The 141433-nt window shown below is 49.6% G+C and overlaps 2 protein-coding genes and 1 long non-coding RNA gene across 7 annotated transcripts; 2 read left to right on the forward strand and 1 right to left on the reverse strand.

The window, feature by feature from the left end:
• The first annotated feature begins 200 nt into the window (after positions 1-200).
• ATP6V1C2 (ATPase H+ transporting V1 subunit C2) lies at positions 201-53295 on the forward strand. Of its 5 annotated transcripts, none has more exons than XM_032866845.1 (15): positions 201-260; positions 1424-1578; positions 3644-3711; positions 27601-27686; positions 28584-28613; positions 34609-34703; positions 39211-39302; positions 41572-41670; positions 42230-42298; positions 44445-44537; positions 44650-44743; positions 47083-47220; positions 48031-48128; positions 52642-52778; positions 53036-53295. In XM_032866845.1, the coding sequence occupies exons 2-15, from the start codon at positions 1450-1452 to the stop codon at positions 53104-53106; spliced, it is 1299 nt and encodes a 432-aa protein (XP_032722736.1). In that variant the 5' UTR covers positions 201-260; positions 1424-1449; the 3' UTR covers positions 53107-53295. The 5 variants fall into 5 exon arrangements, with proteins under 5 accessions (XP_032722736.1, XP_032722735.1, XP_032722738.1 ...); XM_032866844.1 differs by having other exon boundaries at positions 52642-52774; XM_032866847.1 differs by lacking the exon at positions 47083-47220 and having other exon boundaries at positions 202-260; positions 52642-52774.
• Positions 53296-53757: 462 nt separating this feature from the next.
• Positions 53758-72865, reverse strand: PDIA6 (protein disulfide isomerase family A member 6). Its single transcript, XM_032866849.1, has 13 exons — positions 72763-72865; positions 67311-67452; positions 63167-63224; positions 62600-62726; positions 61007-61113; positions 59480-59610; positions 58977-59091; positions 58312-58452; positions 57467-57551; positions 57266-57338; positions 56169-56327; positions 54706-54802; positions 53758-54217 (listed from the first exon to the last, which is right to left on the reverse strand). The coding sequence occupies exons 1-13, from the start codon at positions 72779-72781 to the stop codon at positions 54149-54151; spliced, it is 1323 nt and encodes a 440-aa protein (XP_032722740.1). The 5' UTR covers positions 72782-72865; the 3' UTR covers positions 53758-54148.
• Positions 72866-82459: 9594 nt separating this feature from the next.
• Positions 82460-85088, forward strand: LOC116873279. The gene is made up of 3 exons (XR_004383769.1): positions 82460-82494; positions 84203-84296; positions 84972-85088. It is a non-coding gene; the product is annotated as an uncharacterized LOC116873279 (long non-coding RNA).
• The last annotated feature ends 56345 nt before the right edge of the window (positions 85089-141433 follow it).

Below are 141433 nucleotides of genomic sequence, written 5' to 3' on the forward strand. Positions count from 1 at the left end.
AACCCCCCCAGCCCCGCCCGATGGTCCTCAGAATCCCGCCGGGAACCACCTCCCCACCCCGCCGCGGGTGCACCCGGGGTGCGCGCCGCGGCCACAGCCCGGCCCCGTATGCAAATACCCGAGGGGCGGGCGGGGGCCGCCTCCCCGCTGCGGATAAAAGCCCGGGGCGGGGCGCCGCGCAGAAGCCGCTGCCTCCCGGGAGCCGGCCGAGCGTTCCGTCCCCGCGCCTGTCTGCTGCACGCCGCGGCCGCCGGCTCCGGGTAAGGACGCGCGGCGGGGTCGGGGAGGCGGGGTCACCCGAGCCGCCCCGCAGGCCCGGCTCCCCGGCTCGCCTCTGCCCACGTGCGCTGTCCCCGGCCGCGCTTTCTCCGTGGGAACCAGGGAACCCGCGCCTCCGCGGCGCCCTCCCGGGGCCGGGCAGGTGGCATCCCCGCAGCTTCTGCGCGTGGGGCCGGTTTGTCGCGAGGCCATCAGCAGGCGAGACCCAGAGGAGCTGCGTTGGTAGTGCGCGGGGTCAGGAGGGACTAAGGGGGTCTCGGCGTGGAGGGAGGTGGGAGGCAACAAGAGAGCTTCCAGGACGGGTCTCTGACCTGTTTTTCCCCCGTAGCCCTCGGTGGCGCCTTGCGAGGCGCTGGGACGGGAGGAGCGGGCCAAGGGGAGAGCGGTGTGGGCGTGTGCACGTTTGAATGAGCGGAATTAATCGCCTTTGGAAGCTGCAGACACTGGACAGAAACTGCCAGGCCCCGCACGTAACGCACCTCTGCAGAGTGGACACCTGTTGTTAGGGAAAAACGACTTCAGTAGTTCTCCCACCACTTTTTTTTTTTTCCTTCTTATTTGGGAAAAAAAAAAAGGATTTTTTCCGAAGTGTTTTTAAAGCTAGCACCATTCTCAAGGTTGGTCAGTTAAGATCTGGGGTTTGTCCGAGCTGTTGTGAAATTCCCTCCTTGTCTCATTCCCGCCTTTACCCTATCCTTCACCGCGCCCCGGAAAGTACAACGTGGAGAGGAGGAAAGTATTTTAGAGGGCCCCACGCAGGGGCTCGCTGTGCAGGCCCTCCTCCGTTTGCATTATGGTGTGAGAAGAGGGGGAAACCAAGGAAGGGGAATCCACCTCTCCCCATCTCTTCTCCCCATCCCTGTCCCCCAACCCTTAAAAAACAGAACCACCCTAGGGATGGAGCCCTGAGGGCTTTCAGAGTTGAGATAAGAAACTGTTTGTTGCTTTGTGCCTATGGTGTCCTTGGAACTGGAGAATCTGATTTGGAAGGTCGAAGGGGCAAAGTATGGGAAAGAATGGGAAACTGGTAAAAGCAACATGTCCCGGAGAGGATTAATTCTGATGGAAGGGAGTGGTGAAGGAGTAGAGATATTTGACGCTTGTCTCCTCCTGTTTCTGTGTGTGTTGCTGTGGTTCTGGTCAGTAACTGGATAAAAGAAGGCGTGAAGCATGTCGGAGTTTTGGTTAATTTCTGCCCCTGGCGACCAGGAAAATTTACAAGCTCTGGAGAGGATGAACACTGTAACCGCCAAGTCCAACCTGTCTTATAACACCAAATTCTCGATTCCTGACTTCAAGGTAAAATTCATGGAGCGGAGGAAGGAGGTGATGGGTTGGGGGTGGGTGGGTGGATGTCTTCTGGGAAGCCAAGGAGACATCATCATAGGGCAGAGACTGACGCTGATCCTCAAACTGGGGCTGAAGATGAACCGGGCAAGTCAGTGGTCTGGATGGGACTTCATGCCACAGTCCGAAGTTGGTTGTGGTTCCTATGGACTTACAGACCCAGGACAAAAGGAGCCGGGAGAGATGGGTGTGGTGGGTAGGACCTCCAGTACAGTTTAACCGTGCAGGCTTGGAGAGCTTCCGCCTTGGTAGTACTCCCGACCTGAAGCAGGGTGGGAAGTTTCAGGATCCTTCTGGTTCTGGTGGGGAGGCAGGAAGGGAATTTAATGATCGGTGGCCAGATGGCAGAGAGATGTGACAGCAAAGACATGAGAGGCAGGAGACTCTAAGGGCTCCTTCAGTGGAGAACAAAGTTCAAATGAAACAAACAGGAAAGAGGAGCAAGGCGTGCACAGTCCTTTTGCTTCAGAAGAGTGGAATTGTTGCTGTGCTTCCCAAGACTGTACGTTTTCAAAAGGAAGATGCTTGAGGCGTTTCTCAATGACACCTGTGCAAATGTGCTGTGGCTGCTGGAGGGATGGCCCCAACGGACCAGGGGCAGCTCTTCTCGAAAACTGCCATATAATCTTTCAGACCACAGTCTGCCCTCTGCGCTAAGGGCTGCACCGTCAGCACCGTAGACATTGGGGATGCAGCTGTATTTGCTGGTGTTTACTGAGCACTATGGTTGGGGCCCAGCCACTTTAAACGCATCATCTGGAATCTTCCAGTCCCGGGTATAGATCAGGAAGGGCGGAGAAAGGAGACCGGGGCTGCAGATCTGGTAATTGGCAGTACCTGTTTCTGAACCCATGTGTTGCTGCCTGTTTCAAACCTGCCCTGTTTGTCCCGTGACCCCCGCTGTGAAGGTTAGGGAATCCTTGAACCCTTAGCACTTTGTGTTAAGGCAGCGTGTCAGACGGGAGGGAGCAAAGAGAAGAGACAGGACCTTCCCCAAAGATGCTTAACGTCAAGTTGCTTGAAAAGAAGGAGCTTCACTTACTAGAGATGTCTGGGGCTCCTTATTTCCTAATTACCTTTCTTAAAGTATTTTTTAAAAGTATTCTTTTATGAAAGGATAGCTGCCACACAGCGTTAATCCTGATTGCTTTTTAATGTCTGACTGGTGGTTGATGACATGAAAACAAAGCCTTTCCTTCTGGTTCTGTGGACTAGACCTTTAAATACAGTTTTGGACCCTAATAATTGTTACTTTAAGAAGTGGATCCTTACGAGTAACGGGGAAAGAAAAGGACTTGCGTGAATGAGGAGGTGGGAGGGGGAGCTGGTCTTCTGCACCCCCAAGATCATTGTTAGTAATAGCAAAGAAGAACAGAGACAGGGGTTGGTTGGACATCTTGAAGAAGAAAGGCTTTAGAAACAGCAATTTCTTGCCTTTTTTTTTTTAAGAGTTTTATTTATTTGAGAGAGAGAGAACACGCTGCGGTCGGTGGGGCGCAGAGGAAGAGGGAGTAACAGGCTTTTTGGCTTCTTACTGAGCAGGGAGCCCGTGCAGGGCTCATCCCAGGACTGTAGAATCATGACCTGAGCCGCAGGCAGATACTTAACTGACTGAGCCCCCCAGGCGCCCCAGAAATGGCGGCAGCTTTAACTTGCTTTCTGGTCCATCTCCTCAGCTATGGGGATGAATCCCATGACTAGCAGACGGCCATTCTAAGAAGAAAATGAGCTGGGGTCTCACAGTGACATAGTGGTCCCTCCTTCCTCTGGCAGAAATAGGATAGTTTATCCTATTGGCAGAAAAAATAATAACAACAACAGTAATAATAATTAAAAAATTCCCCAACCCACTGCTTCTCTTAACAGCCCTTCCCAGTTTCCAGTTCGGCCACTGACCAAGAATAACTAAGGGGAGATGGAGGTTAGAGAGTTCTTTGCGCTGTTGCTGTTGCTGAAAGTGACCTCACTCTCCCCTGCCTTAAAGCATGAGCCTCTAACTTCTTTATGATCTTTTTAGGTGGGGACCTTGGATTCCCTTGTTGGCCTCTCTGACGAGCTGGGGAAACTCGATACCTTTGCTGAAAGGTAAACTATTTCTTGTTTACTGCATACAAGTGAGAATTGGACAGTGTTGTCAAGGGACACAGTGCTCTTGCTTTGGCTGAGCCCATCTTGTCCAAACCCAGTCCTAAAAGTCACATAAGGGCATCGGGTCGACAGCAGCACTTGGGGGCCCTTGAGTAGTTTTGTTTTTTGTTTTTTGGTTTTTTTTTTTTTTTTTTTTTTTTTTGCTGGAGGCAGCGTTTTTTCGGGGGCCGCCTTCAGAATGAAGAACACTGTGTGGCATGAGGTACTGAAACTTTTAGAAAAATAATTGAGCCATTTCCCTCCAGACTTTTGTATGTTAAGGTTCTTGGTTTGGTTTTGTGTTTGTGGTCATATAAGCACTTCGTAAAAGATTCGAAGGACAGACAGAAGGCTATCGAATGACAAGAAGTTTCCCTCTCGTCTGGTTTCCTCTCTCCTATTCCCCCACTTCCCCTCTTTGGTGGCAACATTGTTATCAATTTGGGGGGTACCTTCTGGAGACAGCCTGTACGTGTGCCACCAATATGAGTATATTCTGGAAAGCAGGTTGAGAACAAATGATAGCGTCCGTCCCCCACCTTGCTTTTCTCTCATAATCACGTATCTTAGACATAGTCTGGTGTCAGTCCATAACTGGATTTTTCTGTCGGGCTGTATTAGCTCGACTGGAGGTGCCCTGATTTACTAGTATTTCCCTGTTGATGGACATTTAAGTTTTCTGTCTTCTGCTATTCCGAACAATGCTGCAGTGATGGTCCTTTTTTCTATTTCTTTGTATACGCCCGGGAGTGGGATAATTAGACACTGAAATGCTGGGTCAAAGAGTATTTGGATGCGAACTTGTGCAGAGATGCCCGCATCACCTCTCCAAGGAATTACTCCCATTCCCACTCCCACAAAAAGCGTGCGTATGAGGATCGTTTAAAGTCTTAAAATCATTTTTTAAAAATTGTTACCAATCTGGTGCATAATCACTGGAAAATACAGATGGATCTTAGAAAATCATGAGAAAGAAAATACAAAACCCCAGTAATTATACCATTTAGAGAATGCTACTGCAAGCGATGTTATGTTGTATTTGCAGTAGATAAATCCAATTTTTTCTACAGATATGCTTGTGTATATTAATAACGGTGACACCATGTTATACATATTTTATAACTTGCTTTCTCTTCATATCTTTTTTTTTAAGAATACTTATTTATTTGAGAGAGAGCGAGAATGCTCACATGAGCGAGGTAGGGGGAAAAGGGGAGAGAGAATCCTAAGCAGGGTCCATGCTCAGGAAAAGCCATAGTAGAGTAGAGGTTTCTTCTTTCCTAAGAAATCTTCAAACACACAAAGACAGAAACAGCACTTACTTCACACTGAAAATGCACATGTTCAGGCCCCACTCAGCTGGAAGGGAAGCCCAGGAATCCATTTTTTTTAATGGGGGAGAGAGGCAGAGAGAGAACGTTAAGCAGGCTCCATGCCCAGTGCAGAGCCCAACATGGGGCTCGATCTCACGACCCTGAGATCATGACCTGAGCTGAAATCAAGAATTGGATGCTCTCTCAATCATCTGAGCCACTCAGGCGCCCCCTCTCTTCATATCTTTGGATCTCACCGTTGACTCTTCCACTAGTGTTACACCACAGGGATTTGCCATCATTTGTTTATTTGGGTGTTTAAAAAAAAAAAATAACCCTTAGTTTTGGTGCATCCAGAAATGCGGTGTTTAACCAATGTTCCCATTTGATTGAAACAGAGTGCAGAGTGGGGGTAGATGAGGAAAACAGTCCAAGCAGGCCAGGTCATGACCAGAACACAAACCCGGGGCTGACCGGTTGATCTCGCTGCCTCCGTAGAAGGTTTCAGATTCGCGGGGCCTGTGGACGCTCAGGGCAGTGGTGATGTGATGGGTCAGTTGCCTTTTTCACGCATTTCCTGGGAGCCCTTGAGGTCACACTGGGAGGATCCTTCATTGCAGACTGGGGCTGTGAGCTAGAAATGTGTTCTGGGTTCTGTTGCTGTTCACCTGCCCCCTTTCCTGGGCATGAAAGGAATGCTTTGTTAGTGACATTTTGCTACCTGTGGGATGTTGCTCTGACCACAGAAAGGCAGTCCTGGTCACCAGGTCCTGGGCAGCGTACCGTCTTTGAAAAAGAAAACTAACCTTTGGCTTTCTTATCTGTAAAATGGGATAATAGTGAACATCTCTGTGCTTTCCCAGAAGAATGAAGGGGAGTAAAATCGTGTTACATCAAGTGTTACCAAATCCTAGGCCACATTCTATGAAAAATTAACGTCCAAGAAAAAGTGGCCTGATCCCTGAATGTCAGCTCCTTTCTTAGGCTGTTCTGCTCCACGGGGAATTGGGTCTGACAGCCGCTCTGGAGGCCAGCCCACTGCCCTCGGCAGGAGATGGCTTTCCCGGCCTATTGCAGAAAGGACAGCTAGTCAGCATTTTCTCTTCCTAGACTTTTCTAGACCCTTTTAGATCTTTCTTTGCTACCGATTGTCTGCCCTAATGCAGGTCTGAGAGCCTGTTTCTTATTCCCCAAACCCTCCTCTAGCTCTAAAATTCTGTGATCCTGCATTATTATTTCCACCTTCATTTTTTCCTTTGTGTTTCATTTTGCCTTGTTTTGATGAGTGTCCTGTTCCGTCCCTAGCAGTTGCACAGTTTGCTTGCACTGGTGGCATAGCATGTGTTTAAGGAATAATATAAAAATGTGTGCGCCGGCCAGGTTTAGGCTATCATTGTGAAACAGACAGAACCCATACGAATGGAGGTGTTTTTCAAAAGCCGGGGCTAGGTGTGGTGAGAATGGCAGTTGCTGTGCATTGTTTCATTTTTCCTTATGGGCAGATATTCTCAAGAACCTTCCTACGATGGGGGGCGGGGAGGAAAATGGTGTGATCTGAGCTCCCCTTATTTCTAGTATTTCTTTACTTCCAGGGGCCAGGGTACTTTGTCTTAGAGTTAATGCTGGGGCTTGGAGTGAGGTAATGGGATACACTAACCCAGGGGCTTCATGTCTTTGAAATGCCCTACCTGATTCTTTAAAGGGGACTCCAGTGTTGTTAGATAAATAAATGCTGGCGGGTTCTGTAGCCCAGGCAGCGCAAACCTGTCAGCATTGCCTCTGGCCAGGAGAACAGAGGAGGGACAAGAGTTTTCAAGGTGTATTGTTTCCATATCCTTTTATTATTTATTTACTCGGGGCACTGGAGTGTTTTTCCATGTAGCTGGAAGGCAGGTTTTGCTTACTGCCTTTTTTTTTTTTAATTCCCCCATGCTCCCTTTGTTAATTTACTTTGTACTTACCCTGTAATTTGTGAACATGGGAGAAAACAAATGATTTTATCTTGGGAAAAAGCACCCCCCCCACCATTATCAGTGTTTAAGTTCTTCTCAGTATCTTCGCTTTTTTAGCCATGCGGGTTGAAATACTACATTTCACGGGCTTCGGCACTCAGATACACCCCACAGGTTCCTGGGGTACACTGGTGACTGTCACTTGCCTCCGGCTTGTGGAACAGCTGGTGGCTTTTCTTTATCCCGTGGTTCCATGAAGTTGACTGAGGGTTAGCTCTAAGATGTGGATCACAGATTATGTATCTGAGTGTGGATGCCTGATTAATGGTGGGTTCTTCCAAGGGCATCCTGAAGAGACGCAAAATACAATTTAAGAACTTCCCCTAGCTGCGTGACATTTCTCCAGTTCATTAGACAGGTATCCGTTGAATGCCTCTTAATGCTGTGTGCCTTTCTAGACTTCTCAAAGCTTCTGGGCGTTCCTGCTGTAGGTGTTTGCTATTTTCCTGCTCTCCATGGTGTTTCCAACCTCCCCCTCCCTGTCAGACCCCATTAACACCTGCTCATGCTGCTCAGCTTCCCCCAGACTCTTCTCCCAACCCTCTTGCCTTCAGACCTGTTCATCTCCCCTGTCCTGGTTCGCTTCTCCTTCATTGCACTTTCCACAGTGCCCTTGTGCGTTTCCTTGCGGGATCGTCTGCTTAAATATCAGCCTCCCACCTAGACTGTCAGATCCCTGAGGTTAGCACACTTCGATCCCTTGCACCTGTACCATTGTAGGCCCTTCAAAACCAGCTGAACGAATGAATGGAAGAAAGAATCCTGAAATATTAGGGCTGCACAGACCCTTAGAGATCGTATCTAACCCCTTCGTGTTCTAGATGAGGAAACAAACATGCCCAGAGAGATGCTCCCAGAAGGAGCTAGATGGGCTCAGGGCAGCAGAGGAAGAATAGAGCCTTGACCCAGATCCACCAATCAATCATTGTTGGTTTTTTTTTTCCTTTTTAAATACAGATGTTTTAATATGTCTTAATCTTGTCTTATTCATTGCTCAGATAATTAACATTGGCATTTTACAAAGTATTTGTAAATATTTAAAGATTTCAATGGTGTAACAATCAAATGGTATACAGAGGTAAAAAAAGAAATAGTTCCAGTTTATTCCAGGAGCTCTCCCCATAGGCAGTCCTTATGAGGGTTTTGTATATTTCCTTCCTTGGTAAAACAAAACAAAAATACACGTACCTTCCTGCTCCAGCTCTGATATTTACAAACCTGGAAAGACCTTCTTGTGAGGTATCTAAAAGCACAGATTTTTTTTTTTTAAATTTAGATATATCCCAAACATTTAGGACAGAACTTATCACATGGTTGGTGCAAAAATCCTATTGATAATTCATCGGAGATTACAGTGAAGTTAGGGGGGATTAAATCCTTGTCGTTTTGAGTATTGCCATGAGCACGGTGCCTCTTCCAATTGGCTTAATTCTTTTTCTTGTTCCTCTGGAAAGAGTGCTTTCATGTTTCAGTCAGCAAAGGTCCAGCACGGTATCTCATTGACTCTTTCCCCCCCAATTGTTTTTTTTTATGTAGTTGCTATTAGAAATGAGATCTTTTCTTGAAATGTTTACTATTTATAAATGGGGATTTCCATGTCTTAATTTCATGACCTACAAACTTAACTGAATTTCCTTATTGAAGCTAAGGTGAAAGGTCAGGGAGTCTGATTCCGGCGTCCAGAATTAGGGTTAGGGTCAGGATTAAGGGTTAAGGTTAGGGTTAGAGAGAGTCTGGCTCCAGAGTCCTCTTTTTTTTTTTTTTTTTTAAGATTTTATTTATTTATTTGACAGAGATGCAGCGAGAGAGGGAACACAAGCAGGGGAATGGGAGAGGGAGAGGCAGGCTTCCCACCGAGCAGAGAGCCCTATGCAGGGCTCGATCCCAGGACTCTGGGATCATGACCTGAGCTGAAAGCAGATGCTTAACTGAGCCACCCACATGCGCCCAGAGTCCTCATTTTTTTTTTTTTTAAAGATTATTTATTTATTTGACAGACGGAGATCACAAGTAGGCAGAGAGGCAGGTAAAGAGGAGGAAGCAGGCTCCCTATTGAGCAGAGAGGTGGGGATCCCAGGACCCTGAGATCACGACCTCAGCCGAAGGCAGTGTCTCTAACCCATTGAGCCACCCAGGAGCCCCCAGAGTCCTCATTTTTAACCACAATATTACGACGGGTCAGTTGTGTGACAGCACAAAATTAGAAAGATGTACTAGTGTAAGAATGATGACAGCTTTGTAAAAGGAATTTGGAAGTTTCACTCTGTTCTCCTTCTCTACATTGTTCACATGGTGTCCACTGGCCACATGGGGCTTGAGCACTAGATTGGTGGCTTGTTTGAAGTGAGATGGTAACGTAGGAAACCTCAGATATCGAAAACTTAGTACCAAAAGAAAAACCCACAAAAAAACAAAAAAAGGAAAATCCTAATAGCTGTTGAAACAATAATGTTTTTGATACTGGGTTACATAAAATATATTACTGAAATTAATTTCACTGTTATTTTTTCTATTGTGGCTACTAGACATTTTTAAGTGACCTGTGGCGCGGTTACATTCCTGTTAGCGCTGGGCTGGAGCTCTAGCCAGTGCTTCTCAAACGCAGATGAACGGCCTGGGGATCTCAGCAAAATGCGGGTTCTGACTCTGTGGGTCTGGGCTGGGCCTGGGACTCTGCATTTCTTACAAGCTCCACGCTTATCCTGTGCTGTAGGTCCACAGACCACACTTGGCATTCTACGTTCAGCCTACTTAAATCAGTGGCTCTTAACCCGCACTGTGCCCCAGAATCATCTGGAAGACTTATTAAGAAATAGATGATGAGAGGGGCGCCTGGGTGGTTCAATCAGTTAAGCACCTGACTTTTTTTTTTTTTTTTAAGAGTTTACTTATTTACTTGACAGAGAGATCACAAGTAGGCAGAGACACAGGCAGAGAGAGATTGGAGGAAGCAGGCTCCCCGCCAAGCAGAGAGCCCGATGTGGGGCTTGATCCCAGGACCCTGAGATCATGACCTGAGCCGTAAGGCAGAGGCTTAACCCACTGAGCCACCCAGGTGCCCCAAGCACCTGACTCTTGATTTCAGCTCAGGTCATGATCTCAGGATTGTGAGATTGAGCACCGTGTTGGGCTCCGCGTTGGGCTCCGTGCTGGGCACAGAGCCTGCTTAACTTTCTCTCTCTGCCTCTCTCCCCCCATTAAAAATAAAATAGAGGGGCGCCTGGGTGGCTCAGTGGGTTAAACCTCTGCCTTCGGCTCAGGTCGTGATCTCAGGGTCCTGGGATCGAGCCCCGCATCGGGCTCTCTGCTCAGCGGGGAGCCTGCTTCCTCCTCTTTCTCTCTCTGCCTGCCTCTCTGCATACTTGTGGTCTCTGTCTGTCAAATAAATAAATAAAATCTTAAAAAAAAAATAGATTCCTGGGCTTCCCCTCCAGCTGAGTGGGGCCTGAACATGTGCATTTTCAGTGTGAAGTAAGTGCTGTTTCTGTCTTTGGGTGTTTGAAGATTTCTTGGGACCTCCTCTACTGCGGCTTTTCCTGAGTGTCCCATGGGTTCCTCCGATGAGTGTTTTCTCCTGTTCCCATTGTCTAGAACTGGTAGGTGTCTGTAGGAACCACAGTTATAATGATTTTCATATCTGCTCTACCCATGCTTTCATACGTGATGGTATTTTCCGCTCTGGCTGGAGGCATGAAGGCGATGACAGTTGTCCCTCTGTGGGGGATTGTCACTTGATGGTGTGTGTGCCTGTTTGTCTCGTTTTCTGTCCTGAGTGCCACACTGGCGATGGCCTTTCACCCATTCCTCATTGTGTGCCAGGCACTGTATTAGGTGCTTCTCATTTCTCTGTTTCCTCACAAAATCTCCGCCACTGTCCTGTGAACCGTGTGAGTATCTGCTCTTTACAGATGAGAATATCGTTGTTCCCCGAGAGAAGCTGCTTTGGCAAAGTCGTGTAGACGATTCGTGTGTCAGGCCTTAACCTGGTCCACCTGCTTCTCTCCCTGCCTCAGCCAGAGGCCAGGGGCAGATGGCAGTTGGCTTCCCCCTCTGCCTACCTGCCCAGCCTTCATCCCTTCCTTCAGACCCTGCTGTGACACTCTCTGCTTTGCCTGATGTGGCCCTGACAGTCCCCCTTCCCCCACCACCCAGCTCTGGCAACTAGAAGTCTGGCCAGGAGGGAAGGAATGTGGGCCGGCTGCTTTATATGCATCAAGCCTGGGTCAGGGGCAGCCGGAGGCAACATTGTGAAATCCAGGAAATAATCTTTTGGAGGTGGAATTTAGGAGAAGGCACTTACTTCCATCCTAGATCTTGACCAGCTCCTGGGACCCATGGCTCCACTTGCGTCCGGACCTCAGCCCGACCACGGCCACTCAGCCCTCTGCTGACTCTTCACACCTCAGCTGGATGGCAGCCCCTTCGACTTTTCTCGTTCTCAAGAGCTTAAGGGGCAGCTTTAAATGGCTCTTTTTTAGAATTGGCTTCATGTCCTAAGTGAATGTCATTCTCAGTAGACCGAGTATGTATATGGAGTCTCTATGGGGCCCTTCGATGGCTCGTGGGCCCATGGACCCGCTGTCCAGGCATTCTGGTGTTCCTCCGGGTCCACGGTCCACTTGCCACTCCAGTAGGGACAGAGTCCTGTGGGTGGCACCTTCCAAACTTGGCCCGTGTCCATCACTTCTTGGCGTGTCCCGCACCACATCTGCATGCAAGCCACCTTCTGCCCTTGCTTGTGTTCCTGCAACACACTCTTCCCGCCTCCCACCTCCCCCGGCCCTGCTCCCCACTCCACGCCACTCTTCCCGTGGCAGCCAGAGTGGTCTTTTTCAAAACACCCTGTCACATGACTTTGGTGCTTAAAACCTTTCTGTGGCTTTCCAGTGCCTTCAGTATAGAATCCATGCTCTTGACCCTGGCTTCCAGAACCCTAATGAGTCAGGCCTTCCTTTATGCCCCCCCACACCCGGCCACCACCCTGGCTCCATCCTGCTCTGGGTCACGCTCGACCTTCCCTTGACCTGGAAGGCCCCCCACCCTCGCAGGGCGGGTTCCTCGTTGTCATCCCCATATCAGGTTAAATGTCACCTCCTTCAGAGGCCTTCTCCGGCCCAGCTGTCAGCCTCGTCCTGCCAGGTCACCCTGTTCTGATACCTGCATTCCATCTGCCACTATTTAATACTTTTCTTGTTTGTCTTTGTCTGTTTCCTGTAGAATATAAGCCCCAAGAAAGCAGGTTCTAGAACAGTGCCTGACTCATAGTGGGAGTTGAATAAATACATACTGAACATATGGGCCTCATCTGTCCCATCAGGAGGTCATGGGCCGCCTCCTTCAGCCCATATGATCGCCTGGGAACTAGAAAAAAAAATACAGAATCCTCGGGGATTCTGATTGGGTACATCTAGGGTGGGGTCCCAGAACCTGCATTTTATTTTGTTGTATTTTATTTTATTTAGTTTATTTTTTTCCTAAAGATTTTATTTATTTATTTATTTATTTCAGAGAGAGAGCGAGTGAGAGAGTGAGCACGGGGAGGGGGCAGAGGGGGAGAGAAACTTAGGGAGACTCTGTGCTGAACGTGGAGCCTGAAGCGGGGCTCCATCCCATGACCCTGAGATCATGACCTTGAGCTGAAATCAAGAGTCAGAAGCTTAACCAACTGAGCCACCGAGGCACCCCTGAGAACCTGCATTTTGGGGGGCTGAGGGTGATTCTGGGCAGGCAGGCTGGAGATGTTGAGGAATCTGGCTACTGTTACCAGCCATGACCCCATTTAATCTTGACGTGCTTTAGGGCACTCGATCTTCAGGCCGGGGTCTCTAAATGTATATTAAAAAGTTGATAATAGGGGCGCCTGGGTGGCTTAGTGGGTTAAAGCCTCTGCTTTTGGCTCGGGTCATGGTCCCAGGGTCCTGGGATGGAGCCCCACATTGGGCTCTCTGCTCAGTGGGGAGCCTGCTTACCCCCCACCCCTGCCTGCCTCTCTGCCTACTTATGATCTCTCTCTCTCTCTGTCAAATAAATAAATAAAATCTTAAAAAAAAAGTTGATAATAATTTTTTTCCCAAACAGGTAATACATTCACATGCATCCCAGATAAAAACAATGAGAAATCTCCCTTACATCGTCCATGCCGCCCCCTCCCCTGCCTTGCCTGACCTCTTCCCTGCTTCTCTGGTCCCAGTTTAAGAAAACCAGGTTTACAAATTGCTTGGATACATTTTTGGTGCTTCCTGATGCCAACACAAGGCAATTTCAGCATCTATTTTTCTTTCCCCTTTTTAAACACAAAGTAGTCATCTACACATGCTGTTATGGATCTTGCTTATTCCTCACTTAGCAACATGTCCTGGGAGATTTCTCATGTTGGTTCATCCGGAGCTGTCTCTCTATCTGGGTTCCCTTGCATTCCATTTGGGGGACGTACCCTAGTTTATGAAGCGGTCCCAGAGGTGGACCCTGGCTTCTCAGTGTTTCCTTGGAAGGGAGCTGTTACCAACTGTGCCGCGTATATAATCTTGATGCTTGATGCCCATTTCTTCACGTGGAAGTGTGTCAGGTATGCCTGCGGGGTGAATTCTCAGAAGCAGACTGCTGAGCCGAGGGTCATAGGCTTTTGTAATTTTGGTGGACGTTGCCAGATTTCTGTGCATTGGCCATTTTGCATTTCCACCCGCAATGAAGAAGAGTCTGCATTTCCCTACACCTTTCTCGTAAAATGTGTTGTCAAATATTGGGTTTTTATGAACTTGAAAGTTCAGAAATGCTCCTAGAAATAGTAGCTTTTTTTGTTTGTTTTTTCTTAATGGCTCTGTTGAGACATGAATGACAAGCAGCGGAGAGCAAGTTTTCAAAGTGTGCAGTTTGCTGAGTTTTGAAATAGACACATCAGTGAAACTATCGCCACAGTCAAGATGATGAACATATCCCTTCCCCCCAAAAGGTTCTTTGCACCCTTTTGTAATCAATTTCTTTCTCACAGCTCCGCCAACGCCGTAGGCTTTCTGTCACTATAAGCCTATTTGCGTCTTTTGGAACATTGATACAAATAGAATGATACAGGAGATACCCCTTTGTTTGGTCTGAGTTTTCCATTCCACATCGTCATGTGGTTGTGTCTATTAACAGTCATTTGTTTTTTGTTTTGAAGATTTTATTTATTTATTTATTTATTTGACAGAGATCACAAGTAGGCAGAGAGGCAGGCAGAGAGAGAGGGGGAAGCAGGCTCCCCACTGAGCAGAGAGCCTGATGCGGGCCTCGATCCCAGGACCCTGAGATCATGACCTGAGGCGAAGGCAGAGGCTTTAACCCACTGAGCCACCCAGGCGCCCCTTAGCAGTCATTTCTTACTGCTGAGTTGTGTTCTGTTTTAGGGATAAGCCCCTATTTATTTATCTATTCAGCTGTTGGGGGACATATAGACACCTTCCAGTTTGGGATAGTTATTTATTTATTTATTTATTTATATATTAGAGAGAGAGAGCCAGTGTGTGCGCACACGCATGTGTGTGCGGGTGGGCAGAGGGAGAGGGAGAGAGAGAGAATCTCAAGCAGACTCCCGTGGTACCTGTTGTGGGCCTCATTCTCATGACACTGGGAGTGTGACCTGCGCCAAAACCAAGAGTCACGTGCTCAACCATCTGTGACAGCCGGACACCCCAGTTTTGGACTATTAAAAAGAAGGGTGTTGCGAACATCCATGTGTACAGTCTTCATATTGACATATATTTTAATTTTTCTTAGGTAAATATCTTCCCATTGAGGCAGCTAGAGTCTGGGACACATGAAGTATGGGTACACACATACCCTTTGACCCTCAAATCTTTGGATTGCTTCCTGACCCCATGGGATGGACATGGCTTGGAGGAAGGCCACACTGGAACCTTCTAAAGCATGGGGTCCCATGTGGTCCCAGAACCTGGCCCCCTTCTCACGGGCTAGGCCTGCTATTTTTTTTTTTAATATTTTATTTATTTATTTGTCAGAGAGAGAGAGAGAGAGCACGAGCACAGGCAGACAGAGGCAGAGGGAGAAGCAGGCTCCCTGCTGAACGAGGAGCCAGATGTGGGACTCGATCCCAGGATGCTGGGACCATGACCTGAACCGAATGCAGCCACTCAACCAACTGAGCCACCCAAGCGTCCCTAGGCCTGCTAGTTAATTGCAGTGAGTACTTAGTGTTTAGTAGACATAGGGAATACTGAATCGTCATCGTCGTCGTTGTTATTTTTAAGGAAATGGCCATTCTTTGGAAATTTCACATTCTGGGAGATGCAGCAGATGAGTGAAGAGATCATTTCCATCCTGTGTGATGCGTCAACAAAACAAAAATGGCTGTGGGCCATGTTGGCTCTGAGGAGCACTGGTCTAACACCCACTTCACGCCGTTGGCACAAGCCCCCCCCAGGCAGCGTTTGCCGGGCATGTGTGTATTTTCCAGGAACCACTGTATTTTTGCTGGAGCTGGTGATAGTACAATTAATAATTTTTCAGAGATCTGTTGAAGTTTCTAGTAAGCCCTACGAGGGAAGCGACTATGGTTTGTTCACGACTATCTCCCGATGATACTGCCTGGTACGTCGTGGACACAATATGTTTTTTATTGAGTGCAAGAAGCAACATGTGTTGGGCGCAGTGTTACCCAACACTGCGTTGTGTTTGTTAGGGGTGACTTGGCACAAGGAGGGGCGCTTGGGCTGTTACAATGGTGAGTGGCACCAGGTGGGTCTGGAAAGCTGGTGGGGGAAGGGCAGTGGCAGGCGGGTAGACAAGAAGGCTGGACAGGCAGATGTGCTCCTTGTAGACTCTACCAAGGAGCCTGAGCATCAATATTTGAACTTCTTGGGAAACCGCTGACATAGTTTAAACACAACGACTTGCTAAGCTGTGTAGTGTCGGAGATTTGCCGGGATGCTGTGGGCGGGATGGAGAGGAGGGGGCCAGATTAAGAGAGGCAAGACAAGCAGAGAGGAGGCTATTGGCTATTGAAGGAAACATGGAGAAAGATGGTGCGGCCTGGCTGGGACCGTGACCCAGGGCAGGGCTCTGACAGATTTGCGGTAACTAGAGGATCTGGCGGAGATGGAGAAGAAGGGAGTGGAGCCAGGGAACTTTGGGGAAGGGGATGACATCCAGTGGGAAGGGCCATATCCATCCTTGGCATTCTCCTCTAGGCTGGGTCTTCACCTTCAAAGGCAGGAGAAAGGCAGGGGCATGTTTTTAAAAATTAAGATCGAATTCACACACTGGAATAGTCACCCTTCGATGTGCACTGTTCATCGGTCTCCATTATATTTACATCACTACCACCTGGTTCCAGAACGAGGCCATCATCTCAGAAGGAAACGCCGTGCCTGTCAGTCACTACTCACTTCCTCCTCCAGCCCCCAGCCTCATCCCGACCCCTCCACTCCCCCTGCCTCTGGTCATTGGCCACTCAAGTCTGTGATTCACCTGTTGTGGGCCTTTCATGCAAATAGAAAGCCTGGATATTTTCAGATAAACCAAGAGAGGAAACTCACCTTCCCTGCAGATTTGCCCTGAAATGTGTGTATTGACGGGGGCCCCTAGAGGGTGGGTGACTACGTGTCCTTTAGGGACATGGAAGCCCCAGCCACATCCACAGCATTGAGAAAATGTTTGCCTCTGCAGTCTGTTGCTTTCTTCTTCTTCTTCTTTTTTTTTTTCATTTGAGAGAGAGAGTGAATGAGAGAGAGGACTCAAGCCGGGAGGGGGAGAGGCAGAGGCAGAGGAAGAAACGCACTCTCCATTCTGCGGGGAGCCTGACATGGGGCTCGATCCCAGGACTCTGGGATCATGACCTGAGCCGAAGGCAGATGCCTAACCCACTGAGCCACCCAGGTGCCCCTAGCTTTCTTCTTATTTAAAAAAAAAGATCTCTTAGTACAAATGGACAAGGGATTTAAATGAGAGGTTTTAAAAAAAAAAGTTTCAAAATCCAATTTATTACTCTAAAGTTGAGGTCTTGTTTTGGCCCTGGTCTGCTGCCCAAGGGCTGTGTGACCTCCAGTAGTTCCCCACCTCTCCTGGGTCTCTAAAGGCCCTTCCCACCGGGGATCCTGAGTAAGTGGCTTATATTCTAGTCACCCTTCCCAGGCATGACTCTCATGTCAAGGACTTTCTACGCGGGAGGGCTTCTTTCATTTGATTTCTCATGGTAATGAAACTCTCACTCCATTCTCTTATAGAAATACCTTCGCATAAATCTTTAGCTGATTTTTGGCCATGTCCTACAGCGGCATTTCCGAAAGTGGAACGACTGGTTCGGAGGATACGGGCACATTTCAACTGTTTGTACATATTGCTAAGTTGTTTTCCGATGAGGTTGGGAGGCCGCGCTGTTTCATCATCCCCTTGTCAGTGTGGTGCCCTTAGAAACTCCTGCGGGCTTGCCCGGCTGAACGCAAATGACGTATGCTGTTTTAACGTGGATTTCCTGGTTCAGCAGCAAGAGGAAGCACGTGTTCTGGGGCTCACCAGCCATTTGTCGTTCTATTTCTGTGGTCTGCCTGCTCTGGCCTTTGCCCGTCCATCCTCTGGTTTGGGGGGGGGGCGGGGCTGCAGGTTGCACAACTCTGGGGGGCGCTCTTCCCTTGTGTGCCCTGGGCCCCGCTCAGTGCGAGTGGGGCCCCTGCTGTGGGGCCCGGTGCCCAGGCTGCTTGGTGGATTCACTTTTCTGGAAAATGCTCTGGAACTTAAATTCCAGTCTCCCTTCTAATTCAGATGCTCAGAGGACTGCCCTGTTACCCAGAAAAGCCTGCAGGACCCCAGAGCATGTCAGTAACACTTAAGAACCAGGGGCCTTCCTTGTCCCTAGCCTTTCAGGGGGCAAATTTTCCCTGAGGATAGATGGGCTTTTGACGAGGACCAAGGATGACCCTCCGAGATATGGGTCAGTCGAGCTACAGGAGGCCAACTTGGTCAAAGTGAATTTGGTTTTGAGTGACAGATGATTTTACTAAATGGCTTTGTACACAGTATGCAGGGGGATCCCCCTGAAGACGGAAATATCAGTCCATTCCTGCCACTTCCAAAGCTTCTAAGTAGCAAGACCAGAATTCCAAGCATGGTGTCTCTGAGGCCAGAGTTCCCCAGTCATCCCAGGCTGTTCCAGAACCCTCCCGAGCCTTCCAGAGAGGGCAACCTTCTCAGAGGCCTCACGGGACCTTTATTTATTTTTAAATATTTTTATTTATTTGACAGAGAGAAATCACAACTAGGCAGAGAGGCAGGCAGAGAGAGAGGAGGAAGCAGGCTCCCTGCGGAGCAGAGAGCCCGACGTGGGGCTCGATCCCAGGACTCCGGGACCATGAACTGAGCCGAAGGCAGAGGCTTTAACCCATTGAGCCACCCAGGCGCCCTGGGACCTTTATTTTTATTAAAAGAAAGTCACAGAATCACAGTCCAGTCCCATGTTCCTGGCGGTTGTTGCAAGGCATGTTGATTCCTTTTTCCTTTGGCTGAAGAGGAAGCAGGGACAACGGAGCGGGGTGAGGTGCCCAGGGGCTCTGTGAGTCAGGTGGAGGCTGCTGGGCCTTGCTCCTCTGGGCTCCTGTGTGGCCGCAGAGGAAGGCGGGGCAGTTAGAGCCCCTCCATCTGTGGGGTATGCTTGGGGTTTTGTTTAGCGAGAGAGAGACACACTGGTCACTGGAGTACTGAAAACGGTTGGCGCGGTGGACAGAGGCTTACACTGGGGTGAGGCATGGGGATGTACTAATTAATGTCAAGGTCACCAGCAAAGGGATCTCAGGCAAGGGTCTTGGTCTCTCGGAACCTCAGTTTCCTGAGCTCACTGTGGCCTCGCCTTGTTTATCATTCATTTATAGACATGTATGTACACAAGGTGCCCAAGGCCCGGTGACAACTCACTAGATAAAAGCTGTTGCTACTCTTGCTTCCAGACCCTACGGAAACCCTCTGTCCCTCCCTGCCTCCTGTGGGTCCTCTCCTCCCCAGCTTGGAGTCATTTCTGGAAACCAGACCAACATTCGTCTGCTTTGGTCTGAATCATCCAAAAAACCAGGGGAAGGCGGGGAGCCCTGTGTTTCCCTTCCCGTGGATGCCCGTGGGGCCTGGGAACCTGAGAGCCACGCTCCCTTCATGGAGAACTGGGTGTGTGAGACTCCGTCCTTCTTCGCACAAAGCAAGAGGTCAGGCAAGTGGGGGTGGGCCGCCTCCCAGGGTGGGGTACCCTGAGGAAAGCTGGGTCCACAGGGGTGCTCTGGAGGGAGGAGACATGAAGCTTCTTTGTGCGTGGTTGCAGTGGGGCCGCCCTTCAGGAAGAATTGTCTGTGCTTGGGGCCCTGGGACAGGGGCACTGCCATGAGATGAGCCCATGGAGATGAGCCCTCTGCTGTGTACCCAACGTCCATCCGGGCTGGGCCTAGAAGAGCCCTGGGGCCCTGCACGACAGACGGTCTGCTGAGCGTGGGATTGCGGGAGGACAAGAGGGACACAGAGATCTCAGGCGTACCTATCCCACTAGGCCCTCAGCTCTTGAGCCATCCTGTGTCCCAAGGACCCCAGGGAATGGCCCCCGTGGAGCACAGGGTCCGAAAACAGCGGTGCTGAGAGGTACCCCGTGGGGCTCTCAGGAAGAACGAACAGCATTGTCATTGCACACCTGGCCAGAGGCAGCGCTTCTTCCCTGACCCCTTTCCCCCCAGGTTCCTAGCATCTGGATTCAGCCTGCCCAGCTCCTGAAGGCCTGCCCTGCCCTCTGATCAATTCCCTACCTGCCCTGCCTCACACCTGGGTGGGGCTTCCATCTTTCTCACTTTCTCCCCCGGCTCCCCGTTTGACGGGCAAGGTTAATTTGAAAGAAATCTTAACCAGCTGAGCCCAGGTAGCATGCTCTTGACTTACTACTTTATTTACTTATGGCTCTCTTTTATGTGCAATGCCATTCTTCTTCTTTTTTTTTTTTTTTATTATGAATACATGCTGGTAATTTTAAAATCCAGATTCTCCCTCTGCAAATCTACTGCCCAAAGAAATCCATTTCGGCAACATGGCGCCAATCTTTCTAGACTTTTCCGTGCATAATGCGTGTATTTTTATGTCTTCTATTTTTACAAAAATGTGACCATCACTACAGATACTACTTACAATTTTCTTTTCCCCCTTTACTCCCAAGAGGTACGGCCTTTCGTGGCCATCTGTGAGAGACACATCTTTGCGTAGGAGTTTTGTGCATGGGAGCAAGGATTATCAGAAGAACCAGTTCCTGAAAGTGAAATTGCTGGGTGGAAATACCTTACATGTTAAAAACTTTGGATAGTTGTTCTGAAAATACTCTCTAGTAACTAGGCTATACCAATAGACGCTGCATCAACAGGGCAGTGGTGTTTCAATTTTCCAGGGTGCTTGCCAGTGCTGAAGTCATAAAGCTTTGTAATATGCCAATCTGATAAGTGAGAAATATTTCATAGCGAGTGAGTTTGAGCTTTTATCCTAAATGTTTATAAGCCATTTGTTGTTTCCCTTCCAAGCATTTTTACCAGTCTCCCTCTCCCCCCATTAGTGTTAAAAAGTGATTTTTGAGCATTTCTTCAGGTGGTTGTTGGTCTTTTGTTTATTTTCTTTGGAGAAATGTCTGTTTGAGCCCTATGCCCACTTTTGAGTGGAGTTGTTTTTGTGTCATTGAATTTTAGGAGTTCTCTATATACACTGGATATTAATCCCTTATCAGGTATGTAACAAACATTCACTCCCATTCTGTGCGCCTTTGTATTCTGCTGATATTTTTGATGCACAAAATTTTAAAATTTTTGTCAGGTTCAGTTTCTTTTCTTCCTTGCCCGTGCTCTTGGTGTCATATCCAAGAAATCATTGCCTAATCCGGTGGCGGAAGTTTTGACCCTATGTTTTCTTTCTTTCTTTTTTTTTTTTTTTTTGACCCTATGTTTTATTCTATAGTTTTATACTTTTAGGTCTTTCATCCATTTTGAGTTCATTTTTATTATATATGGCGTGAGGTGGGGGGCCAGCTTCATTCTTTCATGTGTGGATATCCAGCTTTTCCAGCACCATGTGTTGAAAGAGCTGTCCTTTCCCCCATTGAACCATGTTGGCACATTTGTCAAAAATCACTTGATGTATATGAGTGTTTATTTCTGGGATCTCTATTCTGTTGCATTGGTCTATATGTCTGTCTTTATGCCAGTACCACCTTATTTTCATTATTGTAGTTTTATAGTAAGTTTTGAAATCAGGAAGTATGAGTCCTTTTGGCTTTTGTTTTGTTTTTATTTTTTCACAAATATTCTCCTGTCCCTTTCTCTTCTTTTGGGACTGCCACAATGCATATATTGGTGCATTTTGTGTGTCCCATGGGTCCTTCAGGCTCTGTTCACTTTTTTTCAGTTTTTTCTCTTTCTGTTCCTCAGACTTGATCATTTCCAAGACCTGATTTCAAGTTTGCTGGGTCTTTCTGCTCAAATCTACATTGGAAGCCCTTTAGTGAATTTTTCATTTCAGTTATTATACTTCTCAGCTCCAGAATTTTGGGGGGGAGGGGGTGTATTTTTTCAAGGCTTTCTCTCTATAGATCTTTTCATTTTGTTCATAGTTTATTTTCTCAACTTTCTCTTCATTTTCTTAGTTCTTTGAGCGCCTTTAAAACAGTCATTTTAAAGTCTTTGGGAGATCTGCCGTCATCTCTTTTTCAGGGACAATTTATATTCCTTTATTTCTTTCCTCTGAATGGGCGATACTCTCTTGTTTTCTTGTATGCCTTGTGAGTTTTTTTGTTGAACATTGGACTTTGAATCTAATAACGTGTTAATTCTGGAAATCCTATCCTCCTCCTTCTCTGGGTTTGCTGGTTTTTGGTTATTAGTGTTGCTTATTATTATCATTTTGAATTGTTGTAGGCTGTCTCCATGCCAAGGATCAGCCTGAGGCATAAACTTACAGTCTCGTTAGGTCTTTTCCGAGCCCTTCCGTGGATCTGAACGCTCACTTTCTGGTGTTCCTCGTATGCACAGTTGTTTTTGAATATTAATCTTCATGTCTGGCTCCTGAAGTGGAAAAAGAAAAATGAAGGGGGGGAGAAAGACACAGGCTCTTTAAATACCTTGGAGGTCAGCGTAGCTAAGGGGGTGGGGGGAGGCATAACACACTGACCACCCGGCTCTGTACCCCCGTGATCAGAAGCAGCCGTCGGAACACAGATTCCCCGTGTCTCGAGGGCAGCATCCTTTAGACCCACCTCGGCTCCTGCAGATCATGTCCAGGAGCACACAGCTGCCCTCATGCGTCTGAGGGTTGTGAAAGGGGTCGCTGCTACCATGCTGAGAACTGAAATTGGTTCAAGCCTTCCACTGGCATTTGCAAGCCTTCAGCAGGTTCCAGGGTTCCTCTCCTTACATCAGTGAGACAGGCACCGATGGACCCAAGGCCTCGATCAAAATACACGGTGTTTGCGGTTTTCTTTTTTTAACTCAAAATACGATCTGTACATTCTCCCTTATGGATCAGTATACATCTTCACTGAGTACTTCAGAGGAAGGGGCCGCGTGTCACTTAAACCAGCATTGAGGAGCGTGGACTTTGGAGTCGTGTAGATTTGGATCAGTCTCTGCTTTGACACTTGTCCCCCTGCATGGGGTGACTTTCAGCAACGTAACTCTTCATGTTTTCACCTTTCAAATGGGGATATTACCCAGCTCAAAGCACCATCTCAAGAGTTGTGTTCTTGAGATCCTTAAAAGCCCTTACAAGTCAATAATTTTTTTTTAAAAAAAGGAACAATACCAGCAGAAAAAGCAGCAGGGGAGGGCATGAGCATGCTATTTGCAGAAGAAGAAAACAGACCATTTATGGAGTCAATGAGCCTGTGAAAAGATGTCCAGCCTTCGTGAGGATCAAAGAGATGCAGATCAGAGCAGCAGCGCGATGGCGTTTGTCAGCTATCAGATCGGCAGAGATGAAACATTCGTGGCACCTGATGCTGGCGACGGTTTCGGGAAGCAGGCCCTCTTGCCCAGCGCCGGTGGGGCTGTACGCCGGCTCTGTGTGTTTGGAGAGTTGCTTAGCCTGTTTGTTAAAAGTCATCAGCGTTCGTTCCCTTTATTCCACTGGTTATCCTTTAACAGCTGACCCTGCCTGCGCAAGTGGGCCAAACATGTGCACCGTTGCAACATCCCATCATGGGGGAAACAATCCACGTGTCCACGAGTAGGGCGACAGAGCCCAGGAACCAGGAAGCTCCGTTCACGGAAGTGTGTTCCCAGTGAACTGTGGAGTCACGTGGCCCCTGAGGTTCCTTCCGGTGAGAATGTCCTGACTCAGTAAGACCACATTTGGCCGATGACTGTCGTTGGTCACCACAGCTACGTCGGGGCCCCTTTTGTTATGTGAAGTAAGTGAGCTTTCCAGTGGTTAAACTTCATCAGACCGTGTTATTCTGTGGTGTTCCGCGGTGGTGGACATGCCTGAGGCCAGATGCGCGGCCATCTTGTTGTGGCTAAGAAATCCATACGGGCTGGAATCGGGAGCAGCAGAGAGTCGTTCACAAGATGATGAGTGCGTTCTGCTTTGCAGTTGACAAGGAAGCAAGCATGGGTGGCGTTTAGGTGCTGGGGAGTGCCGGGATTCATGTATTCACTCAACAAACATTTCCTGAGCTGGGCATCAGGCACTGGGGTGGGGGTGAGAGCCACTGCTACCTCCAGGTAAACAGGTGATTTTCTCAGAGCAAGCAGCACAGAGGAGATGGAGGTGCACCACCGGACCAGGGATAAAGAGGAGTTGCCGACAGTGTCGGAATAGAAGCTTCCCGAGAGCCGGGACTTTGTTTAGTTCACAACACTGTGAACCGTGCTGGGCACCCAGTTGCTTAACATACAGAATTTTGGTGAATGAATGAGCAAACAAATGAATAAATAAACTTAGCGAGTCAGGGTCTTAACAGCAAACAGAAGACACATTCAGACGAGGAGAATCTGTTTATAAAGGGACAGACAGTTGCGTGTGGGCTGTAGGTGACCCACAGTAGGGATGGTGTGCAAACCCAGGCAGGTGCAGAAGCGTCGTCACACCCGCAGGTTGGAGGGGAAGAGTGGAGAAAGCTTCTGGGAACTGAGAGGGAACCAGACTCAGGGTCTGCCACCCTCCCCGGTCTCCTGTCGAGTCTCCCTGTGAGCGAGGCGAGCGCTGGATGCGGTCCACCAGACTGCCTGGAGCACATCAGAGGTGTGCCTGGAACTCCGTGCCTGGAACCCCTGGGGCATGGCATCAGACTCCACCGAGAACCCCGGGAGACGAGCAGGACCGTCCCCGTTTGATAGCGGAGGAAACAGAATGAGATCATTTGGGTCACTAATTAGGATAATTATAACTCATTATAATTAGTGTGATGCAAAGCTGCTGTTCCAAGCAATGACAACACATTTGTCGAGATTTAAGTCCAGGCTGGGTCTCAGCGACTGTAGACAGCAGCGTGGCCTCGGAGTCCTCAGATGGACCGGATGGATGGGGTCCAGTTCCTTCTCTGGGCCTCATCCGTCAAATGGGCTAATATTCGCTTTCAAGTTGTCTGTGAGGGTTCCGTGGGGTAATGTTTACAGATGTTGTACCTGGTAGACTCCGCTAGAGTGGTAGGTGTTACCAAAAGAAAACTCACATAAGCTACAGACGTGTTAAGGCTTTGGAAATATTTCAGAATGCAAAGTGCGTGTTCCTTTGGGCAGAGGAGTATGGTTTTCATTTTTGGGTATTTTTAAAATTTTGATCATGAATGCATTTTACTCTGATGGGAAAACAGGTTCTTCCCTCTCCCTCCCTCCCCCCTTTCTTCCTCTGCTCATCATTCTCTGCCTTTCCTCCGTCCCCTTTCCTGCCTTTCTCCGTCCTATTCTCCCTCACTTTCTTTAATCTGGGACCTTTCATTGCCCTTCTGCCTCAGTTTCCTGTGTTGGTCTCCAGCCCTCTGGCCTCATGCTCTGAGTGGCCAGTATGGCTAGTCCCTACAACAGCAGAAGACCATGTTCCCATCTGGAATTCGGTGACCTGATCCAGGCTTCCTGCAAATACTGCCTCCTTCCTGGGGGCCAGGGTTAGGTCGAGAGAGGGCCTAAGGCAAAGATTTGGATCTTGAGAGCTTTCCGACTTTGGTCCTGGTTTGACATGTTTTCCAGCCGGACTTCTCAGTGCTCTCACCCTCTAGGAGCAGACAGTCTGCTGCTAGACCCTTGGAGTCTGATCAGTTACATATATATATTTTAAATGATTTTATTTATATATTTGACAGAGACACAGTGAGGAGGGAACATAAGCAGGGGGAGAGGCAGGGGCAGGCTTCCCGCTGAACAGGGAGCCCAATACGGGGCTTGATCCGAGGACCCTGGGATCATGACCTGAGCTGAAGGCAGATGCTTAACTGACCGAGCCACCCAGGTGCCCTGATCAGTTATATTAATATTTATAATAATCCTGCAGAACGGATATAATCTGCACCTTACAGATAAAAGAACTGAGGCACAAAGAAGTTTAATGGATTTGACTGAAATCATACATTTGGGGGCGCCTAGCTGGCTCAGTGGGAAAAGGGTGTGACTCTTGATCTCGGGGTTATCAGTATGAGCCCCACCTTGGGTGTGAGATTACTTTAAAAAAAAGAAAAAAGGCAGGACACCTGGGTGCCTCATTTGGTTAAGCATCTGCCTTTGGCTCAGGTTAGGACTCCAGGGTCCTGGGATCGAGTCCTGCATGAGGCTCCCTGCTTCTCCTCCTCCCTCTGCCCCTGCCCCCGCTGTGCTCTTTTCCTCTCTCTCTCTTTCTGATAAATAAATAAATAAATAAATAAATAAATAAATAAAATCTTAAAAAAGAATAAGAAAAGAAAAGAAAAAAAAATGCTGCAAGGGTGCCTGGTTGGCTCTGTTGGTAGAACTTGCCACTCTTGATCTTAGGGTGGTGAGTTCAAGCCCTGGGTTGGGTGTGGAGCCCACTTAAAAATTAAAAGCAATGGATGGAACTAGAGGGTATCATGCTTAGCGAAATAAGTCAATCGGAGAAAGACAGCAATCATATGATCTCCCTGATGTGAGGAAGTGGAGATGCAACATGGGGGGTTAAGGGGGTTGGATAAGAATAAATGAAACAAGATGGGATCGGGAGGGAGACAAACCATAAGTGACTCTTAATCTCACAAAACAAACTGAGGGTTGCTGGGAGTAGGGGGGTTGGGAGAGGGGCGTGGGGTTATGGACATTGGGGAGGGTATGTGCTGTGAAGTGTGTAAACCTGATGATTCACAGACCTGTACCCTTGGGGATAAAAATATGTTATATGTTTATTTAAATAAATAAATAAATAATAAGTAAATAAATAAACATTTTTTAAAAAAGAAGCCATTGAAAAACTATTAGCTATGTAACAAGTCTTAATTTATGTCTAATTTAAATAAATTTATTTTTATAAAAAAAATTAAAAGCAAAATAAACAAAAGTGATACATTTGGTAACTGGTGGAGCCGTGTGAATTTGAGTCCTTCTACCTTGAAATCCTGCCCTTCCCGTTCTTTTCTCATACTTCGTTTTTTTTGGGGGGGGGACCTCTGGTTTATTTGTTTTATTCTTTTTTGGATCTTCCAGTGTCACATCAGTCTCAGGTGTACAACATCGTGATTTGACGGCTCTGTATGCTCGTCGGGTCACCGTCCTTTCTCATACTTTCTGAAGCCCTCAGGATCCTTTCTGGAGACTTAAATGTTGGATTTTCTGATAATAAAAGCAATACTGAATTATTGTATTCCATAGTAATTCAATACTGAATCATCATTATGGATTTTTTTAAAGATTTTATTTACTTATTTGCCAGAGAGAGAGATCACAAGTAGGCAGAGAGGCAGGCAGAGAGAGAGGAGGAAGCAGGCTCCCCGCTGAGCAGAGAGCCCGACGCGGGGCTCGATCCCAGGACCCTGAGATCATGACCTGAGTCGAAAGCAGAGGCTTAACCCACTGAGCTACCCAGGCGCCTCATCATTATGGATTATAATAAAAAAAACATAAAGTGGGAAGAACATTTCCCCGTAGTTACAGCCGTGCTGTCTCTGTAAATCTGTATCTTGGGTTTTTTCCACGGAACGTGATAATACATGCCTTGTTCCACAGTATCAGGAATTCTTTGTAGACCTTCCTTCCAGGGGCGTGTGCAGCAGTCCCTCGTCGGATATCCCATTTGCTTCCAACAATCCCCTATTGTTGAACCTTCCCATGGTTTCCAGTGCGTTGCTCTCAGCAAGAGTGCTACGAAGAACATCTTTTGATTCAGAGAGGTTTTCGTGTTCACCCTATTTCCTTAAGACGGTTTCCCAGAAGTGGAAATACTGGTTTGAAGGGTCTGCACATTTGAAGTCTGTGCCTCCACATTGCCAGAGTCCCCAAGGGGCAGCGCCCATCTCTCCCCACCCCCACCCCCGATGAAATGTCACAGACGATTTGGAGGGCACATTCCCAGTCTGACTGCCTTGTGTTCTTTTCCCAAAGCCTCATAAAGAAGATGGCCCAGAGTGTGGTAGAAGTCATGGAAGATGCCAAGGGGAAGGTTCCGGAGAACCTCCTAGCCAACGGAGGTAGGTCACTGGCATGTTCGTACCCAGGCCCCTCTCAGCCAGTTCTAGCCCATTGCTCGCCTGGTCAAGGCTGCAGGCAAAGGCCCCGTGGAGCGTCTGGATGGGCACATTGAGCAGAGCTATACCCCCCCATTTTGAGCTCAGCAGGACCTCTGGTTTGAAGACCTGCCCCTTGGCCTGGGGAGGGTCCTGCTGTGGCATTTCTAGAGCATCTGATGTTTTTACCCTGTAGAAACCTGGAGGGAGAATGGGGTCAGTGGGGTCTCAGGGTTGTCTGATATGCCCGCCTTCCCTATGAGCTCCTGCTCTGTCCTGCTTGGAAAATTCCACCCGTTCCCCACCCCCACCCCCACCCCACCCAGCCCAATTCATTCCTCTGTCTCTCCCAGAAGAAGATGGAAAATGCCTTCAGGGGCTGAGGAAAGCCTCAGACTTAAGTCTTGAGTTGTGCCCTGTAAATCCAGAGAGACCAAAAATGCTCTCTGTTGTGTGTTCGCATTTAGAATTTCTGTCTCTCCTGGGCGGTAGGGGAGACCCCAGATTCCAGAGATATTCAGGCCCCTTAACTGTGGACATACAATCTGAGTGCGCTGGAAATGTGCAAGGCGCAAACTTGGAGACTTGGGAAACTTCAAATCAGGTGTTTGAACCCCGCAGAAGTCGCGGAACGTGTGACCGTCCGCATGAACACAAGACCAAAAATGAGAGTGTAAATTCTGTACCTGACATTTCTGTCACTCGTTATGTGTCAGTTCATAGTTTTTCCCTCTTGGGAACCACAGAAGGTTTTTTTTTATTCGCTTGTTTAAATGGAAAAAGGGAATTGCTCATGCTCCCAGATCTGAACTTGGCTTTGTGGGTTCGTGCGATGGATAACTCTTCCTTATTACATTGCAGGTTTGAAGGAAAAAATGAAATATTTAAAGAGTAGGTTGTACGTTGTTTGCCGTGAGTGTGCTTGGCGTGATGCCTGTGTGTCCCTGGGAAGGGGGAACTCTCAGTCTGGTCATTGGGGTGTGGTGATTGGGTCCTGGTGGATTTCTCGAGTAACAGCCTGGGACCTGGGTCACCATAGCCATATGACCTATCACCTGTTTTATTCCTTTTCCCTCTTTCTCATGTCTGCCCTGCTTCCCTCCCCACCTCCCCACCCCCAGCACTGCATGCCTCTGGAAGTGGGGTGATCCTATGGTTCTGGAGTTCAAGGTGGACTTTCTCTGTCTTTTGGCTGTGGTCTGCTCCTTACTCTTTGATGTTTGTCCTCAGTGCCCACTCTCCTGCCTGCACTGGGAGTCTGGCTCTTGTGGACCCTGCCGGCTTACATGTCAGGCTTAGCATCATGTGGCCCTGCTGGGGTCCACTCACACAGGGCTCTTCTCTCAGGAGCCTTGGGGAGGAGGGGGCATCCCTGGGCCTCAACAGGCCGTTGCTGGCTCAGAGGAACCATTTGCTTTAGGTTTTCTCCAGCCTCCTCAAACTGGTGGAATTTAGGCCAGCAGATCCTTCTAGGACAAACAGTTAAGCCCAGCAAATCCTTTCAGGGGGAACACGGGTCTTTACAGATCGGAACTTAACCAAAATTCCTTTCCAAAAGCAATCTGTTAGTGGCACTGACATTTCTTGCTGGTGCTAGTAAAAAATTATTTTGTTAAATTGATCTTCCTTCCCAGCAGGTAACTTGTAAGGGCCCTAGACGGAAGGGTTGGCTTAAGGTAGAGAGCTACTTTGCCATGTAGAAACCTGGACTTTAAGGCACGAGGATTCGAGCTCATGTTAAAATAGCGGACAGGATGCTTGCTTTTACTCAAAATTCCCATTACTTAAAGCTAGACGTTATCATCCCGCGGTCTCCATCCCCAGGGCAGATGGCTGCTGTTCTGAAGCCCGGCTTCCTCTCGGGAGGAGGAGTTTCAGCTGTATTTATCTATGTAATATGCTTCATTACCTCCAGGCCCCCTGTGAATGGGGTCCCCATGACTTTGGCGAGACTAGAGCTTCGAAGGCTTATTCTGTAACCAGCTTTGTGCACACAGAGGTCAAGGGCTGCGGCCGCTGACTCCTGACATTCACAACGCGTGTTAGCACAATAAAGGCTCTGAAAAGTACTGCAGTCCAGGGACCTGGTCAGAGTGACTTTGTCTGGGGCTTCCCTGGTAGGATTGGGCTTGGGAAATCTTTTTCTTTTTCTTCTGCAGAGCACCCATGGAACTAGTGAGCTAGCAATGGGCAGAATGAACTGGAGGGCTCCAGGTTGGCTTCCGTAGGTGGGATTTAATCCATCTCCCCCAGGGCCATGTCATGGGGACAGCCAGTGGCGGCAGCTGCCTTAGAGAGGTCAGACCTGGTCCTGGACCTTGGCGGGTCACCTCTCTTGGTCCTGGTTTTCTCCCCTGTCCGTGGACTTCATTTCTCCCCTGTCCATGGACTACATCCTTCTCAGGCTCCTTGCCTTGCTGAGGCATCTCTTGTTTTGGCTTGTTCTTTGCCCCCAGCTGAGCTTTGAGTCTGGAAGGAAGGCTGTGGATGCTTTGGATTGTAGCAGAAGCCCGGCAGACATACCGCTGTTTGGAGTGGGCCCTAGATCGTGCACAGAAGTCATAAACACCTGGAGATCCGTTCAGTGGAGCGGGAGACGGGCCATGGCCCATGTGTGTTTGCGGGTCCCTTGTCCTGCTCCCTGCCGGGAAGGCCTTGTTGTGGTTCTCAGGCAAGGTTCGTTACTCAAGGACAGCTGCCTGTTTATTGCATGTTTTGATTCTGAGTGAGCCTGCCTGGGTCATGGTCTGACCTCCCGGGCCAGGTGTCCAAGGCTCCTATGACTTCAGCCGGGGGAGGGGAGGGGAGGCCTGTCCTTTCCCGGGCAGGCAGACAGAAGGCCGCAGGGCTGGAAGGACAGGCAGGCCCAAGGGAATGGCTTGCTGCTTTCTAAGATGGAGAACTGTCCTCAGACCATGTTGTCACCAAAGGTGATGGGTGTGGACAGGGCCACGCTGCCCTTGGATGTGTGCTGAGGGTGAGGGTCGGGGTCAGGAGCTGGGGTGGGAGCGTCACTCAACAGAGGCCTCAGGAAGCTTCTGGGCTGGGTGCTGAGCACGCAGAGGGGCTTGTTCTCCAAGAGCTCCTGGCCAGGGGAACAGCCTTGCGATCCTGCACGTGCCGTGATGCCAGAGGAGCCTCGGGAGCCCCCCCAAGGAGAAGAGCAGAGTCTGCCAGGAATGACAGGAGCCCTTCTAGAGGAAAGGGCCAGCTCATTCTCTCTGATCTAAATGCCACAGAGACCCTAGCGTCTGTGACAATGCCTGGGGACGAACTCCGTGTACAGCGTATCTCTTCGAAGCGACCCATGTCCTGCGAGTTATTTCAGTCCCCGGGGTTATAGGGAGGTTCTTATATGGGACCCTTGCTCTGTCCTGGGCACTGTGACAGGCTCTGGGGACACAGAAACAGCCGTCGGCCCTCAGGGAGCCTGAAAGTGCCAAGAGAGTGGGGGAGGCAGGATCAGGCAGCATTGGAAGAGGCAGGGGACAGGGGAGCGTCCAAGACAGTGGGACGGGCAGTCAGTTGGCAGGCTTTTAGGTGCCGGCCCTTGTCTTGATGCTGAAGGACAAAAGCAGCAGGGAGAGTATGGGGTGGGAGGCAGCTTGGCTTGGAAGTGGCAGAGTAGGGAGGAGGAGGGGCTTCTGGCCAGCATCTCCTGCCTGGAGCCAGGCAGCGGGGGCGAGGGGGTAAGCGGGGAGATGGGGGGCTCCCGTGAGTGGGATCAGTCACCATAGGAGGGCTCCTTCTCCACCTTCTGGATCTGCCTCTGGCTCTACCCCCACCCACACCCCCATTATCCACGCATTCGTTGTTCCTCCCCGGTTTGCACTCTCCCCTGCAGGGGTGGCAATACAAAAAACCATAGTAATCCCAGATTTTTTTTTTTAAAGATTTTATTTATTTATTTGACAGAAATCACAAGTAGGCAGAGAGGCAGGCAGAGAGACGGGGGGAGGCAGGCTCCTTGCCGAGCAGAGAGCCCGATGCGGGGCTCGATCCCGGGACCTTGGAATCATGACCCGAGCCGAAGGCAGAGGCTTTAACCCACTGAGCCACCCAGGCGCCCCAGTAATCCCAGATTTATACCTAAATCTGTATTGGCTTGAGGTGCCATAACAAAACACCAGCCTGGGGGGGCCGACGTAGTAGACACGGATCTCCCACAGTTCTGGACGCTGGCTGTTCACGGTCAAGGTGCCAGCAGGCTGGTTCCTGCGTTGGGTCCTCACAGGGGCTTTCCTTGGAGAGAGCACACGGGGAGGGAGAGAGAGAGCTCCGTGGTGTCTCTCCTTACAAGGACGCTCATCCTAACGGATCAGCTCCCTCCCCTTGGTGACCCTTGTCAATTCCAGCCCCACTGGAACCCAAGGGACCTCTTCTAAGGGCAAGTGAGCCAGACGTGTCAGCACGTGGTTCTTGGGCAGAGATGGGCCACCGTGCACACCATAGCCGTGACCGTCCGTGGGTAGACAGGGAAGGGGCATGGCACTCTGTATGCCCCACCACTGCATGCCGGTTCCACCTCTAAAATGGAGATGATGATAGCACTTAGTCGGGTTGAAAGGGAAGTTAAATACAATAATTCCCGGGTCCTGGCCAACGGGAACAGTCAGTGTCACCTGCCTGATCGGTTGTGAGGCCCTTCCCGCTTGTTGCACGCCCCCCTCTCCAGCAGGCTGCTTTCCTCCTCTGAGCCCCATTTCATCTCCATCTGCGTCCTGGGGACTCGGCTGCCCTCCTGTGGGGCTCCAGCTTGCCCTGAGCTGAGCTCATCTCCTCTCCCCTCTGCCCCCTCCTGTCCTCTGCTGCCGTTGCAGCTGCCCAGCTTAGTCAGTGTCCCCTCCCTCTACCCTCTCACCCCGCCTGGAAATCCAGGTGTGCCTTGGGCCGCCTCCGTGGGCAGTCGTGTGGGCCTGCCCTTCCCCTTCCGCTTCCAGAGCTTGGGCGCCTCTCAGCTGCTCCTTCTCTCCCACACTCCCCTGCCAGCTTCTCTCCTGCAAAGCCCCTGTTGGCTCCCGAGAAATCTCAGTGCACGAATGTCCTTGACTGACCACACAGCCCCCAGAGGCTTGGTGTCCTAACCTGCTTGGTGACCTTCCCAGCCCTGCTGTTGGAGTTGGAGCGATGTATGGCCACTTACTGGCAGATAATGGGGGGGGGGCTTCCATATGTGCGCCTAGTGTCTTTATCATCCCAGGAGAAAGTGTAGACATGGCCTTCCACGACCCTGCCACAGCCCTCCTGTTCCATCGGCTTGTCCCAGAGACTCCTGGGCCCCCGCACACCTCCTCTGGGTGTCCTCAGCTCACACTCAGTGCCCTCCCCCTCCAGCCATGTGGCAAACTCCTGTCCCCTCCAGCCCCTCCCTGTGGCCCTCCCCGCCCTCCCTGGGAGTCAGGCACCGGCTCTCCCAGCCCTCGCACCAGGCCACGCTTCTGTTGCCGCTCGCCGGGGTGTGAGGTTTGCCTGGTCATCTCCCTAGGTGACTGAGCACCTTGAAATTCAGGTGCTGTGGTCTCTGCTCCCCCTCATGGTGGCAACCTGGGGTTTAGTGGACGTGCCCGACTGTTGAGTGAGCAACCACCAGTGCCCTTTCCGTGCACAAGGACATGCTAGGAAGGGCAGGCGTGCGCGTGTTGTGGCGTGAGAACCCAGTGGAGGAAGGCTGGTCTGGCTCGGGTTCACGGCGGGGGCCGCCCCAGCATTGCGTGCACTGACCCGACTTAGTGCTCCAGGGGGCACTCCGAGGTGTGTGGCCTGCTTTCCCACCCATTTCTCAAGTAAGGAGACTGAGGTGCAGAGGGGCCAGTTACTAACATGCTAGAGACCCAGGGTCCTGAATCGGCCCCGGTTCAGTCGTGTGGCATGTGGGACCTCACTCCGGGGCTCCTTCCTCTGCCCACAGCCAACAGGGAACCAGAAACATCTCAAGGGGAGCGGGTTTCGGTTTGCCTTTGGAGAAAGCAAGGGGAAAAGGGAAATTTTGCTGAGAAAACTCTGGTTTGGTCTACTCATTATAGACGTCTATATAAAGGACTGAAAAATGCATCTCCTCACCACGTACCAAAAACCACAGTCGCAGAGTCTAGTATTTTGCCAAGGTTTAAAATGCTGCCACTGTCATCGTCATCGTCGTCTTCTTCTTCTTTTAAGATTTATTTGAGAGAGAGTAGGGGGAGGAGCCGAGGAGAGGGAAAGACTCTTCAAGCCGACTCTAAGCATAGAGCCCAGTGGGGGGCCCGATCCTAGGCCCCCGAGATCACGACCCACACAGAAATCAAGAGTAGCACGCTCAACAACGCAGGCGCCCCTAAAATGCCTTTTTTGAAATCGCCCCCGCCCAGTGCTTGGGTGAGGACAGTAGAAAGACCGCTCAGCTCCTCTTGCGAGCAGGTGGCACCCGTACCTGGCTCTGTGGTCTTTGGGGTTGGCTTGAGGCCGTCGGGTATGTCTCTGAGGTACCTCAGAAAAGAAAAATAACCCAACAGGGGAGCGCGGCCAGCACAACCAGAAAAGGCGGGGAACGAGCCTGGCTCTCGGAATCTCCCGATCCTGCTTCTGCCTCGTGGGGAAGTAGGATCTCCCCAAGGCAGACCTTGGGGGCAGCCATCTGAGTGCGTTCGGGGCACAGGTGTGGCCGCTGGTGGGTTCTTCCGAGGGGCTTTGGGTGCTGCTGGTGGTCCTGACGGAAGGCCTGTGGCTGGCCCAGTACTCCACCGGGGGTGGGGGTGCAGCGTGTGCTTTCCCGGAGCCCCGACTCTGTCCCCCTGTTTCTCTGATCGCTTCCTTGGGTTCAGCGGGGCTGCTTGGCTTGGGGTTTGGCAACCTTGGTCTCATGAGGCAGGGAGAATCCCACTCACTTGCTGAAATGTGTTCCTTCCAGTTGACTTAACATCCTTTGTGACCCGCTTTGAGTGGGACATGGCGAAGTACCCTGCGAAGCAGCCGCTGGTGAGCGTGGTGGACACTCTGGCAAAGGTGAGAGGACGGCCTTCTCTCGGGGGACAGTTAACCTCTGCGCCCGGGCACTGCTGACCACCAGGGTGTTGGGGGCCCAGGCGGGGGTGCCAAGAGGGACTTTCTGGAAGGCCAGAATCGGGAGGCTGGGTGGGCTCCCAGCTCTGCGTAGTGACCCTGGGCGGTGTCCGTTTCCCCTCTGCTTCCTGCCAGCCCTGACCAGGCCTGGTGCCTTTCTCAGGCGTGGCCTTCCATGCCCTGGGCAAGGCCAGGGACTTTGGGGTTTCAAGGCGGGCACCTGCCCTCCCTCCACCTCTTCCGGCCATGTCCCCCGCCAGGCGGCTGCCTCTACCGGACGCACCCCTGGTGCTCCTTCTGTGGGTTCCCTCCAGCTCGTTACTTTCTGGAAGGTGCTGATGGAGCAGCTCAGCCCCATTCTGACCTCCTCATGAGAGCCGCATGCCCCCACCACATCCCGCAGTGATTGTTTGCTAGACAAGAACAATCTTCTTCCATGGAGAGTCCGGCTTAGGAGCCCTGACTCCTGGGAGGCATTTATGGAAGGCATCACAGCGGGTCCTGCGCCTGCTTTGAGGCACCTGTGACGATAGTGAGGCCAGGAAGGAGCACCTGGGTGGCACGGTCGGTTAAGCCTCCGGCTTGGTTTTGACTCAGGTCGTGTGTGGTCTCAGGGTCCTGGGATCGAGCCCCGCATCAGGCTCTGCGCTCAGTGGGGAGTCTGCCTGGGACTCTCTCTCTGTATCCCCCTCTAAAAGTAAATGAATAAATCGTAAAAAGAAAAAAAAAAAAAGCAAGGCCAGTAAGCACCACACGCCACAATTCTACCATCTCAGTAAGCGACGGCCTCCAGCTTTTACTTCATAAGTAACAGCACTGTGGCCCAAGTCTCTGGGGACATTGTGGGGGCTTGTGGCCTTGTTGACTCCTGTTTGTCTCACTGAGGGTGAGCGCTCATGGCCTAGGACTGCCCCCCCTCCCTCCACTATCTACTGAGCCCCTCACAGGCCGTGTCTCCTCCTGGCCCAGGTGGCGGGGAGAGTCTCAGCCAGGCCAGGAACAAAGCCTTCCTGTTCTCTCCTCAGACCACAGAGCCACCCAGGTGTGTCTGGGCGGGTCAGGGGCAGGAGATGGGCCCCTGGGACCCATCCAACTGCAGTCCTGTGTGCTGGCCATGGTGGGCTGGTGCCCGGCCCGTGTCTGTGGAAACTCGGGTGGGGCCAGAAGGCTCCGGAATCTGGGTGCGGCTCCTCCGGCACTGCTTACGCCACAGAGGTCCCGGCCCCTCCTGGGACAATTGGGCAGTGATTCCGGAAAGCCCTCCGAGGAGGGGCTGCCCAGCGCACCTGAGCCAGGTGTGGCTTCCCGGAGGTACTGTGTGCCTCTGCCACCCACCCGGGGGCGCGCTGTCCCTGCTGGGGCCGGCCGCACCCCGAGGGGCTCTCTGAGGCCAGGTGAGCCAGGCAGGCGGTCAGGCTGTGATCTGCGTCCTCTCAGGACGGTGCTCACTGGCATGGCTGTCCCGGGGGTGCCGGCTAGCAGTGAGGACCCCGGGACATGACAGGATGTCAACCGAGAGGGAAGCAGAACAGTTGTAGAGGATGGAAGTTGGCTTCTCTCTAGTTCAGGGACCCAGAGAGTGACTTTGGCAGGTAAGCAGGGATAGGGAGGAGGGCACCGGTGTTGACAGCATTCCCTATGTGCCCAGAACCACACTGGGCTCTTGTTTCCCGTGTCACCCCCACGAGGTAGGGTCCCCTTCCCGTGTCACCCCCGTGAGATGGAACCCCTTCCTCTGGTCTCAGATGAGGAGGCTGGCAGAGAGGTTCAGTGGCTTGCTCTGGGACCTGGGATGGGAATGCAGATCTTGGTTGTGCTGTGTGTGTGTGTGTGTGTGTGTGTGTGTGTGTGTGTGTGATTGGGGGGTGGGGCACATAGAGAGAGACAAGGCTTCCCAAGGAGGCCCCAGGCCGGCTCCGCTGCAGGGAATGAGCTCTTTGAGGCTCTGAGTATTGGCCCCGGAGGCTGACCTGCACCAGGACCCCGTGTGTGATGTCCTCAGCCTGGTCCAGGTCTGTTCCTCCAACGGGAGGTCCTTCATGGGGAGAGCCTTGGGGACACAAAGGTCGCTGTGTCACCGGGTGTTGAGTTGCACTTGCCAGGTGTCCGGGGAGGTCTCCCAGCCTGGAGGAGCCCTGTGCTGAGGTGGTCAGGGCTGGGCCCCCAGACCCTCCTGACTGCTGGGAACTGAGCTCAATGTGTCCCTTAAAGAGGAGGCTCAAGGGTAGGGAGGGCTTTGCCCCCTCCCCGCCCTGCATGTGGCAGCACGTGCGGTCACCTGGTGCCAGCCCAACATGGTGTCAGTCTCCACTGGCTGGGTTATGCTGCAGGTTCAGAAGAGCCCCCAGACCTCACCGGTGTGACACGGCACAAGGTTTACTCCTGAGCACACACACGTGCTGCTGAGGGTGGGAGGCCCATGCCGACCCCCTTGGGGCGCTGGCGGCTGATGTCTCTACCACCGGAAGCATCTCTGGGTTCTTCAGGAGGGTCCATGAGGCTCTTGGGCCTTCGGCTAGCTGGCCCCCCACCTCGGAGCCCAGCTGAACGCACGCCCTCAGCACAACCTGTGCCAGCTTCCCTCCCAGGGGTCACAGACACGGGGGTCATAGACACTGGGTGGGGCACCCAGCTCCCTGGAGGAGCTCTGGCTGGGGCAGGTGGACCTCACCTTGCTGAACGGGGACTTTTTTGTTTGATTTAAAAAAAAAAAATATATATATATATATATGTATATATATATATATATATATATATATATACATACATATATGTGATTTTAAAAGTTAAGACTGTGGGTTGTACCTTAGTTTCTTGGTTATGACTGCACACCGTTGTTATGTAAGATGGGTACATGAGATCTCTGTCCGATTTTTAAAAGTATTTTATTTACTCATTTTTTAAAATTTTATTTATTTGTGAGAAAGAGAGCACACAAGCAGGGGGAGCAGCAGGCAGAGGGAGAAGCAGGCTCCCCACTGAGCAGGGAGCCCGATGCGGGACTCGATCCCAGGACCCTGAGATCATGACCCAAGCCGAAGGCACTCAACTGACTGAACCACCCAGGCGTCTCTATTTACTCATTTTTTAAAGTAATCTCTACACCAGACATGGGACTTGAACCCACGAACCCAGGGTCAAGAACCGTACACCAAACCAACAGCCAGCAGGGTGTCCCCCGTGTCATCTTTTTGTCATTTCCCATGAAATCTGTCATTTTAAAGGAAGAGATTTTTTTAAATGGTAAAAAAAAAAAAATCACATATCTTATTTTAAAAATCAGACGTATCAAGGTACAACGATAAAAACGGGAACAGCTTCCCATGACTAGACCATTCCCTTTCCTCCTCCCCCAAAAGGTGAGCGACGTGTTAACCTTTGGAAGTGGATCCTTCCGTGTCTATACGAACAAAATCTGTAAATTTCAGCTCGGGGTCGTTCGGTCCCTCAGGCGGCCTCCGTGCTGTCGCGCGCCGACACCGGGGGTGTCCGTGTCAGCAGCGTTTGTTGGCATGGAGCGGGGGTCCCACGGGGTGCGACTGCGCGCCACCAGGGAGCTGGCTCAGGACGTGGGGCTCTGAGTTGGGAGGAGGGGTGCGGTCCCTCAGGAGCTGGGGGGTCGTCCTTCGCATACAGGAATCTCCCAAGACCATCTGGAAGGCCACGCTGTGTTCCGTAACGTGGGGCGCCCACCTTTGTTGAAGCAGTTCTGTGATGATGGGACTCCGCTGTCCAAGCATGAGCCCAGGGGGCAGGGGCTGTGTTTTGAAGGCTTCCTGGTGGGCATTTGCCTTTTCTGTTTCTAGCCATTGGGAGGACATCATCCCTCTGGCCGAGCAGGTGGGGCCTCTGAGGTCAGGCAGCCAGAAAGCAGGAGAGCTAGGCGGTGGGCCTTGGGCTCGTCCTGTATCCCCTCTTCCCACAACATGTCCGCCCGGGCCTGCTGCGGGTGGGGGTCTGGGACGCCCTCCCTGAAATTCGACAACTGGATCTCCTGCATGCCAGACCCGTGACGTGCATGCAAACTGAAAGGAGCCTTCCTGCCTATCCACCCCTTCCCGTGGGAGGGGGCCGCGGGGCCCAGTGGAGCCCGGGACCCAGCATCGGCAGCTGAGCCATCGTGGGCCCCCCAGAAGCCAGGAGGGGGTCAGCCTGGGCTGACCTGGCAGTGTGAGGAGGGCTTGCAATCAGAAGAGTCACCTCACTGAGGGGTTCTGGAACAGCCGTGCCCGTGTGGGGTCTTGCAGAGTGGGGACGTGAATCTGTCCCTTGCTCCCCACGGGCTACGCAGGGCCAAATGCTGGCATGTGTGCAGGAGCGGTGCGGGGGAAACGTGAGCATTCCAGACAAGCGGGTGGCACTGACTACTTACTGCATACTCCGAAGGGTGCTGTGCTCACTTTATGGCCATTTTGAGAAGTTGGGCCCTGTCTTTTGCTTTTCCGAATAGCAACTGGCCCAAATCGAGACTGACCTGAAATCCCGGACAGCCTCCTACAACACTCTGAAGACAAACCTCGAGAACCTGGAGAAGAAATCTATGTGAGTCTGAGTTTCTGCACCGAGGGGCTGGGGTGGGGGCCGGGCGGGGGCAGGAGTGTGCCTTTCAGGTCTCTGGGTAAACCAGGGTCTATGCTGGGTCAGAGAGAGAGAGAGAGAGCGCGAGCGCACCAGCGAGGCAGATAGGCAGATGCAGCCCTCCTGCCTCTCTGGGAGTTGCGGACTGGGAGGGGGGCCTTGGTGCACGTGGTGAAAAGGCCCGAGCCAGGGTGATGGCACCCCCCTGCCTGAGCCCAGAGAGGAACACCATGCTGCCCCTCACCCGCTTCCCTCCCTCTCCCAACCTCCCCAGGTTACTGAGAACACCTGGGGGGCCCTAAGACCTTTCCCCTGGAGGAAACTTAACAGAGGACCCTCTCTGCAAAGGCAGTGGAGGGACCTGACTAGCCCAGCCTGGCCCTTTGGGAGGGCCCCCAGCGTAGTGGGGGCTGCAGCCCAGAGCAGAGCATCCGCAGGGACTCTGGAGCCTTCTGCACTCAAGTGACGGACCCCTCACAAGAGAGAGGGAGCAGACTGTGTGGCCAGTGGACACCTGTCACCAATCACCCAGATGGTGGTAGGTTTCTGGAGAGAAGCAGAAACCCAGTGTCATGCCGGCTGCAACTCTCTCGTAAGGGAGTAAGTGCCTTGTCGTGGGAGGCATGTCAGGAAAGGCCAGACGAGCTCCTGCCTTGGAGTCTGGAAGGTGCTCCTGAGTCGGGCTGAGCTGGCATGCAGGACCCTCCCAGGCTCCCCAGATTCTGGATCTGATTCTGTTGGCAGTTGTCTGAAGAGCCTCCAAAGAAGGGCAGTGCCCATGGGAGGTCAGAACCAGCCGCTCCTCTGAGCAGCTCACCGTTCCATTCCCGCCTCTCCCTCCGGATGGTCCCTGGGCCAGGTGTCTTCTTGTGAAAGAAGCATATGGTACATTAGCGGAGAATTTAAAACCAAAAAGGGAGAGATGCACTTCAACTAGAAATGGTCACCATTGGTTGCGTGACTTTGCATCAGAATTGAATGGGCATCCCCTGAGTTTCGCCTCATTCTTGGCCCTGCGAAGGCAGGAGATGGGAGAAGGGCAGCGCGCCGATGGCAGAGAGCGCCCTAAATGGTGACCTTGGCTTAGAGCCATCACGGCATTGACCATTTGGCTGCTGGGCCACCTACTTGTCGCATCATGGATTTGTGGACTCCTTGAGAATCGTTTGGGACTTGAGCAGACATCTGGCCCAGCCTCGTCGTTCAGCTGATTGACTGCCGCGCTGATCTGTTGAGAGCACTTGGAGGGGGAGGGGGTGAAGCTGGTCTGCCGCCTTCGCCCATGCTTCTTCCGACAAATGTGCAGTAAGCACCTGCTGTCCCCGCAGGCTTTATGCCAGCCCCTAAAGATAACAAAGCAGAAGAAAATGGGATTTCTGCCCTCGGGGAGCTCACAGTGACTCACCCAAGTGTCTGCGGAAAATCGGCTCTGTGCTTGGAGTGCAGGCATCAATGAGACAGAGCAGAGCTGACAGCAGAACGGGGGTGGGGTAGGGGGCACGTGCCCTGTGCCTTTGGAGAGGGTCCTAAGGGACTTAGCAGTGAAGGCGCGGGTGGGAGAGGTGAGGCTGGAGGTGGCATGTTACCTAAGACCTTGGCCTTGGCGGAGTGCTTGAAACCCATTGGCCAGGGAAGTGTCGGGTCCTAATATATTAGCTGACATGGCCAGGGTGCCCAGGCTACAGTCTCCATAGCCGTCCTTGGCCTACTTGCTGCTACAGTACCCTTGAACCATGTGCTAAAAATACCATGATCTTGATGGAGACCGGGTTCAGCTGGGCATGAAGCAAGCAATGGCAGGTGATGTCCCCTGGCAGCTGGACCTGGGAGGTGTGAAAAGTGACACGGATCTCTCTCTGGGCCCGTCTCAGCTCAGTATAGCCCAAGTGTTGACGCTGGTGTAACTCAAGCTGCCTGCCACCCACGGTCCCCTCCCAGCGGCCCCAGGGGCAGCGCGGGTGATGGTGGTGTTGGGTTCTGCCGCCCCTCGGGGGACTGGTGAGGGGGCCTCTGGCCCTGCCAGCCCCAGCAGCTCTGGCCACCCTCAGCTGGGGGACCAGGGGGCACACTCAGCCCAGGGACCTCTGAGCTTTCATGTTTCCTGCCTGCCCTCCTGACCCAGGGCCTGTGTGCTGAGGATGTGCGGGGGTCCATGCGTCCCAGAAGCCCGGGCCCACGTGACCTCCCTCTGCCTTTCTGCTAATCGTGCCCCCTTTGTCCCACCCGGATTCAGGGGAAACCTCTTCACCCGGACACTAAGCGATATCGTGAGCAAAGAAGACTTCGTGTTGGGTTCTGAGTATCTCGTCACACTTCTGGTCATTGTCCCCAAGTAAGTGGCCTGGGAAGGGGGGTACTGGGGGCCTCAGCCCATGTTGGTGACCCTGGAAGGAAACCGGCCCTGCCCAATGGAGAGAAAGGGGGGCCCTCCATGGCCAGGGCCCCAGCGGCACGAATGGGAGCAGGGTGAGTGTCCACAGGTAAAGCAGTGAGCAGCTTCCGTGTGCCACGAGCCTTAGACAGGAGCCCATTTTGCTCACAATAAACTGGGGAGGGGGCAGGGGCGCCTGTGACCCCCTTGTCCAGAAGCCAGAGAGGTCAGTTGGCTTCTCCGAGGCCACACAGTGTCAGGACTGGAAAGCTTCCACACATACCTAGCTGAACCCTTCACCTGGGCCGTCTGTGGCGTCTGGCGCCCTTGGGAGGCTGGGTCCAGGACCAGGCTGGGGAGGGGGTCCCCAGTGCCCATGGCAGGACCTTGGGGTGCTCGGGGCTCTCTGGCCCAGGCCTGCTGATCTCAGTCCCTTGGGAAAAGGGGTGTACAGTGTCCTAAACCCTCGAACACCCCCAGCCTTTCTGCAGAAATCACCAAATGATCCGTATTCTTGCAGATCAAGCTACGCACAGTGGCAAAAAACCTACGAATCCCTCTCGGACATGGTGGTCCCTCGGTCGACTAAGTGAGTGAAACCCCACCTTGGCACCTAGGCACCGAGTATGCTGTGGGGGTACAGGGACCCTCAGCCGTCCCCGCTTGAGCTTATCAGAGTCCCTTAGCCTGGAGTTCTTTACAGCCGTACCCCCAGCCACGTGCCAAACTCCCTGTATCCTTCAGAATGCCGCTTCCCTGCCCCCTCTTCCAGGAGGCCCCCTCTGGCTGTATGCTGGTAAGGATCCCCCTCACGGTGCTCTGCTCTGTGATGGCCACGGCGGTGGGGTGGGGTGGGGATAGTTGGAGCAGCATCCAGCCTGCTGGAGTCAGAGCAGGAGTGGCCAGTGAGAGCTGGGAAAGTGGCAGGAGAAGAGATACAGGAATATATTCAAACCGTGACGACCATGCACGTGGGGAAATCAGCCCAGCAGGGGGCTGCCTGCTGCAGCAGGCGTGGATGTCACCGTCCTGGGTGGAGCAGGACGGGCCAGTGGCTGAGAAGCACACCCAGCGTGAAGCCAGTTACTCAAGGCCTGGAAACAGACGGAACTAAACCATACGTGATCTGGGCACGTGCAGGTGCACAGGAGAATTGAGGGGGTGTTTCGGGGGATTAGAAATGCCAGACTCAGTGCAGTGGGGACCTCGGATCAGGGAGTGACATGCAGCTAGCGTGGAGCCTGGGGCTTCTGCCGCGTGAGCGTTGTGTTAAGTCTTAAGTGAGGCCCGCCTATATGTAGTATTTGTTATTCTTTATGCCTTTCTTTTAAAAAAAGATTTTATTTATTCATTTGAGACATAGAGACAGAGAGAGCGTGTGCATGAGCAGGGGGAGAGGCAGAGAGGGAGAAGCAGACTCCCGCTGAGCCGGGTGCTGGAAGTGGGGCTCCATCCCAGGACCCGGAGATCATGACCTGAGCCCAAGGCAGACGCTTAACCAACAGCCACCCAGGGCCCGTCTCTATACCTTTTTGTATGTCTGAAGTAGTTTGTAATTTAAAAAGATTTGGCGGTGAGTCTTGGCCAGCCGCGCCAATTCACCTGCTTCTGGGTGCACAGCGTAGGGTGAGGGCAGCTCTGCCCGCGCCCCTCTCCGCTCTGAGGCCCGCTCCGGTTGGGGTGGTTCTCCCGGGGTTACAGCTCACAGGAGACGGCGGTCAGGAGCTACACTGAGGGGTGCAGGGAACAGGACAGCCATAGCCTGAGGTCATGAGGGGAGGCCAGAGGAGGAAGCCAGGGGCGTCCGCAGGGAGAGGAGGAGGGCAGACAGCCGGATGGAGGGGCTGGTCCTTGAGACCTGCCAGCTCGGCAGAGGCCACCAGTGCTCTGTGACTCTGGCTTTCTGTGGCCACGAGCTGGGGGACCCCTCCGGCTACCTCAGTAGGTGATTTGGCTGCTCAGACTGGAACCCCCGGCCCTGCATTGTAACGAGCCACCGGAGGGTCTGCAGAGGTGATTCTGGAAAAGTTTCTGGGGCCTGGGGTGGCCCAGAGACAGGAAAGGTGACCTGGCCAGCATGCCTGTGAGACCTGCCCAGGCTTGGCAAAGGGCTCCCTTAGGTCTTGTGACCGACAAGCCAGGCTCAAAGGAGCTGACCGCTGGCTGCTGTGACCCCTGTGTTTGGGACGGTGCCCACTGTGGCCCTGTGTTGCGTGCCTCGGAGGCTGGCTGATTGGAACATGGGGACACCGAACGTGAGGTGGACACGGTGGGACAATTTCCACCGACTGGAGTCTGTCTGTCCTGCTTCGTTCTGAGCGTAGCACGTCAGAGCCTGGGCAGGTCCCCCCCAACACGCACACACAGGTGACTGAGACCCGGGAAGAGCTCCATCACTCAGCACGTCACACACTGGAGCCAAACTGGGGGTCTCTGCAGCTAGTCCCCTGCCCCCTCCCTCCCTTCGAGGGTCTGCGTTTAGATCATCCAGACGCCCCAGAGGCTTCAGCCCGGTGGGGGGGTGGAAGGAGCAGGAGTCAGGAAGTCCTAAGGGGCATCTGGTTCCCTGACCTCAGGGCTGGTGGGGGTGGGGTGGGGGGGCCCAGCCTGCCCACAGGCCAGCCGCCCCTTGGCGGGAACCCACCTCCCCTGGGAGAGGGAACAGGCCGCTCCTGGCCCAGCTCTGACCTCAGCTGTGGTGAGGCATCCAGTGACCAGATGCTTCTCTCCACCAGACTGATTGCTGAGGACAACGAGGGCGGCCTCTTCACGGTGACCCTGTTTCGAAAAGTGATCGAGGATTTCAAAACCAAAGCCAAAGAGAACAAGTAAGGGCTGGCCTCAGTGGGCTTCTCTGGGTTTGGGCTGTCTCCACTGGAGGGGTCTCTCTGCTCCGTCTGGAAGCTTCCTGGTAAAAGCCTCTCATTTGCTTGTTTTAAGGTTCACTGTCCGTGAATTTTACTATGATGAGAAAGAAATTAAAAGGGAAAGGGAAGAGATGAGCAGGTTGCTGTCTGATAAGAAGCAACAGTATGTGAGTAGACTACATGGGCAGGCGGGCATCTTTCTAGAGCGTCCCCCTCCCTTGGGGGCACGAGGCCCAGGATGTGTGTCACCTGAGGCTGCCAGGGCGGGGCACCCAGGGGACACCTGAGCTGTGAGCTAGGGCGCTGGGCGTCGTCCCTGGGAGAGCTCCTGAGTCCTGACCCTGCCCCTCCGGGAAGGGACTCCGAGCTCCAACGTGCCCCTGAGAAACTGAGGCTCTGGGAGGTCACGGAACGTTTCTCCCAAGAGGAGAACCCCCCCCTCACCTTCCTGTGCCCCGAGATCTGGGCAGGGCAGGCGGGGATCCAGGCAGGGGTCCCTGTGCCAAGCGCAGGCAGGCCTGTCCCCTTAGTCGCCTTGCTGGTCTCCTCAGTGTGGTTCTCATGCGTGATGGGACAGCCCCTGTCATCAGCCCCTGGATTTATTCCCCCGATGCTTTCAGCGAAGAGTGGGGGCTTCTCCTTGAGGTTTCTGACGACAGCCTGGCAGAAACCTTCCTCGTGCAAGCGCCACTGAGCTCGTGGGGGAGCAAACCAGGCTTGGAGTTTGGGAATGTGACCGTGTCGCCTTGGGAAAGTCACTCAGCTGCTCTGTGTGAGGGGCTCATTCCACACGGGGCATCCTCCTGCTGTGGAGAGACCTAAGCTGGGGGGCTTCAGGGGTCCCCCTGGCGGAATGTCTTCAGGGCCCCTCTCCCCCCCATCCCCACTGGGTGCTGTTCTCAGAAACTTCCAATTTGGCCTCCAGTGTAGGGACGAGGGAAGAAGGAGTAGAATGTACTTCAGGTTCTGGAAGAAAGCTGTTGTGTAAACATGAAGCTGCCAGTACGGGCTTAGGCGAAGAGCAGGAAGTCCCTCCCGCGCGCCCGTGCTGGCCCCCGGGCCTTCTCCGACTTCGGGCGGGTGGAATCGGCATGTCTGGCTTGACCTCTCTGGTCAGTGGCCTTTTCACAGGGACTCCAGACAAACTGCCCCCTCGGAAGTAAGCAGCAGCATGGGGGTCCACAAACTGGGCTTCTCGAAGCCTCACTGGACGGGCCCATCCCCTTTGAGGACGAGACAGGAGCTCATCCTATAGTGGTGCCTGTGGCGGGCTTTAACCTGCCCCCAAGCAGACGCATATGTGAGTGGACGTGCGTGTGCACACCAAGTGAACGCACGCTTTTCAGACCCCAGATCTGCCGGGCTGTGGGTTAGGGCTGTTCCCATGAGGAGGTGCTGGGCCCCGAGGCCTCAGACCCCCCACACCCAGGCAGGGAAAGTGTTCACCTTCCCTTTTGCTCCTTGGCCTTAGCTCGCCCCAAACCCTGATCGCCCAGGAATGCCCGGTGGTCTCTCTCTAGCCTTGTCCCTGCTGGCTTGTGTCCTGGCCCTGGGCCCCCTACCCGGTGTCTCTGCGGGGGGCAAGACAGTGGCAGATTTGACCAACGTCAGGCGGGAGGCCCTGCCCACAGGACAGGTGGTCACATCGTGCCTTTGGCACCAGCCTCGGCGCTGGCACAGACCCCCTGAGGAGCAAGGTGACACACCGGAGCTCATCGCCTGCCGTCTGGGGCTCAGGTTGCCAGCTGGCGCTTCCTTGCAGGTGTAAGGCAGCAAGTGGAGGCCTTTGCACACCCAGGCTGCCCAGGAGCCCTGCCAGGGTCTCGGTGGAGGGGAAATGGAGCTCCAGAGGAGACACGTGAACTTGGAAACATTTAGCTCCTTGCAAGGCTCTGGCTGTGGGCCACTGAGCAGGGGGCAGCCGGGGGCAGCCCTGCCCTGGCTTCTGAGGCACCTCTTTCCCCTTTAGCTTGTTGGGAGGTGGGTCTCACCAGCATCCCGCGCCGTCTTTGGTACTTGTCAGCCAGAGGGGACGGGCTAGGTCCTGGGGTTTTGGCTCCCTTGGAGAGCACTTGGTGGGATTTTCCAGGGCTTTCTCCTTGTCTGCAGAGAAAAGAGGATAAAGGATGGTAGGTCCCAACAGCGTGCCTGGCTCATTTTCTGCATGTAGCCTCCATGAGTGCCATGGAGCCGCCGTGGCTGGACAGGGCAGAGGCGCGCTCCGTGGTCCCCTCTCCTGGCTGCCTGTGGAGGGGTGGTCCCGACCAAGGCCAGGGAGGGGCCTGGGAGCTTGCCCGGCTGCTGGCATTGGCTCTGTCCCTACGGTAGGGGCCCCGAAGATTTGAGCCCCCCTCCCCTGCCGCCCTGTCCCATCTCTAGTCCACCCGGCCCGCAAGGCCGGAGGACGGGCCGGCGTTCCCACGTGCTTTCCCGGCAATGTGGGTTTTGTGTGTTTGTTGTGATGTGTGTTTGCTGAAAGATTAATAAATGATTTCTGTGCCTTTAGCAAACTTCCTGTGTTGCTCTTAAAAAGGGATCCTCCACCTTCCCGGACCACAAGGTTAAGGTAACCCCGCTAGGTAACCCCGATAGGCCCACAGCGGGGCAGACGGACAGAGAGAGAGAGAGTGAGGGCGAGGGCGAGGTAAGCAGCACCCCTGCAGCCCTGGGGCTCCCCCGCTCGCATGTCCCCGCTGGCGCAGGCATCTTCGGAGGAAACGGCGCCTTGCGTTTTCTGTTCCCCAGTGTGGCTTGGGAGGGCTTCCATCGAGGAGCCCAGAACGCTGCCTGCCTCCTCGTGTGGAGGGCATCTTCGGAGCTGCTCCCCGCCCCCTGGCATGGTGGCCAGGGGTCCTCTGCCCTGCCTGGAGGTGGCGGCCGCTGGTGACGGGGGCAGGCCCTGCTGGCTGGTGGGGGTCAGGCAGCTCGGCTCTCCTCCCCTGGCTGTGCTGGCTGGACCCACCCTTGACCTTTGTGGGCAGCGGAGGCATCAGTGGGGGCTCGGAGCCTTGGCTCCAGGCACTCGGGTTCCCCTAGAGGACCGGCCATGCCAGCCTCGGTGACCGGGGTTGTGGCCTTGGAGGTGGGCTCTGTGGAGCTCCCAGAAGCGGCAGCTGGTGGCTGATGCCAGGACGGGGTTGTGGCAGGGGATGTGATGTGTTCCTCAGAGGTGGGCTCCCTGGTGGCCCGGTGTCGGGGGAAGCCCGTCCGCTGCTGCCCGGCTCCCCGCAGACCAGTCTCTGGTGGCCCCACGCATGTGCCAGGTGGCGGCCCGCTGAGCTTGCCCAGCACCCGGTGCCCCGGGAATGTGGGCCGGGGCCGGCCGACTTGCTGCTTCTGCTGGCCACCGGGCGTCTCTCCGCGCGAGGCTTCGCTCTGCTGGGACCCGTGTTGCCCTTGGCCTGGCGTCCGGCGCCGCTGCCCGCGGGCGTCACCGGCTGTCCTGTCTCCGCAGGGCCCGCTGCTGCGCTGGCTCAAAGTGAACTTCAGCGAAGCCTTCATTGCCTGGATCCACATCAAGGCGCTGAGGGTGTTTGTGGAGTCCGTGCTCAGGTGCGTGGAGGGGGCGCCCAGCCCGGGCTGTCCTGCCGGGGGCGGGGGAGCAGCTAGCTCGGGGGGCCACTGGGGCTGCCACCTGTCCCATGCAGCAGCACCACCACCCCTCGCCCTCTCCCCGTGCTGCTCCTGGCTCTTGGCGACATGCGTAGGATTTCCCGAGTCCCCGCAGTCCTGTGCTCCGTGTCGGTTTCCTGCCGGCCCTGGGGCGGGGGTCGTGCCCCTCTCCAGCAGGTTCTGTGCTGGTCTGCGCACCTGCCGGGGCCCGGCCACTCCTGGAAGAGACGCCACACCGCCTCCGTCCTTGACTCTGAGGCCCAAGGCAACCCAAAAACTAAAACCTAAAGCAGAGCGAATTAAGGACGACAAAAATTTTGTCTTGTTTTTAACAAAAGCGAGGTGGGTTCGCTGTGGAGAATGAGGCAACCATAGAGAAGCGCAGGGAGTGAGAGTGACCTCTACCTCTGACACCGAGAGAGACCGCTGCTGGCTCAGGTGCGGGCGTGAACCGCTTTAGGAGTTTTTGACCTTGTTGTGCTCTTTTTTCCGTAGTTTACAGATAGGTCCATTTTTTTTTACTTAATTTTTACAAAAATGGAATTATATAGGAAATATTTTTTGAGAGCTGGTTTGGAGGTTCTAGAAGGGGAGCGCAGCTGCTCGTATACCCTTGACCGAAGAGCGGTCTTCCCCTACCGAGACAGTCGTCCCCTTGGACCGAGGGTGCGGCTTTAGGAGGGACACACATGGAGCCGTGAGGGGGGACGGGGACACCTGCCTAGCCAGCCACATCAGCCAAATCAACCCTGGTGATCCGTGGGGTGACAGATGTCGCAGCCGGATTGCCCTCACATCCAGGAAATGTTTTCCGAAGCCTGCTTTTCTCCTGTGTTTTGAAGATGCCCCGTGTCATCAGCTCGGGGGGCAGATCTTGGTAGCACTGCACACGGCTGGCTGGACACCCTTTTTCCAGAAGCTCCCACCCCTGTTGCTTGGCCTCCCCTGGCCCTCCGAGCCTCTGGAGTGCTGTCCCCAGCCCCTTCCCCTGCCTGCCCAGCAGCCACCCACCCGGAGGCCTGTTCCCTGCTTCTCCTTTCCCTGACTGTGCTTCTTGCGTCTCCCGGCCCTGCCGCTCACCGGACACCAGCTTCTCTGCACATCTGGCTCCTCTTCCCTCCCAACCCCTTCCTCTGGCTGCCCTGTCAATGCCAGTGGCCTCACGTCCTCCCTGTCCCCAGGCCCCAAACCTAAGGGCTCAGCTGCCTCTGCTCTTGCATCCTCGATCCCTTCCCCCACTCCCAGGGCCCCCCAACGACCCTGATGGGTCACCCATCCTGCCTCTGCTTTCTCTCTTCCCTCCGTCTCTGGCCTCCCCGGCCCAGCTGTTGCCATGGGCTCGCACTTGGTTCTCTGCCGCTGGTTCATGCTCCACACGGCTGCCAGTGTGGTTTCGTCCAAACAAACCGGTGGCTGCCAGGCACGGGTTTGCCCAAACACAGTATGGTGGCTGCCAGGTGTGGTTTTGTCCAAACACAGATCAGCTCCTGGAATGGCCTGGATTGTGGCACTGGATCGTAGGGTGTACGCAGGCTAACCCGCAGTGTTCCAGCCGTCTGTGGCCCCACACTGACCTGCCTCCAAAGTCGGTGGTTCTCAGGCCCCATAGTGTGGATGCCCGTTTGCTCCAGAAGCAGAGGTAGAGGTCTTCAGGATCTTAAGCTGGATCAAACGGTTTCCCCTAAAAGTATATGTAGAAGTAATTCTTTTTTTAAAAAGATTTTATTTACGCCGGCCCCGCCGGCGGGCCGCTCCGCGCGCCCCGCGTGGCGTGGCGTGCCCCGCCGTGCGTGGGGACCGGGGTCCAGTGCGGAGAGCCCCTCGTCCCGGGAAATGGGGCGCGGCCGGAAAGGGGGCCGCCCCCTCGCCCGTCACGCAACGCACGTTCATGGGGAGCCTGGTGCTAAACCATTCGTAGAAGACCTGCTTCTGGGTCGGGGTTTCGTATGTAGCAGAGCAGCTCCCTCGCTGCGATCTATTGAAAGTCAGCCCTCGACACAAGGGTTTGTAAAAACAAAAAAAACCAAAACAACAACAAAAAAAGATTTTATTTATTTGACGGACAACACAAGCAGGGGGGAGTGGCAGTCAGAGGCCGAGGGAGAAGCAGGCTCCTTACTGAGCCGGGAGCCCGACACGGGGCTCAGTCCCAGGGTCCTGAGATCATGACCTGAATCAAAGGCAGACACTTAACAGTTAACACTTAGCTGTAGGAATGATTCTTTACGAGACTATCAGCGTAGAACTTTTTCTTACTGTATCTGTATTTTTCCTGAATACAGTTGTAATACATGAACGCTGTTAAAAAAAAATTCAAGTTTAGAAATATATACTGTGGAGAAAGTTCCTCACAGTCCCCCTGCCCAGAGATAATCACGGTTCATGGTTTCAAGACTCTTCTCAGCCCCCAGATGGGATCATTCGCCCACACTGTGCTGCAGCTTTTTTTTTACCTGCTTCCAGTTCTTACCCATGTGTGTGGCACTACCTGATCCTTTTAAATGGCTTTTCCATATTCTATTCTGTGGAGAGATCATAGTCCAAGAGAACAGATGTTGGAACCAAGTTTGTTAGAGCAAAGACGGTGGGGCTCACCTGCTGGCCTGTTCCTTCGACTCCCCACTTGGCACGTGGTGCTGTCTTCCTCCTCGCCCTCCACCTCTGTCACTCAGCCCAGAGCTGGACAAGGACTAGATGCTGACTGTTCGTGGACCCAGCCCTCACTGAGGAAGTGCTAGTTCCCCCTCAGGGTGGAGGGGACCGGGGCCCGCAGTCATCTGGGCTGAGAGCTGAGATGGGCCCAGCAGGCGGGAGGAGCCGGCCAGGGAGCTCGCTGGTCAGTCTGGCTCCTGGGCAGGGTGCCGCAGGGGAATGTTAGGGAACCCTAATGGTGGCTGTGCGGGTGCATTCATTTAGGGAGAGTCGTATAGAGGGAACATGAAAGGGCGCGTTGGGGGAACCCCACCATTTAAGGGGTGGAGGCAGAAAAGCCCATGAGGAAGTCAGAGGCAGGAGGAGGGAGAGGAAGCATAAGGATTTATGTGTCCCTGCACATGGGGCGTGACGCCATTGGTGGGACCAGCTAGAGTGGTGGCCGAAGGATGATTGGGTGACACAGGACACTGGATACTCTCTGGTTTGGAATGAGAGCCGTAGGGAGCCGAGGAAGTTTATTTTAAGCAGGGCAAGGTGGTGATGTTACAGGGAAGGGGGCAGCAGGTGAGAAGGGCTGACGCCCCTTGCAGCCGGGTGTGGGGGTGTGGGGTGGCTTTAGTGGTCTCGGTAGGGAGGGTACCGGTGAGGGCTCCCCACCAAGTGGCCTCAGTGATCAGGGAGGAGGGTCGTCTACCGAGCGATCCAGGAGGGAGCAGCGTGGGGGCGGCCCTGAGCAGGAGCAGAGCAGACCCAGCTGTTCCTGGAAGGCACATTCTGAGCAGAATAGAAGGCGTTCCTTTAAACTGATCCGCCATGGGGTTCGCAGGGAAAGGACTGGAAGGGTCTGGCAAGAATGTGAAAAGCCCTGAAGTCAAGAGTGGGCTGAGAAAGGGGCCAAGGGCTCGGAGGCTTGGTGAGGGGAGCGAGGAGCATTCCGCCAGCATCCACGAAGCACTGGAGGGCCTATTGCTCTCCAGGACCGGGGACAGAACGGACCCGTGCCTTTGCCCTGCAGCAGCTCCCAGGCTGGGAAAGGCAGGAGAGCTCTTAGCACTGGGGTCCTCGTGAGGGAGGATGAACCATCTCCCAGAGCAGCGGGGCAGTGACTGTAGCCCGACCAGGCCGGAGGACGAAGCGGGGGCGGCAGTGATGGCCAGCGGGGGCAGAGGACGGTCTCGGTGAAGTCCGGGGCGTGGAGCGGGTTTCTGAAGCGTACTGGCCGTGGGGGTAGGGAGTGTGAAGGGAAACTGCTCATTCAGGTAAGACAGCGGCAGCCCCTCTGCTCATTTGCCCCAAATGCCAGAGCCTTGGAGGGAAGAGGAAGCAGAGGAGGGACAAGGCCATCAGCTGGGCCAGCCAGCTTCTCCGGCACTTGCCTCCTGGGAAGACCTCGGCGGGGCTCTGAAACCGGGGTTCAGCTCGCCCAGAGTCCGTCGAAGGCACAGGACTACGTAGGTCGTAGGCTTTACAGTGAAAGCAGTGCACTCGTGGTTGTAAGCAGCCTCCTTCACGTGTCCCTCCTGCAGGTCCAGCCGACCTCGCTGTCAGCAGGCACCACGCCACGAACGGCCAGAAATGGCTGGGGAGCGTGTTCTACTAGCGACGTTCCTATCCAGAAAAATCCAAGTAGTCTCACCTCTGACCCTAGATATTTCACTCAGCTGAGTTTTATTTTCTTAAGCTATGGTGACCGAGGCCTTTTTTTTTTGTACTAGAACTTCCTCTGTTTCTTGTCGGGAGTATATCACCCTCACTTGCTTCTGAGGTAACTTAACGCACGTCTTGTCTGTCTGGGAAGGTACGGACTTCCGGTGAATTTCCAGGCGGTGCTCCTCCAGCCTCACAAGAAGTCCTCCACCAGACGCTTACGGGAGGTGCTGAACTCCGTCTTCAGACATCTGGATCAAGTAGCGGCCGCGAGCATACTGGATGTAGGTAGAGGATCCAGAAAGCACTGGCTTTCTGCACAGACGTCCATCTCTCCACGTGGGAGGCACTTTGCAAAGATGGAAATTACCCTTTTGCTAAGATCTACGTTTCACAAATGTGCAAGGCTAACAGGGAAGAGGCAGTGTGTGTGTGTGTGTGTGTGTGTGTGTGTCAGAGCTAGAGAGCCGCCTCGAAAAGGGAAGACGAGGCGGGATAGCAGAGTGCTGTCTGCATCTAGAGCGCCAACGCGCCGTCTTTTGCAGGCTTCCGTGGAGATCCCGGGGCTGCAGCTCAGCACCCAGGACTACTTTCCCTACGTCTATTTCCGCATTGACCTCAGTCTCCTCGATTAGACCCGCGTGGCCCCAGCGCGCTTTCCTGTCTCCAGACTCCTACAGACACCTCTTTCCCTTCGCCGGAGGACCCTACGGAATTCACCTTTTAGAGAAATTGCTCACAAAAGTTAGTTACAGTTGTATTTATTTTTTTTAAGTTACAATAAAGAAATGCTCAATCCTTTGAATGGTCTCTTATCTTCTAACATTACTGGAACTGCACTTTACAGAAATGGGGCCCGCCTCGGAGTCGGTCAGTGGCTGCCGTGTCGGGCCTTCACGGCCCCCTCATGCGGCCGGAGGAAGGAAGCACGTCAGATCCCGAGCTGTGTCCTCGACCGTATTTCCTAATGGTCACTGGGGACGGGCCGAAGACAAAATCCTGGGCACAAAGGGCAGTTCTCAGCTGACCGCTCACTGCTTTTCACCCTTCTTTCTACAAACTCACTGTACAGGTCACATCTCGCAGCTGGAACTTGGCCTCGCAGGACACGTAAGAAATCAGTGTTGCGGCTGGGCTCCAGATGGTGTCCTCTGGGTCCCAGGTTTATAGGGAGGGAAGACATCAGGGTCTTCCCTTCGTTATATTAATTTACTGGCTAAACATCGGACTCTGATTTTATGATGTGGACACTAATTTCATACATTTATTGGCATTGTCCAAAATATTATTTTATTTTTTAATGGAAAAAAGCCATTAATATTCAAACGAAAGAATCACATTAAAAAAACTTAATATGTAAGAAACAGCCTCCAAGAACATTCAAGCAGCAGTCAGAGGGAGGGAAAAGTAGGTCAACAGCCCATCAGTTTTCCTCAAAATATTACTTGACAGAACACAACCCAATTCACTGGCTACAATTCATAGAATTTTTCACTGTTGAGATGCAGAGTTCACTGGTGCAGTGTTTTCACATGACCAATCAAGTGCTACTTCTTGGTTAAAAAGGCCACTGGTAGACTCATCTGATTGTGAAGAACGTTCCTTCACTGCTGGGGAACTCTCCCAAGGAGAGCGAACTGAAGTCTGTGCCAAGCCTCTCACAGCTCATCTCTTTCCAAATCGTCCAGCTCCACGTCACTGAGGTCAATGTCGTCTTCCACGGGAAGCTGGAAAACAAAGCCAACGTGAGGCCCTGCAGGGCCTGGCGGGGGGGCGGCGGGGAGAGGGGCTCGGAGCTCCCGGGATGCCCTGGGTCGGAGAGCCCGCTCCTCCCTCACCCAGCTCCTGCGTGAACACTGCTATTATGTCAGCTGGAAAAGCCGAGGACGGAGGTGGAGCATGAATTTAACAAATTCCCTCCTCAACACCAACAGCCATTTAGCTGGCCCTTCGGAGGAGGAAGGGCAGAAGCGAACCGGAGTCAACACTCCTCCCAAAGCTGTAGCTGTTTCTCAGACACAGAGTAAGTGAATTCCGGGCTAAATGCTCAGTTTCGGGGTGATAAGCAGGAAGCAAACCCCAGTGTCTGTCAAGAATACCCAGTGCCATGCAGCCGGAGAGGCTGCTGAGGGTAGGACGTGTGTGACACCGTGCCAAGGCTTCCTCGTGGCGGAAGGACTTGGCTTACAAACAGCAGAGAGGCACGGGGACTCACCTCGCCATCCTTGCCGTCCCAAGGCTCTCTGGCGCCGATGGGGGGGAAGGCCCCGCCTCCCACAGGTGCGGTAGAGCCCCGCCCGAAGGAGAGCTCCCTGCGGGGAAAGGACCAAAGCGAGTGCAGGTGCATGAACAACGCTTTCACTACCTGTGCTGCCGAAGCGAGCACTTCAATGCTTTTAAAACGGCTACTTGCCTACTAGGTTCCTGCAGAGGCATTTCTCACCTCTTGCTCCTGCATGGGGTTATCTTTGCAAGCAAGGACAGCAATGCGACCAGGCGTGACATCACTCAGGTCGTGGCATCAGGTAAAACCAGTTATCACCAATAATTAAGAAAAACTGGCTTTGCTTAAATACAAATTAAGTACACAAAAGCTATCCCAGGTGCTGTAGAACATGGGCGTAATCCTGACAGTTCCAGACTAGTCACCTCCTCTGTACTCAACGGACAACAAAAAACCAGAAAAGAAAAACTAGTTGAAAAGAAGTACGAATAAACTCAAAGCTAGGGTTAGAACCGGTCATTGCCAGTCAGTGAGTCCAAGGGCTCAATCTAGTTACTTATCGCCCTCATGCATTTCCTAAGGTTCTTGACACTGGAATCAGCTGCTGAAAAAGGATGACATTTTTCTAAGTAGCTGATCCCAGAACAACATGCGCCAAACTATGCGAGTCCATTTACACAGATTTCTCACACTACAGTAATGTAAACTACTTTTTCTGATTTTCTTAATTGCGTCTTCTTCCGGGGTTTACTTCAGTGTAAGAATACGGTGCATAATACTTAAAGCCTACAAGATACGTGTTCATCAGCTCTTTACCCGGAGCTTAGTACCAGCTCTACAGGAGTGGAGAGAGACAAGGTCTGGGCTGACGAGGTTCACCGTTGTGAAAGGCACAGTTATGAGGTGACGCATTCACCGAAACGGCGCGGCGCCGCTGCCTTCTATTTGGCTGGAAGGCAATGAAGTCAACTTTAGGATGAGCTGAAGAGCAGGGCAGACAGAGAGCTCCGAACTGTGGCTTTGGGAACCCCCGGTACTGTTTGCCCACTGCTGAAGTCACTTCAGAAGTAAGCTCATTTCCACAGAATGACTTTCTAGAGCTAATGGCCAGAAACGGAAGCCATCCTACCCGAGGTCAGGGACACAGAGCATGCTAGGGTGGGGATGGGTGAGAAAGGGCTCCTTCCAGCCCATGTGAGACTTTTCTGAGAATCAGGAAGAGTTCAATGCCAACGGCACAAAACGGCAGGTGGCCGTCGCTCTGTAGAATCCTTCCACAGGAAAGAGAGCACAGCTCTTACAGGAAGATGACTTAGAACTCAAACATCTAATTCTACAGAATGCCAGATGCCAAACAGTTCCATCTACTGCCTGGTCTGTGCAAACCCAGTTCTGAACCCACACCACCACAGAATGAAGCCACGAAATAACAACTCGAGAGAGCAAGAAATTACCTGAGAAACTCATTAATGCCTTGCTCGCTGAAAGACCCTTTTAGAAGAGCAAATTTCATCTTGCGTGCATTGATGGCTGCCATGGCAGGGTACCCAAACCCTCCGATCCCCAACGCGTTTTCAAGTTCCGACTGGGCTCCAGCTTCAGTCCACAGCCACCTAGAAAGACAGGCAGGTTTTTAGGGTAAAGATCCCTTTCAAATTAGTTGAAATATAATTGGCAGGTATTAAAAAAATGATTACACTCCAACTATTTTATGGAATGAAAGGGATGTAGAAATAAAAAAGTTTACCAAAATAATGTATTCTAGACACGCTCTTAACTCCAGGTCCTCTCTTAGAAGCCCTAAATTTTATCTCCAGAAGTCCCTCAAATCTACAAAATTTTCCTCCCAGCTCCTGAAATATCATCCACTAAACCTGGTAAATTTTCTGTCTGTGTTACCTGAACTCCTACTAATCACCGGGAGGATTACGCATGCTCTCTAAGAGTGTGACTTCTTTGTAAAATTTACTGGCATGTCATTATTCCAGACCTACGAACATGCTCGACTGCTACAGCGGTGAAGACTAAGGGGCACCGGAAGGTGCTTTTCTGTAGGACCATGATCCTGGGAACTCGGCACCTGAGCAGGGCAGCATGGGCAGGAGGCAGGCGGGACGGCGAGAGGTATTGAGGACGAGGAGCAAACAGGAGGCAGACACACTGTGCCTTAAAAATCTGCCTGTATCTACCCCCTCACTTGGGAAAGGGTAAGAAAACAACCCTCTACTTCTGCCTTATCTAGCCCTCAAAGCTGTACTAGAGTGCAGTTAGGGGTCTCGGTTTTTGCTTGCTAGCTGGGACCCCAACCACCATTTAAAATGACTGCTCTGAGAAAGAGTACACCGTGGCACAGATGAGTGTCTTTATATAAAGAAGAGTCCTGATTGCTTTTCCTTCTAGATGATAATTGTTATTTACCTTGTAAATTAAAAAAAAAAAAAAAAAAGCCAGAGAGAAACAGGACACATCTGACAGAGAACACAGTGGAAACCCAAAATTCAGGAGCACAAAGCTCTTCCAGCCAAAGCCTACTGAGATAATGACAACTTACCCCCACATTTTCTTTTTGTATTTGTCTGCCAACTTTAGAAGAACTTCTAAGTATGAGTTTCTGCCAGCAGCTCCTGATTGAAACAGATAGAATTTTTTCAAGGGAAAGAGAAAGGAGTCCGTCACATTCATCAACCGAGCACGCGTTCTCAGAGCCGGGAGCACGGAGCGGAGACGGCGAGGGAGCCTCTGCTCATCGTACCGGTATCCAGAATGTGGGGCAGCACGGCCACGACACAGAGCTGATGTTCCTCACACGTCTTCTTGGCGATATCCTCATTGATGATCTGCGGGCCCAGAAGACAAGGGCTGGTTGGAAGGCCGCTGACACAAAACCCAGAGGTCAGTGTGATGACAAAGACTTGGCCCCGTCACATTCACTAAAGAGCAAAGCAGCTCACGGGACCGAGTGGCTGCTCCTGAATACAACCACCTCGTAAGTACTGAGGCACCAGCGACAGCTCTGCTCTGTGACGGGCTCCTGTGATCTGTCCCTTAGCCCTCCCTCTGGGGTGCCAGCGGACATCACGCACACAGTCTCTGGAGTGACAAAGCCTGGCTCCGACACTCATTAGCTAGACAGACAGATACGTATTATATATGCACGAGCCCTTGAGGCTCTCTGTGCCTCTGTTTCCTCATGTAAAACGGAGCTAAAAGCGTATCTACCTCTAAGCATTCGTGTGGGAACTGGGAGGAACAAACGTACCCGCACGATGCCCGCTACGTGCTGAGCCGCACAGAACAGCTATTACTTTAAGAACAAGGACAGCGTGACTGGATGCGTTCTGGTTTTAAGCAGCCTGGTACACCTGTCCTTGCGGTGTAACTATTTTAGTGCTAAAAGTATTGAAAGTTATGAAAACGCAACAATTTATCAGACAGATCTTCCCCACTTGGAAATACAGTAACACTTCCAAAAGAGCGCTTTAGAAGAGAAGGGAAAGAGCTCATCTGAAAAGGCAAAATGAGTGTCATCACTGAGGCAGAGCCCCCGCCATCAGACTGGACAAGTGCTTCCTATCTCGAGTAATGGAAGTGGTTTACCTCAAGCAGCTCAGGAGGCGGTGCGTTCTCAGAAAACAAATCCAGGGCCCGGGAGACAATGTCAGATCGTGTTCGTCCCCCATCATAATCCACAGGAGACTCTCCCTTCTGAAATATCTTGATTGTAGGAAATCCCCTAATCTATGAAAAAGAAAAGACAAGACAATCAAATTAACATTTAGTAAGAAATAAAAATAATCTCTATGGGTTCTAAAACTACCTTCTAGGTCATTTAACAAAACAATGTCCCAGCCTACATCAGTGATCAGGGATGAGACACAAAGGTCTGTTAATCAGGTGGTTTCAATAGTCTGCCCACCGGGCTTAGCCAAGGCTCATTCAAAACTCGCCTGTATACTTCATACAACACATCTGTTCTAGAACAAATGGACCGACTTTGAAAGCAACGCTAGCGACTTGTAAAAGCCTGGGCAAGTTGAATATTCCCACTAAGCACACAGCAGAAACAGTGAGATATTGGATTTAAAAAAAAAGATGGTCTTGAGTTTTAGATTTAATAGTTTTAACAATCAAGTCATTTAGTTTCATTACAAACGGCCAAACAGCTGCCCTGCTACCACACCGGGAGGCTCGGAGCGCTGGCTGAGTAAGAGCTGAAAACACGGTGTATTTCTGAGAGAAGCGAGCCTTGCAGACACACTCACCCCGTATCGGCTGGCGAGGAACTGGTTCGCGGTGGCGTCCACAGCGGCCAGCTTCACTTTTCCCTTCGTTTGCTCTTTGACCTCCGTAGCGGCAGCAGCCCATTCTGGCTCGAGGCTACAGAAAAATATTTGCACCTTAAAGCATTTTAACTCTTGGCACAGATACTTTAGCTGAGGTGTGCATGACTGCCCAGGCCCGTGAAAGCACACTTGGACACATGTTGTGCGCGTGTGTGGCATAAAGCGACACCACCCTTCCACGTTTCCCTCCTGGGCCTTTTGTCACTGCCCTCCCCAAATCAGGACGTTGGCTCCCTGTTCATCTCTGAAAACATGACAGAAGATTCTCTCGGCCCTAATGCCAACGTGTAACCATCACCTAGAGTCCAGAGTTTTCCTGGAGATCCTGGGGATTACCTAGGTCTGGGCCGGCTTCCTCAAAGAAATCGAGGTGACCGTACTGAAAGCACCGTGACTCACAGAACTCGGTAGAAAGCGCTTACTTTTTGCAGTGTCCACACCAAGGAGCATAGAATTCAACCATCCAAACATCGTCACTATCAAGGACGTTCTTATCGAAGCTGTCGTCCGTCAGCTCAATCACATCCTTCTTGCTTGAACTTTCACTCCTACCCTGTCACAGGTGACACTGAACATTAAACTAGGCATGGCCAGAAAGCACATTATTCCTGTTCCAAACAGATTCAACAGTCTCACCCACATCTTAACGAGGTTTGGAGCTTTTCTTTCAAGTGAAAACTTACTCAGTTTGGGGGCATTCCTTAATAATATTTTCGCGTGTTAAGCAGTGTTTACTGTCAATTACCAGCACCTACAGTCTAAGCTATCGCACGCACCTGAGTTCTATCCTTGCTGTTTTGTTAAGGGAAACCCCGCACTGCTCAAAGAACCGCCCAGTAACACTACACTAATTCAGACCGGGCACAGCTGCTCCTTCATCCCAGGATGTTAAACGTACCACAGTTGCTACCTTTCCATAGATAGAATCCCCATCATTCAAGAAAGCTAAATAGAACATTTAATCCCCTTTTTCGAACAATTTTCTTTTTTTAAAGTTTTATTTATTTAAGTCCTCTTTATACCCAATGTGGGGCTCAAACTCACAACCCCGAGATCAAGAGTTACCCGCTCCTCCGACTGAACCAGCCAGGTGCCTCCAAAGAACTTTCTTGAGTACCAAGGCTCAGAAGCAGTCAGTTCTGTTTACTGCTTACTGGTGCTTGGGCCAAAAGCCATGGACGTAGGGAGACAACTATGCCCATTAAATGTTGGGAGTTTGAAATAAAAGACAAGAGCTTGGAATCTCTGGGTAACTTCTTCATCTGTGTAAGGAGCTAGTTTTACTGGTCTCTTTAAGAGTCAAGGGCCGTTTTATCTCTATCTGTAAGAATTTAAGGCCTCTTCACGAGAACGTAAGTACATCATGGTTAAACATCTCATACATCATGGTTAAACATCCCATCTCCTACATGGACATCTAAAATACCAATCCATGGAACAAGAACTTCTTTGTCTTCTTCCCTGTCCATTTATACGAGTTTTCCAGGATTTCAGGCTGATTGCCAGACGCAGGCCAAGAGATCAAATTTCACCCCTCTTTGCCCAGAGCCCATCTGGTCTCTCTCTCTCTACTTCAGAACTACTAAGGCCATAGGATCCCAGAGCCTGGCTCCCCTGGCCTGGAGCTCTTTCTCTGTCTACAGCTCAAGCTCTTCCATTTTAGCACGGGGACGCAGAAGCCCATCTGTGGCCCGGTTCTTGGCCTACAGTTGTGGCAAGCCACCCTGGGACTGCCTCTGAGGAGGTCAAACGAACAGGATGGTTGGTTGACTCCCTCTGGCATAAGCTGATCTAACCTGTTTTTAACTGAAAGTTCTACTACCTACAATAGTAGTAGTGACTTAAAAAAACAGAACAACAACAACAAAAATACCTATCCTCTACAAGGAATCCCTATTCTGGCATCAGAATCATTACACACATCAAAAATTAACATTATACAGCCTTACTTGCTTTCCAGAACTATATCCGCCACCCCTTCCCCCAAGGCGATCCTTGACGAGCTGGCGGAGAGCACCGAGAGCAGCATCTACGATGGCTTCACCAGTTCTGCCACCTACAGGAAGACACAGGACAATGAGACGGACAGGTGGCGGTGAGCTGTGTGCCTGGAGGACACTACGTCAATCTGTCAGCTTCATCGGATGTTTGAACACACCCAACAGTACGTACATGTATTTAACACAGGGCCAAGTTCTCCCTATAATGCCTTTTGTACTAGACTTTTCACTGGGAAAACCAAATCCCCTTCTTCAGTTTTAGGTTACTAGTGTGAATAAGAACACCTTCCTGTTCACCTATCATCTGCAAAGGAGAGTAACTCACAAATGTTTACATAATGTGCAACATGGACACAGATGAGTAAGAAACTTATTATCTAGTTGCGACAGCAGAGAACAAATTACCAACTGAGAAACATAGAAGAAACTAGTTCTATGATAACGGAGAGAAAAAAAATGTGGACAAAGTAGGATATGAAATATGTGAAGCCACGTAACAGGAAAGCAGTCTAGGCCTCTTTGTTCTACCCTGCTTATCACAGTTATCTTGGGCTTTTTTTTAGGTTCTCTAGCTGAATTTACTCCTAATCCAAGAAGTAACAAACCCTGTAACAAACTCAATAATGACAACAGCCCTTAGAAATTTCATCAAAAACTGTATTACTCAGGGAGCCTGGGTGGCTCAATGGATTAAGCCTCTGCCTTCAGCTCAGGTCATGATCCCAGGGTCCTGGGATAGAGCCCTGCATCAGGGTCTCTGCTCGGCAGGGAGCCTGCTTCCCCCTCTCTCTCTGCCTGACTCTCTGCCTACTTGTGATCTGTCTGTCAAATAAATAAATAAAATCTTTAAAAAGATAACAAAAAAAAACCCCAAAAAACAAACAAACAAGAAACTATATTACTCAAGAAAAAGTCAGGGGGCTCGTAATGGACTCGGAAGTGCGCAGGTGATATAGGCCGTGAGGTTATCTTCACAGTTTAAAGGCAAAACTCTAAAAACATCTCTGGAAAATTTCATTTTTTTAAAAAAATAGTTTCTCATCAAACGTTTGAGAAGACTTTCAGCCCTGACATCAGAAAGCAAATACAGTACAGCAACACTCAGAACACGTTCCAAGTGTGTCGTTCCGCGGCCCTGGCCAACACGCTGTGCACAGACCACAGCCTTCTGTTCCTTCTCTATCTCCAGAGGCCTCCACCCTCTGAACCAGCACCCCTTCCTCCAATCTACCTGGAAATATACCAAATTAAGAAAGGTACTAGCAAGAGACGGGTTTCTCACTCTAGACCAAGAGCTGGCGAACTCTTTGTGAAGGGCCAAACAGCACTTATTTTCAGCTGGGCAGGCCTTCCTGTCAGCCGTAGCTACTGGCTGCCGACATCTGATCGTGAAAGCAACTACAGACAATATGTTAACAGGTGTGACTGTGTTTTGAAATACTTTATTTACAAAAACAAATGTGCCCTTGCTCCTAATTTTGACCTACCTGCTCAAATTAGAATTCCAACCAGGGGAATGGAATCGTTAGGAAAAGTCCTTACCCTGATAATCTTCTGGTCTGTTTTTGTTGGAGCCAAAAATCTTAATGGTAGGAAAGCCCTGAACGCCGTACTGGCCTCCGAGAGACTGATGCTTATCTGCGTCAACTGCGCCAACTTTTACAACATCCTGTGAAAACAGAAAAGCATTAGCTACTTTTCTCTCAACTGGAGCAGATTCCACGAAACCCACCATTCGATTCTTGTAGACTCGGGGACAAGATGGTAAAGGGCAGGGTTAGGTTGACAAACAGAATTAATGAGGGCTCTAGCCTGGACAATCCTTCCTGCATGGAATGATGGGTGAGACAGAAGCCAGCCCTGGAGGGAACACGGCAGCTCCCAGAATCACCATGATGAAGAATCATCATGTCACTCATCTGGAAGACCGAGTTAACAAAAATAGACAACATAAAAATTAAATGCTATGCCTTTGCTCCCTACATGATTCTGGCACAAGAACAAAGGCTCTGAGCTTCAATATGCAAATGAACTTCCCATCCTACATCAAGCCCAGCTGCATATTGATTTACACATTCACAGGGGAACGTGGATGTCTCAGAAACTTACTTTTAATGCAGTTGCTGCTTTCTTCCATTCTGGTGTCAACCTCTGGCAGTGGCCACACCTTTTAGAAGATGAAAAAACAAGGCAACAATTAATGTCTTTAATCCCCAATTCAAACATACTCCACCAGGGCATCTGGGTGGCTCCGTCCATTGAGTGTCTATCTGCCTTCGGCTCAGGTCGTGATCTCGGTGTCCTGGGATCGAGTGCTGCATCAGGCTCCCTCCTCAGCGGGGGCCTGCTTCTCTCTCTCCCTCTGCCAGCCATTCCCCCTGCTTGTGCTTGCTGTCAAATAAATAAATAAATCTTAAAAAAAAAAAAAAATACTCCACCAGCAGTCTACTGAGTGGCTTGCACAGGGGCGGGTGCTTGCCGGGAGTACATGTACTAATAAAACCTGATCGGTGACGAGAAGGAACTAGCCATTTTTAAGTGGCTTTACAATAATCTTTTTTTATATATTAACTTAAAAAGTTTTCAAATTACTGTTTAATTAAATTATATTTAAAGAGTTTAAACTGTCCCCTGTAACTCTATCCCTGGGTAGGAACTTTAGCATTTATCTGGTCAAGTGTACCTCAGTGTGTGGTCTGAGTTCTGTAAGGCCAGGCGAAATGCAGATTCTTGGGCGCCATAAAATCAGAATGCCTAGAGAAGGGGTTCAGGAACCCACATTTTAGTAAGATAAGCTGGTGATCCTTAAGCCCATTAAGGTTTGATATTCCCTGATCTAATCCAACCTCTTCATTTTATAGATGAGGCCATCAGTATTAGAGCCTAAATCTCAATGCTCTTTGGCTCCCACAGCAGCATGCGGAGCTAAAAATGTACATGTAATCCCAAATTTATAAGCCTCGCAAGCTGAAAAGTCCTCGATACCACAAGGTGGGGTTAAAAGGGCAAGAGAGAGCAAGAGAGAGACAAGAGACGAGAACACAAGAAAAAAACTTTAATCTTGTAGGGAACAATATCTGAAATAAATAACTGTGAAACATAACATATACAGATGAATGCTTTTAAAAAGTTATATATACACTGTTGTGTTTATACCCTTTATTGAACTTGCAGACACTGTATTGTTCATTTTCACAGCTGAGTAACATCCATTGTATGAAGATACCATAACCAGTTTACGCATAGGTGATTATTTTTTGTTTTTTGAAAAAACAAAGTCAAGTCTCCTATCTAGGTTTCTAAAGACCAAATGAGCAAATACAATGTGCCAGGACCATGAGGAGCCCCTCGCACAGAACTACATTTCATCGGCACGACACTGAAGACAGGCCTTGTTATCTTCATCTTCCGGATGAGGCGACAGACCTGTCCACTATCACACAGCGGACCGGTGAAAGACCTGCTGGATAGGTCTCTGACTCCAGGTCCCACGTTCTTAATCACTATGTACTATCCCGTTCCACAGGGGCCTAAGCTTAATCCAATATTTTAGAAGTCAGGACCTTGGGGCACCTGCATGGCTCGGTCATTAAGCATCTGCCTTTGGCCTCAGGTCGTGATCCAGGGATCCTGGGATCCAGCCCTACGTCAGGCCTCCTGCTCGGCAGAAAGCCTGCTTTTCCCTCCCCTGCTTCCCTGGCTTGTATTCCCTCTTTCGCTGTCCTTCTGTCAAATAAATAAATAAAATATTTAAATAAATAAATAAATAAAAGTCAGGATCTTCTGGGAAATGTCCTGGAATGCTGCTTCTACATACTTCTATCTAATATCCTGCTGTCCACGTGCTCCTGCTTAGAAGTCCAGGAGTCAAAATTTTATAGGACTTTGTGCCTCTTTAATTTCAGCGAATACTATGAAAGGACTCAAATCAGAGGTTGTCAAGAGCGTATATTACCTTCAATTTTGATATGAAGCACAGTAAAGACAGATCAAAATGCCACATAAATCGAAACAGAGCATATCTCTAACCCAAGGGTTCCTCACTTGTGGTCCACAGACCCTGAAGGTGTTGGTGGACAAAAATGCAGGAGCTTCCGGAACTTCTGATGGCGGGGAACACCTCTGTTTTGCTAACTTGTAATGGAAATGAAGGCTTTCCTTCAACGATGGACATTACAACACGCCTACTCTTAGACCACTATCACAGCGCTACACTTCTCCCCTAGCCTTGCCTATGCTCATCACTACTTCGGGACGATGGTGTCTACACGTCAGAGCTGCTGCGAGATCTTGGTATTTACTGTCCCAGTGAACGAGCACCACATAACCACATCAAGATTTATTTTAATATTTTGATGTTATTTAGATATTTTAGGTTCCCTACAAGTCCTATATGCTTTATTTTACACGCAAAAGAGGAAAATCTTTATTCTGGAAGGAATTCAAAGCCTTCACCAAGCTGCCAAGTCCGAACACAGGAAGAGGGGAAAAATACCTGCTCTAATGAGACCTCCTGCTCCCCAGAACATTAGGAAGCAAAACTGCTACTAACCGTAACCGTTAACTACAGGGTCCAGATTCGGCCTTCTCAATGATGCTCTTTGGTTTAGTTTTGGAATGAGGTATATTATCTTTATATAGTAGCTCCCCAAAACAATGTCAGTTACTCATGCCATAAATGATAAAAGAAAAAAAATCTAACATGTAAAAACTGCATACAAAAGCATTCAACAACAGAACAGTTTGTACAATTACTATCTGTATGTTTACTAATACGAATGAATTAACCCATACAGAATGCGCATTTGGATTTAACAAAAAAAGAGAGCTTTTAAAAAAAATAATAAAGGCACTCAGATGAATAGTATTCACAATGTGGCAACATAAAAGTAGAGGGTTTTACCTTAATTTGCTACACTGGACATTAACTGAAATAGTCCATGAGAACTGGTAATGAGTTTCCAAAAGTCAGTTTCATGGTCTTGCAAAGTAAGAAATTAAAGCAATAAAGGAAAATCTTCCATCAGGTATATCCTCAAATGCACCCACTCAAGGAAGTAAGAAGAATCTGTAAGAATTTCACTGACTGGGGCGCCTGGGTGGCTCAGTGGGTTAAAGTCTCTGCCTTTGGCTCAGGTCATGATCCCAGTGTCCTGGGATTGAGCCCCGCATCGGGCTCTCTGCTCAGCCTGCTTCCTTTCCTCTCTCTGCCTACTTGTGATCTGTCAAATAAATAAATAAAATCTTAAAAAAAAAAAAAAATTTTTCACTGACTACCCCGATGTAAGCAGAGGGGGCGCAGCTCACATCTAAAAGGACTTCCTGAGGTCATCTGCAAGACACAGCTGGCTGGGACCCAGGTCCCCTAAGGGTACTCACGGTCTGCTAGATTACAGAAGTTAACAGCCTTGAGCACATTTTGCAGTTTCCATTCATTTGTCTCTACACTCGCCTATTTGTTGGGTTTTGTTTTGTTTGCATGATAGACTGAACTACATAAATAATTAGTGCAATACTGTATTTCGACTATGTATAATCATGCACCATTAATTTCAACAATAACTGCATCTTTACCCCATAAGGGTCCCCGTCGCCAGCAATGCATGTAAGGCAAGAAAATAGTTTTAAAATTAAACCAGTTTTTTTTTTTTTTTAATTTGTCAGAGAGAGTGAGCGAGCGAGTGAGCACAGGCAGACAGAGAGGCAGGCAGAGTCAGAGGGAGAAGCAGGCTCCCTGCCGAGCAAGGGGCCCGATGTGGGACTCGATCCCAGGATGCTGGGATCATGACCTGAACTGAAGGCAGCTGCTTAACCAACTGAGCCATCCAGGCGTCCCTAAAATTAAACCAGTTTTTAATGACCTATTTCTGGAAGCAACTCTCTTCAAGAAACAGAATGGAATCAATCACTAGTTCTTCTCTTTCCTGTGCCCAGTATTTTTCAGCTAAACGCGTTTCCCTTCCATTAAGATCCCACTTGCCTCATCATTGACAAATACTTTCTTAAAATCAGATGAGGGATTTTCTTTCTTCTTTTTTGCAACACTTAGCTGCTTCAACCGTTATTTTTTCAGTGGACTCAACCTCCACGGCCTTTAATTCACACCACTCTGGTCAGTCTCCCACTTCCCTACTTCTTTTAGACAAGCAGTAAGCTAGATAAACTAGATGACCGAATAAAATCACACTTTCAAATAATATTTTCTCTAACTTTATGAAGTACCATACATAACCCACGACGGCTTTCCACGTACCAGGGAGCATAGAATTCTACAAGCCACAGGCTATCACTCTGAATGACTTCTCGGTTGAAATTTGATGGAGTCAGCTCGATCACATCGTCGCTGGAGGAGTAGAGGCCAGTCGCTGTCAGGAAGAAGCTGCAGCTCATCAGACCTGTGGCGGCACAAAGCAAACATGAGTGACATGCTCTGGCAGCAAACTCAGTAATGGGAGTCCATAGCCCAAGGTCCTCCCAGGGCAGGGCTCTTCCGACCCCCAGCCCCGCCCCCTGCTGGCTGCCCTTGCAACCCCTGGGATCTTGCTCCCCCTGGAGCAGGACACAACAAAGACACAGAGGCCACACTTTCACCTCTCGAGCTGCAACTGACAAAACATTTCTTACTTTGTGATTATACATGAACATCTTCATTCTTTACAATCACCCTGGGAGGTAATACGACTACAGCGATTTCATGGGCGAGGACACTGAGAAGTTGGGAGGCCACCCTGTGAGCCTGGGCAGTGCGCACAGCATTTATTTCTTGAGACACGCAGTTGTGATATTAGCACGCTACCTTTACTACTTTCTTCCGAAGGAAAAATCACTTGCTTCCTCCACTAAACTGGGACTCATCAAGGGCAGTAACTTCTTTTGTAAGTACTTTTACTTCTGCTAACATTTTTCATGGCAATCTGTAGGCACTTACAATGTTGTCAGATGAGCTTACAAAGAATTTTCTCGTCCATGTTATAAAGCGAGCATGGAGACCTGCATTATTAACAGCACAGTTTAGCCACACTGCAGACCACGTGCATTTTTGCTGGCTACTCTAGGACTTGAAATGTAATTTTTAACAATTATATAGGAAAACAAGTTCTGAACTGACTTACGAATATCTTAAGAACTCAAAGTTCTGAATTGGTAGTACTATCCAGTTCCGCCTCCTCCTTTTAAATATATATAGGACTTCCTTGTTTTCCAATTGCATTGCATCTAATACAATATGCTTAATCATGGACTATTCTTGACTTTAATATTTTCTCATTTGCTGGCTTTGGGCTGAAAAATAAACTTGATGATATTAGAGAAATTCCTGTTACCTTTTCTTAGCATCTATGAAGATGATCATATAATTTCTTTCTTTTAATCTACTGATGTAACAAACTGTGAAACTGACCTGTCCTCTAAGGCAGCATGGGCATGCACCATCTTAGTCACATTTTCCTAAGACTTGTGGACAGAATTTGGAAGACTTCGAACGGAGCTTTGCTGAATAACCCTATGGTGAGTTTCTCCGGGAAGGCGTGTACACCAGTGCTAACTGCTCTGCTGCTAAATCTTCCATCTTCTACTTACACAGCACTTTAAATTTTCAAATCACTCTCAAATACAGTAGGTCACTGGGTTTTTCACAGCATCACTAACTAAAAAGCAGGGATAATCCCTCTTTGATAAATAAGGAAACAAAGGCACATCCGGTGGCCCATCTGTGGCCTCTGACTTCTATTTCCAAGTTCTTCCCATTTAAACCACTGTTATCTTCTTACTGCTTAGGTTAAAATGGTTCACTAGGTCGTGGGCATGAAGGAACAATGTAATTATACTGTTCAAGAATACCGCATCCCTGGCTCAGTCAGCAGAGCAAAGCATTCCACTCTCAATGTCAGGGATGTGAGTTCAAGCCCCACATGGCATGGAGACTACTTTATTTATTTATTTATTTATTTATTAAGACTTTATTTATTTATTTGACACAGAGAGAGAGAGCGAGCGAGCACGCGCGCACAGAAGCAGGGAGGAGTGGCAAGTGGAGGAGAAGCAGGCTTCCCGCTCAGCAAGGAGCCTGATGTGGGACTCGATCCCAGGGCCCTGGGATCACGACCTGAGCCGAAGGCAGACCCTTAACTGACTGAGCCACCCAGGTGCCCCTGGAGACTACTTTAAAAAAAAAAAAAAAAAATTGCAACTGTGTACTTTACTACGGGTGACATAAAAGGTTATCATGCAGGGTGGGTATGACCAGATTTGTTTTCTAGAGAGTTTTCTGGCTGCAATGTGGGAGAGTGGTATCACCCAAACCCAGGGAAAGCTGAAATGGGCAACAGTAAGACACGCTACTGGGAGGTCAAGTAGGAGACTGAAAACTAACTGCGGGACTTGTCCTCCGCCACAGGACAGCTGTGGTGGAGTAGTGAAAATACGCAGCCGCCAATCTGCAGAAGACTGGAGCGAAGGAGGGAACAAGTTGATGGGAACAACAGGTTAAGTCTTTAAAACAAGACTTACTATGAAGAGCACAAGAAGGCAAGCAAATGTGGGGTGGAAGGAAGGTTTCTTTTCAAAGACGAGTGATCTGAGCATGAAGGGAAAAAATATGGGGAGTGAGAGAGACTAAGAAAAAGTGGAGGAATCATGAAACAAAATGCCTGGAATCAGGAAGGGAGGGCACCAGAGCCAGTGATGGGGGTAGCCTGGTACAGGATGACCTCCTTTCCCACTTCCCGAGGTGGGAAAGGCATGTGGATGGAGATCAGGCCATCCAAAGTGGGGCTCTCTTGGTAACTGCTGCTGTCCAATACAGCAGCCACCGGCCACATGTGGCTGCCCCAATAGGCACTGATGGTATAAAAAACCCACTAAATTTTGAAGACTGGGTAGGGGGAAAAAAGCATCTTCTTAGTATTTTTGATATAACATGCTAAAATGATATTTTATATACACTGAGGAAATATATATTAAAATTAATTTCACCTGTTTCCTTTTACCTTTTTAAACGAGGCTACTTACTAGAGTAGTTAAAATCAGATATAAAGTTTGCATTATTATCTCTAATGGACTGCATTGCTCACTAATCTTTCTGTTGCTGCAGGAAAGGTTAAGAGGAGTTTGATGTATTTAACAAAGCAAGTAAATTAAGAACCTAAGCAGAGAGAATCTTAATTCTAAAAAAGCTTAGAACTTAAGACTGGTCCTGGAAAATCCTCCATGGAGTTCTACTTTCTAAAGTTTATCATTTTTTGTAAAATCAACACGAACTGACACTTGTTCATTACAGTGAGCTCACTGTGGAATTTTTGAAAATGCAAAAGAAAACCCATCAACTGTTCTGCTAGGATGGGCGATACTTTGGTGACTATTCTTACTGACATCTCCATGTAATTCAGAGGTCTAAAACCTTTATTTATATGCATGTGATCTTACTACACATTCTTTTCCGTAATTTTTTTCACTCAAAATAAGTTAAAGACATTTCCTATGTAATTACGGATCACCTTCGCCCCCTACATAGCCATTCTTACTGGCTCTATCACGCTGCCAGTCCACCCCCACAGAATTTATTTCCAACTTGTCACAATTAACAGACGAATGCTGAAAATTCTTATACTTGCCTTCTCCCCCAAATAAATATAAATATTTCCTTAAGAGATAATCTTACAGGAGGGATGGGGGAATAGCTAATATTTTGATGTATGTATCTGTCCAACTACTCTCCAGAAACTGACATGTTAACTATGAATAATGCTTAAATGACATTACACATCAGAACTGTCTAAACAACTAAGATACATTAACTCATTTTGAGAAATCTATGTGGTATGTATCATCATGCCCATTTTTAGACCAGGGAACGGAGCCACAGAAAGGGTAACCTGCCTAAGGACATCTCATTAGAAAGAGATGGTTATGCAATCCAGATTTTTAACCAAAGGACTGGATACTGCATTCGTATAATCCCAAGGAGGGTCATTAGGTAGATTGTGGCAGGAGAATTGGTTTTTCCCCCTTCTCCCATCAATCAGGGACAGCAGGCTGGAGTCACCTAAGGGATGGGCCATGATTTTTACCTCAGGAATGTGCTTCCTTTCCATACAAAAATGGTCATGACATCAGTGTAACACGGACTTGGGCTTTTTTTTCTTTTTTTTCTCTAGTAATGCTGCTGGAGTTTTTATTTGTCTTTAAATTTTGCCTGATTCTCACAAGAGACTCCCCTTTCTTTTAAATGGCTCTCCAGTGGAAATGTCTTGATAACAGAGATTTGAAATCTAAATTCCTTAAAAGGCAGTATAACCTAGTAGGGTTAGAAAGAAATGAAATACTCAGAAAAAAAAAAAAAAGTTCAAAAGATGCATAAATTCCAACAGCAGAAAGAAGCGAGTAACTATCCCCTATGAAAACCCTCAAGAAAACAAACAAAAAACCCCAGACCCCTTAAGATGATAAAGTAGGTCAATCTCCACTAATAAACGTTCTGTTTCTGAAATTCGCATGGCATTTCCACTCACTGGTAATGAGCACCAATGGGAAACTGGCATATCCAAGCGTCTAGAATCTATGTGAGCAGATGGTTTTGCCATCTGTGGCTCCCCATTATTCCTCCACAGTAGTTAAGGATGTTATAAACCCACATCAGCAACATCTCTGCCCTACACCTGCTAGCAAGAGTACACGATCTCAAAGCGGTCATCTAGAAACCAACAGGGCTCCCCAAAAGGTTGACTACAATTATTCGAATCATGAGGTAATTGACAGGATCACAGACTCTTTCGGAGCGGACTCTGAACTCACCCTAGAGCAACTACACAGAGACTGGGAAGCCCCTCCTCTGTGTTCTCTCCGCAGTCCTACGGCAAATATTTATATCTCGCTGACCCTCCTGAGACCTGTATGAACTCATTCATCCTGACAACGGCCCAAAGTGGCAGCACTAGCCCAGAGTGGCCACGCGGCCCGCTCCGGGTCACACAGCTAGCAAAAGCGGGGGGCGGGCTGGGGCTCTGGTCTGCACCCAGAGCGTCCCGGTAACGCCAGCAAGAGCGGCTGGCTGGGTTGGGACCAAGGGGCGCCAGAAAAGGGACGGGATCATCCTCAACCTCCCTCGCCGTCGTTTCTAAAACGGGCATTTACAGAATTCATGGAAGTCCGCGTTCCACCGAGTTTTTGAAAGTTCCACCACGTTTAAAGGGCTTCTGGAAGGCCCCGTTCCCTTTCGCAGGCAGCGCTTCGGTCTGATCCCAGGGCTGGGTTTTGATATTTCGCTTCTCATCAGCGGGAATTCCACAGAACAGGTGGTGACCCCGCGGCCGAGCCGCACGCAGGCCGGCGTGAGGACAGCCGGCCCAGATCAAGGGAGCCCTGACCCTGACCCTCTCAGGTCGCCCCCGGCCGGAACCTCCGCCAGGGATTAAGGTGCTCCGCGCGGCTCCCAAGCAGCTCCCGGCCTCGGCTCCCGCCCGGCCCGCCGCCCCCGGGTTCGCGCCCAGCCCCGGGGCTCCCCGTCCCCGCCGTGCCACGCTCCCCTGGGTGGGCTCGGGAGCCCAGCCGACTTGCCTCCCCTCCGCACGCGCCCCGAGTCCGGCAGGGCCCCGCACCCTCGCGCCGGCCGGGCCCGCCATCCCCCACCCCAGCTCCGGCTGAGGCCGCACGCCCGCCCCGCCGGGACCTCCCAGGCGGCCTCCCGACACCAGGAAGCCGGCGCCTACCCAGCACCAGGCGAGCCATGCCGAGCGCCCCTGCCGCCGTGTAGTCCCGCCGTCGCCGGAGCTCCGCGCGCCGCGCCCCCGCCGCCCCACGTCCCGCCCTCGGCCTGTGAGGCAGGCGCCGGGCGGCGCGGCGGGGACGGGCCGGAAGGCGCTCGCCAAGCCGTGGCCGCGACTCATTGGTCCTCGCGGGCTTCGCTCATTCGCATAGCCAATGGGAGGCGGCCGGGTAGAGGTTCCCGGTTTGATTTTTTTATTGGGGGCGGAGCGAGCGGCGGAAGGAGGGACTTGCTGGGGGCGGGGCAAACCAACATCTCCTTTCTCTGTGGCCCCCTGGTGCTCCGCACCTCGAACTGGGTTTCCAGCGCTTCCTGTCCCTCCCGTAGAGTCTGGCGTTTGGTCCTTGTTATCTTAAGGGTCTTTATTATCTCTTTCCCTCCCTGGCCTCTAGCGACCCCCTTTTCCACCCGTCACTCGTCCCTTGCGTCTCCACTCCCCACCCCTTGTTCTCTTTGTTTGGGGGTGGGGGGGGTAACTTTTTTTTTTAGCCCTCAGTACATCTAGGAGCTAATTAAGTAACATTAATTTTATTTTTCTAATCTTTATCGTCTACCGGACGAGTATTCAGTCAAACGCTTGCTAAGCACGTACTGTATACACCATAAGTGAACATGTACCTATTTTGTGGAATTACTTTAGAAGTTCCCATGTCTGGGACACCTGACTACAAAACCTTTTCGCTGATAGATCAGGTTCTCTGTGGAAGCCCGAGGGCCTTCAGCCTCAGAGCTCTGCAGTACGGGGGGGTTCCTTCCTTGCCCTGTGAGGGGCCTTAGCAATGCCATCAGTTGCAAAATTTGCAAAAGTTAAGTATTTTAAGCGTGGCAGACTAAGATGCTGTATCTTTCCCCTCTGATTTCTCGTCCTGTGTTTGGAGTGGACTTGGTATTAGTAATGGTTTGTTTCTCTGTAGTGATTAATGCCTAAGATAGCTCCGATTCTGGCCAAAGCATTTAGCATTAAGTGGAGTCCAGGATCCCAGGAGACCAGGGCTTGTAGGGCTTCCTGGAGGAAGTGGAACTACAGCTGAGTCTGAAAGATTTCCCAGGCGAAGAGAAAGTCATCCAGGCATAGGAAGCTAAGGGAGTGAAGAAGGCCCCGCAGGGGGAACTGACACCAATGGAAATATAATGTCCGCCACGACCATATACGAAATTTAAACATTTCTAGCAGCCAGGACGCCTGGGTGGCTCAGTGGTCCTCGAATGAAGTTTCACCTCGGGCTCTCTGCTCAGTCCCTGCCTGCCTGCTCCCCCTGCTTGCTCCCCCTGCTTGTGCTTTCTCTCTGATAAATTATTAAGATCTTAAAAAAAAAACTTTCTAGTAGCCACATGAAAAAAGTAAAAAGAACACCTGAAACTAATACAACACTGTATGTTAACTACACTGGAATTAAAATTAAAAATTGGAAAAAAGAAAAACATTAAATTTAATAATAGAATTTAACCCCCAATGCCCCTAATGTTATCATTTCAACATATGGTCATAAAAAAAATGATTAATGAGCCATTTTACTTGTTTTTTCATTCCAAGTCTTTGAAACCCAGAGTACATTTGATACTTAGAGCACGTCTCAGGTTAGACTGGCCACATTTCAAGTGGTCAATAACAACCGCTAGCTAATGGCTACTGTATTGGACAGCACAGTTCTAGAACCTCCTTTCTAGGGCTTGACTGGTTCTTCTCCAGTTGAGTGACTAAAGAGCAAAGCGGGAAAAAGCTAGCTAGGCACCGAAGGCCTCGTGTATCCTGGAGGCTATGGGGAGAACAGAAGAATTTAGAGAACACAGATTCAGCCATCAGAAGATGGATTTATCTAGAACATTCTGTCTCTTCTTAAACAAAGGCTTAGCTCTGTTCACTGTTCACTCACTCATTCACCGACCCCGTCCCTCACTCATTCCACTCATTCACTTGACGAGTATTTCCTGAATGTCCATTTATTTCAGGCATGGTCCCGGGTTCTGGGGGTTACTCCAGTGATTAATAGATGTTCCTGGGGGTGTAGTCCAATGTAGTCCAAACGCTCACAGTCCAATGAAGGAAGCAGGTCAGTAAAAAGCTACAGTAAAGGAATACCCAGGATGTTCCATGGGATCACAGAGTAAGCAAGCAGTTTGTTCTGTTTGAGGGAATCTGATGTTGAAGAGGTTTCCTGCCATGGCAGGAAGGCTGGAGGGGGTGATCCAGGCAAGGGCGGGCTCGTGAACAAAGGCACAGAAGTAGAAAAGTCTGGAGTGTGCAGTCAGTCGCGGGCAGCGGTCCGTAGCAGAGGTGTTGAGACTAGTCTCAAAAGCTATACTAAGCCACAGAGACAGTGAGCACAGCAGGTCAGTTTTGGGTTTTGTTGTTGTTGTTGTTTTTAGCAACACTGGGTTTTAAGAACAAAAATGTCAAAACATTTTACATGATTAGATTTCTTGAATTCTAGAACTTTGGGTGCATATTCAGCATTGTTCTTTAGGTGCTCAGTCAATTAGAACGGAGTGTTCCAGAGTTGGGTGACCAAGATTTGAGGCAGTTCCAGAAAGTCCCATTGGCCTTGGTCCGAAGCTGAGCCTGTCAAGCCCCAGCTCAGGTCTATGGTTCCCGAAAAGACTCATAGGGCAACAATAATATTTTCTGAAGGCTCCTCCGCAGTCTCTTGATCACCAACCAGAAGTGAATAAACCAGAGGATTTAAGGAGGAGGAAAGGACAGTCCAGGACCTTGACTTTTGTCCCCCCCTAGGGCAATGAACAGAATTAGTAACTCAGATTTCCACCACCTTTCATATAATTAATGATAATAATAAAAAATAACATATGATAGCTTTGCACGTCCTTCCCCAGATTTTTTAAAGCAGGGTCGGGAGTGGAGATGTTGGTGAATAAACTGGAAATTTGTTTTTCTTCTATTTCCCTATCATTTTTGCTCTCCCCCAGCTGGGTTCCTGTGGCTGCTGCCTGTCTCCCCTTGTCCTTCACCCTGACTTCCGAAAACACCCCTTCCACCCAGAAAGGAGAGGAGACAAAGACAGATGAGGCTGGGTTAGAATGAATATGTTATGATCGTTATATTTGCTCGGTGAATGAAATGAAATGAAAGCCCCAAGGAAGGAACTGGATTATCAGCCAACCCTGCCTCCCCTGACAGTCAGGGAGGGAAAGTCCATACTGCACCCCTGGCCCCCCCAGTTTTCTATTGCAGGCCCCTGGCTTTTCCCCTTCTCAGCAATTGTGTTACTTTCTCATGGCCATTTTGACAAGTTAGCACTAGCTTAGTGGCTTCAGTGATGCAAATTTATTATCTCATGGTTCTGTAGGTCAGAAGTGCAGCCGGAGTCTCCGTGGGCTGCCCTCAGGGGTTCGGCTGGGCTGGGCTCCTTCTTGGAGGCCCGGAGAGAGCACCTGTTTCCTTAGCTTGCTACATCCCTTGCTTCTTGGCCCCGCTCCATCTGCAAAGCCACGGATTATGTCCGGCTGAGTCTTCTTCATGTCCCATCTCTCTGTTTTCTCTCTCCTGCTTCCCTCCCCCACTTTTAAGGACCCCTGGGATTACAAGGACCCATCCAAATAATTCAGGATAATCTCCCTATTTTAAGATCACTTGATCAGCAACCCTTCCTTCCGTCTGCAAACAGGATTCCCCTTGGATATGTAATGGAGCGTGTTTACCAGTTCTGGGGGTTGGGACATGAACGAATTCTGGGGCCCGTTATCCAGTGGTGACTCCCAGTGGTATCGGTGAGTACCGTCGAGTGAAGGAATGAAGGACCCTCCACAGCAGGCATTCCAGGACTCTTCCCTGTGGCAGACAGGCCTCAGAGAGGTGAACCAACTCACCCAAGCTCACAGAGCCTCGGCTCTTGGAATCTGTGATCGTCAGGATGGATGAGTCTATCCTGTAGTAAGACACGACCCCTCATCTGAGCGGCTCACAACAATAAAGGAATGAAGGAAAATACCGGAGACTGGGCCACTTAAACCACAGAAATTTCTTGTCGCCCAGTTCTGGAGGCTGGAAGTTCCAGATCACCGGGCTAGCGGGGTTGCTTTCTCCTGAGGCCTCTCTCAGATTCGCAGGCGGCGATCTTCTCACAGGTTCCCACATGGCATTTGGTCTGTGTGAGCCTCACAGCTGTCTCTCCCTTTCCTTGTGAGAACAATAGTTGTATTGGATTAGGGCCCCACCTTATGATCTTGTTTGACCTTAATTATCTCCAAAAAGGCCCTATATCTAAATTCAGTCACACTGGAGGTCAGGGATTTGCCATGTGTCTTTTGAGGGAACGCTAGTTGGTAATAGCGACGGGTCCCTTTCGCTTGTGGAAGAACATCTTGGGGGTGGGAAGTGGAACATTTTGCAGAAAATATATATAATCTCCCCTTCCCCTGGTTCTAACCCAGCCTCTCCGATACCAGAGTCCAAAAAGGAGCCCTTCCTCAGGGCTCTCCTGCAATGGATCAGGATCACGTGCTCACTGAGGAGAGAGGCTCGCCTCCTTCCTCTTGGAAGCTTCCATGTTGCCTGATTGGTGGCTTACACCTTGTCACGCTCAGCGTCTTCCTCAGATGTGTGTACGTTATTATTTCATTAGGATGATCATTAGCACCCATTGCCAATCATGGCCGCCACCCAGGGAATGTCTGCCTCAGGTCGGAGGCTGTGTGGAGAGCTCACCTGGATCATTCCAGTGAAGCCTGGCAGCAGTCTTGTGCTGAAGAATGGTGGGGTCCCAGTTCTCAGTCATGGGACCGAATCGGGAAGCTTGAATGACTTGCCTTGAGGACACACAGGTGTGAAGCAGAGTAGAGATATCCCCCCCCCCCAAGACCTGTCTGCCTCCAGGCCACACTCCATGCTACCCTGCCTCTCCCCCGGGGCACCCGCTGATCCAGGAGAGTCTGGTCCCCTGCGCACCGCCTCCATGGCCCACGGCGTCTGGCCTCATCCCTGGCTCCCCCACTCTTCCACTCTCCTTGGCATTCCAGAACTCTCATACCTTCCTGACATTGTAGGTACGGCTAGCTCTGCTGGGGCTTCCTTCTCCCCTTGTTTCTTGGCCGTTCTATGCATTCCTCCAGACTAACTCGGCTCAGAAATTATTCTTCACTGCAGACCCATTAAGATGGCAACAATTTAAAAAACGGAAAATATCCGGAGTTGGCAAGGATGGGGAGAAACTAGAACCTTCGTGCTCTGCTGGTGGAAGCAGTGGGAGGTTCCAAAGACTGTCTACAGATATACCACATGATCCGGCAATTTTCTTCCTAAGTAGATACCCTGAAGAACTGAAAGCTGGCGCTTGGGGGGGGGGGTGCCGGGGTGGCTCAGTCAGTGAAGTGTCTGACTCTTGACTGGGGCTCAGGTCATGATCTCAGGGTCGTGAGATTGAGCCCCATGTCAGGAGCCAGGCTGGGCAAGGAGCCTGCTTGAGATTCTCTCCCTCTCCCTCTGCCCCTCCCCTGCACTTTCTCTCTCTCTGTAAAAAAAAAAAAAAAAAAAAAAAAGTTGGAAGCTGGGACTTACACAAGATACACTGACGTTCATTGCAACATTATTCTCGGGACTCAAAAGGTGGGAACTCCTCACGTGTCCACCGGTAGATGAATGGATACACCAGATGTGGTATATCCCTACATGGGAGTATTATTCAGCCTTACAAAGGGATGCATTTCTGAAACATGCTATAATATAGCTGAATCTTGGAAGCATATATGCTAACATATATACGGTATATGTATTAAATACACCAGACACAAAAGCACACATATTATATGCTTCCACTTCTATGAAACACCTAGATTAGTCAAATCTATAAAGACAAGAAGTAGAATAGAAGTTTCCAGAGGCTGGGGGAGGGAGCGACGGGGAACTGACGTTTAATGGGGACAGACTTCTTGTTTGGGGAAGATGAGAAAGTTCTGGACGTGGCTGGTGGTTATGGCGGCACAGCAGTGTGAATGTGCTTAATGCCACTGACTTGAACACGTGAAAATCGTTCAAGTGTAAATGTTATTTCGTGAACGTTAGCAACATAATCACATGCAAGAAGAAGGTGTTCCTGCGGGCTCACCCTGGGGTGTGGGGGTTCTCTGGATCAGTATAATGTACTGTTTTGTTCTCTGCTTCTCTGCTGGCGGAGAGTCCCACCGGGTCAGTGATGGTGTGTGGCCCGGTACCTGACATCATTAGGCTCCTGATATGTGTTTTATTTTAGTGCAAAAAGAAGCGAGTGACCCTCATCCTGGTGTATTTCTGGAAGCGTCCAGGGGCACAGTGTTCTCCGCAGGCGCCCCTCTGGGGAGCCGGCGTGCATCGGGCAGCCTGGGAGAACAGCGGGTGCTCGCAGGGAGGACCCATTTCGCCTCTGTCTCTCCAAGAGCATCAGGCAAATTGGGACAGAGAGCCACGGGTCCTGGAGGGCCGCCGTTCTGAGAAGAGCCTGTCCCCAGGGCCTGGAGAGGCTGGTCCGCGTTCCAGCGGGAACCACCCAAACCTCGCCGTCCTTGCCTACAGGTGTCGGTGTGGCCGCCGGTGCCGCCTGGCGGAGAAGGCAGGCATTGCCCCCGAACCTGGAGCGCAGGGAGATGAGCGCGCCCCCTGCAGGTGACGGGGGTCAAATCCGCAAAGGCCTCCTATTCCAGGCGAAATGTGTGTAAAGCACAGGGGTCCATAAGCGTCAATGTCGTGATTTTGGGTGGCCTCTCTTGTGCATGTCCCACCACTTATTTCCCTGGTCCTCTCGGTGGGCCATTTTGTTGGCTTCTCTTTTACTTCCCCTGCTACAGGAGGGGCTGCTCTGACCACGGTATTCGGTATCCGTACCTGCTTAGAATCACATCTGGCTTAAAAGGAGTAGGGCACTGAAGGGTGAGCTCAGGCATTGCCCCAGTGGCTGGAGGACGGGGATGTGGAAGGTGGCCACCGCAGTAGTCGCTAGGGCTACCCCACAGAAGGCAGCAGAAACGCATCATCTCACAGTCCTGGGGACCAGAGGTCTGAAATCTGAGACCCGCAGGCGCATCCTCCCTTGCCTCTTCCGGCTTCTGGCGGCTTCCTGGGGCTCCTACATGGTCCACGCATCACTCCCACCTCTGCCTCTCCGCTCACACGGCCTTCTCCCCAAGTCTGTGCATCTCTTCTTCCTTTGTTTCTTAAATATTTTGTTATTTATTTGAGGAAGAGGGCATGAGCTGGGGAGAAGAGGGGAGCAGAGGGAGAGGGAGAAGCAGACTTCCTGGTGAACAGGGAGCTGGATCCCAGGACCCGAAGATCATGACCTGAGCCAAAGGCAGACGCTGAGCTGGCTGAGCCCCCCAGACACCCTGTGTATCTCGTTTTCTTGAAAGGACTCCAGTTGTATTGCATTAAGGACCCACTGTACCCCAGTATGGTCTCATCTGAACTAATCATATCTGCAAAGACCCTATTTCCAAATAAGTTCATGTTCTGAGGTAGCTGGGGTTAGGACTTCAACATATCTTTCTTGGGGACAAGATTTAAATAAACTCAGATTTATATGTCAAATCCCAACTTCGCGGGGACAGAATCTTGATAGGTGCAGGTCATGTGCCCAGTCCCATCCCTGATGCCTGTGGGATGGAACTGGGTTGCCGACGCATGACTGAAGAGACCAGCCCCCCAACCCTGGGATGGAGAAAGACAGGCGGTGTCCAGACAAAGAGGAGAGGCCATTGGTGTCCACTGCAGACATCCTGGAATATCCATTTATTTTATTAAAAAAATTATTTCATTATTTTTAATTTTTATTTTTTAATTCATTTTTAAGTTTTAATTTTTATTCTGATGTAGTTAACATAGAGTGTTATATTAGTTTCAGGAGTACAATATCGTGATTCGGCATTTCCATACATCCCCCAGTGCCCATCGGACAAGGGCGCTCCTTCATTCCCGTCCCGTTTCCCCCCTCCCCCACCCACCTCCCCTCAGGGAACCGTCTGTTTGTTTTCAGCAGATTAGAGTCTGTTTCTTGGCTTGTCTTTCTCCTTTATTCCCTTGGCTTGTTTGTTTTGTTTCTTCGGTTCCACATATGAGTGTAATCATACAGGATTTGTCTCTTTCTGGTTGATTTATTCTGTTTTGCACAGTACTCTCTAGCGCCATCCATGTTGTTGCAAGTGGTAAGACTTTGTTCTTTTTGTGGCTGAGTAATATTCCATTGAATAGATATATCACGCCTTCTTTTTTTAAAGAAATTTTTTAAAAAGATTTTATTTATTTATATTATAGATAGAGATCACAAGTAGGCAGAGAGGCAGGCAGAGAGAGAGAGAGAGAGGAGGAAGCCAGCTCCCTGCCAAGCAGAGAGCCCGAGGCAGAGCTTGATCTCAGGACCCTGCGACCACCACTGGGCGGAAGGCAGAGGCTTTAACCCACTGAGCCACCCAGGTGCCCCTATATCATGCCTTCTTTAGTCACTCATCTGTCCATGGACACTTGGGTTGCTTCTATAATGGGGCTATTATAAATAATGCTGTTATCAACATCGGAGTGCATGTATCCCTTTGCATTTGTGGGTTTTTTTTTTTTGTATTTTTTGGGTAAAAAACCTCATGGTGCAATTACTGGATTATAGGGCAGCTCTATTTTCAACTTTTTGAGGAACCTCCACATTCTTTTCCACAGTGGCTGCACCAGTTTGCATTCCCACCAACAGTGCAAGGGAATATCAGTTTTTAAAAATCACATCTCTTGACTACTTCCTTAGGCTTCCCTTTTAGTGACCCACAAGCCCCTCTCCCTCCCCATGTGTTATTATTAAAAATGTCAAACACCTAGAAATATCGGAAGATTTTTTCAGTAAACATTCACACACACACACACACACACACCCCGCCCCAAGTTCTACAATCACGGTTTACTGATTTGCCATCTCTTAGAACTATTCACCTGCCCAGGATCATTTTTAGAGATCTTGATTTCTATTTCCCAGTTATCTCTTAGCTATCCTCAGTCAATTTACCGTTTTATCAGCAGCATGTGAAAGTGCTCGCAACAATTCTCTTCTAAGGTTCCTAAAGGAATACCTTTCCAGGCCTGCGGCTTTCTGACGCTGGCCAGTGTGGGTAGCTTCTGCAAGCTCGCTCACTCACGTCGGGAAGTTGATGGGACTTGGCTGGGACATCAGCTGGGATTTTTGGTGACAATACCTACTCTGTCCTGTGGGCTCTTTACACAGGCTTTTGTGTGTGTGTATGTTGTCGGGGTGGTTCCCTTCTGCTCTGGAAGCTGGGTTCAAGAGTGAGCACTCCACGATTCAGGAAGAGACGGAAACTGTCATTAGCTGAACAGCGATAGAACCCAGACTCAAGACGAGGGGACACAGACCCACGTCTCCGCGAGAAGAGTACCAAAGAATTTTATGACCAAGTTTTAAAAGCGCCTGCAGGGGTTTATGTTATTAAAGAGTTGGAAGTCGATTCGCAGATTGGAATGCTCTTTTCTCCCTTTGGTGCTGTTGAATACTTTTCATCCCTGCAGGAATCTGCCCTACACCCCACCCCCACCTGTTTCCTGAAGGTTGAAATTCTCTTGCTTCCTGTCTCTACCGTCGCCCTGCAAGCAGGTGGAAGGCAAGACTGATTTCATCGATATTCACTGCTCCTGTGGCCAGATGGAATGCCCCTTACAAGGTAGGCACCCCGATAAATGAGTGCCGGACAAGCAAATGTAAGTGAGAGGTTGAAGAGGGTAGAGAGAAGAGGAAGAGGGCTCCGGGCAGGCCAGGTCTCTAACAGAGGGAGGGGGGGAGGGCTTCTGGCTGTGCAGGTGGGTGTCACCTCTTATTCAGCAATATCTGAATCGATGGTCCCCCAACGACCAGAAAATGCTAGGGCTTTTCCCTCTGCAGGGTCATAAGTATTTCTGTGGCTTAAAGATCCGAGTTGAGGGGCGCCTGGGTGGCTCAGTGGGTTAAGCCGCTGCCTTCGGCTCAGGTCATGATCTCAGGGTCCTGGGATCGAGCCCCGCATCGGGCTCTCTGCTCAGCGGGGAGCCTGCTTCCTCCTCTCTCTCTCTGCCTGCCTCTCTGCCTACTTGTGATCCCTGTCTGTCAAATAAACAAATAAAATCTTTAAAAAAAAAAAAAAAAAAAAAGATCCGAGTTGAGGGCAGTAATAAGTGGTCTTTGGTGTCGTCCAGCAAACACAGATAACTGGGTGTATGTTCCTCCTCCAGGAAGCCTTCCTAAAGACGCATTTTAGAGACCAATGCGATCTCCACCCAATATGCCACCCGACAAGTCGGACAGGCAACTCAGCGGCTGACCCAGTGGCCTTTGGTTATATATTTGGGCCTGGCTTTCCCTTGCTAAACAATTTGCGAGGCTTCTAGACAAAGCTAAAGCCAAAGAGTGAGCTGCTTTACAAGACCAGGCCCTGCCCCTTGAGCTGTAGGGCCTCGCGGCCACTGTTCAAGCAAGACATGGCCTGAGCCGTCGTTGTTAGACCTTGCTGTCTTTTTTTTGTTGTTGTTGTAGTTAAGATTTTTATTTATTTATTTTTGTCTTTGTGAGAGAGAGAGATGGAGATAGAGGACGAGCAGGGGGGAGGGGGCAGAGGGAGAAGCAGGCTCCCCACTGAACAAGGCACCCGATACAGGACTCGATCCCAGGACTCTGAGACCATGACCTGAGCTGAAGGCAGACACTTAAGGAACTGAGCCACCCAGGCGTCCTACATGTTGCTCTTGTAGCAAATCTCAGGAGACTGATGGTGAGCAGAGCTTCGTGGGCACAGATGAGGGCTCTCCTTCTGCAGCCTGCCCAGGTGGCTGGTCTCTAGCTGGAGCTGCCCAGTAGGCAATGGGCGGTTTTTATGCCCTGCCTCCCATGACCTGTCGGGGCTGATCTTGGAATACCCCAGGGTCTCGGCATGGCTTATGTCCACCCCGTCTGTGGCTAGACTGTGATGGGTAGCATGCTGTGAAGCGCTTTTCCAGAGCAGAGATGGTCTGAACAAGTCACCTTGCTCAGTTTTTCTTGGGTTTCAGAGGTTAAAGTTTTGATGCTAAAAAAAGCAAAGGGGCTTTTTGGCTGCCCGATCCAAATGTCTTCCAGGTCGCTTTTGGGCCATGAAGTCCCCAGAGCCCTGTCTGTTGGAGACCCTCCGTGGTGGCCCCCAGGACCGCTGGCTCCTGCAGCCTCAGGAATGTCCCACACCCCTTATCCCCTCCTGATTGAGTAGTTTGGTTCCTCCTACTTCTGCAAATTCTTAGTGCCTTGCCTCCCACGCCAGAGACTGCTTGTGATTTGGCCAAAAGCCAGCAGACCAAGGATGTTGACTTTCTGCTCTCCAAACAAAAGGTCCTCTAGTTACCAGGATCTGCCCTCATTAGCAGGCACAAGGGATTATTAACAATTTTTTTTTTCTTTTCACAGAATAATCAGCAAATCCTGCCAGATTTGAAGCCTCAGTAGTATTCCTCCTCTCGTTCCACATGGACCCAGACTGGGCCGGGTTTCAGCAGCTAAGGTCTCAACTACCACAGCAGCTCCCGGCTTCTGCCTTCTTTTGGTTCTCTTCCATTCCTTCCTTCCCCAGAACTTTCTAGATCTTTCCATAAGTTGAGAGAGGCCCGGGCCCCTTCCTTAGTTTATTTTTTGACGTACTAAAAACCAAAGACATTTCAAGGTCGAGTTATAAGGTTATGATGCATTGTACATGTTTGCTTTTCACAGTATTAATGCTTTATTTTTTTAAAAGCGATGATTTTAAAAAATGATTTTATTTATTATTTGAGAGAAAGAGAGAGAGAGAGAGCATGAGCAGGGGGGAGAAGCAGAGGGAGAGGGAGAAGCAGACCCCTGCTGAGCAGGGAGCCAGACACGGGGCTCGATCCCAGGACCCTGGAATCATGACCTGAGCTGAAGGCAGACGCTTAATTGACTGAAGCCACCCAGGCACCCAGTATTAATGCTTTAAATGTGAAAAATGTAATGCTTTCCAGTTGTGCTAGTTATAACTGTAGAATTAAAAAATAATATAGTATATTCCAAATGGTGTGACCTGGTGATAGGACACAGGTCCAAAGTAGTTTCATGACTATCCCCCATTTTTTTATAGTACAACATGCATTTCTTTCTTTCTTTTTTTTATTAACATATATTATTTTCTTCAGCTGCCCTCCCCCTTTTTTTCCCTTGCCAGTATGTCCTTTGAATGTTGACTCCTATTTGAAGATAACCTTGAACGTCCGACTGTGGATTCCTTCAAGAACTAGAAGCTGGGCTTTCCGGCCACCCGCCAGGGCACAAAACAAGCTTCAGTGGCCGAGGTGGCAGCTCTGTGAGGTCCAGAAGCCTTCCTCAGGCCTCCTGCCCCATCCTGCATGTGCCTGCCCCCTGGGGAGCCTCAGGTCTTAAGGGAAAACTTTGTTCTCTGGCTGTCGATGCCTAGAATGCCCGACCGCCATCCTGCCCTTGACCGGATCCCATTCAGCCTCTAAGGACTAAGACCATGTGTTTACCCTCCCAGGAGTGTCCCCACGTGTGCCCCCTCGGAAGGTTGAGGGACCCTCCTCCTGCTGCCTGTATCCTGTGCCGCTGACGTCTTACCACGACCTGCAGCACGGTTCGTCTGTGTCTGCCCCCCGCCAGGGCTCTGTGAGCAGCTCGAAGACAAGGGCCATGACTTGGTCAGGGCTGCGTCCCGGCTTCCAGCAGGGGCCCAGGGAAATGGATGAATGAGCGAAGGTTCCAGCGAAGACATGTAAAAAGTGAGTGAAATGCCACAGGGTTCTGCGCGTTATCAGTTTTCCGTTTGTTCTGGCCGAGATGATTTTGTTTGAGCTGGTGGAGCGTGGTGAGCTTGGGACGAGGCCGTAGTTCCGGCCCAAGGCCAAAGTCCTCTTCCTCTTTCCTGCCGGCGTGGGATTACGCTCACCTGCGTGTGACCAGAAGGACCACCAGGTGGCGCTAAGTGCCCGTGGGGGACCGTCGCAATCCGCCGTTCCGACGTTCCAAGAGACTGAAGATTCTTCTAGGTTGTTTTCTCGGAGTACCCATGAGCTCACTCTAACATCCCAAATCTAGCCCATGGAGGAAAAGAAATTTTGTTAAAGATACCTAAACTCAGCCCGAGGCAGAACTAGTCCAACGTTAGTCCACGTGTGCAGAGCACAGCCTGAGCTCAGGGCCGTAGTCAGCCGCACTGCTCCTGAACGGGTCCTCAGCCCTGCTGCAGCCGCGAGGCCCCCCGAGAGGGCGTGGCCGTGCCCCTGGACACACAGGAAGCCTGCCTTCACGGAACACACTAGAACCTAGGGCCACGACCCAGCGTTACCTTGCTGGCTGGTTGTCAGGAGGCGAGCGGGTATGGTGGCCTGGTCTTCTCAGGGCGGGGAGGGGCCTGAATCACGCGGAGCAGCTCTCTAGGAGAACATCTTGTTGCTCCGGACCTGAGCTCGTGGCCCCATTTCTTCTAGTCAGTAACGACTCCTTCCCCGCAGACACTAGCCTCTCGCTGTCCCTGAGCTATGGTGTGTGGGGGGGAGGGGCTCCTTCCCAACTTGCTTAACCCGGGGGTCCTTCTGGAAGTGAAGGGGACACCACCGGGCTTCCCGTCCTTGCTGAAACCATCCCGCACACCGCTTTCTTTCTTTCCGGGACTCCTTGCACTTGCGGCAGCCGGGGTGGGTTTCGAGTTCGATCCTGGACGCTGCAGATGAACTCACGGCGACAGAGGACGACGATGAGAATTAGACTTGCAGCTGGACAGACAGGCTTCCCGTTGATTAGCTCTGTGATCCCCCACCCCATGCCCATATTAACCTTCCCCCGCCCCCTCCACCTGGCCAGGCCCACAGCTTTGCCCTGCCCCAGAGACCCTGCTGGTATTGTGATCCGTGGGAATGGCACCCACTTGGCTTGTGGGGGTCCTTGGACTGGGCTTTCCCCCGCCTGCAGAGCTACTCAGCTTGCTAAGAAGACACTGCACAGTTGTGCTGCCCGCAGAGAGGGTGCCAGGCTCCTTCTGGATGGGAAGCCTCCTGGGGCATGGCGGCCACAGCCTCTCAGCTTCCAGCTGCAGAGTCCGTGCTTTTATCTGACAGCTGTATACACAGGGCATGGAGAGATCCTCGGCAGGCCTCTCCTTGGCCTGGATGGGATGTGTCGCCAGTGGTGATTCAGGTATGCTAAGTGGCCTTCTGGTCACACCCAGCCCGGTGCCCGTGGTCAGGCTACTGCAGAAGGGACTGACACCAACTTGGCCTCCAGACTTAATCTGGCCCCAGGGTTAACTCATGCCTGAGGGCAGGCCCCCTGAGATTCAGGGTCCCCTCCCCACTGCCACCTACTCTCTTCTCCTTTGGGCCCATGGCTGGCCACAGCTGCTACCACCTTCTCTCATTCTGGAATTCCTGGGGCCAGGATGGCCTGGAGGCAATTTCTCAGGGCTCCTTCTCTGTTATTTCTTTGCCCTTAGATGCACCACCTCCCCCACCCCCCACCACCACCGGGGGTTTTCAATCAGTCCTACAGGGTGAGCAAGGAACCTCACGGACCAGGGGAGAGGTCCTCAGAGGGCCCTGACTTTGGCCTGGCCAGCAATCTGCTCAGAACTTTTCTGAGCCCCTTCCCAGAAGTTTCCCAAATGCCAGTATACTTGGTACAGGCCTTTTAAGCCTCTTGAATTAGGACATAGTGTTCTCACTCTGATAACAGATTGGAGCTTCTGCAGGGCTGGCCTGGGTGCTCCAGCCCAAATGTGTTCCCTGGGGAAAGCTTCTGCACACAGCAGCCTCGCCAGTGGTATTTGTGAAGTGAGTGGATACGGGAGTCGAGGCAGGACGGTTAGAGCACGTCCCCAGCCTAGAAGCCACGAAGTGTCTTGAAGCACAACTCAAGGGGTACCAGGGTCCCCAAGCGGGAGCCAGGGACTCTTATTAGAGGTTATGGGTTCTCGTTACAGACACTCTCTCCTTTTCCTGGTCCTTGCTGCTGCTTCTCTATTTCGCTTATCATTTGTTGATGCCACAAGGAAACGGAATTCTAAAATAAATTCCTTTCCCTTCCCCAACCCCCAAACTTCTGAAGAAGTTTTAAGCCTGGCATTACAAATTTTCTAAATACTGTTGCAAAATCCCAACAGCTTACACAGCAAGCGAAGTGTGGATCTGAAGAAAAATCTCCAATGAATTTTTATGTTTTCTGTGCCGGTGGCTGCATGATTCAAAGGGAGGTGGCAACTCGGTGTCCGTTCAGGCTTTACTTTTGGAGAGAGATTAGAAAGTTGGAAATCTTGAGCTGGATCAAAGGGAAGCTCTATTTCTACGTGGGCCATGGATGTTGCCCACAGCAGTGAGTTTTGGAGAGAAACAGATGCTCCGTGACAAGAGAACATTCTGGAACCTTCTAGATGTTTGTGCCTCTTCCTTTCTCTTTGGACATTGGTGTCTGGCATACAGTGGATATTCAGCATGTGTTTGTTGGATGAACTAATTTGGTAGCACAGGTTTGTGAGTGTCTGGCCCTGGGGCAACAAGAAATTACCAATAATTTTGTGCTGATTATCTCATGTAAGCCTCATCTGCAGTGTGTGACCCGAGCAGGGTTATTTTTATTGTAGACATGAGATAGCTGAGATGTTCAGGAACCCCTCAGGGTCACAGGGCTGGCAGGGGAGTGAAGCTGATGCCATACCCAAGCCATCAGACTCCGGGGCGTGCGTTGCTGACCTGCTGACCCATGGTGAATGGGTCAGACTATGTTTCCTGACATATCACTGTTTGGCCTTGTTCTTGGGTGTATTTCTTTTCTTTTTTTTTTTTTTTAAAGATTTTATTTATTTATTTGACACAGAGAGAATACAAGTAGAGAGGCAGGCAGAGAGAGAGGGGGAAGCAGGCTCCCTGCTGAGCAGAGAGAACCCGATGCAGGGCTCGATCCCATGACCCTGAGACCATGACCTGAGCCAAAGGCAGAGGCTTTAACCCACTGAGCCACCCAGGTGCCCCTCTTGGGTGTATTTCTTATAACACATTTTCTCAGCCCTCCTTCTAGAAGCCCTTTGCTGGGTCTGGCTGCCAGAAACTACCAGCGATGCCAGAAACGTCCTCCAGGTGTCGCTGCAGGGAGCACAGGAGGCCTCGCTGGGAAGGAGAGGGGAGCAGGGAGCAGGGCGCCTACACGCGCTGAAAGTCATCCCTGTGCAATCAAGAACAATCAAGAACATGTTTTCATCAATGAAAAGCAGACCTCTTGGGCCCAGGAGGAAACTGGTGCGGAGCGCTGGCTGGGCTCCCCTTGGAAGTTTGCCTTCGCTTGGTGGCCAGATGGGATGGATGTAGGGCTCAGCCCTCAAACAAATCATGTCCGCAGTGGCCTGGAAGCCGTCAATCCTGCTCCTGCCTGAGATGATCCCATTCCCCCAGGTGCCAACTGAGAGAAATGTGTCACTTGAGCCCAGGCCTGGGGTGGGGTGGGTGGGGGTAGGGGAGCTGACTCCTCCCATTTTAGGGAACTTCTTAGAGTTCTGCATTAAATGACCATGGGTGTTTGTCAGTCAGTCCTTGGGGACAATAACAACCCAATCTGGCTTCCCACCGTACCTTGTCTAGTATTTACCCCAATATAGGGCAGAATCAAAGAAGCAGCATCTTCAGATCTGGGTTTGGAGAGGGAATGCCCCATTTTTTAAAAAGTTGATTTAGTTAAGTAATCTCTGTACCCACCATGGGGCTTGAACTCTGGACGCTAGGCTCAAGAGTCACACGCTCCACGGTCTGCACCGGCCACGTGACACGGGAGCTCCTCATCTTACAAGGAATCCTGAGACTTTTCCTCATGAAGGGAGCAGGGTGTCCCTCTTGGCTCTGGCTTCCACAGGGAGGAGAGGCTGGCTTCAGGCACCCCTCATTGATGGCAGAGGGGGCCTCCGAGGCGGGGCCCTGCTAGCCGGCCTGCGCATTTGGGGGCTGAAAATAGAAACTCACAAGCAGGGTGTTGTGGGTTGAATTGCCTTCCCCTCGGACTCACATGCTGGAGTCCCAACCCCCAGGCGTCTATGGACAGGACCTTGTCTAGAAACAGGGTCATTCACTGCAGATGTAATTAGTGAAGATGAGGCCCTACAGGAGGAGGAGGGCCCCTAACCCTGTAGGACTGGTGTCCTTGTGAAAAGGGACTGTCTGAAGGAACCGGGTCCGCGGACGCCGCAATCTCAGACATCTAGCCTCCAGAGCTGGGAGACCATCAATCTGTTGTTCAAACCGCTCACTTTGTGGCACTTTGCTGCATTGGCCCCAGGAACCAACCCTCAGGGAGAGCATCTGGAGGACAAATGGACACCAGCTGTCCCTGGGATGAGTCCACACCTCTCCTCTCTGTTGGCCTAACCTTGCCCTCCGGGCTCAGGGATAGAAGAGAAACACCTGCCACTTTTAGGAAGTTTCCATGGAGGACTGACATGCCTGTATGAGAAGTTAGCCTAGACGGAGGGGGAGTTCTCAGATTCTCGAACCCAAACGTTTCTATATTTGGCAGTAGAGCAATCATCTTTTTTTTTTTTTCCCTACAAAAGGAAACTTCAAGGCCCAAACTCCTTACCTTATAGGAAAAGGGTGCTCAGGGGAGCCCTGGATGTGCACCCCTTCTCCCAAGGTTATGCTCTAATAAGGGGCAAACCCCACGTCAGAGTCGAGTGCTCCTGACCCTGGAGCCGGGCTTGAATGTAGTGCAGTACTTTTCTCTTCTTTTTCAAACAGGATGGGTTCTGGACCCCAAGGATAGGCCACGGTACAGAGGAGGTTTACGGTGTGCCTGAGGCCCTGGGTTCCGGGCAGGGTCTGTCCCAGAGCAGCCAGGCGATGGGATGGAGGTGCCCACGGCTGAGTCTTGATGGATTGACTGGCTCTGCCCTGGGTTGGGTGGGCATGCTGGGCTCTCCCAGCAGAGGGCGCAGCATGAGCAAAGGCCCTGGGTCTAACCAAAGCTCCTGTGCAGGGGATCTGTAAGAAATTCAGTGTTTCTGGAGTTCCAGGAGCCGGCTAGGGTGGGGGTGGGGAGACGGGCTAGATGAGGGGTGCTCACAAGCCATGCTAGGGAAGGTGGACCGCGTCTTTGGGGTCACGGATAGAGGGAGGGTATCATTGATTGTTCACCCCAGGACACCTTGGAGAGTGAAGAGGGGCTTAAAAATAATGATCAGGAGTTAGTTGCTCTGAGGCAAGCGTGAACCACGATCGTGGCAGACCCCCTGTCATGGCAAGCCCCTGAAGCGTTCGAAGCTGGGAGTGACGCAGTCCCGTCTGCACTTTGAAAAGGTCGCTGGCTGGCTCAGCGTCGTTCATCTGCAAAGGTAAGATGTGCGCGACATAAAGAACTCAGACGGCAAAAAAGAGAACATCGTGGCGAGGGAGTCTCCCCTGGCCCTGTCAGAAGCAATCCCTGGCCTGGGCAGGAGTGTCTCATTCCAGAAGGACTGTGACTGTAAGAGCAGATGTGTCCTTGTTTCCCCCTTGGCACAGTGGTCGCCCTTGGTCCTGTTCTACCCTTGGCTTTTAAGCAACAGGCCACGGAAGTCATTCTGCCTTAGTGCCAACAGAGCTGCTTCCATCTCTTTAAAATGCTCCATGGATCCAGCATATCACATTCGACCTGTGCCCTGTGGATGGACGTGGAGGAGGTTTCCGATTTTGTGCTGTTGTAAACGATGCTGGGACTCATGTCCTCGTACAGAGGAACGTGTGCTGAGAATGAACCGCCAGCGATGGGATCACTGAGTCCGAGGGCGTAGATGCATTTATGATTTTAATAGATGTTGCCAAATTGTCCCTCACTGGAGGGGAGTTCATCCCATGCACACATCCCTGGGCCCGAGGACACGAACTGCAGTGAGAACGGGTTGAGTCCCTGGTGACTGGGCGAGGTGGGTCGTCTGAAGGGAGGTGGGGAGTGTGACCAGGTGATTGTTGCAAGTGCAAGAGAGAGACATGAGGGTCTCATGTGTGGCCGTCATGGTGGAGGTGGCGGGAAGCAGTGATTTGGGGAAACACATGAAGAGGTAGAGTCCCACTATCCAGGTGATAGAGATGTGTGCGAGGACAACTTCTGTTTCTCTACCTTGTGTAACTGGGAGATGCAGGGGAGGGAGGTCGCTTCAGAGGAGCTGAGGGCATCCAGGTGGAAATGTCCAGAAGAAGTTGGATGCATGGGCCGGAGGCTAGGGAAGAGCCCTAGGGGAAGCCCCAGTAGGGCTGATGGGGCAGTCTGGGCCAGCGTGCCCGGGGAGCCGGCATCTGAGGGAAGAGCGAGCCAGGGGCCCTGATGCAGTGGCTGCAGGAGGGCCTCTCTCTGGGCTCCAGCTCGGCACTCGTAGGTCTTGAGAAGAAAGGCCTCCCTGACTGTTGCTGTCTGGGTCCCTCCCTGTCTCACCTTATGCAGGCCCTGGTGGGGGAGCCTGGGGCTCTGCCCTATTTAAGGGGTGGGCTGTAGGAGAGGCACATGGATGGAGGAAAGGGGCACAAGGAGTATTCTGGAGGCCCAAGAGATCAACTCCCGAATCTGGAGACAACAGGTCTGGCAAGGCAGGGACTCGAAAGTGTCCATTAGAGAAATTGGGAGATTGCGAGTGCCCTTAGCGGAGTTGGCTTCAAACAGAGGCTGGGATTCTTTGAACCCATAATAGAAAGTCAGCGTGTTTACTCATTGGTTGTATCCTAGCAACAGCGTGTTCTCAACCGGGCTAAGTGTTCTAGAAAGCAAGACCAAATTATACAAGAACACAGCGTTCTAGAATGTCTGTATGGGTTTGTCAGCCAATTTCCTCCTTAGAGGGATGCAGGAGATGGGTAAAAACTACCCTCCTTTCCTCTGAATTTCCAGGTAGTCCATGACCGGCATTTAGTACACGAATAGACGGTAAGGGCTTTGCCTGGGTCATCTCCCGGAATTCCAAGTTAACCTGAGGGGGAACGGAAGAGTGGGGTCCCAACTGGAGAAATGAGCTGTGACTTGTACTTTGCCACCTTTAAGATCAAACGTCACTTCAACCTTTGCTGTGGGGTCACTGCTCTCCCCGGCAAGACTGGCGATGCCTTCCTTCCCTCTCCCTGTGGATCCTCCCATGAGGGGGCGTCCGATTTGACCCATAGCTCACTTCCAGCAGCTTTGAGGGATGCATGGAAAATACAGATGGGCACGTGACCTCCAAGGCTGCCATTTCCCCGTTGGGCACCGCCTCCCAGCCCCTCGCATGGCTCAGGGAGAACACTCTGCTTACACCTGTTCTCTTCACACCTGTCTCCCCACAGATGGATGGGGAGTGGGTCTGGGAGGCAGAAGCTGGTCTCAGGTGTGTCTTTGTGTAATTCCCTGCCATGGGTAAGGAAGGACCCTGAGCTGTGGGCCAGGCTCAGGAGATGAGCAAGTCTGGTCTCTTCCTCTGAGGTCCCTTGGTTGAGTGCAGGACAAAACCTAGTACACAGATTCCTTGGAGGAAATGCAACAAACCAAAGAGAAGAAACCACCTAACCCAGCACTGAGCAATCAGCAGAGACTTCCTGGAGGAGGCGACACCTGAGCTGGGTCTCATCAACGTGAGGAAGAGTCAGCCTGGTGGAAGGTGTGGAAGGATGCTTTGACCTTTGAGGCAGCCTCTGTGAAACCCGCAGGCGTGGGCTTGCCTGGCATTGCTGGGGCCCAGAGGCGAGACAGGTAGTTTCCTGGTATTGTGCCCACCCCAGGGCGGCCCTGGCAATGCTGTGGAATCAAGAACAACTTGATGGGGACAAGGTCTTTCTTCGGGCAAAGCGGGGTGAAGTGCAATGTCACTGTCGCTCTTCTCTTCCCTTGTGATCACAGAACATAGTCACCGAGCCTGGGTATGGGGTGAGCACCAAGGGGGTGGAGTCCGCCCGGCCCTGCAAGACCTTGTTCTTGCAGATCCTGTCCCACGTGCAAGAGGGAGAGGGATGACGGCTGCCCCTCTGGCTCTCTTGAGTGTTGCATAAAATAACATGAAATGGTCTTAGGTGGGGTCAACCTCAGGTCTTTCTCACTCGTTCCTTTGTTTTTGTGGTTACGCCTTTGGTTTGTCCAACTTGCTGTTGAGACTGGGAGGCCTGTGATCATGGAGGTCCTTGTTTCTGAGTGCCCCGGGGGAGGCATTTGGCCCAGGAAAACCCATCTGAGTGGCTGGCTTAGTGTTCCGGTTCGAGATGTAGCATTTTTTTTACTGCAGTGATTTGTGAAGTTAGAAATAGTTATTTTATACACTTAACGAGACAGACAAATACAAAGGAGAATGCAACTCTCATGTTCCTGATACCCCAAATGAACAGATATTAACACGTTTTCGTGTTTACTTCAGACCTTTCAGTTTGTTTGTTTTACGGAAATAAAACAAGGCAGATGAAACTGAAGACCTTTCCGCTTTGTCTCTCCTTGGAGGAAGCCGCCATCATGAGTTTGGGAGGCCGCCATGCCACGATTTCCTGATTTGTAGGGTCTGCTTCCTTGAGCAATGTGCAGTATCATGGAGTGTGTCTAGAAATTTTACATGTAATTCGTTGACAATGTTTGCAACTTGCTTTTCCGCTTGAACCTTCCATATCTTTGAGGTCTGTGGATGCAGTTGCACATAGGAGCAGTTGGTTTATTTTACCTGCTGTCAACGTGTTAGCTGATGTTTCTCTGTTTTTGGTCCTAGGAATCTCTGTCCTGATTTCATAACTGAGTACATGCCCATTAGCTTTCCCTCAGACATTATCTTTCTACTTTACCTGTATTTTTCTTTGCTCCGATTTCAAAGAAAAATAGATTTTCAACATTAGAACAGTTCTAAGCTCATAGCAAAGTTGAGGGGATGGTACAGAGATTTTTCATACACCCCCCCCGTGCCCACACATGCACACCCTCCCCCCTCACCAACACCCCCCCCAACCAGAGGGGGCATTTGACACAATCAAGGCATCTGTGTTGACATACCGTTCTCACCCAATGTCCATAGTTTGTTTGTTTTTTAAGATATTTCTTATTTATTTGACAGACAGATCACAAGTAGGCAGAGAGAGGAAGGGAAGCAGCTCCCTGCTGAGCAGAGAGCCGGATGCGGGACTCGATCCCAGGACCCTGGGACCATGACCTGAGCCGGAGGCAGCGGCTTCAACCCACTGAGCCACCCAAGCGCCCCGCAATGTCCATCGTTTAGTTAACTCTTGGTGGTGTACATCCTGTGGGTCTTAACCAATGTGTAATAGCACGTCTCTGACATTAGAGCATCTTACAGAATAATTTGAATAATTTTTCCCTAAAAATCCTCCGTGTTCTGCCTGTTCACCCCTTCCTCTCCCCAATCCCTGGCCATCGCTGATCTTTATGGCGTCTCCATTGTTTTGCCTTTTCCAGAACGTCACAGAGTGGGAACCACGTAATGCGTTACCTGCTCGGATTGGCTTCTTTAACCAACATGCATTTCAGCTTCCAGCACAGCTGTTAACCACTCGATCGCTTATTTGCTTTTTGTGCTGAAAAATATCCCATTGTCTGAACGTGCTGCAGTTCATTCGTTTCGAGAGAGGACATTTTGGCTGCCTCCATCCCTGGGCGATTAGGAATACAACTGCTGTAAATATCTGTGTGCCGGGTCTTGTGTGGACATGTTTTCAACTCATCTGGGAAAATACCAAGAATGCAGTTGGGTCACATGGTAAGACTATGTCAGGGGGCGCTGGGCTGGCTCCGATGGTGGCGCGTGCGACTCTTAATCTCAGGGTTATGAGTTCAAGCCTCATACTGATAAAATAACAATAATAATGATAATGATAATGATAATGATAAATAACAATAATAATAAAAAGAATGTGTTTAGTTGGTAAGAAACTGCCAAACCGTCTTCCAATGCCCTGATTTTTACATCCATCCACTCTTCACCTTTTTTTGGATGCTGAAATGTTATCTCAGATCTTTTTTGGAATGAGGCAGGGGAGAGATGCGAGCAGGCAAGCACATGAAATCTTAATTCTATCCAGGCTTGGCCGCCGGGGACTCAGGCCAGACCTCTGAGAGGGGGACTGAAAGAGAAGGCCGGTTTTGAGGTGGGTGTGCGTCCAGCTCAGACTGCCAGAAAGTGAGTCCCGTCTGCAGACTCGTGGAGTGTCCCTGGCTGAGCCCCGAGGACACAGGGCTAGGGGGAGGCCGCAGACGGGAGGGTTCAACCAGCCGACAGAGGTGTGAGCTGCTCTGTGCCCTGAGGCACAGACCCTACTTCTGCTGTCCATGGGGCTCAGACAGCAGCTCACTGCTAGCTGGGAGGGTGCATCACCCTCTCCTGATCCTGGTCAGCCCCCCTGGGTCCAGCGCAAGCTCAGGCGCCGGTGCTGGAACTCAAAACTGCGACCCAGCACCGGCTGACCCCTCAGTTGACGAGAAGCCTGTTCCCTGGGACGGCCGCAGCCCTTGGGTCCTGCCTCTTTCCAAATCCTCCAGGCCAGCCCCACCAACGGGTCTCCCCAGAAGTGGTCCTGAAGCAAATTCCACAGCACCCTGACGTCCTCTCTTCTGCCATCTTGCTGATGGAACTCCCTGCTCCTTTTCCAGTCCCCTCTCTGCCCACCCCTCAGAGGAGGGCCCGAGGACATGGCAGCGTCCTGACCCTGACCCCCAGCTGCTGCTTGGGACCCCTTTTCGCACAGCTTGAGGCCACCCTCCCCGTTCCCTCACTCCTTTACCAGAGGGCACCCTCCTTAGCACCTGGCAGAGGCCACCAAAGAGTGGGGACACTTAGGAGGGCCTCAGGGCCTAGAGCAGGCCTGTAGTAGGCACTTGGAAGGGAGGTTGAATTGAAATAATGGCAACATAGAAACGTCCGGCCTGTTTTAATATGCAACTTAAAAAAAAATCTTTTCTTTGCTGTGCTAGAAGGATGGGACGTAAATACCCCCTGCTTTATAACCTAGGAGATGAAGCTCTCTCTGTCCTGGAAGAAAGAGAAACCAATACTTCCATTGCTCTGGACTTTAAGGGCCACTAGGAGCTGCTGGGAAAGAGCAAGGTTTTCTTTGTGGGGAGGAGGCGCAGGCTGGTGTCGAGGCGTATGGGAGGTGAGAGGTCTGGTGGTTAGGGGACGAGCCAGAACGCTCTGACAGGACCCCCTGAGCTGGTCCCGGGCAGTCACCCAAGACTGGAGACACGCTGAGTGGGCCAGGGAAGCCCCACGGGGCCTTGTTGCATTCCTACAGGGGCCTCCAGAGATGAGAAAGCTGGTAATTCTATGACTCATTCAATTCTATGATTCTATATTTCATTTCATTTATTCACCATAGTCTTGTCCAGAGCAGCTGTAGCATTTCACATTTCCACCAGCAAGGCACAGGAGTTTGTTTCTCCCTACCCTTGCCAGCACTTGCTCCTTCCTGGGCCCCCACACACCCTCCTCTGATAGCAGTCCTGATGAGTGTGAAGTGGTACCTCATTGTGGCTTTGATTTGCATTTCTTTGATGAGTAGGACGCTGAGCATCCCTTCATGGGTTTATGGGTCATTTGTATACCTTCTTCGGAGAGCTGTCTCAACAAGTCTTTGCCTTTCCTCTTCTTTTTAAAGACATGTTTTCTTATTTTTGCAAGTAATTTTGACCAATTCTTTATCTTAAGTATATTTATTATTATGCTCTTTTACATTTTTGGTCCCCTTCTTCCAGATAATTCTACTTCAGGAGGTACATAATGTTTGGCTGTCTTTATTTTGGAGCAGGTGTCTTCTTTGGGAATCTGGTTACTTCAGGACCCCATAATGATGTCAAACAAAGGCCAGGCTGGCATCGATCCCAGAGTCTAATGGGGGAGGAGGATGGAACAGAAGGGATCAGGATATGCCACCCCAAACTTGCTACTTTGACATAAGAATTATTTTGAACTTAAGGCATTTGGGTTCCTGAAATCCCTAATCTGCCTAAAAGCAGTCCTCCCAAAGAACTCAGTTGTCATAAAGCCCCTTCCAGGAGAATCTCCAGTCAACACTCAGAGTCGACACCAGGCCCAGACAGACGGTGTCACAAACTGTCGAATCTCCGTCTCTTTTCCTGAGGGCCCGTTTTTCTTTCCCCAAAGTCATGCACTTTCTCTAAAAAAGGGGAAATTTCTTTCTCCCTGTCCCTTTCCCCTAAATTAGATATACAGACCTCAAGTTCTAATCCCCACTTTGAGTTACTCATCTCTGGGTAAGTGTGATGCACAAGTTTGTAAACTTCTGTTGCTTTTCCTCTTGTTAATCTGCCTTTTGTCTGATGCACAGGCCCAATCAGGGAAGCTGAGAGAGGAGAAGGAAAAGAAGATTCCCTTCTCCATGCAACTCAGGGCGTCTGAGGCCCAGATCCCAGAGAATCCCTCCTGGTTGTGGTCTCCCTCCCTGAAACTACTCTGGTCAGGGCTGTTTCTCTGGTTCTCAGTGTCTTGGAAGGATCCAGACTCTCCAGGTCCCTGTGCTGTGTGTTGTTGGGGGCGATGAGGGAGGTTGGGTGGTCTGCCCTCCCTGGTTCTTCTCAAATCCTCCCCACAGCAGGGATCATGCAGTGCCCAGTGCCCTGACTGTTCCACAGACACCAGCAGCAGTGGTCTGGCCTGACACTCCAACAGTAACTGTGCTAAGTTTCAAGATGGTGCCCAGAGCAGAACTCCAAGTGCCCTACCCACCCTCTCATTGCTGTCTTCCACCATCCAAAGCCAGTCTTACTCTGAACTTAATTTAACTGTGTGATTCTTCTCTCTTCATTACCATGACTTCATTTTTCCAGGAGTCTTCACCCCAGCCTGATTATCATTATAGAAGTTTCCATAAAGACTCATCAGCTTTTCTGGGGCACCTGGGTGGCTCAGTGGGTTAAAACCTCTGCCTTCGGCTCAGGTCATGATCCCAGGGTCCTGGGATCGAGCCCCACCTTGGGCTGTCTGCTCCACAGGGAGCCTGCTTCCTCTTCTCTCTCTCTGCCTGCCTCTCTGCCTACTTGTGATCTTTGTCTGTCAAATAAATAAATAAAATCTTAAAAAAAAAAGACTCATCAGCTTTTCAATGGAAAGCATCAAGAAACCCTTTGTGCCCTAAGGTTCTTTGAGTTCATTGCTCAGAATCCTTCCTTTCTGTTTCCATCAAACCCAACTGTCCAGCCATGGCCCCACCCAATCCTGATGAAGCTTTCCCCCATTGGAAAGACTGCCTTAAATCAAACTTCCAATTCTCAGTGAATTTTGACGGGGGTGTCTCCTGTCTGAGCCATTGCCAGACATCTGGGAGGGGATGTTCATGTTTACCGTGGGAAGCAAGGAACTCCGCCGAGTTTTCTCAGCCGGCCGTGTGAGTCCCGCTCGGGAAGCACCGGGCACTGCTTAAGCCAGTCTTTGGTTTTTCCAGATCTTTTTCATCTCCTCGTTCTTCTTCATTCCTCTGATCCGTGTTTCTCTCGCTCTGTCATTTCTCCAGGTTGATTTTAGGGGAGGACGCATCAGGCCACTGGACGTGACTTCCCTTCCAATCTCATTGAAGGGAACTCACATTGTTACCTTGTAGACTCTTGGGGACAGCATGCCAATTTCAGAGGCTGTCCGAGGCCAGGATCTAGGTTTGTTTAACCTGTCCCCCAGTTACAGTTTATATTTTCCCATGATTGACCCTGAAATCCAACTGATCTTGATTGGCATTTCAGCTTCAATCCGGAGGGAAGTTTGCTAGTTGTGTGATTAAAACACAATGGTGATCTAATAATGGAGTCATAATGCCAGCTTAATTATTCCTGCCTTTTTATGACTATTTTAAACATGTAAAATCTGTAGGCAGAGAATAATTATATACCCATAGATGTTTCAGTGCTTTAAAAATTTCGTATTTTCTAATGCTGGGTATCTGGTTAGTGTAATGGGCATTTTTATTCATATACAATAAAAAAGTTAAGTGTTTACAAAAATTAAATACAGTATCGAAGTCAGGACTGTTTCAACTTATAATTATTGACTGTGACAGCACTAGCAGCTCCAACCCTGCTAACCCTCCCATCTTCACGTGGTTGCCCCTGGCACTAGGGAAAAGACAGCAGGGTAAAAAGATGACCCTCAGGATCTGAAGCCACCCAGACCCAAATTCAAGTCCCAGCTGTGTCACTTACTAGGTCTGACGTCGATCAAGACCGTGACCTTCCTGATTCCTGATCTCCTCAGATGTAAATGAAAATATTTGTGTCTGATGAGGTTGTCAGGAGGATGCTTGCTCTTGTTGTTTGCTTGACTGGAATGGATGTCCTGTGACATTGTCGAGGATGATATACCAAACTCCATGCCACCAAGGGCTTGGACGTCATTCCTTATGGAGTTTATCTCATAAAGTGTATGGCTGAACAAATCTTTCAAAACAGAAGGAGGGGCATTTGCTCATGAAAAATTACCATGATGGGGAGAGCTTGGTGGAAACTAAGTATGGAGAAGATCAGCTCCTGCTGATGTCCCTAAAAACAGAGAATGTGTCCTTAGCCCAGAAGGAAGGGCACAGCCTGACTGCAGGCTGGGTGTTAATATGGGAAGGGTCCATGTGTGTCTGGCCAAATGAGAAGCTTGACAGACAAGCCTAGAACAGCAGGGGTGAGGGAGGCAGGTCTGGCTGGAGGAAGGGAGCCTAGGGGTTCCTCCCTACAGTCCGGTCCCATGGAAGAGATGGGGGGCCAAGCAGCCACCTCCTTAGTACTGGTGTGACTCCCTCCTCGGCTCTGGGTTTGCCCACACCATCCAACCCCCTTGCCCTTAGGCTTTTTGTGCAGTGCCGTCCTTTGCTGTGACACGGTTTGCAGGGGGCCACATTCACAGCCTCCGAAGTGGGTGTACGCAAGATGACTCACTGAGGAGTGGGGACAAATATTAGAACTCCCATTTGTATTTATATTTCATCTTGTTCTAACATGCTATTTTCGGTTCACTTGTTAGAGCACACATAATGTGGTAGTTTAATCATAGTCACCATTTATAAAATCTATAAAAGAAAAAAAATCTATATAAAAGAAATACGTACATTTACCGAGGGTACACATTTATTATCGATGGACAGCCCATTAGAAAAATTGGGTGATCGCTGCTCTTGACGGCCTGATCCCTGTCATTCTATTTTGAGCTGCAGAGTCACGCTCTGAAATGCTTTCTCATCTTCCCAATCAGCCTCACAAGGACTTGGGGGTCAGCTGTTGGGTGATGAATAAGTTGGAGCTTCTGAGTCTACAAAGTTGAGAACGGGTCTTTCTCTCCCTTGTAAGCCTTGGGCTCTCTGAGCCTTAGCTTTCAAATCCATCAAGTGTCAGAACAGTCGCCATTGTCTGCCTCCTGGGGTGTTGTAAAGACAGCTCGTATCCCATCATCTTGAATCTGCAGAATGCCAAAGCCAGGAGCACTGAAAGTAGTAAGAGAAGAGTCAGATTACTCTCAAAGGAATGACAATTTATATGAAGAGATGTCTTCTCCTTTTCTTTCTTCTTCTCCTTCCTTCCTTTTACAGATGGTTTATTTAGAATTCACCAGCTATGCTCTGTTGAGATGATCCCCCCAGTCTTGTTGGCCACACCCAGGCTACAGCCCAGGGAACAATTCCAGTACCTTCTTCTCTCCATTGGACCACATGAGGGTATGGTCTTGGCCACATGAGCATCAAAGAGCTTCTTTATAGCTAATCTGATCTGCTTTTATTGGCCTTGACATCCATCCACCTGTCAGGGCACTGCTGTTCTTCATCTTCATGGCTGATGATGAGCTCAGGGGAAAAGTGACGATGGCACAGGGGTCAAGTGGATTATTTGGGTGCCTTCCTCTGAGGATATTTGGGTTGCTTTCAGAGTTGCAGTGTCTTGGGCCACTAGTGGGAACGTGGAACATGAGGGACATGAGACAAGTTCTCTCCCTCATCCTTCATCTTTGTTTGTAGCTGTGGACACCTTTTCTGTACTGCCTATTTGGCCTCCAAAGCCTTTGCATTGACCTCAGTTTGGGGAAGTGTAAGGGGGTTTCATGATTTGCTTTTGGCACTATTTGTAAGAAGGCAACATAGCAAACTTCTTAATAATAACAATGGAAGTCAGAAAGTAGTGTACGTTCCGTGTACTGGGAGGTATAATTGACAGTCTAGAATTTTACCTGCAGAAAAATTGTTTTACAAGAATAAGGGTAACAAAGATATGTCAAGACAGCAGAGTTTATCCCAAATACAACCTCACTGAAGAAAGCTTTAAAGGCAGAAGGACCAACCTAATGGAAGGATGAAGAAGCTGACAAACGTATGATTAATCTAACAAGCTGCTATTATGCTAAAATATCAACAATAATTGCTAATCTGTGAGATTAAACAAGTAAGATAGAATGAATGTACCAGAAATCTTAGCACTTAAATTGTAAAGTTCTTCTTTTTTTTAAAATCATTTTTTTAAATTTATTTTCAGCATAACAGTATTCATTGTTTTTGTACCACACCCAGTGCTCCATGCAATCCGTGCGCTCCATAATACCCACCACCTGGCTCCCCCAACCTCCCACCCCCCATCTCTTCAGACCCTTCAGATTGTTTTTCAGAGTCCATAGTCTCTCATGGTTCACCTCCCCTTCTAATTTCCCCCAACTCCCTTCTCCTAACTCCCCGTGTCCTCCATGCTATTTGTTATGCTCCACGAATATGAGAAACCATATGATAATTGACTCTCTCTGCTTGACTTATTTCACTCAGCATAATCTCTTCCATTCCCGTCCATGTTGCTACAAAAGTTGGGTATTCTTCTTTCTGACGGAGGCATAATACTCCATAGTGTATATGGACCACATCTTCCTTATCCATTCATCCGTTGAAGGGCATCTTGGTTCTTTCCACAGTTTGGCAACCGTGGCCATTTCTGCTATAAACATTGGGGGTACTGATGGCCCTTCTTTTCACTACATATGTATCTTTGGGGTAAATACCCAGTAGTGCAATTGCAGGGTCATAGGGAAGTTCTATGATAAGATATTTGCAAATGTAAAGTTCTTCTTTGTTGGGAAGGAGGATAACATTTATTAAGTATGCATATAGGTTACCTACTGAAAGAAGAGAGAGCGTCTATTTCCAAACCGGTAAAGGGACTAAGTGGGATAAGGATAAAACACCACCTTAACTAATCCATATAAAGGCAAGGAAGAAGGAAAATAAAAAATGCAGAAAAAAGCATGGACAGACTATGGTAAGGAAAGAAATCCAAATATATCAGAGATCACAATACATGTAAATGGACTAACATTCCATTTAAAAGATAAAATTTAGACTGGAACAAAAAACAAAGATGACTTTCTGCTATTTATAAGAGACATAAGGGCTGGAATTTGCTTCAGAATAGGTAGATGAGTGGTTAGGTGTAGATAAATGGATGGCAGTGTGGGCAGCGTGAGAGTGGACATTTATCTCAGCTGAGACTATAATGAGTGCATGAGATGTATTATACGATTCTTGTACATGTATAAGAATATACTATTCTTGTACATGTATGGACTCTCTAATAAAAAGTAAATGCAAATATCAAACAAAACAGACAAACCATAAGCATACAGAATTGTTAGAAGTAAAGTATAGAAAAATATAAGGCAAATATTAATCAAAAAGTAGATGTAGTTATAAACTTGGGCACCTGGGTGGCTCAGTAGGTAAGCGTCTGACTTCTGCTCAGGTCATGATCTCAGGGTCCTGGGATGGAGCCCTGTGTGGGGCTCCCTGCTGAGTGGGGAGTCTGGCTTGTCCTGCCCCCTCTGCTCACCTCCTTCCCCGCCCCTGCTCATGCTCTCTCTCTCTCTCTCTCAAATACATAAAATATTTTTTAAAAAGTAGGTCTGTGTAATAATGAAAAGACTCAATTCAGCATAAAGTTATAAGAATTCTAAACTTGCATTTGCCTAGTAATACAGCCTCGTAATATATAAAGCAAAAGTTCATTTAAGAAAACAACTATAAGAGGAAATTGACAAATCCCATCAAATTGGGAGATTTAAATACAATTTTTCACTAATTGATAGGGAAAACAAAAAATTCAGTTTGGATACAGAAAATTTGAAAAATATATTTAATAAGCTTTGATGAGGTATATATATCAATATATAGAACATCGTAACCAATGAATGAATGACATTCTTTCCTTTTAGTCTAAAATTTAAAAAAAAGGTTTTATACTATGGGAAATTTCTAAGATGTATGGAGGTGGAGATAATAGTCCCACGTGTACATCAGCAACTTAAATGATTTATTAGCTCATGGGCACGCCTGTTTCATCCACTCCCACACCTTCTCTATCCTGGATTATCTTTTTTTTTTTTTTTAAAGATTTTATTTATTTATTTGAAAGAGAGGCAGTGAGAGAGAGCATGAGCGAGGAGAAGGTCAAAGGGAGAAGCAGACTCCCCGTGGAGCCGGGAGCCCGATGCGGGACTCGATCCCGGGACTCCGAGATCATGACCTGAGCCGAAAGCAGTCGTCCAACCAACTGAGCCACCCAGGCGTCCCTCCTGGATTATCTTTTAAGCAAATTCCAGACATTACAGTTTTACCCATAAGTATCTCAGTATGTATCTTTAAAAGATAGAGACATTCCTGCGTCTCCCTTTCCCACTTCCCCCTGCTTTTGCTCTCTCTCTCTCTGTCAAATTAAAAAAAAAAAAAAAGATACATTCTAAAAATGGAATCGTAATACAACTCTCACACCTAAAAACAGATGTTAACAATGAATCCTTAATATACATTCAGACTTCATATTTCTCCAATTCTTATATACACACTTTGTTTGAATCATACACTGGCTCGTTGGCATGTCCCTTGTGTCTCTTGTAATCTGTAGATTCCTCTCCATGCTTTTGAAATTTTCATTTTCCTCTGCAATTTATTTGTTGAAAAAAACTGGGTTGTTTGTTGTTGACTGTGTCCATTATGTGTCCATGGTGTCATTTAATGTGTCCTGTTCCCTGTTCTTCCTGTAAATTATGGATTCAATCTAAAGACTCGATCAATTTTAGATTGTGTTTTTTTTTTTTTTTTTTTTTTTTTTTTAGGGGAGTCTGCTTCAGAGGGTGTTTCTAAGTTCTTTAACCAAGAGCAGTGAAATGACTGGTTCTTTATCTTTTGGGAATGTCAGCAAGTGTTAGCGATCATTGATGATAACCATGAATCCCTCAGGCATCGTAACAGGGTGACAGTCTAATTCTATAACTCCTTCATTTAAGCTAGACTATTAAAGATCTTTTTTTAAAGATTTTATTTATTTGTCAGAGAGAGCACAAGCAGGGGTTGCTGCAGGCAGAGGCAGAGGGAGAAGCAGGCTCCCTACTGAGCAAGGAGCCCAACGCAGGACTCGATCTCAGGGCCCTGGGATCATGACCTGAGTCAAAGGCAGACGCTTAACTGACTGAGCCACCCAGGCATCCCTAAGCTAATAATCAAAATAATCATGTCCTTATCAACTCGTGTGTTACCCAGGGATATAGTTTGTAGAGAAAAGAAGCGACAAAGTCAAATGTACTTTAATATTCAAACAGCCAATTAAAATATTATAAATATCACTTACAATATCATAAATAAAATTAAGTTCATAGAAATAAATTCAGAAGTATGTAATACCAAGGTTGAGAAAATGATACAATTTTTACAGAGAAACATTAAAAAATAAATGGCAAAGTATGCCAGGTTCATGGATACAAAATTTCCCAAAATCGTACAGGCGTTAATTCTTTCTAAGCCATCGCACACATTCAGTTCTATGGGACTCTAAGCACCAATGTTTTTGTACGTAGAATTTGACAAGTTGGTCCCAAAAATGTGCGAGAAGAGCAATTTGCCAAGTTTAATTAAAATACTCCAGAAGAAGAAGGTGGGGACTAGCCCTGAAAGATAATGGTAATTAGTGAAAAGTTGCAGTGATGGTGTGGCACTGGAGCAGGGATGTGAAAACAAACCAATGGAATAAAATGATAGAAATTGACGAGGCATACATAGAAACTTGATTTATGACAAAACAAAGCAGTATAGACCAGTGGGGGAAATGTACTTATCATTAATATTGCTGAGATAAGAATAACCACATAGAAAGAAAAACACTAAATAGGATCCTTCCTTATGCCATTTATGAATATCAATCCCAGGCCAATTAAAGACCAGGCTCTAAACGTCAAAACTATAAAACGACCTAAAGTTAAGGAAGAAGTTCTTGGACGAGATACAAAGGATTATGGGTCATAAAGGTAAAGATGGAGAAATATGATAATATTAAAATTAAGAATTCTTGTTTGTTAATGAGATATGAAGAGAATTCACAAATCTGTTTACTGCTGATGTAAACGGGCACATTACTTGAAAAACACAATGTGGCGTGACCTGGCAAAGCTGCGGGCGCCTGCGCCCGGCGGGGGGGCGGCAGCCCTGAATTCCTGGGAGTCTATTCTAGTGGATATCTTACCAAGGATGCTCAGAGCTGTGCTGTTCCAGCTGGCATCAAATTGGAAACAACCAAAGGGTTCACTGGCAGGAGAAGGGATGAGTAAAGTTTTGGGGTATTCACACAATGGAATGCTAAATAAAAGAGAGGGAGTAGAAGAATGAGTTGGTACCATTTCTTTTATGCGAAGTACAAAAACGTGCAAAACTAAGTACCTCTCCAGGGATGCAAACACGGTGAGACTATAAAGCACAGCAGGAAATGTAGGCACCATTCATGAGAGCGGTGCTGGGACGTGGTGGGGGTGGGGAGGGCGGGGCGGGTGCGCTGGGCTGTGAGGATGCTGCCAAGTTCTGGTCCACACCTGGGCTGTGGGTGTATGGGCGCCTGTAGCAAGTGGTGGTCTTTGCACCCTACATGCTGGTTATAAAGATCCGTACCTATTTATATCTACTTGTATCTTCTACATCTACCCAGTAGACACCCTGCTTCAAACCCTTTGGGTTTACAGGGGAGCATAATTGTTGCACCTCCTTGGGAGCCCTGCGTGCACCTGAGAGCTGCTCCACGTGTTTGTGATCGTCCTATATACAATCCCGAATCCAGCACTCCGTGTCTGTGGATGCTGGCCAGCTGGAGTGGGGCTGGGATGGCGCAAAGGACCACGAGAAGGAGGGAGGCAGAAAGCGGGCTCCTTGGAGGGCACCCCGCTCCTTCCAGGGTGACCTCAGAAGGAGGGCGTCATCTGCATCCTTTAAGAGCTCATTTGGACCATTCCGTCTAGGGGTAGTTTGGGCAGACCAGCACTAGGTTCTGCCCAGCCCTGGGAGGACGCCTCGTCTGACAAAGAGATCACTAGATACAAGCTTTGTCGGGGGAGAGCTAGGAATGGAACACAGAAAGTCGATGCGCCACTATCCTGTCTTACCTATGGTTGTCAAGGTTACCAGAGCCTCGGGTTTCTTAGTAACCACTCCTCCCAAAATAGCCTCCATTGGTGCCAGCCGGCAAATTGCATCCTGTCTCCCAGTCATATTTTACACGGTTCTGAGGAGACAAGGAGGCCCCTTGGCACAGAGTAAGGTTAGAGATAAGGTTACACGGAGCCCACACAGCTGTTGCCCATCCAATCTTTACCGTGGCGGAGCGAAGCCTTATAATCCCCAGTTTTCAGAGGAGAAAACAGGCTCAGATGACTCACAAGTCTCAGAAGGGAACAGAAAAATCTAGATTTTTCTGAGGCTGTTGACGCTGCCTCTCGTGAGATGTTCGGTCACACCACAGGAGAGGTCGTGTTGGACCAGCAGTCCACTCTGAAGGTTGAGTAGGTCAGGCTGAGGTTCTGCCTTAGTGACTGATACGGCCACTGTCTCCCACCTTTCTTCCTTGCCAACAAAACCCCTATTTTGTTCCCATGTGAGGGGCTCTATGCCCTGGGGAACCCCCCTGCTCCAAGGAGTGAAGCTTGACTCTTTGTGACGACGATTCTATTCCCCTTGTTGGGATTGTTTAAATGTGAAATGTGGCCCCATCATGGCCAGTGGAGGTGGGTTGCATCTGCCTTGGGAAGTGATTCTGGGAAAGGGGTTTCTCTCAAAGAAAAGAAATTCCTAGGAGGAAGTGGAGGACTGGAGGCCATTTGCTTGTGGAAGAGCCTATTTGTGGCCACTGGGAAGGACGTTGCTGATGATGGCCAAGCAGGAGAGTGGAAAGCCCTTGGGTCCCGCTCTGAGCTCCCTCAATCTTGTCGCGTCTTGCTGGGTCCCCTTGGACCGCACTGTGGCTTTTGGCTCCCAGGCAGAGCTCTCTTCGGGTGGGGGTTCCAGTTGTACCCGGCTGTGTGCTCCCCGGGAGGGCTGGGCATTTGTCCCATGAACGCCCCCTCCCCCACTCCAGTCTTTACCTGGTAGAAGATGTTGGGGTGGTGTCACTGAGAACAGGGCTGATTCTCTTGACTCAGTGATCCCTCTGTGGAGGTCTCTGTACCTCATGTGTGGGGGGCTCCTTGGTGACTCTGCAGAAGGTCCTTGGCTTAGGGTCCTACTTATAGTTAATGCACAAGTATTGTCCTTACTCAACATTTTAGCAGGTAGATTTTATTTGGAAACTCTTTCCGTAGAAAATCCTTCACAGTCTAGGCAATAACCACCGTGACAATTTGGAGGAAGTTTAGTTAATATGCAGAGAATGAGCATTCTCAAAAAGGACTACCACTTCATTCACCCATTCTACCTTTATGGGTTACTGGTTGTTGAATGTCTGGTGTGTGCTAAGCATTGAGCCCAAAAGGAAAGTTACACAAAAAAGAGTTAAGACGTGTCTCTCCACCCCCATCCCTTATCCCCAGAGAGCCCAGCCCTGCAGAGGGAGCTCTGCCAGGTAGCTCAAGGCCATGCGTGCCGAGAGAGGGTCCCTGGCACTGTGCTCTAGCAGCGCGTGGAGGGCGGGGAGAGGCTGGCGGGCGGTTTGAGTTGGAAGGGAATGAGACTGGAAGAGGTGGAGAGCAGATGGGCTTGCGGGGTTTTTGTCGGAAATAGTGGGAAGGGGAGGGTGAGTATGTCCTCCAATGCCAGGCGGAAGCTTTGGGACCTTGTTTGGAAGACGCTGAGGGGTGGAGTTGGGAGAGAGATGTTACTGTGGAGACTGGTTGGTTGGGGGGATTGAGGGAGGCAGGCAGGAGGCAGTGGTCATCCCTGGGACAGCCAAGCAGGTGCCACTTGGAGGGAAGGGAGGACCCATCCGTGACCCAGGGGAGGTAGAGGTGGGGGCACTGAGCTGGGAAATATGGATCCTAGACCTTGTTTGGCCTCTCGGTTGATGTCACCTTGGTCAAGTCATGCCTCCTATTTGGGTTCCTGTTTTCTCAATGCAAACAAAGGGGGACCCACCCCCTGGGATCTCTGTGGTTCTTGGGCTCTCTATGCATGATGCACCTGTGTAGGAATCTGAGCTGCTCGTGGTTGCAGACCGGATGTAGGGGCAGGAGGAGGAAGGTCTTCTGGCTCCCGTCCTTCACTATTCAGGAGGGTGGTGGCCCTTTCCTTCACTGTAGGAAGAAAGCAGGAGAGAAGGGTGACAGGACAGCTGCATCTCTGTAAGGAAGGGTGGGGGCGGGTTGGGAGGAGCAGGCATTAGACCCCACAAGGGTTTAGAACTCAAGCATGCACCTGTCCATCATTGCTTGTTTTTCTAGCTCTCCTTTAATTTTTTTTTTGCTTGATTCCCAAACATGTATCAGAGTTAATGAAGCAATTCTATTATTAAACCACATAGAAATTTAGAAGACAATGTACTTGGGTTTGAATGGAATAATTAGATGTCGGGGGAAAAACATCAGTAAGAGAATTACATGTAAATCTCACATATTACCCCTTTGTACCACATCCATGAAAAAAATAGGATCACTTAAAAAACTCAGAAACGAGCTATTTTGTGAGTTTTGGTAAAAAGCAAAAGCATTTCTATTTCCGGTGAAATGCTTTACAAAGCACTTCAAAATGTAGATCTGAAACTCCATTTCTGGTTTGACATCTTTGGAGAAGGCTAGAATCACTTTTCACTTTTGAAGAAGCATGTGATGCTGTTGAAAGCCATCAGGATTTTCTCTGGCAGAACCCATACCTGCTAAGATGCCAGGGCGCCATTCTTCTTTGCTGTGAATCATCAGACATAGTTTAAATTATATTTTTGTTGATGGAGAGGTGGAGGCTTTAGGATATAAGGGGATGTGGCAGGGACTGTGTGGGGAGGGTGTCAGCCACGCAGTCTAGAGAGAGCCTGAGGAGCCCGTCCAGCGTGAACTTGGGCTCCCTGTCCTATTTCCTGCTGGGGACACAGCAAGCAACCTTGACCTTGGTGTTGACCCACATTGGCGGATTTCAGTGAATGACAGGGCTCATTCTCAGGCATCACTTCCCTGGTTTCAGATTCCTCTCAGAAACAGGTGCAAATAGTTTCCTTCAAAGGGCACACTTAGCTCACACTCTCAGAATGTGGGCAAATTTGTGCCCAGCCCCAAGTTTGTATGGACCCTGCCAAGTTAGACATATGTGTATATAAATGGGATGTCAGCTGTGGCACGGGGAGCAGTTTGAAAGGTGGAAAGAGCACTGGATATGGAGCCAGGAAGATCTGAGTTCAAAGCATGGCTTGGTCTCTTACTGGTTACTTGACCTTGGGCAAGTTAATCAGCCTCTCCGAAGCTTATTTTTCTCCTGTAAAAAGGAGCTCGTCACAGTACCTTCCTCTCAAGGGTATTGTGAGGCCTACATAAGATGAGCATCAGGGAGGCATTTTGTGAGTGATGAAGCATCCCCAAACCCCTCAAACTTGGGGTTCACCAGCAAACCAGGCACGTCCCCAGAAGGGTGTGATCAGGGCATCAGAGGACCCGGAAATCATGTCACATGTTTAGGGTGACAGAGCCTGACATCATGCCTTCCACTGCCAGGGCCTGCTTTGCTGGGTACAACTTGGCGGTGATGTGACAAGGGGCAGGTACCCTCCAGGGGACTTGCACAAGCTATCCCTGGGACTTAGCCCTGACCTGCGCCTGTCCCATGGCCTCCATCAGTGACACCTGGACCCATGGAATTGGGTGGCAGTCTCTAGCAGCTGAGGTCAACATGAGAGAGGGAAAATGCCAGTCTCCTCCCTTTCCCTCCTTCTCCTCCTCATTTTTGTGTTATTTCTCTCTGGCTGGCAAAGTATTCAAAGAGCTCTAATTATTTAGTTGTCAGCTTGTGTGTAATTGTTTGCCCATAAATTGATTCACTTAACAAAATTTATTCAAATGTACTTCTTTGCATTGTACTTAAATGAGAACATTTAGCAAAGGGCGGCTAAGGCATTGAGGTGGGGACTGTGGCTTTCCTGTCGGAATTCTGGGGGTGGAGTTCAAGGATGGCTGTCATCAGCAAGTCAGGGCCCCGCCACCCTAACCCCAGTTTCCTTTGCGGGAAATTGGGGTGGTGGCAACTCCTTCCTCAGTGTTCTGGCTCAGATCCCGTGGGGTGGATGTGGCTATGAGGGATCCCTGGCAGAGCAGATACCCTCTAGGGGAACAGCCCGCTGGGGAGCGGTGACAAGGGCCGGGCCTTTATAAGACGGGATCTTCCAACTGGGAAGAATTGCTTTAGGGGATTCTAGAAGCTCCTTGGGGAGTCTTGGTTGACCACAAATTCTTTATGAGGAAATTAAGCCAGCAGGTCCTGGCCCTCAGACAATTCTCAGTTCCTCTAGAAAATCTATGATGGCCCCAGGGCGATATGAAACCAATTTCTCCCTAAAATACATAACAATGGGGAAAGGAGTCCTTAAGAGTTCTTTGGTGTTTGAAAAATCTTTTTTTAGTCCTCTTGGGTGGCCGTAAAAAATACCGTAGACACAGATAGAGGGGCCTGAGCAACACAGGTGAGCTTTCTCCCAGACTCACGTCTGAGCTCAGGAGGCCGTCGTGGCCGGGTGAGGGCCCCCAGCTGGCGGGTGGCCGGCCACCTTCTTGCTGTGTTCTCACCCGGTCTGGCCTCCCCTCCTCTTTCTGTGAGGGAGTGGGTCCCATCCCCTCAGGCACCGCCCTCGTGACCTCATTTACCTTAATCACCTCTTGGAGGCCCCGATTCCAATACTGTCATGTTGGGGGGAGGGCGGTGACATGTGAATTTTGGGGGACACAAGTGGGTCCACAGCAAAACTCAGGTGTAGAGCGGGCAGAAGTTGCCGGGGTGGGGGTGGGTAGCAGTCAGGCCGACCTGGGTTCGAATCCTGCCGCTGACGGATGCGGGCAAGTGATCACCTCTCCCAGCCTGCTTCCTCTTCTGTGTGGTGGGATGACGGGGCCACAGCTCCCAGGGCCTGTGTAAGGCTCAGTCCAGGGGACGAGTGGGAAGCACTGGCAACAGCAGCTGGCGCCCCACCATCTCCAGGGACCTCCAGCTCCTTCCAGTTCTGCCCTGTCGTGAGATGCCAGTCTTGCGCTTTCAATGATGAGGAGGTTGAGCTGCCTTAGAGTCTGCTTTAGCTCCTCGGTCCTGGAAGTGTGTCATCTTGAGACTAGAGCACCGTGCGGAGGAGGGGCTCTGTGTGCCCCAGGGAGGGTAATAACACCTAGCTCTCAAGGTTCTTCCCATGAACCAGGATCCCCTATGGGGAAAGACCTAATTCAGCCCTTGGCAGGTGGCAGATGATAAACCTTGCACTGTGGCTCCAGGTGAGGCCAGAGTCGGGAGGATTCACTGAGCACTTACTATGTGCTGGGCCCTAGGGGTACAGCATTGTCCCTGCTCTTACGGGCCTTGGAGTCTCCGGGGAGAAGACCAACATTAACCAGGTTACAAAGGCTCCTGGCTGCGGTCTTGGGTCCATGCCCACCTGACAGCTGGCATCTCACTGCTGCCCCTGGCCCTGAGGGTAATGTGCTCCGGGAGAGGTGCTCTGGGAGGGAGAGCACAGGAATTCCTTCCCTAAGTCCCTGGCGTCTCCTCAAATGCCAGCTCAGCTTGCAGCTATGCACTCCCTCTTAGCCATCTCCTGTTTTGGTGTCCTCTGGGCAGCCCCTCCGAGTGTCCATGAGTCACAGAGCCGCTCCTTACACTCCCTCATCCTGCTCACAGAGAAGAGCTTTCCGTTTTTAACAGATTCCAGGGAATGGAGGTGCGAGGCTGTTAGTGTGCCCATGAAATGATGGCTGGGGCCACGCGCCAGGGCTCTGTCCCTCCTGGTCCTCCCTCGCGGTCCCGGCTGTGCCAGGGACTTACAGGGGGACACAGGCGAACCCCTGCCCGCTGGGTCAGGTGTGGAGGGCTGCATCAGGTGCAAAACTCATGGGTGGGGGGTTAGGCAGCACGAAGAGGCCCGATTGGGTTTAAACCTCACCCTAATTTGGCAGCCGTTAGAACTGGGGGCAGAGGCTTGTCACCTTGACCACCTGCTGTGGTAGATTCCTACCTTCGCGGCGGGCTTCATGGAGTAGACCTCTGAGCCTGTCGCCTGGAGAGTTTATCGAAGGCCTTCCTGCATTGTTCTATGACTCTTACCAATAGCAACAAATAGATTTTATCCTTTCTTTTTTTCCTAAGATTTTATTTATTTATTTGGTAGAGAGAGGGGAGCAGGGGCAGCAGGCGGAGGCAGAGGAAGAGGAAGAGGGAGAAGCAGACTCCCTGCTGGGCAGGGAGCCCAATGCGGGACCCGATCCCAGGACCCCAGGATCATGACCTGTGCCGAAGGCAGACATTTAACCGACTGAGCCACTCAGGCACCCCAGATTTTTTTCTTTAAAAGAAATATAAAGCTTTTAATTATGACTGTTATTATTTTGGACATTCAGTTGGTTTATCTCTGTGAAGACCTGAACGTAGCTGTTTAGGGCGAGATTGCTAACTGCCCTTCTTCCTTTTGGCAACAGGAGCCTCTGAATTTTAGCCAGGCACATAATCAACCACCACAGGCCACATTTCGTGGTCTCCCTTCCAGCTAACTGTGCCCGTACGATTAAGTTTGGCCAACAAGGTCAGAGGAAGTGTTGTATGCCATTTCTGAATTATTTGTCTAACTACATCAATTGCGTGTTCTGCTGACCCTCTGTCTTTCCCGGGTGGAGATATGGAGGTGGCTCTGGAGCCAGTGTCTACCATGTGGACAGTGGTGACAGCACAGGGACGGCAAGGCAACAGGGTAGAAGAAACTTGGATCCCTAAATGACCTCACCGAGCAGAGACACCTGCTGGCCTTGGCCCACTGCCCAAAGTCAGAGTGTTCCATGAAAGACAAACACATTTCTATATTAAGTCCCTGTATCTCGGGGCCTCTGACATAGTGGATTAGCCTAAACCCTAAGTAATGTACGTGTGATCTCACAGAAGGTGTGGTTAGGTATCTAATTATCTATAATACGGATTTATGCTGAATTCTGTATGGATTTATGTTATTTATTGCTACCCCCAATCTAACATAGATTGCTAAGACTTTTCAGGATTTTATAGCAGACATATGCTACCCCTTTTGCTTATAATTTTGAATTCCTTTTGATTTTAAAACCAAGTATATGGGAGACAACATTTATGGAAGATATCACTCTTGACAAGCTTGAGTACTTATTTATATCAGGCAGTGAAAGTTACGTAATCTGGTGGGTTTCCTTTATGCTTTAACTTCCAGGAAAGTTAGAGTCGTGTCAATTTAATGCTTACTATCAGAAACTTGTATTCACCATAGACTTTCTTTTAATTGTGTTTCTTTCCCTATGTATATGTCACATTTGTTTCTTTGGGAAGAGATTCACCGTCCCTATGTCACACCCCTCGGTGTTTGCCTGTCTATTCCTCTGCCATCCATGTCCTTTCCCCCCGTGCACCAAAGAGCTCCTTCTTTCCTGATGACTCAGTGAACATGTTTTTTCTGTGCACCCGTAGCCTTCCATAGGGAGCACACCTCCTGGACTTTTTTTTTTTTTTTTTTAAGATTTTTAAAATTTATTTGACAGAGAGAAAACGAGAGAGAGAGCAAGCAAGGGGAAGCAGAAGAGGGAGAAGCAGGCTCCCTGCGACACTGGGATCATGACCTGAGCTGAAGGTAGACCCTTAACAGACTGAGCCATCCAGGCAACCCTCCTTCTGGACTTCAGTTAGAACTTGGAGCATACTGTATTTGTTTTAGCACCTGGATGTCACTGCTGGAGTGTGAGCCTATTGTGACCCTCCCTGCTGATTGTGCCCCTTACAGGTAAGGGTGAATTTGTCCAAGACCAGTTCCCTATAAGTTGGTCTCTTGCCACGTGTCTCCATGGAGACATGGTAAACCCAAGAGCTTGAAGCAGTCAATTCTAGAAGATTCCTAAGGTGGCCTGAAGTAGTAATGCGAGGACTTTCAGTCTAGCCCTTGATAACGACATACATAGGAGGTATTCTCCAAACCACGAATGCTGATATGGTAGGGCTGAGTTGGAGTCAATCTCTCGCCATGCCATATGGATGTTGGATTCTAGCCTCTGATCAGGCTAGTGGAGGAGCCTGTGTCCCAGTAACAATCCAACTAAAAAGCCTCACAGCCCAAGGGCAGAGTCCATCCCTCTCTCAGATTCTGATGTCTCCTGCTTCCACTCCATGAGTGCCCTCAGTAAACAGACTCCAACAGGCCAGGTCTGGTTATTTATCCTGCCTGTGTGACACCCTGGGACCCATTCTCCCCTTTTTCCTCTTAGTAATAGAGCTGTATCAGTGTTTGAGCAGATGTGATTGCCCGGGAGGGAATTTTCCCCAGCTACTCTTACAGCCCCTCTGACCCTATGACTAGGAGTTAGCCAAAGGAGTGTGGACAGAAGTGATATGTGCATTTCCAGATCACATTTTTTTTTTTTAATTAGGAAATCATGTGCCTGCCCTCCATCCCCATCCCATCCCCTTTTCCTGTGGACTGGAATGTGAAGATGACAAAGGAATGAATTTTGATCATGGCACAAAGATAACACCCTAGGGTATGGCAAATAACAAGACAGGAAGACTTGAGTGCTGGGAATGTTCTGTTCCCTTCATCTGCATGGTAGTTTCACAGACGTGTACATACATACAAGATAATTGAGCCACCCTCTGACTATTTCTGAGCTGTATTATACACAAGTTATGCCACAGGAAGAAAAGGAAAGAAGAACCTGGTTCCCTGAATGACCCTGTGGAGTCGAATTTTCCTCTGGGCTGTTGCAAAAGAGAAAAATAAACTCCGTTATGGTTTGGGCCATTGTATTTGGGGAATTTCTGTTCTAGCCATTTAGCATGTACCTTAAGTAACATATTTCTTTTCTTTTCTTCTTCTTCTTCTTTTTTTTTTTTTTTTAAAGTAGGTTCCATGTTCAAGGTGGATCCCAATGCGGGGCTCAAACTCACCACCTTGAGATCAAGACCTGAGCTGAGATCAAGAGGCTGATGCTTAACTGACTGAACCACCCAGGTGCCCCTTAACTAATATATTTCTTAAGTGTAGGAAGTTTCCATTTTTATTTTGTCCTGTTCTTTTGACAGAGCTTGGTAACTAGAAAGTGCTTGCTATCTGTTTGATGAGTGCCTGTTTTTGCACATGGCTTTTATCCGTTTATGGGGACATCTAGTACAAGTAAACCCAGAAAACAGGAAGGGTCACGACATGCCCCTGCCCTGAGGGCTCTGCCCTCCCCCCCATCCCCGCTCCATCCCCGCCCAGACCAGATGCCTTGGAGCTGCTAGTGCAGCTTCTCAGCCCCCTGCTCTCCAGGCCCTCCCTTCCCACAAGCACTTCTGTAGTTGCTTCAGCTTGCTTCTGGAAAGGACAAGGACTTTTGAGAGGAAGGACAGGGGGACAACGTTGTCCCTGGGGGTAGGGGAGGGAGCATGGACATTTTAATCTGGTCTCACCAAAGCCCTGGGTGTGCATGGGGTGAGGCAGCAGTGGGAGAGGCCAGAGAGGCAAGCAAATGTCTGTGGTGCCTCACTTTGACATTGAACCCCTGAAAGAGGAGGGTCAGCCATCCGTCAGTTGACATGGCTGCCAATCATGGGACCTCGTTCATTTATTTGTTCTTAAACTGAACAGGAACCAGGTCATCTGTGGGACCTGGTGGTGGGCTTGTGGGAGGGAGCACCCTCCCTGGAGGGTCTCCCAGGCTCTGTGGACTCTGCTCGGCCCCTTATTCTCTATCATCTCCCTGAGGTACCAGAGATAAGTCCTGAAAATCCCCATTTCCCAAAGATCATTTCACGGAGCACTAATTTTTTTTTTTTTTTTTTTTTTTTTTTTTTTTTTAGGAAAAAATTTCTGTGGTAAAATAAATTGAGAAAGTGGGGCTTATGCCCCCCTCCTTGGAAATTCTTTCAGGTTAGCTCATTAAAATCTGCGAAGTAAAGAGTATGCTGAATTTCGTGTCTGAGTTTCCCAGGGTTGTCATAACAAAGTACTAAAAACCCTGTGGTTTAAAACAGAAATGTGTTCTCTCCTAGTTCTGGAGGCTGGAGGTCCCGAATGAAGGTGTCAGTGGGGCCACGCTCCCTGAGACACCCACAGGGGAGACTCCTCCCTCGCCTTGTCCAGCTTCTGTGTGGCCAACGATCCTTGGCATTCTTTGGCCTGAAGCTGAGCCCCTTAGTCTTTGCCTCCTGCTGTGATCCCATGACTTTCTTCCCCCTCCACATGTCTCTCTCCTCTTCTTATAAGGACACCAGTCATATTGGATTAAGGACCCAGTCTACTCCCGCGTGACCTCATCTTGACTAATCACATCTGTGGTGAGCCTATTTCCAAATAAGGTCACGTTCTGAGGTACTGGGGGTTAGGACTTCCACATATCTTTTGGGGGGACACAACTTACCCCATGACACTTTGTTTAGCTCAGAATTTCCCAAGAACTTATTTTTATTCCTCAGAATTCTTTTCAAAATGCTCCCCGATGATCCGTCTGAGCTGGTGGCGAGAGCAGCTCACTTTGGGAAATGCTGCCTGGGGCGAACAAGATGGGGGAGCCAGCCAAGGGCTGAAGTGACCACAGAGGAGACCGCCCAGGGCTGGAAGGGGATTTGGGGTCCTCCCTGAGGCCCTGGATCAGAGAGGGGTGGAAGGGAGGACCACAGGACGGGGAAGCAGGAGTTGGCCTTTCCAAGACCGCACCACAGAAGGCTTTCTGGCCTGCCCTGGGGAGGACGGGGCTCTGGGACAAGCCATCCTGGGGCCCGAGGCTGTTTGCCTGGCTAAGACACCACAGTGAACGTGGGGTGCAGGCGAACTTGGGCCCAGGTCATCCATCTCCACTTCAGAACCCGTCAGAGCAAGGAAGCCACAGAAGTGTAGCATCTGGTGTGTCCCCACTGCTGTCACACCTGGGCTCTGCCGCCTCAGGCTCCCAGCGCTGAGATGTGGGTGGCGTTTTCACACCTACTAAGCTAGTTTGTGGAAAGCACCCAAAATAAACCATGGGGTCTATAAACAAGTTTTCTTCCTGCCTATCCACTTTCCCCTCAACTGGGCTTGCAATGATGGACATAGCGCCCACCCCACACTTTTCACTTTGTGGCATCTGGGGAGAAAAAGGAGAATTCAGTTTTCTCTGTGGTAAAAAGACATGGATTCAAGTTCAGGGTTTGCCATGGACCTGCTGTGTGATCTTTGGCATGCATTCTAACTTCATCTTTGCATTTATAAAATGGAAGCAATTACACCAGCCCTGCTTACATCAGGGCTGTGGCTACTAACTATCTCTCCTTCCTTGTCGTTATTCTGTGCCAGGGACTATTATAGAAGCAGTGGTTCTAAAAGTTTCCTGTTGGGTGTGATGTACATAACATGCTATGTGAGCATGTTATCTATATTTATTTATAGCGCTATGCAAAAATACGTAGTCATGTATTAATCTCAAGAAAGTAGCATAAATAATGTTTCCTTTCTCTCTCTTAATGACGAACTTTGGCTAAAAAAAAAAAAGGAAACATTTCCTCGTTATGGTAATAATAAAACATCTTTTAAATCAGGTTTGTTGAGATGTAAATGACATAAAATAGAGGTGTGTCATTTTGTGAGATTTGCCAAATGTATATAATCATGCAAACATTGTTTTGATCAGGACGGAGTGTTCATGTCCTTTCCAAAGATGACTGTGTCCCCTTCTGAAGCCCGTCACTCCTTTCTCCCCCAGCCTTGGGGAACTTCAGACTGGGTTTCTGTCCTTAGGGTTTTGCCTTTTTAAATAGCATGTACGTGGAATCATACAGTAGCTCTTCCTGTCTGACTTCTGTCTCTTCACGTAATGTTTTTAAGATTCTTCTGTGTTGTTGACTATGTCAGGGCTTCATGGCTGTGGTATGGATGTGAGCACAATTTGTTTTTCCATTCACCCACTGAAGGACATGTGGGTTATTTCCAGTTTGGAGTTATTACAAAAGACAGCTCCGTGAGCATCCATGTACACCTCTTTCTGTGGACTTCCTTTCCTTTCTTTTGGATAAGTACCTAGATGGGGAGTGACTGGATCGTACGGTGGGAGTTGTGTTTAACTTTTTGACATGGTGCCAAACTGTTTTCCACAGCGACTACCCACCAGCATGTGCGAATTCTGATTGTTTTGTGTCTTTCTGAGGACTTGATATTGTCAAGATATATATGTTTAATGTTAGCCATTCTAGAAGGTGTGTGTTGACATCTCATTGTAGCTCTCATTTGTATTTTCATAACGACTAGTGATATTGAACATCTTTTCATGGGCTTGTTTACCATCCGTATTTCTTCTTCACTGAAGTGTCTGTTCAAATATTTTGCCTAATTTTAAAATTGGCTTGTTTTGTTGAATTTTGAGATTTTAGAAGTATTTTGGATATGGCTTATGTTTTATTATATGTGTTTTGAAAATATTTTTTTCAGTCTATGATTCTTTTCATTTTTTAAGTGTCATTCAAAGAGCAGTTTTTAATTTTGAAGAAGTTCGATTTTTTCCTATTTCAATGATTACTTTTTGTGTCTTATGTAAAATAAAAACACAAAAAACCTTTACGTAATTTCCAGGTTAGAAGGATTTCCTTTAATGTTTTCTTATAGTTTTACTGTTCTAGATTTTACCTTTAAGTCTATGATGTATTTTGAGTTAATTTTTGTATATGCTGTGAGATAGGGGTTGAGATTCTTTTCTTTCCTTCTTTCTTCTTTAAAAAGATTTTGTTTATTTATTTATTTATTTGTCAGAGAGAGAGAGAGAGAGCATGCACAAGGCTGGCAGAGTGGCAGGCAGAGGCAGAGAGAGAAGCAGGCTCCCCACCGAGCAAGGAGCCTGATGCGGAACTCAATCCCAGGACCCTGGGATCATGACCCCAGCCAAAGGCTTAACCGTCTGAGCCACCCAGGCATGCCGTTTCTCTCTCTCTCTCTCTTTCTTTCTTTTTGCATAGGGATAACCCATTGTTCTCACACCATTTGTTGAAAAAATTGAATCTCTCTTCATAAATGTTCTTTTCACCTCAGTAAAACATCTCTGCACCATACCTGTTCAGCTCTGTCTCTGCATTCTCTATTTTGTTCCATTGATCTATATGGCTTTTCTTTCATCAGTACCACACTGTCTTAATTACTGTGGCTTTACATTAAATTTTGAAATTCAAATTGTGTGATTCCTCCAGATTTGTTCTTCTTTCTCAAAATTCTTAGACCACTTTAATTTTTTTCTTTGTAGTTTCCTACAACTTTTTGGTGGATTTCTACAAAAGACCCTGTTGGGATTTGAATTTGTATTACCTAGTATCTATAGATAGTTCAATTTTAGGAGTATTGACATATTAATAAAATTGAGTCTTCTGATCCATGAACATGACACATCTCCATTTATTTAGGTCTGTTCTGATTTCACTTAGTGTTTTGTGGTTTTCAGCATATGGAAAACTACATATATTAAAAACTTTATTTTTAAGTACTTCATGATTTTGATCCTAATCTAAATAAATATATTTATTTATATTATAAATGAATATATATTCTTATTTCTGGTTATTTAGTGCTGGCACATAGAAATATAATTGACTTTTTTACACTGATCTTGTGACCTGTGATCTTGCTAAACTAATAGCTTTTGGTGTAGACTCTGTGGTTTTCTGCATGGACGATCCTATCATCTCTAAATAGAGGCAATTTACTTCCTTCCCATTGTGTATGTCTTTCTTCTCCATTCCCCTTCCTCATTTTTTCTCCTCATTGCATTGGCTTGGTCTCCTTGAATGTGAGCAGTAGCAGTGAACATCCTCATCTTGTCCTAAGTCCTTGGGAGAATGCAGTTCATCTTTCACCATTAAGTAGGATGTTAACTGTAGGCTTTTCATACCCTTTATCAGTTTGAGACATCTCTTCAATTCCTAGTTTGTTGATTTATTTATTTTCTCAGATTTTTTAAAAAGGCTATTAAAATATTTATTTATTTATTCATTTTTTAAAGATTTTAATTATTTATTTGACAGAGAGAGAGATCACAAGTAGGCAGAGAGAGAGGGGAAGCAGGCTCCCCGCTGAGCAGGATGCGGGGCTCTATCCCAGGATCCTGAGATCACGACCTGAGCTGAAGGCGGAGGCTTAACCCACTGAGCCACCCGGGTGCCCCCCAAATATTTATTTGTCATTTTAATGTTTTTAGAAGGTTGAATTGGCTTTATTACATGATTCCTGAATTGACCAGCATCCCAACCTACCATATAGAGGGGAACTCATAAGACTTTTTTTAAAGAGTAGTTTCAAGTTTACAACTAACTTGAGGAGACGCTACAAAGATTTCCCCTATACTTTCTGTCCCCACACGTGTTCAGCCTTCCCCATTATCAAGACCACTCACCAGAACAGAATTTTTTTTCACCAAGGAAGAACATACATGTTGACATGCTGTAATTACCTGAAGTTTCATAGTTTATCTTAGGATTTGCTCTTGGTGTTTCACATTCTATGAGTTTGGGCAAATGTATAGGAATATATATCCATCATTATATCATATTTTCATCCTCAAAATCTTCTATTTTCTGCCAAGTCATGTCTCCTGCCTTGCCCTTGGCAACCGCTGATCTTTTCAGTGTCTCCATTGTTTTGCCTTTTCCAGAATGTCACACAGTTGGTGTGTGACATCATGTCACACATGATACAATGTGTGGCCTTCACAGATGGACTTCTTTTACTTAACAATATACATTTAAGGTCCCTCCCTGTCTTTTCATGGCTTGATAGCTCATTTCTCTTTAATGTTAAATAATATTCCTTTGTCTGGATGAACCACAGCCCTCCACTCACCTCCTTAAGGACATCTTGGTTGCTTCCAAGTTTTGATGATTATGAGTAAAGATGCTATAAATAGCCACATGCAGGTTTTATGTGGACATGTGTTTTCAACTCCTTTGGGTAAATACCAAGGAACACAACTGCTGGATCATAGGGTAAGAATATATTTAGTTTGTACTACCAAACTGTCTTCCAAAAATAACTGTGCCATTTTGCATTCCCAGAAGTAATGAATACAAATTCCTGTTTCTCTGCATCTTTACCAGCATTTGATGTTGTTCGTGTTTTGGATTTTGGCCTTTCTAATTCGTGTAGTGGTATCTCATTGTGGTTTTAACTTAAAATTCTTTAATGACATATTATGTTGAGAATCTTTTCTTTTGTTTATTTGCCATCTGTGTATCTTCTTTGGTGAGGTGTCTGTTTAGGTCTTTTGCTCACAAGTTTGCATGGACTCCAGCGTTGCTTGGGGAGCACCAGGGAGTTCTTTCAGTCCCAGAAGACCTGATGTGAGGATGATACACCAGAGGAGGCCTGGGTCTGGGCCTGAAGAGGAGGCTATGTGGTGTGTGGCCTGCCCGAAGCAGGAATCCATGGGCGCCAGGTCGTGAAGCTTGAGAAAAGGTGTCCACCTTCTCCTTCCTAGGCACCAGATGCGACTTGAGCTGCCTTCACACACAGATGTCCTCCTAGGGAGGATAAGGGGAAAGGGAAGAATCTGAATTTGACTAAATATCCAGAAGAATCAAAATTTAAAATCAGAAGTGATTAGGTGAAGTTAAAGTTGAATTTCTCCCACTGTCATCAACAGAAAAGACTGGTGAGCAGAGTGTGGCGAGGGCCACACTCACTCTGAAAGTGCTAGGGAAGGATGTCTTCCAGGCTTCTCTCCCAGCCTCTGGAAGCCTCAGATGTTCCTTGCCTTCTAGATGCCTGGTTCCCATCCTCTGTCTTCACAGAGGCCTTTCCTCTCTGTGTGTCTGTTGAATTTCCATGTGCTATAAGGTTACCACTTATATTGCAGTAGGGACACCCCAGTGACCTGCAGCATCACTTGGTAAAATCTGTAGAGCTCTATTTCTAAATAAGGTTAGGAAGGTTTAGGAAGTCCTAAATAAGGACTGGGGAAGGGGGCTTCAACATCCCTTATTTGGGGGATGCATTTGGACCCATAGCACATCGCATGGACTTAAGGCTCTCGGGACCCTCACTGAATAATGCTGCCCTGCACATCAGATCATTGGGATTCCAACTACATTTGCACACCCACAGCACACAGCCATCAAAAGAGGCAGCTGTGAAAATGTACAAGGAGCTCCAGCCATAGGGAGGTCTGGCACACTCAGGCCCGAGTCCTGGCTTTGCCACATAGCAACTGGGTGGGCTCAGGCAGGTTGTGTTGTCTACCGCACTTGTTTTTATTACTTGGAGCACGGAGTAATTCTTTTCTGTCTTAATCTGCTTGGGTTGCTCTCACAAAATACTATATAGACCTAGAGGGCTTAGACAACAGATTAGTTTTCTCACAGTTGCAGAGTCTGCAAGTCCAAGATCAAGGTGCTGCAGAGGTGGTTTCTGCTGAGTGCACTCTCCTTGGTTTGCTGGCTGCCACCTCCTTGCTGTGTCCTGTCGTGGGGAGGGGGTAGGGGAGGAGAGAGAGCAAGCTCTTTGGTGTCTCATCCTATAAGAGCACTAATTCTATTGGATCATCACCCCACCTTTATGACCTTATTTAACCTTAATTACTTCCTTAGAAGCCCCATCTCTTAAGATAGCCACACTGGGATTTAGGACTTCAACATAGGGATCGGAGGTGGGGAGTGGGGAATGCAAATATTCAACCATAGCCTCTCCTCTTCCAGCATTGTTAAAAAGACTCAAGTAGATACTTCAAGTGACTATGAGAGTCTCTTAGGAGACCAAGGACGGAGAGAGAGTCTCTCAGGAGACTAAGAAAAGAGCATTGCCTTCCTTGGATTGTCCACATGATAGAGGCTTATTTCCCTCTCTCGTGGCTGGATCTTTGGAGTCGGTGCACCCATACCCTAAAACATGTATGGAGATTGCTGAGAAAGGAACAGAGCCACAGAGCCACCAGGAGCTGCAGAAGCTGCTACTGACTTGGGAAATACCAAAGGACATTACTTACTGAAACCCTTAGTGACATACGCTGCGCGTCTGGGAATGCGTGGTTAAGACACGGGGAGAGCAGGAAAGCGGAGAGCTTTGGGCAGAAGAACAAAATTTTCAGGGAAGATGTAAGAGGTCTTCCCTAATCCCGTCGGGATTTGTTATATCCCCGTCTTCACTTTGCATCCTGTAGACCCGTATGAGGCTCATAGTCATCATCTAGCGGGAAGGAGAATGGAAATGAATATTTACTGAGGACCTCCTGTGTGCTCAGAGATTTCACACACATGATCATTTCCAGTTTCAGTTACTTGACGTGGAAGTTTGCTGGTGAGAAATCGGAGGCTTGCAAAGACGAAGCTGGTGAGCGGCAGAGCTGGGCTTTGAACCTGGGTCCGTCCGGCTTCACAGTGCTTTGGAGCCAGCGATCCAGCCGCAGTTTTAAGCAGACTGCTTTACTTTCAGGGTGTCTCTGTGAGGTCCTGGATGGTAGGGATCTCATCAGATTCCTTGACCCCTTCTCAACAGCACCTAGCACAGGACGAGGAGTGTGGTGGGGGGCTCGCAGAAATGTTCACCGGAGCCATGGTGGATGGGTGATAATTGGATCAATATCAAAATACACATATATATGCTATATCATTATCCTGCTATGAGAGTCCTGCCAGCAGCCTTTGCCCTCCAAGAGCCCCCACGGCCACATCAGGACCACATACCTAATTGCTCAGTCTTCTTCCCTTTGGATGTGTGAAAGGTAAGAGGAGGGAAGACAATGGCATGGGCGTGGTGGGGGGGCTGGAGCACTGGCTTTCCTGGCGTCCCTTGAGTGCTGGGTCAGAAGCTGCCCTGTCCCAGCTTCCCAGGCCCTGAGTCTGCCCTTGACCAGTCTGACCGCCACACCCGCCCCCCACCCATTTTTTCTTGTGCCTGTTGGCATCAGAAAGGTCAGTCTGAGGATGTCCAGAAACCCCTTCAGGGACTGGTGCAGCTGAGTCAGAGAAGCTCACTCCTCTGCCTCGTCCTGCTTAAAGAGATTCGGGTGTTTGGCTGGTTCTTTGAAAAAGCCTGTGTACCCCAGGAGGTGGGGAACAGAGTGCTCTAGAGCTCAAAGGGCTGATTTTTGCACAAGTCAGACGCTGGGTAAATCAACACCGCTCCCATTTAAAAACCATCAAAGTCAAGGTCTATTTGTTGAGCTGTTTATTTGGTACAGATGGCTGTCAAGGCCATGAAGGAAACATTTGTGCCTGCTGATGGCTTTCAGAGGCCAATCAGCCTTCCCACCTCTCAGAATGCCCTGGTTTCACCCCTCGTCCGTCCTTGCTGCTCTGTTGCCTTTTCCTTTTCAGCCTTGAACCTTTCTTAGAGCGTTGTGGGGCCCGACGGGCTTGTGGGGTGATGGCTTCATTAGAGATGAAGCTGTCTGAGCGGTTAGCTCTTCCGTGGGGCTGGTGTTAGTTAACTCTCGCTTTGCAAAGTCGTTTTTCACATATTTACACACTCCCTTTCCAAGAGGACTGTCCTGGCTTGAGGGCAGGCATTGTCTTTTATCAGGCCTCCACTGCTTTGCACACAGTGTCCGGTGAATATTTGTGGTTTGAGGGTGTGCGTGCAAATGAGCACGTGTGCCGGCCTGCGTGTGTGCACACGTGTGAGTCTACCCGGGATGGAACAGTTAAGGAGCCAACCCCAGGAAGGCAGTCAGCAGATGGTTTTAAGGCCCAGCTGCCTGGGGGGTGGTGGAGGTGGTTGATAATGGGAAAAAGTCAACAATTATCATTTAAGGGACTTTTTGTAATGGGGGAACTTTTGGAGAATCAGCCCAGATGTCATTTTGCTTCTCACCCCCCCAACAGGATTCTCACAGTGGCTGCCTGGAGAAGAAAGGTGCCTATTTGTATGGGAGGAGGCTTTCCTCGCAGACATTTATCCAAGGGAGGAAAAAGGACTGTCGGGAACAAGAAAGTCGGCCAGTGGAAGATGGGGCCAGAGGAAGATGCAGAGAACTCTTATAGCATTTCAGCTTGGGGCACTGAGATGTTCCCTGTGGATCTTCCTGAGATGAAGAAGTAGATTTGTGGTTAATGCCGAAAACAGCAGCAAGGAAGAGGAACAGGACATGGCAGACCAGTCACCAGCGGAGAGAAGAGCTGTGAACCGGGCATCTCTACTCGCGGTGCTACACTGATAGCAAGTTCTGCTCATTCTGTGATGTGGGTTCAGCGTTCCCCAACTGTCCCTATTCCTTTGGTTGTCTTTTTTTTTTTTTAAAGAATTATTTATTTTAGAGGGGGAGAGAGAGAATATCAAGCAGTCTCCCTGCTGAGATCATGAACTGAGCCGAAATCAAGAGTTGAATGTTCAACCAGCACCCGAGTGAGCCCCCCAGGTCTCCCCACCCCCGCCCCCCGCCCTTGGTTGTCTGCATGACACTGTGTTCAGGTGAGAAGAACCGCAGGTATCGCTGACCAGGTAGAGCCCGAGGACATTCACAGGACTGGGGCTCTTGCGCTGGGCCACCCCAGTCCGGCCCGCAGGCTGCACCTTGCACGGCTCTGGGTTCCAGAGACACAAGGGGAGCCCGTCCGTTTGCTGAGGATGGGGAGCCACAGTGATGGGGAACCTGAGGGCTGGTTCCCGAGTGGACATCGAGGCTCCAGCATTCTCCCTCCCACTGCCTGCTGAGCTGCAAATTGCTGAACCTGAGGATGTTTCTTTCCCATCAAGAGTGTATTAACACCGGTCCACGCAGGGGGTGAGAACGGGAGGGGGATTCCGCTTCCGTGGCAAGAGCTGTCTGTCAGGAAGTGCTTAGTTCTAGGAAGCACATTTCCTTCCAACTTGGAGGGATTAAGAAGCTGTCTGAGAAAATGAAGAGGCAGGTGGTGTTTATCTGGGCTAAGGTCTCTGGGTTTACATGCTTGGTTTCAGCATGCGGACTGACAGCTGCCTGATGAGCCGCGGAAGCTCGCTTGGTAATGGACCCAGAGCCGCGCGTGTTAGTGCCAAGCCTGGGCACGACATTCCTCGGAGCTTCCTGTGTATTTGTTAAGTTAGTTTTATCTCCAAAGCTATTTCCTACAAAGCAAACCAACGAAAAGGTAGCCTTAGAAGCTCTGTTGATGACAAACTATTTCAGGAACTCTGCAGTCTGTTAAACACCCAGTGGTCAAGGAGTTGCTGAGAAAGTCATGGTCATATGGGACACAGCTGCGCACACCACCGGGTTATCGTCCCACCCTTGAAGTGCCGAGTTGGTCTTACACAGATAGGTTGACGTGGTCAGAAGGATAACATAATGAAGAATGCTGTGTGGCACCTTTGTTTTATTTTTTGGGTGTTCTTTTCTATTTTTTAGAGAGAATGAGTGAGCAGGGGCAGGGCAGGGCAGAGGGGGAGAGAGAGAGAGAGAGAGAGAGAGAACCTCAAGCAGGCTCCCCGCCCAGTGCAGAGCCGTACATGGGGCTCCATCTCATGACCTTGAAATCATGACCTGAGCCAAAATCCAGAGTCAGATGCTTAACCAATGGAGGCACCCAGGCGCCCCAGCACCTTTGCACATTCATCAGCTCCTCTCTATCTCACAACATCCTTGGATGTACTTTTAAAAGATATATATATTTTAAAAGATTTTATTTACTTATTTGACAAATCACAAGTAGGCAGAGAGGCAGGTAGAGAGAGAGGGGGAAGCAGACTCCTCGCTGAGCAGAGAGCCCGATGTGGTGCTCAATCCCAGGACCTTGGGATCATGACCTGAGCCGAAGGCAGAGGCTTTAACCCGCTGAGCCACCCAGGCGCCCCTTAGATGTACCTTCTATTCTGATCCGTGTAGTTTATAGACTTGTATACCGATCAGACTGGTTAAATGACTTGGACAGAAGAAGGGGAGGAACAGTTAATGGGAGCCACACACTGTCCTGGAGAGCAGTCCCCTATCCTGCTGCCCTGAGAGGTGGCGGTGGGGATGGGGACATGTGCCTTACAAGGACACCAGTCATGCTGGATAAGTGTGCAGCATAAATCATAATTCACCTCACAGTGAAATGAGGTCACTTATATTTTTGGTCTTTGCCCCATTCTTGGCATAGAGCTCCCCAAACCTTTAGAATTTTATAAATGGTGAGAGCAATAAAGGTGTCTTATTGTGTTAATGGGGTGGCTTTTGGAAACTCCTAAGGAGGAGGATTTGTTGCCAGGGAAACCAACCATGTGATGACAGGGTTGGCACTTTTTTCCTCTGGGAGGGAATAGGGGCTGTTGATTGGGTTTGATCACCAATGGTCAGTGATTTCATCCATTGTGTCTGTGTAATGAAGCAGCATAAAAACCTAGAAGGGGAGGAAGGGTGTGGAGTGCTTCCGGGTCGAGGAACACATGGAGCCCTAGGTGAGCCATACACCTGGCGATGGCAGGGGGGCTCCTCTCCCTTTCTCATACCTGGCCCTGTGCATCTCTTCCGCCTGGCTGTTGCTGAGTTATATCCTTTTATAATAATCTGGCAATCTAGTGAGTCAAATGTTTCTCTGAGTTCTGTGAGCTGCTCTAGCAAATGGATTGAACCCACAGAGGGGGTGGTCGAACCTCTAGTCTATGGGCTGTTGGTCAGAAGACAGGTGATCCCCAGACCTGCAGCTAGCATCCTAGTGGTCGCTGCGACTGTGGAGCCCTCACCCTGTGGTGTCGTATGCGCTCTCCAGGCTGCCCCATTCGTGTAGGAATGGAGTCGAATTGTAGGACACCCAGCTTTAGCTCTGTCTAGGAATAGCTCCGCGTTAGCCCAGATTCTCTGGAAAACAGAGCCTGCAGCAAGACTTTCTGGGGAGGGAAGGAGATCTTGCAATTTCAGGGAGGCAAGGATGCGGGGAAGGGAAGGGAGACAAGAAAGTGGGGAGGTAAACACGAGGCAATGCGAGAGAAGTGCCTTGGAGAGCCATACACCCAGCCGAAGCACCCCCACGTTAAAGGAGCCGATTTCAAAGTCACTTGATAGATCTGAAGAAGCACGTGAACCACGGCACCACAGAACAATCCATCTCGGGGCGGGGGAGGGCAAGGAAGTCATCAGCCAGCCAGTCTGCTCCTGTCTCCCAAGGTTAAATGTACCTTCATGGCTTTTGACTCTTTCCGAGTTCTGGGTCACATCATTGAGCCCTAAGGCCCACCATCGGGGAAACCACAACTCAGCTCCTTCTGAGCCCGGGGGTGGTAGGGGGAGTTAGGTAGGTGTGGCTGGGGCCACAGTGGGCTCAGGCAGTGACTGGAATAGAGGACAAGTCTGGACGGTACGGTATAGGGCTGGCGTCCTGTGGCCATGCCTGTGGCCTCCCTGGGGAAGGTGTGGCTGAGACGGGACGATGGTGGGGAGTGGGGCCCGACTGCAGCCCCACAGTTGGCCTGGAACTGGAGGCTAGGCCAATCTCGAGGGACAGATCTGGACTGATTCGGTCTCTAAATGTCTTGACTAGTTTGAAAAGCCTTCTGCAGGTGGTTAACATCTCGCAGTTATTAATCTGTGGATATTTTGCAAGTGGGAAGTCCATCCCAGGGGTTATGAGAAACACGAGCTGCCCCGTGAGGGCTCAGACCGGCCACGCCCCCTGCTTTGCCTCCTGATGAGCAGATGAGCGCACAGGTGCACGGAAGCCACCCGCTCTTTGAAGCACCCCCCACTCCCCGAGGCCTGTACCCAGTGTCCCAGGGGACAGACAGTCTCTGCCAAGAGCGTGCTTGCCTTTCCTGGAGACCGAAGCACAGACCTGTAGTTTTAAAGCCCTAGAGGACAGAGCCGTGATGCAGTTGCCCTTATTTGGCTCAAGAGCTGGGTGAAATGAATCTTCCTTAAAAAGATCAGGGACCTGGCAATTCCTCAGCTCCACGGAGGCCCGGGAGCTGCGCCACTCTGGTTCCCTGCCAGCAAGGGCTGTGGCTGCAGCTGTCTGCTCTTTCCTGGGCCCGCTGCTGCTACGGAGAACCGCTTCAGTCCAGGGCGTCCCCTTCCCAGGACTGTCCACTTATAGTGACTGATCAAGGAGGGGCTTCAGAGTCTGACCATCCTGCCCCATTCTGCAGGCTGAATAGACCCCAGGGCTCCCCATAGGGCTGGGCAGCTTGGCCTCTCCCTGTGCCCTCTCTAGAGGGTCCTTGGGTGTCCCTCTCTACCTGACCTCTGGCACAGCGAGCCCCCCAGGGCAGCCACCTCCAGAGAACACGATGGGCACTATGCTGTCACAGGTCCTCGTCCTGGGACATGCCGGACATGGAAGGGGCGATGACCTTGGTCAGCCCTTGTCAAAGGAGCGAGTTAGTGATGATAGCAGTGCAAGCATCCTCGGTTGCTCGGGTGGGGAGGAGGGGCTGTCTGCCGGAAACGGTACTGTCTGAAGTGAATGCTGGTCCATCGTGCTGCTGACCGCAGGGAGGTCCAGCCAGAGATGACAGGGCATCCCTGTGGATCGGGCTGTCACAGGCCGGGGAGGCACGACAACAGGTGGGCAGCCACCGGGAAGGCTGTGGAGGCAGGGCTTCAGGTTCTGGACCTGGGACTTAAGTGGTCCTCTGCAGCAATGAATTTGAACTTTAAGAGTCGTCTCTGGCACCACGAGTCCAGAGAGACTTTATGCCAATTAGGAGAAGGCACCACGCAGATGGACCCACCCCAGCAGGCACATAGCTTGGAAGGGAGGAAAATGGCACCCCAACCTGTAGGCAGAAGCAGCCCTGGCCCAGGGAGCGTGGCTTTGCCAGGGGAACCTGCCTGCCCTGAGTTTCAGCTTCCACTCAGCAACTTGGCCAGGAGCCTTGGTTGTGGGCCTGGGATGCGGCCCTGATTCCAGACTTTGCCTGGAATGTTAGCGCACACTTGGCCTTGGAGAGCGTTGGAGCAAATAGATATAGGGCACCTCAGGTGGCAACCTTGGGCCACCCAGCCCTCAGGGCCCTTCCTTTGCCACCTGTAAACCATAGGGCTACACATGCACACGGCCCTTTCAGAGTGATCTCCTCCCATCCCTGTAGGATGCTCCGAGGTGGGACATGAGGGCTAGAAAGCTCAGAGAAGATGGGCAATTCCTTTAGTCACACAGCAGGTGACCGTGGAACTGGAGTGGGACATCTCTCTGTCTTCCAGAAACCCTATGCCAGTGTGACAGATTTCACAATCAGCATTCCAGAGCAAAGAAGACCAGGCTGGGTCATCCAGTCCAACGATGCCTGTGAGAAATCTCTGCTGTGGGGAGCTTTCGTGACTTGCCTGAGATCACATGGCTGCTTAACGAAAGAGGCACATTCAGAACCAGGTTTCTGCCTGCCCGGGCTACTGCCCTCCTGTTCATTTCCCATGCTGCGGTCATGGTGATTCCCTTGCCAGAGACTGTGGAGAAGAGCCTCATGCTGTTTTTCACGTCTTCTGCATGCCATGCAAGGAAGAATTCTCTATGTACTTTCCACTTCCCTGTCTGCATAGTCCCTCAAAATCGGACTCTTTGGCATTGCTCCACCCATCAAACATCCATCTACCTACATAACCATCCATCCATCCATTCACCATCCATCCATCCATCCATCCATCCATCCATCCATTCCTTCACTCCTCAAACATTTTCCAGATCTTATTCTGGGTGCTGAGGACACAAAGACAAAATGGAGGGCATCTGCCCTCAAATAGCTCACTGTCTAGAGAAGGAGACAGACACATGTATAACCAATGATTGCCCCAGATCAAAGAGGCCCAGGGAATCAGGGAGAGATACCATATGTCTTGGGAATCAGACAAAGGTCCATGGAGATGAGGTTCAGGTTTGCAGGTTGAAGGGCAATCAGACGGGCATCTAACAAAGCGGTCAGGAAGGCTATGCAGCAAAGACGTGGGGGCCAGGAACTGCACCCAGTTTGGGAGCCAAGGTTTGGTGTGGCCTTGAGAGCAACACTGAGGGTCTTGAACTTGGCTCAGAGGACAGCAGAGAGCCACGGAAGCCTTCAGAGTAGGGGTGCCACCAAAGTCTTGAATTTTGGGGCACCTGGGTGGTTCAGTCAGTTAATCATTGGCCTTGGGCTCAGGTCATGATCCTGGGGATTGAGTCCTGCATCAGGCTTTCTGCTCAGTGGGGAGCCTTGTTTCTCCCTCTGCCTGGTGCTCCCCCCTGCTTGTGCTCTCCCTCTCTTTCTCTCTCTGACAAATAAATAAAATAAATAAAATCTTAGAAAACACACACACACACACACACACACACACACACACACACACACACACAGTCTTGAATTTTCAAAGATCGGTTTGGTAAGTGGAGGATGAACCAGAGTTCCTGGCCTGGGTGACTGGGAGATAGGGACTCAGGAGAGGGGGTAAGGATGAATTTGACTTTGGACATATGGAATCTATGACTGGAGGCCACTCCACAGAGGACAGCACCATCTGAGTCTCAGCCTTTCTTTCTTCCTGAACCAAAATAATGTCCCTTCTCACTGCCTCTCCAAACTGTTTCCATGGGAGAGTAGGGTGGGAGTCTGATGGCGGGAGTCTGATGGCTGTATGAAGCCTGGAGGCTTTTCATAGGTGTAAATATGCAGATTATTTGTAGGCACATCCATAGGAATATATATATATATATATATATATATATTTGTGTGTGTGTGTGTGTGTGTGTGTGTATGTATATATATATATATATATATATATATATATATATATATATATATATGGTGGGTTTTTTTGAGCCTTCTCTTCATCTGCTCTGTCTGCCGTTTCCCTGCATACATGACTGGAAATATTTGGTGTAATTTATAGACACGCATGAATGCTTTTGTGGATTTTAGATCTGTATACTTTTTGCCTGAAAGTGGTTTTCCTTAAGGTTCCTAATTGGGTGGGGACCAGGGAGAGAGACCAGCAGACATAGCAGTTAATGGGACAAGGCTCCAAGGGAAAAGACTCTGCCCTCATTCTCCCAGGCTGCACTCCCTTGGGGGTCAACGTCTTGGGCTCTGGGCACTGTAGCCCCCATGGTCATGTTGCCTAGGACAAGGAGCTTTGTATGGGTAGTAATTCCTCTAGCCACCCTCTCCCCACCAGGTCCACATCAAAGGGACAGTTGTGTCCTCTTGCTGGGCTTTCTTCTCTAGATCCCTTGCCTACCCCACTTCTTGCTGCCCATGCTGTCCTTCCCTTGACCTTCCAGCCACCACCTGCTTGTTTGCTTCTCCCACTTGCAGCCACACCCCTTCTCTCACAGTCAGCATGCACCTTGCTCCTGGCCCCTCCCACCAGGTCTAAGCATTCCATCCTGCTTTGGCCTTTGGGGCCCTCAGCGAATACCTTGAGCCCACATTTTCAGCTTCACCAGCGAGAGCTGTGCTCTTGACCACTAGCAGCCCTGGGCTGGATTGTAGGCAAATTGGTCAGAGATTATTTCCTGGCTACTGGGTTTTACTCTTTGAAGTCTTTCTTGTCTTTCTGGATCCTTCTAGTGGGCTTTCTCTATTTTCTTCCTGTCCAGGCTCAAGCTCATTCCCATTTAGTCCTCTCCACCTCCCATCGCATCCACCCAGCAAAACCTGATCTAAGATCTGTGGACAATTAGGATGGCTGCCTGGCTCCAAGATATACCAGTGACCAAGTCCATGACATTTCTTTTGTCCCCAGCCCTGTCCAATGGGTCCAAGAAGAAGAAGCAGCAGCACAGGACCCAAACGGATCCTCTCTTCTGCTATGCTTCCTGCCCCCAGTTAAGAAGAATTTTTAAGACACTCTGACTTCTCCAGCTCTGAAAAGCTCCAGATTCCTGGGTCTTCAGCTCTTTGGATAGCAGTCTAGTTTTGCTAAAAGAGCAGAGAAGTCCTCCCTTAGCAAAGTTACATTTTCTCTCTTGCTTTCTGCTTCCAGATGGGTCCCCCTCAGCCCTAGGCTTGTCTCCTTGAAGGACCCCATGGAAGGCTGTAAGAAGCTACTGACCGCCTCAATGTCTATGCTACGGCCTTGGTAAAACATGGTCTGTATCCCAAGGAACCACAGGTCACCGCTAAACACCCGTTTTGCATGTGCAAACCACAAATACCAACATACCAACCCCAAATCCTATTTACTTGCTAGCTTCCATTCAATCAACTGCAGATCGTAAGTCTCATGTAATGATTACACTTCTTTGTACAAAATTTGGCAATTGTGATGTTGAAATTTGCAACCTAAAGTGGTTTAAGCAATAAAAGAGCCTATTGACTCCCTCGACTAAAATGTAAAAAAAAAAAAATGTTGCAAGGACATTCATGTCCGTCTCTCCGTTCCATCTTTGACCGCGTCCACTTCATCTGAAGCCCAGCAGTTCTCAAGGTTGCAAGATGAATGCCATCAGGTTCCAGAAAACTATTCTTGCAGGTTCAGATCCAGAAGGAGAGGGAGCTCCTCTTGCCTCAGCCATCCAACAAACATCTTTTGTTCTACTCTGATTGGAGCAACTTCGATCCTGTCCGCTCCTCATCCCCGTGGCCAAGGAAATACTGTGAGAGATTTGAAGCTGGGCCACTCACCTTTCCCTAGAGCATTCATGGGGGCAAGGGAGATATATTTGTCAAGGGGCTGATTTTATTGGATCAGACTGATGGGGATCCTATTGAAGCTGGAGTGGGAGTCATCCTACCTGGACTCCAAGGCTACTCCATGCTGCAGGGCAGTGGAACAAAACCTGGTGAGGTGAACCCAGTGGGTAATGTTGTGTTAGTGCACTCACAACACACCAGAACAAAATATGGGTGTGAGCATCTTGCCAATACCCAACCTCTTTCTGCTTCCTTTTCCATCTGACTGTTCGCATGTTTTTACGGACAAGGACTTTAGAGCTTACGTATATATTGCCCTGGAAAGCACAGAAGTTTGAGTCTGATTACTTAGGTCTCATTTCAACTCCAATATTGTAAAAAATCGTTGCAATGATAGCAACTCTTCGCATCATAGTTCACAATGTGCTTCCTTTATTGTTCAAAATAACCATCTAGTCAGTATTATTTCTATACTGTAGAAGAGGCAACAGAGACTCAAGGAGGCAAAGTGACTTGTCCAAGTTCACACAGCTAGTCCATGGCAGAGGTGGGACTCAAAGCTTAGTTTACGACTAGAGATCCAACCTGTCTAGAAAGATATGGCCTTCGTGGCCTCAGAATGTGGAATGGCTTCACCATCAGGAAGTAGACCAAGGCTTCTTTTCTTCTTCAGAGTTTTGTGTTGTATCACTCCCTATTCCCCTCATGGGATGAGCCCCCCATCTCTAGAGGCATCCAAGTTGAGACTGGGTGCCTGCTAGGAGGCATACGGTGGGTGAAAAATTGACCTAAATGGTCTGTTTCCTTCCAGTTCTGAAGTCCTGGGGCTCCAAGTTTTCTGGAAATTGGCATCTCCCAGGATCTGGCTATACACCTGGGAAGTCCTATTTGATTGCTATAATTATATGAGGAAGTGACTTCTGCTCCCTGCAGGGTTCTGCTTGTGCAGCCCATGGCATGACTAATGAACAGGAGGCTCCCGAAGACACTGACACCATATACATCGATGACTGGATGCTGACTTGGGGGAAAGGCACTGAGCTCATGACATCATAATTATTTGGTTCTCTTGCACTGAAACATCCCACAAATGACAGTAATTATCAAGTCCTTCCTGACATGACATTTTCTTCAAAACATGCGAAGACATTCCTGAATTTTCTCTTTTTATTCCCATCCACCTTCCCTCCCTCTATCCGTCCCCCCTCCCACTCTGCTTCTCTGCTCCCAGTTCAACCTACGCCACTTTCCTCTTTCCACACCATGCCCTTTCTCTCCTCCTCTGACCCATCATGGCCCCTGCCTTCCCATTTTCTGGCCAGGAACAGATCCAGAGCTGGGGACACAGAGAAAAAAGCATCTGTCGAATGCTTCCCAGGGTGGGACCCTGAGGGGCTCTGAAGGTACATTAACATCAGGGGCTGAGCCCACATGTGTGGTGAGCCCTTTGACAAATCCATGGGGTATCAGGAGGTGCTGGCTGTCTCCATGTCTCAAGTTTCCTTTCCCCTGTGCTGAGCTGGGGTTTGGGTTTCCTATGTGGCAGCTAATCTTCAGGGAAGCCACTGGACTTGGACATACATACCCACATAGATTTGTTTTAAAATCATTACTTCTTTAAAAAAATTTATAAACTGAATTTTTTAAGGCAGTTGTAGATTTGTAACAAAATTGAGCAGAAAGTATATAATTCTCATTTACCCCATTTTAAAATCAGGTTATTCATTTTCTTATAATTGAGTTTTAAAGAGTTCTTGTTATATTTTGGATAACAGTCCTTTATCAGACGTGTTTTTTGCAACTATATTTCTCTCAATCTGTGGCTCCTTTTCTAATTCTTTTGACATTGTCTTTTTCAGAGCAGAAGTTCTTAGTTTTAGTTAAGTTCAGTTTATTGGTTATTTCTTTCATGGATTGTGTCTTTGGTGTTCTATCTTTAAAGGCACCACTATACCCAAGGCCATCTAGGTTTTCTACTGAGTTATCTTCCAGGAGTTTTATTTTGTGTTTTACAGTTAAATCTGTGATCAATTTTGAGTTAATTTTTGTGAGCAGTGTAAAATCTGTGTCTAGATTCATTTTTTTGCATGTGGGTGTCCAGTTGTTCCATTACTATTTGTTGAAAATAGTAATCTTTGATTTGTATTGCCTTTGCTCTTTGGTCAAACAACAGATGCCTGTGGTTATGTGGGTGTATTGCTGGGTTCTCTAATCTATTCTGCTGATATATTTGTTGATGCTTTTTCTACTGCCACACTGTCTTGATTACTGTAACTTTATAGTAAGTCTTAAAGTCAGGTAGTGTCAGTCCTCTGACTTGGTTCTTCTCCTCCAATATTGAGTTGGCTATTGTGAACCTTTTGCCTCTCTATATAAACTCCAGAATGATTTTGTCAATATCTACAATATCTACAAAATAACTTGCTGGGATTTTGATTGGGATTGCATCAAATTTATAGATCAAGTTGGGAAGAACTGATATCTTGACAAAAATGAATCTTCCTATCCATGAACATGGGATAACTTTCCATATATTTAATTCATCAGAGTTTTGTAGTTCTCCTCATATAAAACTTGTTTAAATTTTGTCAGATTTATACCTAAGTATTTCTTTTGGGTGGAGGGCTAAAGTAAATAATAACGTAATATTGTACGTTTGAGTTAATTAAATGACAATTCTTCTGGGTGGGCCTGGTCTAATTAGGTAAGTCTCTTAAAAGAGGAGTTAGATCTTCACTGAGGTCAAAGAGGTTCTGCTGCTGGCCTTAAAGAAGATTAAGCCTCCATGAGTCCTATAGTTGCAAGGAAATTTTACCACATGAGCAGGAAAGAACAGCTTTAACTTCAGACGAGATCACAGCTCCAGACAACACTTTGCAGCCTTGTGAGACCTTGATCAGGGGACCCAGCTAAGCCTCCACAATGCTTATGGAAACTATAAGATAATAAAATTTGTCATTTTAAATTGCCAAGTTTGTCATAATTCATTACACAGGAACAGAAAACTAATAGGCTATGTACAACACTGACCCCTGGGGAATAGGCAGTTGGGGAATGCAAATATGGCATTTCCCATTTTCCAAATTTTTACAATGAGTAAATATTAAATTTTCAATTAAAAGGAAAATGCTGAAGGACTTGTTTATAAAAGAGTTTTCAGGGAACCTGGGTGGCTCAGTTGGTTAAGCATCTGATTGGTGATTTCAGCTCAGGTCTTGATCTCCTGGGCTCGAAACCCACCCCCCCCCCCCCCCGCCATGCCCCTGTGTTGGGCTTTGCACTCAGTGGGAAATCTGTTTGCAATTCTCTCTCTCTCTCCATCATCCTCTCTCCTTCCCCCCACACATATTCTCTCTCTCAAATAAATAAATCTTTTTAAAAAAAGTTTTCTTTTATGCTCCCAGTGTGCTTTAAAAGCAAGTTCAAAAGCAAACAGCATCCGTCCCTCTCCTGGGGACTGCTCTACTCTGAATTGGTGGTGCCTGAAGCATGGGAGTCCCCCCATTGTCTGTTTTCTAAATGTGCTTTTCTTTTAAGAAAGTCAGAGCAACTGAATCTCAGGCCCAGAGGAGTTACTACCCGCCAGCCTCTAGGGCAGCTGTCCTCGCCCAGCATCGCTGACATCTTTGTACATATCTGGGATGTGCGGTGGCCCTGTCATGTGCACAGTCCTCCCACTCACGACCTGAGCTGGATGAGTCACAGTGAATGGAGCCAGCAAGGCAGAGGTGTGTGGGTGTAAAGGCACATGCCCACAGCAGGACTGGCATCCACGAAGTTCAAGTCCCTAACTCCTTCCCCCCTTTGCCTTCACATGTTCAGCATCTTATAGCTCATGAAGCCCAGGCACACCCATTATTTTACTTGTTCCTTAAAAAATCTTGCACTCAGGAAAGAAAGCTCACTAGTTCCATTTTGCCGATGAAAAGACTGAGGCATAGAAAAGAAAAAAGCAGCTCAGGAGTCTGGACAAAACTGACATTTCCTGATGATTCAGTTTTACATCATTCTCTCCTCCACCCCTGTTCTCGATCCAACACCCCTTCCACCCAACCATCCTCCTGCACTGGACCCTCAGGGACAGCTTATTCAGACAGAAGTCGGTGGGTTTCTCGTCAATCAATTCTTTGGGGCCCCAGGGGCAGCTCAGTGCATGGAGAGTTGCACAGCCAATAATGAAATGTAAATTTCCAGTGGAGCACAGAAGTGAATCCTAATGAAAGGTATTATTAAATTCAGAAAAACACAAAGAATTTTCAACTGAACAGAACTGATTATTCCATAAAAAGGGAGTAGATTACAGCTTGCATCATTTGTTGTCTAGACAAATCACTTAGATACACATGTGCTGGTTTTAATTAGCGCCATGGAAATTGAGCATTCCGTAGCCTAAAATGTTATTGTTCAACAAATAAAAAAATGCATATTTAATAAAGAAAACTATAGCTCAAACAATCACTCCCCATAATGCTTAAATAGACTGTGGGTTTTTTTTTTTCCTGTCCCTATTTAAATGAAAAGCCTACGTGAGTCAAAATTGCTGTTGCTTCTTGTGCCTAATGGAAGGTTTTGTGTTCCCCACCCCCCTTGATATCACAAAATGTACAATTCTAATAGAAGTCATATGCAGGTCTGAATATACCACAGCATGATCCTTTCTAATTTTAGTTGTAAAGTCCAGACTTTTTTCCCCCTGGTTTGAACCTTCAGCAAATTCTTGATGGATCTTGCCTCCTGCTCAAGTTTCTACACATAAGTGACCCTTGATGAGAAGACAGCCAATGAGTTTTTCTTTTTAACCTATGACATTTCAGTTAAACCCTCCACACAAAATCCAGACAGGGTCTAGGGGCTGAATGAGGAAGCACCCGTGTCTGCAGCTGTGGAGACGGGGAAGGTCTAGAGCAGATGTGACAGGTGTGAGGGAACAGGAGGCACGTCTTGGTCAGCTTGCACTGCTGTAACAAAACACTTCTGGCAGCAGGAAGGCCAAGAACAAGGTCCTGTTACTGTTTCTGGTGAGAACTCCCTTCCTGGCTTGTAGATGGCTGCCTTCTTGCTGTGTCTTCACATAGATTTCCTGTGTGTGTGAAGAGGGAGGAAGATCTCTGGTGTCTTTTCTTAAAGGACAGTAATCCTGTTAGACTAGGGCCTCACTCTCTTGACCTGCATTCTGTCCTGAAAGGCCCCATCTCCAAATTCAGTCACACTGGAGGTTAAGGTTTCAACGCATGAATTTGGGGGGTGGGGGGCACAATTCAGCTCCTGGTAGAGGAGGTGGTACAGGCCCGGGGAGAGCACCTGGTGGGGAGGAATCCAGAAACTTCACCTGCAATTGCCTCTCAGGCCAGGTGTGTGGACAGGGCCCTGGTGGGTGCGGGGGCAGAGAGGGGTGCAGGGTGCGTGAGGCTTGGTTGGGGGAGAAGGGAGGGCAGTCTGTGATCAGGCCTGTCGACAGCCAAGGCTTTGAAGCTTGCTAGGCTTCAGGAAGATTAAGATTAAGGTGCGTTGGGGCCTGCACGTTTGGACAGGTGAGAGCAGGCAACCTCTGCCTGCCTCACCTCTCCCCTCTTCCAAGTTCTGGCTTCTGGCCAGAGGGAACACCTGTGCTCCGCCAGCATCTTGGACCTAGAGACCCCACCGAGAAGATGGCTGGGGTGGGGGGACTCTACCTGCCTGAGGCTCACCATCCCACACCCCACAAGCACTCCCAAGCCTAGCAAACACCCTGAGCAAACGCAACTTCTTCCTACCTCTTCCCAGGATTTCCAAGGGTGAGTTGGGGGATGTGCACCCCTCTGCGCCCCCTGTAGGAAAATTCAGGAACCACCACTCCTTGCACAAACCTCTCAGCTACACTGATGACTGCAAACTAATTATTAGTTACAAAAAACCATATTCTCTACTAGAGTATGAACCCAGCTCCCACACCCGGGGTGGGGTGTGTGTGTGTGTATGCTTTCCACTGGAGCTCAATAAATATGTGAATAAATGAATGGGGGTTTTAAGGCCCATTAAGCTTACACTAACATGCAATTTGAACGTAACGCTGCAGGTTAACTATGGAACCGCAGAGAAGGGCAGTCATGTGAGTGGGGATCGGAACACCCACATGGGGTGTGGAGGAGGAAGCGCGCTCTACTACATGGGACAGTGATTTGGCCTGAGCTCCTGGCAAGCCTCGGTTCAAAGCTCAGCCCCGCGGTTACTAGTTGTGTGACCAGAATATGCGACGTGAAGGATGTGGGCTGGGACAGCAGGCTATGGGGGTTCAGACCCCCAACTTTGCCACCTGCCTGCCGGCTGAGTGATCTTGGTGCGTTACCTGACGTCTTATTTCCTCCGAGAGTCGCATATGAGAATTTCACGTGCCAAATGCAAAGCGCTCAGAAAGCACTTGGCTCATGGTGCACTTAAAATAAATATTATTATTACTCAACCTTTCTGAATCTCCCCTCCTTACCCTGTAGTAACAGGCTGCAGGCTGATTTTTCCTTATTTTTTCAGAGCGGTTTTAGGTCACAGCAAAATTGAGCAGGAAGTACAGAGACTTTCTGCATACCCCGGGCTCTGCTCCGGCTCGGCTTCCCCCACTGTCAATATCCCGCACCAGAATGGCTCATTTATTATCTTCGATGAACCTACAGTGACACAGCATTACCACCCAAAGTCCGTAGTTTACGTTGGAGTTCACTCTTGCTGTTGTACCTTCTGTGGGTTTGACAAATGTAAAATGAAACATATCCACCATTACGATATATCATCAGAATAGTCTCACTGCCCTAAAAATCCGCTGGGCTATCCTAG

Source organism: Lontra canadensis, unplaced genomic scaffold (genome assembly GCF_010015895.1).
Source record: "Lontra canadensis isolate GAN:19392208 unplaced genomic scaffold, GSC_riverotter_1.0 scaffold32, whole genome shotgun sequence".
Taxonomy (NCBI): Eukaryota; Metazoa; Chordata; class Mammalia; order Carnivora; family Mustelidae; genus Lontra; species Lontra canadensis.

Bases quoted from the DNA above. Each gene is read 5' to 3' on its own strand.
- ATP6V1C2 (XM_032866844.1), top strand. From the start codon at position 1,450: ATGTCGGAGTTTTGGTTAATTTCTGCCCCTGGCGACCAGGAAAATTTA. The intron at 27,687-28,583 runs GTAGGTCACTGG...ATTACATTGCAG, and splicing joins GAACCTCCTAGCCAACGGAG to GTTTGAAGGAAAAAATGAAA. The intron at 39,303-41,571 runs GTGAGTCTGAGT...ACCCGGATTCAG, and splicing joins AACCTGGAGAAGAAATCTAT to GGGAAACCTCTTCACCCGGA.
- PDIA6 (XM_032866849.1), bottom strand. The intron at 62,727-63,166 runs GTAAGTTTCTGA...CTGTTTTCACAG, and splicing joins AAGCAGCAACTGCATTAAAA to GATGTTGTAAAAGTTGGCGC. The intron at 59,092-59,479 runs GTAAGCGCTTTC...ATTTTTCTGTAG, and splicing joins TGGTGTGGACACTGCAAAAA to CCTCGAGCCAGAATGGGCTG.